Below are 144179 nucleotides of genomic sequence, written 5' to 3'. Positions count from 1 at the left end.
GAGGATATAGACAAGAAAGGGGGTGTTATGCCCAGCAGATCTCCCTGGTGCTGCACAAGGATGAAGGTTCAGAGAAAGATTGGTTATTTGAGTGACCATAGGAAGGTGCAGTCCCAGACTGGAGTGCAGAAGAGGTCTTCTGATCAGTCCACACATACAAGCAGTGATTCACACAACTGGGTGTCCTCTGGTGATCTGTCAGGGCAGAAACGTACTACAGAACACCTTGGGAAACTTTTCTCAGCTGCCAGTCCTTCAGTAGAGTACTCTCACCTGGAAATAAACAGTGGTAAATATGTACCTAAAGCAAGGTTGAGAATGGGGCTTAGATCTTCTGAGACCTGCAACAAGCTTCAGTGCAGAGCTGGCGTAGTGGTACAAGAAGGAAAGGGCTGGAGATCATGGCTCCTGACTTCTTATCCGGAGCCCAGGAGAGAAGACACACACTTTAAGATCTGCAGTTACACCACAGTTACTTCAAAGGCATTTGTTGTAAACAGGGTGGTAGAGGAGGAAACTAGAAATTCTGTTGGTCCTTAGAACAGATCCTGCTCTCTCAGTCTGTAATTCTGTGTTGGACTCCTCAAGGAGAATACTCTCAGGAAAGGAATCTGCCCAGGGTCTCATAAACAACCATAAACACACAGAATAATTCAATTCAGAAGGGAAATCTGGAAGTCTCCAGCCTAACCACAGCTCAAAGTAGAGTCAGTTCAGAGCAGGTTGTTCCAGGTCTTGGTCAGATGCCTTTTGAATATGTTCAAGGATGGGGATCCTACTCATCCCTTTACTCTTCTGCCCCAGTATTTCACTCCCACAGTGGTGAAATATTTCCCCTTGTATTTTCTCATGTTTCAGCTTGTGTCTTTGCATCTCCAAGAAGAGTCTGGTTTCATTCTATCTGTAACCTCTCTTTAGGCAGTGGTAGACAGCAATGAAGTCCCAATTTTTCCTCCCCTTCTCCAGGCTGAACAAGCTCACTTCCCTCAGCTACTGTGCTCCAGCCCCTGACCATCTGGGCACTTCTGCCCTATTCGCTCCAGTGCGTTCATGCCTGTCGTGTAATGGGGACCCCCAGATGTGGTCTCACCAGTGCCAAGCTGAAGGGCTGGCTGCACTCATGCTAATACAGTGCAGAATGTGGTTGGTTTGCTTTGCTGCCAGGGAATATAGCTGTGGCAGGTTCATCATGTTATACAACAGAACCTGCAGGGATTTTTCTGCAAAGCTGCTTTCTGACCTGTCAGTCCCAGCCTGTCCGGTTGTCTGCAGTTATTCCACCATGAGTGCAGAACTTTGCATTTGCCTCTGTTGAACTTGGTGAGGCTTCTGCCAGGCCACTTCTCCATCCTGTTGAATTCCCTGTAAGACAGTATTTATGGCAGTTTTGGGTTATAAGTCACAGCTTCGTTTCCTCTGTGAAAAACGGAATAGCAGAAAGAGAGCACTGAGGTCCTAACTCCTTGTCACCTATTCTCAAACCACCGTATCTCACACTCTGCTCCAAAAACAAAGACATCCAGAAAAAAAGTGGAGCAGCAAGTCCCTGATGTACAGAGGTAGGGCCCTAGGTTCCTTTTTGCAGATGAGGATGTGGAAAATCAGTAGTGTATGCCCTGCTGAAAGCAGATGGGAGATACCGAGCATTGTGGACAGTCCAAAAAGTGAGGACAGTCACAAACTGCAGTGGGTATGCCCACTTTTGTGGAGAAAGAGTTTTACCTAGGGACAAAGGACAAAGATGAGGGATCACTGATCAGCAAAGGTCTGTGATGTGTGGGATAAAGAGAAGGAAATACAGACAAACAAGCAAATGTGATGGGAAGCTTAGGAACTAGAGCAAATTCCCAGGCCAGTATCTGTGAGAGAACAGAGGACAATGGGAACAGCCTAATCCACAGGGACAAATGACCTGAAATCTCAGAGGAACTGGCTATAAGACGCTCAAGTAGTTACCAGTCTGCACTAAAAAATGCTCTTTGAGAAGCTTGTGATAGATCGCCCAACATCTCTGCATTAACAGTGCTGCAAAGCATCCCCTTCCCCAGGTTGCTTCTCATGAGTCATGGCACAGATCAAAACCAGGTCTTCTCACTTTTCTTTAATATATCCACACATCATACTCCACCTCTGAATGGAACACATTTCTTTATTCCTTCCAAAAACTTCACTCTGTATTTTTCCCAGGATGAGGGAGCACTGCATGTAGAGCCTTGGATTTAGGACTAAGACAGCGTCCTTGCGCAGAGCACCCTGGCAAGCACCCAGCTCCTCACACAGAGTTTACATTATGAAAATTGTGTGAAAACCCCTGCAATTTTTCACTCTTCAAATGAATATAAAGCAACAGCCTTTCCTGCTGCCTGGATTCCCACAGCATATCTTCTCTTTCAGTGGACTGGTTTGTTCTCTCTAGCAGCCCAGATGTGCAGGAATGAGAGAGTAGTGTGAGGATGGTGTTGACACCCCAAAGCCTTTCCATCCCCTTCAAGAGGAGTGCTTGAAACCTAATTTCTTGGCATATCACCTGGACAGTTGCCTAATCTGGCAGCCTGATAGAGGCGAGGCTGCTGCAGCTCTGAATCCCCAGGTCCAGCTGTTGGTGAGGCTGAGCAGCTATTTCCAGCAGGCACACACACATGTACAGCACACGTATACTATGAATTTGGCTGATCAAACAGACAGAGCTACTTAGCACTCATGCAAACACAAATAGCACCACCAGCCTGAACTCATCCCTCCCCAGCTCATCAGGATGGAGGTCTCTTAGTGGAAAATACATATATAGAGAAAGAAATAAAGAGACAGTTGTGTATGTGGAACCCCTAGTAGCTGGACTTAGACCCACAGCACACCTGCACACCCACACTCGATCTGATTGTTGCACCGTGGACACACAGATCCTCCAACCCATGCTCTGATGTTGCTGCACTCAGATTCCCATACACACACATGTACACAGAATAGGGAGCACCCCCGCCTCACTGTAAGTAGCTATAAATTGAATTTAATGCCATAGTGTATCTTGTAACCCAACTCGGTCCGCAGGATGCTTCAGAGAGCTGCTGCCATGGACTCCCCAGGATGGGGCTGAAGGTCTGCCAGGACAGCCCTGAGAGCAGCCCAGACACGGTGTTGTCTTCTCTGAGTCTGTAATTTGGACTTTCCCCTGTCTTTGGGCCTCTCTGCTCTGGTGTGCTTGTGCAGATAGGCTTTTGGTAGGCTTTTGATAGGCTGATGTCCCCTGAGATGGGGCTGAAGGGAACTGGGATGCGGTAATACTTGGGCTTCCCCTCCCATCATTGCTCTGTGCTTTCTTGTGTGTGTGAAGACACAAAACTCCTTATCATATAACCTAACCATGCCCAGTCAGAGACAAAAGTTTAGCCAACTATTTCTGTTGCTTTTTTAACAAGAAGCACTCCTGGTTCCTAGGTCATATAACCACAGGTGAATCAGGTGTGCTGTTTTTTCTTTTTGGGATCTTCTGATTCAGGATAAACCTCAATGGTACACACAAAGCTGTCGGGCTGAGAGGATATATTTTCTGGGTTCTGCCTGAAGCTACTACCCAGCACTGTGCTCAGGACTAAACTGACTCTGCTGAAATCTTTGCATGAGTTTGACCGGCCCTGGGATACTGTAAGTCCCCACTTGCAACGAACTGTAGGGAAGGGAATGCTTGCAACGAACTGTAGGGAGGGGAATGCTTGCTTGCTAAAGTCTCCTCACTCCTGTCATTTTGTCCTTTAGCTACTTGGTACACCTCTCCTACTTTAAGTCCTGTAGCTAAGCCTCTTTCTCTCTTATCAAAAAGACTTGAATAAAAAGGAAAGAGAACATTTACCTTGGACTGACTTCCAGTATGTGTGGCACTTCATGGACTGCAGATGGACTTATTATTTCAATTTTACCAGATACCTTCAAGTCATGACCTGCCAATTCTCAAAGCTATTAAGGATTTCTCTGTTATGCCCTTTAGGATGAATATGAGGACAGAGCTTTCCACTCCTCTGCAAAAAAAGATATTTTTTTCCTGATGAGAATTTGGCAGAAGGAGTATAAACATTTCCTGTTTTCATGATTCCTCCTAGGAATTTTCCTTTTGAGCTTCCCATCTGTCTGCATTCTCACATCAGTAACACACCAGTCCTATATTACCAGGCAGGGCCTGTTCCTGTTGAGTCCAACAAAATCCTCAACCAAGGACATGGCAACTTTCTGAGTGTCCAGTCTGTGCTCCCTCACTCATTCCTACAGGTTATCTGGCAACACCTCTCCATCCAAGAAAAGCAGACCCAAAGCCTAGGTCAAGGCCAGGGGACAAATTTTTTGAGGACCCATAGGTGTTTTGATCCATGCCATGAGTCCCAAAAAGCTGCTTTAGGGGAGAAGGAGATGAAATCATTCAGGCTGAGTGTTCCCCTAAGCTTAGTCCTTTGAATTAATTATTGCATCAACTTTGGAGAACATTTTTTGCCTAGGGAGGTTTGTCTGGCTTCTTGCAGATGTCCCATTTGGCTCCTATGTTCATGGAAATGCAGTAATTGGGAAGGCAACAGAGCAGCCAAGGACTTCTTCGCTACATACTATCCCATTGTTCCCAGTAGGGTCAAAGGTGGTCACAATGCAAAAGCAGGGGTCTGAAACACTGTGCTAGATAAAGCGTGTTCGTGTCATGTCCTTCCATTTTCCTTGGAGCCTCAGGGGACCCAGGGGTGTGTAAGGAAGGACAGTGAGACTCCAAAACATCATCGGATTACATTTGTTTACTGACACACAACCAGACTGATGGCATTGTTCACATTTATGGCATGTCTATTTCTCATTCTGGGAAGCACAGCAAACAAATTAATTGAATTTCACTGCATCACTGGCATGTAATAAACTCATCTGATTGTTAGTCTCTCTCATAAAGACCCAGTCCTTAGAGTCAAGACATGACAGAACTAATTCAACTTTTTTTAACCAAATAATGTGTTCCCAGCCTCTGGCTAGGCAATCAGGCATGAAAAGGAGGTTCCTTGGATGTCACAAATCCAGACAATGCATAAAAGACCTCGGCTTTTCTACATATTTATTTTGCAATTCATAACTGGCTAAGTTAACCACACTAGTTGGCAGTCTAACTTATTATTGTTGGGTTACGAGTACTCCAGGAAGCTTAGGAGAGCTCTGTGCTTATTTGGAGGGAGCCATAAACTGAAGCCATAAACAGAGCATACGCTGACACTAAAACCTGTACAAAGCCCTGAAATAACCTGAAGGACCTGGCCAAAACCGGAAGCCGCAATGACTCTTGAATGCAGACCTTCTCAGTCAAGATCTCTAGAAATAACCCAGAAAGTGCTAAGTACTTCAACTCTGTGCTGCTTATTATTCTCCATCCTAAAGGAGATGCTGTTATATGTACGTAGATTTGTGACATAGCAGGGAATTCCCCAAGAGGAAAAAAGGAAGTAGCATTAGGTCAAATTACAGTTTCCACTGGTCACTATACCACAGTCCTAGGCCAGAATAATCCTGATTTTCTTTCACCATTTTTTTTTCGTTACAGTTATTTTAAAAGGGAATAGATACTCTTTATGAAAATATACAAGAGAAAAGAATGGGACAGCAGAAGTGAATCACAGTTCCTGGGGGCCATTGCATTCATCGGTAGTCCTAGCAAAAAAATGTCATGTAGATTTATCCCCTTAGAAAAGAAAGATGTGTGCTACCTCAATAAAATTTTTTGAAAAGAAATTGTGCAACCAGTCTTAAAGGAATGGCCAAGAAAGCCAACAGTTTTTTGGGGTGCATTATGAGGAGCGTGCCTAGCAGGTGAAGGGAGGTTATCCTTTGTGGCAGTTGAACAGCCCTCTGAGATCTAGAGCCTTCAACGGGGTAGTTGATGGCTCTTTAGCACCTTTTGTGCTCCACTATGCCTGTCCCCAACTACACACCTAGGGTGGTACCAAGGTGCTGACAGTCACATCCTCCCGTACCCCAGGGCAGGAGGATTTCACCTCCACCCAGCTGCGGGGGCAGGAGGAGTGGGACTCTCAGTCGACTGACAGGGTCCTTGACAAAGAAGGTGCCCAGAGTAGCTGAGAAGCTTCTGGACTACGTTGTAATGCCCACAGCCAGATGTGACCAGGCTATAAAATGGAGTTCCCACTGAAGACCCCCTTTGAGTGCTGTTCTTGGAGCAGCAGATCTGTGAACTGGAGCCCTCTCCTTGGACTGGAACACAGTCTAAGCAGACTTCCTGGGACTGAGAGCACCTCACCTACTCATTTGGGTGAGTGGTTATTTACTGCATATACCCTTGAATGAGTACTCCCCTAACCCAGGTGAGTGATTATTTCCTTGTGAGTACCCTGGAGTGAGTGGCCTCTAGTTTTGTTTCTTGTGAGTGTATGCGTGCACATTGTGGATTCACATTATTCTTATGTTGTTGTACCCGAAGTATCTCCTCAAATGATATTCGAATGTGTATTTTATGTTGTCTGAGTGCTAAATAATTGTATAAACCCTGTTTCTAGATGGTTTATTTGCTACTCTTTTTTATCTAAAGTCTGGTGTGGAACTTGTTGATCACCTAAAATAAACTTTTGGGGTGCCTCTGTGACTTCCTCTCCCTCTACTCTGTCCTGGTGAGGCTGTATCCAGTTCTGGGCTACCCAGTTTAAGAAGGAGAAGGAATTACTGGAGAGAGTACAAAGATGATTAGGGGTCTGAAGGATCTTTCTTACAAGGAAATGTTGAGAGACCTGGGTCTGTTCAGCTGGGATCTTATTTGAGAGTGGATCTTATTTGTGCTTATAAGCATCTTAAAGGTGATTGTCAAGAAGATGGGACCAGACTCTTTTCAGTGGTGCCCAATGAAAGGATAAAGGGCAATAGGCACAGACTGAAACATGGGAATTTTCATTTGAACATGAGGAGAAATTTATTTAAGGGTGACAAGGCACTGTAAGAGGTTGTCCAGAGAGGTTGTGGAATCTCTTTATCTGTAGATATTCAAAACCTGCCTCTGCAACCTGCTCTGGGTGAACCTACTTTAGCAGGTGGGTTGGACTCTCCAGAGGTCACTTTCAACTCCAACTATTCTGTGATTCTGTGAATGTAAAAAAACCCCTAGGTTTTTGAGATTTCCTTGTCTGACAGAAAGGAGGAGCATTAAACGCCTCTCCCAACATCCCTAAATCCCCTCCTTACAACATTTCTCCAGCTAAACAGCAAACCAAAAGTAACAGGGCCCACCATGGGCAGCAAGATCTGGGAGTCAGGGTACATGGGTTCACCTCCCATCCCATGGAAAAGTAGGCTTGTGAAGACTGTGAGACCTCAGTTCCAGGCACTGGGGCTTAATAGCAGGAGAGGGGAAGGACTGGAAGCCAGGGTGCCTCAGTTCTCTGCCAGGCCCTGGCAAGGAAGCAGTGTGAAGTGAGCAGGAAGTATGCTCATGCTTGCAAACCACTTGCAGCAGACGCTAAAATCATTATGTAAGAAATACGCTGTGAGCACTGGAGCCTGTAGTCCAGAATGAGAAGACAGAGAGGGCTGAGGGAGATGGTCATCACATAAGATGGCCACACGGTTCTTAGATGGCTGTGACTTTGAGTCGCAGATCCTCAGCATAGGATGGCCTGTGTGGCACCTGAAAGCCTGAATCTGCTGGGACTCATCAATCCCAACCTGTGGCTGCACTGCTGTCCTGCAGGTTCTGCTCTGAAACAGAGTATTGAAGTCCCAGGAGAATTGTGTGCACCACATGCCATACCAGGAGTCCTGAGCCAAGGTCTTGGGGACAAGGAGGTAGATTTAGGTGAGCTGGGACTGTGGAGACAGGCTGGGGTAAGAGGCAGAGCCAGGGAGTGTCTCCACAGTGCCAAACCAAAGGGAAGGGGTGCTTCCATCCGTGTCTAGTTTTCCCACTCATAGTCTCTCTTCTAATTCATTCCAAATGTTTGTAGCACTGAGTCACAGTCAGGTAACACAGAGAACATATGTCTGTCTAGCCCTGAGGTTTCACTACCATTTTCAGCTGCAGTGCACCCTTTCTGAGGCTGCATGGGAAACCAGAAGCCAGGCAAGAGGCAGGAAGAACAGGTGAAAAAGAGAGATGAGGAGCATCTTGATAATCCAAATTTGGAAGGACATGAGGGTTCAAAGCAGGACCTGACTTGACCCTCTGTTTGCTTATCCACTGGCCTGCTAGAGGGACTGGGCCAGAATCTGAAAATATGTGTTTACCCAGAGGGATCAGCAGAGGAACTGAAATTATTTGTTTAGCTGGCTAGGTGATGAAAGTCTGCAGAGATCAGTACTGAACCTGAAATTGTCTATCAGCCCGTCTGTGCATCATCAGAACAAGGACCCAGAGGGATCAGTACAGAATTCAACATTATGTGTCTGTTCATGCTTTCAGCCTACTTTCCCAGGTCTGAGGCAGGAAGCCCATCTTCAGACTGGGGTCAGCTTGCTCTTGAGTGGTATAAAATGCTACAAATCATCAGAGCAGCACTGCAGTTGTTGGAAACTTCATGATGTACAAGGAAATTGCTAAAACACATTGTTTCAACAATGTCCAGGACCATTATGTATTAAAAACAGGTACCGCAGGGGCCCATTCTCTCAACTGTCTAAAGTGTTTGTCCATTTCTACCCAGCAACTCCCTCCATCCAAGCCTATAATTATTTCCTCATGTGTCTCACTGTCTGCATTGCACAGAGAGAGTGGGGAAGAAAGGGACTTGGGTCTAGTGGGAAGCTTTTTAGTGTAAATAACAGATCCTCTTTTCCCATGGGATATTAGTTGCTAAATCCACAAAGCCTTATTTTCTGGGCTGCTCAGTTACAAACACAGCATCTCACTTTTTTTCTGGAAGAGAGGACAGAAGTCTGGGGCCACAGCCCTGCAAGGGATGCAATGAACTGCTGTGAGCCTGCAGGTGTTTTTCTCCTCTTCCTGAGACAAGGTTTAAAGGTCCTTGGTGTCACAAAACGTCTTATTGACCAGGTGCCTTATAATAGTAATATGGCAGACAGGTGAAAAGGATGGATCAGGAGGATTTGTGAGTTGCTCACATGGGATGTGTTAATGGCTGCCTCCACCACTTCGTTGCCTTTGTTCCACCACATTTTCGAAGTGTCAGGACAGCTCTCTTCGAGGAGAGGTGAGGCTTATTTTAGTCACCCTCTAACAATCATGTCCAGAAAATAATGCTATATTTTTCTTACAAAGTACTCATCGATGCCTATTTTCAACACCCTCAAGGAAAACGACACATTCCTGCTCCTGTAAGTGTGTAAGCAGCAAATTGCTTGACAGTAAGTAGGGAATTTTCTCTCCTGACAACATCCCAGAGGCACTGAAGTGTGTAAGGAGCTGGTGATGCTCTTTCATGCCAGCCAAAAATGCTTCATCTAGTCAGTGCTGAAAACAAAAGCCAGGATAATGTGTTGCTCTCCATGATCACTCTCTGCGCACTCTCAGCTCTCCATGACAACGGGCTGCTCTTCTGGAGCCAGTCTCTAAAAACGTGGAATTATGCACACATAGGGATACAGCTGAAATTGGGGCCAGGAAGGAGTGCAGAGCTTTAAGATGCTTTTCTTTCTTATTGGAGAAAACTCAGATTGTGAGAAATGTTCGAGCTCTGGACAGCATCGAGCAGCTGTTTCAAGGCAAATTCAAACGCAATTTTAGGAGAATGGAAATGCCTTCAGAACGATTCAGCTTTTGTAACATTCATGGTGAATCAAATCTTTGACAGCAGACAGCTGCAACATCTATTGATCAATGTTTTGAGCAAAAAAATAGAAAGTCGTATCTGTATTGATTGGCCATTTATCATACGAAATGCATTTTAAAGAAAGCAGAGGAGAAAGAGGTAGCCTTAGCGCTTGTGTATGGGAAATGAATGCCTATTCCTCTGATCAACCCCAGTACCTGTACACAGAACAACTGGCAGTATGACCAGCTGTGCTGGACAGAGGGCATCCATCCATATTTCTAGAATTAAATATTTTGATTCCTGTCCCTTCTTCCCCCACCCCTGATCACTTTCTGCAGCAGTTGTTGTTTTCTCCCATTGTGGTTACATTAGTGCTTCTAAAGAGTCGTAATTTGGTTTCCTCAGAGACTCCCCCCGGCCCAAGCTCCCTCTGGTCCAGGCTCCACATCCTGTGTGTCCTGTGCTCCTTGGGGAGATTCCCTGATGCTCCCTGGGCAGAGAAGAAAAGAAGGTGCAGCAGAGGATCTGCAACCATGGCAGAGAGAACAGAACAGCACGTTTCCAAGTAGGAATACGTCAGTTGTTAATCAAAACATTGCAATCTTCAGCTGAAATTCTATCAGTATTCAAATTAGTGCCCTTCTTTTATTCCCTCTTCCCTTCTTCCAGACCCCCAGATAGTGCATCACCAATAAAACTTTTAGGAATGAGAGTAAGACGCATGGAAAACAATGGGGTGAATATGGAAAAGCAACACTGTCATTATTATTTAAACGTTGACAATCCCATGCAACAATAGGCATGGTACAGACTAAAAGTAAATGATTCTTATGTCATGAAGTGGCTCCTAGCAGCACACAGAAGCCCCACCCTAGTGGAAGGGAATACATGCATTTTCAAAGCCATTTACCAAAGTAATGAAGAAAAGAGAAGCAATACTTTCCTTTGACTTGGAATTCCCACTTCTGCTCAGCTGGGAATAGAGGCATAATTAATCAAAGCGCTTAAATAAGTTTTTCTCTGCCTTAATCAGAGCTCTGCAAATAAATCCTTTTTCAGTTCAGTAGCTCAAGCAAAATAATAATAACTGTATAAAGATTTTTAAGTTGTCTGAGATGAAATTTCAGGCTTACTCAAATATTTTCAGTGAGCTGAAATATTTGATTTAACTGAAATAAGATGGTGACTCTTCACTTTAATTTATCTTTATTTATTTTAAACACACAGATTTCAATTTGTCCTTAAAAGGTTGTTTTGAAGGGAAAACCAAAAACATATATCTTAAAATAAGCGGTCAATTAACAATTCTGCTGTCCTATTTATTTCTCCATTTTCTGGCTTAATCTTTTCACCAAATTCACACTTAACATCACCACTCCTGACTGTCATCACCTGGCAGTCGAACGAGCTTGTCCAAAACAACGACCGTGCAGCTGTGGCTGACATCTCCACGAAACGCTTTTGCAAAGGTATTCCAGAACTGGCTACAACCAGAAGGTGTGCAGAGCAAAGCGTGAGAGGAGTGGGAGGAGAAATGAATTAAGTTACAGGGACTACTTGAAACCGTGACATGTTATTCCTCCAGAAGTCTTTCCTTACAGAGCAATCGCCTCTACTGTTTTAACGTGATGCAGAAATCACGTCACAAAAATACTTTTGCAAACTTCCCCCTTTGTGGTGGTATAACCTCAGCCAGCAACTAAGCACCATGGAGCTGTTTGCCCACTCCCCACCAATGGGATGGGGGGAGACAATGAGTAGCGTAAAAGTGAGAAAACTAGTGGGTTGAGATAAAGACACTTTACTAGGTAAAGCAAAAGCTATACATGCAAGCAAAGCAGAACGAGAGATTCATTCATTACTTCCTGTTGGTAGGCAGGTGTTCAGCCATCTCCAGGAAAGCAGGGCTCCATCACAGAAAACAGTTACTTGGGAGACAAACATCATAACTCTGCATGTGCCTCAATTCCTTCTTCTTCCACCAACTTTATATGCTGAGCATGATGTCAGTCACTGAGTGGAGCTGCTGCGGAGCTGGTCCAACCTGTAGCTAAGCAGCAGCAAGAGCAGCAGATTTTCAGCACAGGCAGGGTTTTCCCAAGCCAGGGGACCATGAGGGCAGTGCTAGGTGCTGTCAGCTCTTGTGAGAGTCACTGAAGACACCCGGTCACTGCCAGAGCAACAGCGACCATGCCTATAAAAAGCAGCCTAGGGAGCACCAGCAACTTGAGGGGGCAAACAGAGTGGGATGAGGCAGTTTTGTGCAGCAGTTCATGTGGAAGGCTGCACAGGAAGGGCCAAGAAGCTCTGCCAGCTGGACAAGGGAGTATGGTGTCCACCCAGGAGAAAGCCATGGCATCCATAAGGTTGACACCCACCACAAGTGATATAGCTGCCCAGACCAAGACCCACTAGGAAGACGATGCCACCCAGGTTCAGGCTGCAGGTTGTGCCAGGCTCTTACACCAATACCAAATGGCAGCAGTGAGCACAGCTGTGGGAGGTGTGCCCAGGTAGAGGAACTCCTCCGCTTAGTGACAGATCTCTGGGAGGAGATGAGTAGGCTGAGGAATAACAGGGAGTTCAAGAGGGAGATAAACTTTTGGAGTTGCACCCTACTTTCCCTGGGAGAGGCCCAGCAAGCAGACAGGGCACACAGTAGAGAGAATTCCCTACCTTCTCTCTGCATGGTGGAAGGGATAGGGGGCAATGGCAGCATATTTCTGCCCAGTGCAGAAGGAGGAAGGTCTCTGCTGTGACGACCTCACCTTCCCAGGTGCAAAAAGGTATGAGTCTCTGCAAGTAGAACCAAACAACAATATTGAGGAAGGTGGTTCAACTAAGTTGGAGGTGCTGCAGAGGATGTCAGTCTGCACCCTTCGTCAAAACAAAGGCTACAAAGAAAAAAAGACTGGTCATGGTCATAGGAGACTCTCTTCTAAAAGGAAGAGAAGGTTCTATATGCAGACTGGACCCACTTCTTAGGGAAGTCTGCTGCCTCCCTGGGGCCAGGGTTAAACACATGAAAAGAAAATTTTGTACCCCGGTTAGGCCCTCAGATTATTATCCTCTACTAATTTTTCAGGTGGGCAGCAATGACGAGGAAAAAGGAAATCCAAAGGCTATCAATAGGGACATCAGGGCCTTGAGATGACTGGTTAAATGGATCAGGACCACAAGTAGTGTTTTCTTCTGTCCCCCCAGTTGCAGGGTATGATGAGGAAAGATAAAGGAAGACCCAGCAGAACAATACCTGGCTGCAGCACTGGTGTCTCTGGCAGAATTTTTTGATTTTCGATCATGGGTTGATTTGCGTGACTCCTGTTGTGCTAGCAACAAATGAGACATACCTGTCTCAAAGGGGAAAAAGGATCCTAGGGCAGGAGTTAGCAGGGCTCATTAAAAGAGCTTTAAACTAGATTTGAAATGGAGGGGGAGAAAACCGTGTGCAGCAGACACGAACCCAAGGGCAACATGGCAACATTTGAAGGATGGGGTACTAGCGAGTCCCTTGGTCTGCAACCACAGTGGAGGTAGCGGATGGAGAGCTGTGCAGTAGAAAAGACACAAGGGTTATAGATGCTATAAATCTGTTAGAAACCACAGAAGAACCTGAGAAAGGTCACAAAAGAATCAGGACTTCTCACTGCAAAAAGGTGGTAGGATTGATAGCCCAGCTGAAGTGCATCTATATGAATGCACACAGCATAGGCAACAAACAGGAGGAGCTGGAAGCCATTGTGCAGCAGAAAAACTACAATGCAGTTGCCATCACAGAAACATGGTGGGGTGACTTCCATAACCGGACTGCTGCATTGGGTGGCTATAAACTCTTCAGAAGGGATAGGTGAGAAAGAAGAGGAGGTGACGTAGCCATGTATATTAGGGAGTGTTTTGATTGTCTGGAGCTTGATGAGGGTGATGATAGGGTTGAATGTCTATGGCTGAGAATCACGAGGAAGGGCAAGAAGATGGACATCCTGGTGGGGGTCTGTTACAGACCACCCAACCAGGATGAGGGGCAGATGAAATACGCTGCAGGCAGCTGGGAGAAGTCTCTCAGTATCTAGACTTTGTTCTCATAGGGGACTTCAACTTACCAGATGTCTGCTGGAAATACAACGCAGCAGAGAGGAAGCAGTCGAGGAGGCTCTGGGAGTGTATGGAAGACAACTGCGTGACACAGTTGGTTAGGGAACCCACTAGGGAAGGCGCTCCACTGGACTTGTTTTTTGTGAACAGAGGAGGACTCATGGGCAATGTGCAGGCTGGAGGTCACCTTGGGCATGGTGATCATGAAATGGTCAAGTATTCTATTCTCGGAGAAGTTAGAAAGGTGGTCAGCAGAGCTGCTACCTTGGATTTCTGAAAGGCAGACTTTGATCTGTTTAGGAGATTGGTTGGCAGAGTTCTTTGGGAGGCAGCCCTGAAGGACAAAGGATTCCAGGAAGGCTGGTCGTTCTTCATGAAGGAGACCTTAGAGGTGCAGGAGCAGGCTGTCCCTGTGTGCTGGAAGGTGAGCCAGCAGGGAAGAAGACTGACCTGGCTGAAGAGAGCTACGGCTGATACTTAGGAATAAAAGGAGAATTTTATAACCTCTGAAAGAAGGGGCAGGCTACTCAAGAGAAATACAAAAACGCTGTGAAGTTATGCAGGTAGAAAATTAGAAGGGCCAAACCGAACTAGAGCTGAACCTGGCTACTGCTGTAAAAGAGAACAAAAGAGGTTTTTGTAAATACATTAACAACAAAAGGAGAGCTAAGGAGAATCTCCACCCTCTGGTGGTTGCAGGGGGAAACATAGTGACAGAGGATGAGGAAAGGCTGAGATACTAAATGCCGCCTTCACCTCATTTTTTACTAGTAAGACCAGTTGTGCTCCAGGTAACCAGACCCTGACCTGGAAGACAGGGATGGGGAGCAAACTGAAGCCCCAATAATTCAAGAGGAAATGGTTAGTGAACTGCTACACCACTTAGACACCCACAAGCTGGTGGAGGTGATCACCGATACACTTTCAATTATTTATCAGCAATCCTGGCTAACCAGTGTGATCCCAGATGACTGGAAATGGTCAAATGTGATGCCCATCTACAAGGAGGGCTGGAAGGAGGATCCAGGGATCCTGTTAGTCTGACCTCGGTGCTGGGGAAGGTCGTGGAACAGATCATCCTGAGTGCCATCACGCGGTACATACAAGACAACCAAGTGATCAGGCACAGTAAGAATGGGTTTATGAAAGGCAGCTCCTGCTTGACCAGCCTGATTTCCTTTATGACAAGGTGACTCACTTAGTGGATGAGTGAAAGGCTGTGGATGTTGTGTACTTAGACTTCAGTAAGGCCTTTGACATGATTTTCCACAGCATTCTCCTGGAGAAACTGGCAGCTTGGATGGGCATACTCTTTGCTGTGAAGAACTGGCTGGCTGGGCCCAAAGAGTCGTGGTGAATGGAGTAAAATCCAGTTGGAGGCCAGTCACAAGTGGTGCATCCCAGTGCTCCGTGTTTGGGCCAGTTCTGTTTAATCTCTTTATCAATGATCTGGATGAGGGGATTGAGTGCACTCTTAGTAAGTTTGCAGGCAACACCAAATTGAGTGGGAGCATTGATCTGCTTGAAGGTAGGAAGGGTCTACAGAGGGATGAGAACAGGCTGAGGCCAATTGTATGAAGTTCAACAAGGCCAAGTGTCAGGTCCTGCACTTGGGTCACAACAACCCCAGGCAGGGCTACAGGCTGGGGGAAGAGTGGCTGTTGATTGACAGCGGCTGAACATGAGCCAGCAGTGTGCCCAGGTGGCCAAAAAGGCCACCAGCATCCTGGCTTGTATCAGGAATAGTGTGGCCAGCAGGACTAGGGAAGTGATTGTGCCACTGTACTTGGCACTGGTGAGGCCCCACCTTGGATCCTGTGTTCAGTTTTGGGTCTGTCACTTCAGAAAAGACACTGAGGTGCTGGAGAGAGTTCAGAGAAGGGCAACGAAGCTGGTGAGGGGTCTGGAGCACAAGTCTGACGAGGAGCAGCTAAGGGAACTGGAGCTGGTTAGCCTTTAGGCTCAGGGGAAACCTTATCGCTCTCTACAACTACCTGAAATGACATTGTAGAATGGAGGGTGTTGGTCTCTTCTCCCAAGCAGGAAGTGACCTGGAGGTGTTTAAAAGACATATAGATGAGGTTCTTAGGGACATGGCTTAGTGCTGGAGTTAGGTTATTGTTGGACTTGATGACCTTGAAAGTCTCTTCCAATGAAAATGATTCTATGATTCTATATGGTATGGAATGTCCCTTTGGTCAGTTTGGGTCAGCTGTCTCAGCTGTGTCCCCTCCCACCTTCTTGTGTACTCCCAGCCCACTCATTGGTGGGGTGATGTGAGAAGCAGAAAAGGCTTGGACTCTGTGTTAGCCCTACTAAGCAGTAATTAAAACATCTCTGTATTATCAACACTGTTTTCAGCACAAATAGAAAACTTAACCCCATACAAGGTACTGTGAAGAAAATTAACTTTATTTCAGCCAAAACCAGCATATTCCATTTGTCCTCAGCTGATATTCACCGCATTCAGCAAAACAAGTGTTACCAGGGCAAAGAAAATCTCAGAGGCAAGACCCTCATTTAGATGAATCCAGCTCATGGCCATGGCCCTCATGGAAAGTACAGTCATGGATATATTGGGAAGCACACCGGGTGCTGCCCACGGGCTCGTATCAGTATAATGAGATGTAGCAATGGCTTTATGGCTCTCTAACCCCCCTTGGCCCCCAAAATGTTCATTTCATCATTTAAAATGATTTATTTCTATCTGCTCTTCTCACTCATCCTCTCTTCCCCCTGATGGAGTCCATGGAGTCAATGGCTGGGGGACTCAGAGGCCTGGCAAGATCCCTGCCTTGTCCAGCCACTACTGAGGTAACTAACTCTGACAGAGCCACCCAGGGAGACAGGCACCCACCGCAGAGACTGCTCAGCACCCAGAGCCTGTTAGGCTTCTACCAAAGCCGCAGAAGCACATTGCATTTGATCGCATTTGCAAATGCTAGGTCATATTTGTCTGCCATATCCTGTGAAAACTATATCCTCACAAGGGGCAGCAGGCATCCTAGGATGTCCAGGTGGGCTAAGGGTGCTGCTGGCTAGGGCTGGACGCTGGGAAATGTCACTGTTGCTCTTCCTTTGACGGAAAAGTCTCCAATTATCCCCTAGCATTCACTTGGCTGTGTAATCAGTCTTGGTTTTAGTAAATGTGAGGCCCAAATTCACACTATTTAAACTCTAGATGCCTAACAAAGAAAAAGAGATCCTTCCAGACAGGCTGGGGGGTGGCTGAGAACTGAGCCTCCCTCTGCCATTCCCAGGCTCATCAGTGGGAAGAGCAGAGAGACGCTCTGTTTTTAATTTCTCTGTGCCCAGTGACTGACCCCCTGAAGTGATAATGGAGTGGATCCAGCAGCGGATGTTACCTTTTGCAGTTCAAAGTGCTCAGGTATGGAAACAAGCCCCCATGCACATGCTGTTGGCAATGCAGGACTAACCGACAGCCAGCTGGGGGTTAGAGAAATCACCTTTACCAAAAGTCTTCAGTGCAAACATTGTACAGCAGCTCTGTATGCCAGAAAAACATCCCAATACGACAGTCAATTCGCTGTGCCCACAGGAATCATGCCTGTTTTATTTGGTGGCACCAAGTCAATTTAAGCAGAGTATCTTTTTTTAAAGCAATTGATGTATTCAGTGTGAAACAAGCTACTTTTCAGGCACGCACACCTGTGTTTGGGTTTGGAATAGATGTGAGAGCTGCAGTGCCAAGTACAAACTGAGAACAACTGCTCAGGGTTTAATTTGATTAATTAACTTTGTGACACCTTGGGTGAGAAACGGTAGTTGGTACCCAGTGAGTGGAGGAGGGACATTTTAGCATGAGGAGAGGTAAAAAAGTCATTCAGTCCCCTGGGAAAAAGAGAGGGAGAGAGAAAGCGAGAATGACAGGTAATTTATTGCTAGTGGAACAATAAGTTGATAGCTGAGAGGAGGGGATAAGAATTATGAAGTGCTGTAAAACCAATATCTCTATAGAGCCCATGATGTTTAGTGTCCAGAGTTATGGATTTCAGTTCTTCAGCTTGTCTCTTGCTGCTCCTATTTCGTACACGAAGAAGGACTTGGGAGCTCTAAGCTTGTCCCTTTTATCCACCTCTGTGAATTGCTCCCATAAAAAAATACTACCTCTCCTGACAAATCTTGCCTCCAGCATCTTCTTGGAGCCCAGATACTCCTGGCACAGCAGCACAGAGCTCAGGGTTTGATCCTGCCCTGACTCATGCAGCAACCCAGAGCACGATGAGCAAAAATGCTTCCAGCATAGAAGGAGGTGGACTGCCCTTCGTTATCCCTCCCCATGCCCTGCTGTGCATAAAGGAGGGCTATGGAGATGTACAGCCTGCTGCTGTCTCCTTGCAGGACTAAACCGAGACTCTCCTGCGAAATGTAGCATCTCCCTTTTGCTCCAGAGGTCAGGGAGTTTCTATTTGCTGGTCTACAAGACTGATGCAGTTAAATCAGCATAAACTGGCGGTCATATAAGCCCGAGCCTTCAGGTATCCACCTTCCCTTTTTGTACCAGGGACTTTTTAAACAAAACTTCTAAAGGGAGAGCTGTTTTTCTCCCATATAGAGCAACCCTGCAGTCAAGTCCAGGCCTTCTGGCTCATCTTGGAGGAGAGGAAAGTTGCAGCATGCATGGGAACCACGCCCTGAGTGCCCAAAACAGAAGAGGACTTCTCTTCAGCTTTTCCCACCTCCTTCCCACCATGCGGCTTAGTGTGAGAGCCAAGAGCAACACTTACCTGCCAGCAGCACAGCCTAAGGGATCTGTCACAGCAGGGAAAACAGCATTCACATGTCTTCCCTGGCCTGCCCCAGCTTTCTCAGAGTGATTCACTTTCTATAAGTTCCGAGCAAAAATGATACAAAGTCAAAGCAGAAAATGTTCTATATGAAGCAACTATAACAGATGGAGGGAGGTGTGTTTCTGTTCTTTGTTTTGTTTGGATTTTGTTTGTTTGTTATTTTCCTTTTCCAGAGAGAATGAGAGAGAAAGGCTGCAAGTAAAAAAGTCTGATGCTGATGGCAGACAAAACCATCACTCCCTTTTAAAACTTATTTCATCTATGCATATATGGGGAGATCTTGCTGTGACCTTTCAGTACATTAAACGGGCCTATAAGAAAGATGGGGACAGACTTTTTAGCAGGACATATTACAATAGGGCAAGGAATAATGGTTTTAAACTAAAAGAAGGGAGATTCAGGCTAGATATGAGGAAGAAGTTTTTTACAATGAGGGTGATGAAACACTGGCACAGGTTTCCCAGAGAGGTGGTAGATGCCCCATCCCCAGAGACACCCAAGGCCAGGCTGGACAGGGCTCTGAGCAATCTGATCTGTTGAAGATGCCCCTGCTCATTGCAGGGGGTTGGACTAGATTACCTTTGAAGGTCCCTTCTAACTCAAAATGTTTTAGGTTTCTATGAAACTGCTGACAATTACAAAGGTCTGCCACCTTCTGCAGGTCTGTAACTGAACACCAAGCCCATGCTGACCTTGCAGTGCTTTATATGGGTATCTAAGGCCTACTGCATGTAATCACCTTCTCCCAAGACCTTTCCTCAATGAGAAAGGTGCATTCCAGGATGCTTTGGGGCTTGGAATCAGGCTGCTCCTTAGCATTGGCTTTCATCACTTTGTCTTGGAGGGAGCTCTACTGAAGGACATTGGCTCACAAGCAAGCCACAGAGGCTTTCATGAAGTTACTACCCTCAAGAGCTGAAAACCCACAAGTAAACTCTCCAACATTCAATTAGCTGAAAAACAGGAGTTTGAAAGACAGAACAATTTTCAGTATTTTCTCATTTTCCTTAGGGCTTTTGTGTCAAACTGTTGCCTGCAGCCAAGCAAACTAGAAATGTAATGCTGAAAAGGAGTAAAATCCATGGCTGTCACTCAACTGTGTGACTCCCTGAGGTTAGACAAACAGGTAGGGATATCACTGCAGTCACTGGGGCCTGCCACATGTAGGATCAGGACCAGACACCTCAGGTAGGTAACAAAGCCCATGCTGTTTTTTCACCAGTGGGAAAAGGAGTCTCCCCAAGTCAGAAACGATACATAAGGACCGAGTCAGGAGTGAATAATGTAAGTTGGCCTTCAGACTACATTTAGGCAGGAGTGGAGACTTACTTACAACTGGTTGTTGCTGCTCTTTGCAACAAGATCCTCAGCTAGATGGCAAGTGTTGCAAAGGCTCTGCAGTGATTCAGACCATCAGCTCAGGGGGTGTCCTGGTGCATGCTGTTGTTAGCCCATTAACATGGCCCAGGTTTCCTATGCTGCTTTTGGTCACAACTGAGTTTTCAAGCATGCTGGCCTGTGGGATTTTCCACGTATTTAGAAACGAGCTGGCACATCACATGGCGATGTCACTGTACGTTTCAAAAAAGTTCATTTTCTCCTGGAAGCTGCAATTTCCCCACAGACCTTAGCTCCAGGATCCACTAAAAGGATCTGGGTGTGGGGCAGGGATCCTAACTGATGATAAGGTGTGTCCAATGGATTTGGAGCACTTCCAGATTAGGGTTTTGGGACCAAGGAAAAAAAAGCTTATTAAGATATTTCAGATCTCATAATTGAATATAAACTCAGGATCCCACTCTTGCATAGGAATATCATCACACATGACAACTTTATGGGACTGGACATCTTTGCCTATTTGCTAAGCTGAGACACACTGAGTCCCAGCCTACAGCAAGATTGTTTCCAGTTCAAGCATCTTCATCAGGCAGTCGTGAGCCTGTCCCTTGAGTGATGGTCCCTGTTCCCTGGAGGTGAGAGCCTCTCTTGTACGAAGTAAAGAGGAGATCAGACCTATGGCAACAGGAGTGAAGGTCCCAAAGCCCCTGTAAAGTGGCCAGAGGAGGAAACCTAGCCCTTGTGCAGCCTAGGTTGTGCCTGGAGATCACTGGGACCTGCAGAGAATGAAGAATACCAGATCAGATTTTGGGGAAGGAAGGTTTGTTGAGGATTAAGAAAGAAAGAGAATCTCCAAAAAATGGAAATGTCAGGTTCCAGGAGACCCCAGGAAATGGTCTACTCTTCTTCCTGCTCTGAGGGAAATCCAATCTATCTGGACCATCCCAGAAAAAGTTTGTCCTGCCAGATGCATCAAAGTGCCCTGGGACCTCCTCTTCCAATGCATTCTCATTCCCATACTTTATGTCTGCCTTAATTAACCCCGATACAAACAGGACCCCTTTCTTCCAGTCTACCCTCAGTAGCCATGGAGAAAAGCCATTACTTCCTATGCCCTGAAAGAGTCCTGGGACTCTAGAAACCTCAACCAACCTTACTGGTCTCTGATTTTGGGTTGAAGTGTTTTGAGGGTCTTCTTTCCAGCTTCAGATGTGATAAGAACAACACCACACACCCTTAAGAAAATGAAGATGTAAGTGAATTAAATTCTTCGTTCTGACAAGTATCCTCTGATATTCATGGGGACACACTGGGCCTGATTCTCGTTCACATGAGGAGCTTATTTATGCTGCTGCAGTAAAAGAACTGCTATCTAGGCTTTGTTGTAAGTGCAAATTAGGCTCCTAATGTTGCTGCTGGGGACAGGATTAAATTTATCACAAGCAGTAGGTATATAATATTTTGTGTTCCCCAAGCAGATACTTCTACAGCAGAATGAAAGAATAGGTATTGTGTCTGTGATCCAAATGGAAGGGCTTTTTTTCTTCTTGTTAGGCAAACTAGTGAAAAAAAAATGTGGATCCCTTTCCAAATTTCCTGTATTGATAGATGATTTACAATTTATTTTCCTGGGGAAAAGATACCAAAACAAAACAAACAAAAACTAATAAAAATAATTACCAAGGCTTCCCATGGGTCGAGTCTTACTTATTCATTACACTGGCTAATAATAATAATAATAATAATAATAATACTGAAGGAAGTCTACATGAAGTCAGTAAAATGTCCACCCGGTCTTGGTCCTCTATTCAGGCAGGGAGGAGACATGCCAGAGGTGCTCATGCTAGAGTAATGGAAGAAGGTAAAGGGTAAAGATTTTCAGCTTTATGTCTGAGGAGAGTCCTCACTGGCATGGTGATGGACTCTTCAGTTGTTTACCCACCCAGGCTTGAGCAGTGGCTAAGCTACTGCACTTTTCTGCTGGTTAAGTGGATGCTCATCTAGAAGCACTGGAAAGGCTGCAGGGCACCTTTACAACAGGAGCCATCAGCAATACATGGCTGTGCCACATCAGATATTATTAGGTGTGAGAGGCTCGTTGGGCACCAAACACCTCTGTGAGGGAGGCAATCTCTGCCTTGAGGGTTGGTTTCAGAAGCACCCCTGGTATGGACACAGAGAAATATATTCGCAAGGAAATGGTGAACTGAGGAGAGCTAAGTTGGTATGATTTTGGTAATTCACAATAGGCAAAGGTCTCTTTTCCCATTTGTTGCCCTCTTATTCACTTTAATGCACTACTTGTATTGACCAAGAACAAATTAATATGGTGTGAGGCCACCACGTCTGGACACACTTGAGGTCAGTTCAGCTCTGCGTGCCCATCAGGCCAAGCCCCTGAGTGTATCAGTGCTCTCTGAAGGATGGAGACTATATGCAGGATTTCCAAGGATATCTATTCATCCAGCTGCTCGGTGACCTGCTGACAGGTCTTGTGACAAGGTCCAGTGTGCTCTTCACTGAGTCCTCATCTTCTCTGTTCTCATGCAGAGCTCACAGCCCAGCTTGGCTCCCTCTCCCCTTCTCTCGCACGTAAGCAAGCCAAAATAAGTTGTTAGCAGTCTAACTGCATTGCACTGCTTATCATTTATTTCTTCTGATTTCTGAACCAGATGTAACAAATATACCCACCATTAGCCTTGAATACCCCCTCCCAGGATGCAGAGAACACTGTAATCAATAAAAATACAGAACCTGTTGCTTCCACTGCCAGAGGCTGGTAAACCCCACATTCACTTCCATTCACTCAGTTTTGCTTCAATTCACTGCTCTGTTAAAACACCCAGGCTACTGAGAGGGAGGTGTGCTAGAAGACTCTATTATGCAAAAGATAGTCTAAACATTTTTTTTCCATCATCTTTCTTCTGTGTTTGATCCTTCATATATCAAAATCAAATCAAACACTGCCACAGAGGTTAAGACCAGCTCTGAGGGTCAAGGGTAAAAACCACACTCTAGGAACTAGTCCATGCTCCCATTTTTGGAAAGCTAGGCTTTATTTTGAGGGCAGTAACTCAAAGAGTATCTGGCTATTGCTCTCAGAAACCACCTGTATTGCAAGCCTAGAGTAAAATAATGTACTCTTCAGTACACGCAGTTATTGCTGTAATGCGAAGTGCCCCATGCTTGCACCTATTTAACCATGAAGTCAGACATCTTGCAAGCTTTGCAGGAGCTATGCCAACCATTTCTCTGTCAAACCTGGGAAACAGCAGTTATGCACAAATAACACAAACCAACAACCCCAGAAATCCAGCCGTCAGCATTTATAACACACAAAGCTGCAACATACTACCCAAAGGAAATCCTTAGCTATAGTGATAGAAAACAATTAGAAAACAAAGTAGAACCTAGATAAACAACAAATAAAACGCACAAGCAGAAAAAGCCAAACCCACCAGAATAATTGCTGCTTCTCAAAAACTGACACTGCCTTTGCAATAGTGTTCTCCACCCTGTTACTCATTTTATGCTCTGGAAAAGCTGAGCAGTTTATCTGGTTTCACCCCTGGATTGAGTTAAAAACAGAATCAAGTCAAATTCTGAGAGCCTGGAGGACTGACTTGGGCTGGAACAAGTGTTCTCCTGCTCAGTTTGAGTACTGGATGTTACAGAGCTAAAGGAATTGAGCAAACCATTGTTTGGCATTGCAGAGTTAAGGTCTGAGAAACACACCGTCTGATTCATGTGGACCACACTCAGCTCCAGTTTGAGCTTGAGTGATTATTAGAGTCAGAAGAGTGCTAACAACTAATTTATATCATCACTATAAAATACACCTGGGCTTGGAGAACCAGTTTATCTTCTGTTGTTCTCGCAGAAGCCAATTTTCGGTTAAGGCAAAAGCATTTTTATCTGATTCAAAGAGCTTTTAGGCTCCAAGCTCAGGTCACTGGAAACATCTCTAGATCTGTGAGGTTTTCTCTGCTTGTATCATAGTTGTGCTTGCCTCTAAAAGCCAAGGAACAGAACAAGCTCTGGACAAAGGACCTTTGAGAAACATCAAAGCAGGTTTCATTTTCAGAAAGAATTCAGTATCCTTACCAATGTCTAGCAGAGAAGAAAGTGAGAAAAATGAGAACCCTGTTTCAAATCACAAGCAAACGTGTGAATTACAGATTACCTGATCGTTTTTGTCTGCCCATTCATCCATCTCCTCCCTGAAGAGGTCTGTACTGCAGTATGAGTCCACAGATGTGTCAGGAATACCACCTGACAGTCGAGCACTGCATTAATATTCTCCCCTATTGCCAAACGAGTTGCAAGACTTTGGAGGGGAGGGAGCAAAGTTTTTAGCCTTTCAGTATGCAGATAGTGTGCACTACCACATGCAGAATAAAGCTCAGCCACAGAGATTCACACTGTGATTTATGCATTTGCAGACAACCCTGCATCACATATCTCCTTTGGCAGAGAGTATGCAAGGTGGGAGGCTCCCATATCAGTAAGCCCACATACAATTATTAATGATATTGTTAAAACTTTGGTGTTGGAGTCTGTCTGAGGAAGACAGGTCATTCATGCAAGTGCTAACAACTTTCATGACCAAGTGTGTCATTTTGCAACACTGAAAAGAAAACACCCCCAAACCTCCTTCAAATCAAGGTCTTGCCCAAAGCTCTGTTTGACACTTTAAAGTGAGGTACTTGCTGTAATAAATTTCGGAGAGGTTGTTTCAAATTCTGCAATAAAGACTGTCTTTCGAGTCTGACCATTTTTATGCTCCTGGGGGCCCCTAGGGCTACGTCTTCATTGTAAATAAACAGGGGACATGCCCAAAGCATAAGTGACACTTCATAATCCCTGTCCACACTGCTAAATTTTCTCTTCCTCCAACACGGGGTGGTAACCTTCATGCTGCTGGTTGTAAAAACATCAAAGCCATGACAGGTGAAGTGCTAATGCTGATGACTGGTGTACAGTGCTTAAGACTCTGTTCTAGCTTTACTAATTTAGATTTAACTGTTATCTCCACCCCATCATCACAGAATCACAGAATGTTAGGGGTTGGAAGGGACCTTGAAAGATCATCTAGTCCAATCCCCCTGGTGGAGCAAGAACACCACCCCCCTTCTAATACACCCCAGGATGCCATTGGCTTTCTTGGGCACAGTGCTGGCTCATGGTCATCCTGCTGTCCACCAGGACCCCCAGGTCCCTTTTCCCTGACTCATGGTGACTTGTCCCCTCAGCTCGAGGAGCAGAGCCAGACCATGTGTTAAGCCCCCTAACTTCCTAGCCAAATACCTTAAGTTCAAGCTTGGTAGGGACACAGAGAGGGTTAGCAAGGTGCTAGGTGTGCCCCATACTTGCAGCCTGTCTGGGAAGAAGGGACAAGGAAATCAAGCTGGCAGGGTGAGGTATTCTTCCTCCTTCACCTCCTCTCCCACAGTAACCTTTTATACACAAATCTTCAGAAACATTTTGTATAAAATTAATGTAATGGGCAAGTATAGCTCTATATTTGCCCCATCTATACCCTGCCATGAATACCAAATGTCAGCACTGTTGGAGGCAGGGTACAGAGCTTGATGTTTTGTCTTGACCCCATACAACTGGTTATTCTTGTGTTTCGTGGAGGAGCAATCAGAGATCAAATTTGTTCTGTCTGCTTCTTCCCTGCCCCCACACAGCTATTCTGTTGGCCACACAAACGTGGGAACCCCTGGGGTTGGGAACTCAGAGGTTTGGGGCAGAGAGATCAGCACACTTTTTCAACCCCAGGGTTCCTTGAATAGAAAGCCAAAACAGTTTAAGAACTTTGGTCTGAAATACATAGTATAAAAAAATCTGGGAATACTATCTCAGAAAGCCTGTGCCTTACATTATGGGGAGCAATCCTAGAGCTCTGCCTTGCCATAGGCACAAAAGTCTGTTTGGCTGGGATCTTTCAGCTGTTTCCATGCCAGGTCCCAGTGAGAGTGTATCTCCACGTACATTTTTGTCTCTTCACCAGATAGGCATATGTATTATAATAGGGAATAGGAAACTGGACTCCCATCGACCTGTATTCAGCCTGACTACAGACAGGTCAGTTCCCCTCCACTGCCTCCATCCAGGGTATCGAAGGCAGGGTCTATTTCTTCTGTATCTCTAGTGCCCCCTGCACAGAGAAACGTTCATCTCATTTGGGGACTGAATCATTAGTGGCTGCCTACAGAGTATGAAAACCTGAGCTGGTAATGAAATGAAAACGAAAATGTTAATTAGGATTTCCTAACAAGGAAGAAGATAGACTCAAAGGAACTGAACATAAAAAGAAAATAACAAAAGCTCTGTCAAGATGTACTACACTATTTTTAGCCTTCCCTTATTTTCCAGAGATGATAGCAATGCATTAATATAGTGTCTTCCATATATTAATCAATCAAACCTTCCTCTACTAGCTAAGAATATTATCACAGATATGAAAAGTGGCATCTTGGCCAGATAATACTTCCATAGCCAGGGACAGAGTCCAGGTTTTGGAGACTCCACATCCAAGGTTTGCCCATCCTGGCATCCTCCCTTTCTTCCAGACCAAGTCGAAAAAATGTTATAATGTAGGACAATAAACTCAAACAGCATTACCACAGTGACCTCCCAGAAAAGTTACCATGAGGCAGAACAGGCTGGGGACCTTCCTGAATGTGCACTATAATCACTAATCTCACAAGTGTGCCTTGTTGTATCCTGTCCATAGAACTCTCCAGCCCTCCTGTTAGGATGGGATGATGTTATGCTTCTCTCCTAGGCTGTCTGTATCTGAATGCCTTTTCTTGTCCTGCTCCTGCAATGTAAAGACTTCCTTGGCCTGTGCTGTAGGTGGGAGATGCTGACTTAACCACTTCCCTGGGCAGCCTGTTCCAACGCCTGACAACCCCTCCAAACTTTTCCTAATATCCAATCTAAACAGAGGGACCAATAGACCCTGGTCCAGTGAAAATAAGCCAGGGAGGCTTCACCTGCATTTCTGCCTCTAACCACCAAGCTTAGAAATCATGCTCCATCCATATTTAATGCTTTATTGCTTACACGGTAAGCCTGTTCATGCTGCTTTCACATCTGTCCTGCATGCCAGCCTGATGTTATATTACCATCTAAGGCTCAAAACCATGTTTGTCGATGGCATAGTAGCCCATCCATGCTTCTATAGGATGGCTCAATATGGACAATCTCCCAAATGAATTAAGCAGAAAGAAAACAATGTGATCAATCAATACTAATGAGCACAGCCTGATTGTTTGCAAGCTGTTAGCGTGTTTCAGCCAGTGTCTTTGATCTCCTGTGCAGATGAGCACTCGCACTATGTCAAAATACAAACTACATCCTGTTCATTGAGGTTGGGTGCTATGTCCCTCTGCTGACAGTGGATTGAACAAAACGAGTGCATGACTTCAACTTGCTGATTTATTGTGCAACACTGTCCAGTGGTGCCTGGCTGGCAGTGAATGTATTTCCAAGGTGAAGATATGATTTGAAGACCAAAATGTTGATAAAACAAAAGCCAATCCAGCAGGGCTCTTTTTCTTGGGTGGGGGGGGGTGGGCAAGGGGGATGGATGACTGTACAACTACAAAATGAAGGCTAAGTTTTTCAAAAGGCCTTGAACCCATATGTTGTCACTGCAGTACTTAATACATGGCTGGATTCCCCAAAGCACATTGGAAACCTCTGGCAAGTGAAGTCTTGTGGAGATTCACCTGCTGTAGCTGATACATGGTCACTAAAACTAGCTAGAAAGTCAGGTGGTGAGAAAGAACTAGTGCAAATAGTCAAATCTGTGAAAAAACTGGAGGGCTGAACACATCCAATTTGGTAGTGGTTTTCCAATGGGTAAAAATGAGTATTTTAAAGGGAGAGTAGGATATTCACAGGAATGTTTTCAGAACTATTCTGAAATTATTCTGAGCAACATTAGAGCTTTTTCTTCGTGTCTGAGGTTGTCTGTGTTTGTACAATGCCTAAAGCTGTTTCTTTCTTCTGGCCTCAGCCATTATGAAAACAACAACAGCAGCAGCCATGCTGTGTATGCTAATGACCACGTACTCAAGCAGGTTACCTATTGCTGGGGAAGACAAAAACAAAAAATACAGCAAGGATGATATGACAGGAATATTTAATGATAATTATATAAACAGTAGAGAACAAACAGGCCAAAAGTTTGGTGAAGAAGCATAGTCCTGCTGAAAAGATACATTAGAAACACAACAAATGAGGTACGTAGTGAAGAACTGCTGGACATAGAGATTGTCATATGGAGAATGTGGCATTTTTTCCCCTTATTTCTTTAGTTCTTAAGAAGAAGGTGGAAAACCATGAATGACTTCTCAAAGGAAGGCTGCAGAGGTTGTTTCGTTGGGGTTGTTTTGTTTATTGCTTTAGTTTTGTTTTGGGTTTTGGTTTTTGTTGTTGTTTTTGTTTACTTGTTTGATTGGGTGGTGGGGTTTTGCATTTTGGTTATGTTTTTTTGTTTGTTTAATTGGTACTACAAGAAACAAGCTGTGAACATGAGATTCTTTAGGGCAAAGACGTCTGACTGATTGTGAGATACATGAACAGGTGTGACAACCTTGAAGCACTCCCCCCATCCTTAGCAGAACAAAGACCTTGTTATGCTTTAAACGTCTGGTGTTTGTTACTTTGGGAGGAAGAGATAGATGACACCTCATCTTATCTTTTCCGAAGTTTTATGGCCATGAAGGCGGACACCTTGGAAGATAAGGACAATTAACAGTGTTGCTGTGAAAGGCCTCATGGCCTAATTGGGATGATAGAGATGAACCATCTGTCGGACAACCAGCTACCAGAAGAAACCATGAACCAACAGCTATCCCTGACAGGCAAGACAACTCACTTCTGGTCAATACTGTGAACTTTCCCCTAGTTTGAAGACCCCAGACCCATTTCCAGAAAAGTCTTCCTAATTAGCACGAAGAGTGAGCAGAGGGAGGAGACGAACCGCCTTCTCATATCTCACATGTAAATGAACTGGGTTATAAAACAACCTCACGTACAATACAGGTTGGCGGCGTGTAAATCTTCAGCGCGTCCCCCCCTATGGAGGTCATCGCGGGACCAATGTACCTGTGGAGTGGTGATATCTTACTCTCCCTCTCTGTCTGTCTGTCTCTCTCTCTCTCTCTCTCCCTTTCTCTTTCTGATATCTTAGTTTTCCTCTTCTCTCTCTTCCTTTTTCTTAAACATATAAAGTAATACCATTTTAAGTTCTGCTGCTAAAGTCTTGTTAAGTTTTGCATTACAGTTTACTAATTGTTGCCAATCCACCATTTTTAGAAAGGTTTTTGCTGTCAATGTATTGATAAGTTTTGTGGTACTATAACATACTTTTGCCAAGTCACTGATTGCTGTAATTTGTATATTACCATGTGCTTTTAGTAAATTCACAACTGGACCCCCGGAGTGACTGTCTGCTATTCACTTCGCATTTCCGTGCAGAATTACCCGGAGTTAACTCACACCTGATCTCATCTGTTGAGTCAGGGCGTGTGTCACATTCGGAGTTAGCTCATCCCCCATCCCATCTGTTGGGATGGGACAGCAGGCTGCACTGGCAAAACTTTTGTACAAAGGATGCTCTACAAGAAATAAGGACCAGAAATAAGAGAGAAACTGTAGGATCACAGGAAATTAAGTGAAAATAAAAGCCAAACTGTAGAATGGGATGTTCCTTTTGTCACTGTTGATGAGGTGTATACAAGGCCCCCACATAAAATAAAGGTTTTTGACAAAAGGCTGGATGCTCCTTGACCCTGGGCCTTTCTTTGCCTTTTGAAGAGCCTGTTCCATAGGACACATGGGATTGTAAGAAACATTGGGCAAACCTGAATAATTTTAGCAGGTACAAAGGTATCCATAAAGGCAAGACTGTGGTGTCCCAGGATTTTGTGCTGGGGAATGAAAACACTGTGAAAATTGGAATTTGGCTTTATTGTAGAACCTCAGGTCTTTCAAAATACAAGACTGATGGACAGGGAAGACATCTGAAGTTGAGGAAGGCAGTAGCTCTTCCAGGTCATTGTTGTCTTGATGTAAGTTGGCTGTGTCTTCGCAATTGTGTTTCTTATGAGGCTCTGGATGCTGAAGAGAAGGGAGTTAGAAGTCACAAGAAGACATGAGACCAGCAGGAGGAAACAAAGAAATATCTTAATTAATTTTTGGTTCTTTCTAATGCCCAAACTTTATTTCTTCTTGGTTCAGCTTCTCAAAACCAAGTGTCATTCAGTGTGCAGTGCTATGGACAAAACATTCTTATGCTGGGTACCTCCCTGTTTTGGAAGGTTTTTTCTTTCATAACATATTAAAAATCAAGACAAGAACTTGTAGAACTAAAACACATGGGCTGACAGCTCAGGCTGAAGAGGTCCAGTACTGAAAGGATGAGAGAGCTTATATTCTCTGTAGATTGGTGCAGAAAGGGAATGTAGTGGGTCCTGAACAGTGAACAGCACAGAAGCACGGCAACTGATAAAATTCCTACTGAATGTGGAGACGCAGAGAGAAGCAAGTGAGCAATGCAGAGATGTGCAGTCTGATCCACTGTTCTCAATATCTTCTCCCACAACAGACTGAGTTAGTTCATCATGTTTGGTGGAAAAAAAGCACCAAACACCTGAGCAGTATCTTGTACATGACTCTCCCCAGCTACAGCAGAGTGCACAAAATAGAGCTCACTGCTGAGCTCCCAGACCCTGGTACTGAGCCCACCACCCATACTTGGGGCTGAAGCAGACTGAAGTACACTAATCCAGGTCATGGAGAAAGCAATGCAGATGTATCCATTTATCTCTCCAGTATTTTCAGAGAACCATATTCTTCAGAGCAACTCCAAGTCTACATTGTGAATGTTAATAGATAGTGCACCATTAGTGCCAGCAATCATATATCGTAAGGATTACTTTCCCATGTTATAATTTCTATCCAGTTGACACTGAATTTCCTTTGTCATTTTGCAAACCATTAACTCAACAGATACTTCTACCACTCTTCACTTAATTGCAATTACCATCCTAGGTAATTCTGTGTCATCTGAAGTTTTGGCAATTCTCCTTTGGTAGGGGTATCAATCAGATGCCGCAGCCACTGTGTGAGTTGCCTCTATCAGGGACCTCAGGGTTTTGTTCCAGTTGGGCACAACTGCTTTCTCCTTCCATTAGTCATGCTGAGCACTTAGCCCAGTCACTCGTGTGTACCAGTGGCCTGCTGATGCATGGGGTGGACTGGGCATGTACCATGAGTGTTGCACACAGGCAACTTTTCCTTTCAGATCTTCTGTCTGAAATATGGAAAGAAAATAAAAACCAACAGTAAATGACCCCTTCATACTTAATGAATACAGTTAATCTAGAAACATATGCAGGAACTGTTTCAGATGACACTGCTTACCCCATGGCACTGGCTTGCTTCAGTTATCGGCTTTGTTCTCACAGGTTCCTTGCTTGGCTGAAGCCTTCAGCAGGCAGCTGCGCTTCAGGTTGGGCACTCAGTCACTCATGTCACGGTCACCTGCCACCTCTGTGCCTCACCTGTCAGCCATGCTGGTGGCTCCCACCACCTTGGCCAGTGGCTTGGCTCAGCTCAGCATGCCAGCTGGGTGCCATGGCCAGCATTAGCAGTTGCAGCACCCTCTCCAGCTCTCCTGGTGGCTCCTGTCAGTCAGGTAGCTCATGCTTCAGGCATCTACCTGGGGCAGTCACTGCTGGAGGCAATGCCGGTCAGCTCCTGCAGCTGAATACAAACTCCGCTGTCTTTGTGGAAAGCACGCAAAAGGCACTCTTTGCAGACTTTTTATTCCAGATGCTTCCTTTTGTCTGAATAGCTTTTCAAAATACTCTTATTTCTTAATGCTAAAATAACTGACATTGTCTGTCTAAAAAAAACCCTGGATGTGAAGGAAAGAGTTCATAGGTTTAAGCGAATTGTTTTTCCTTCCTTCTCATCTCTCCAAAGATTGGGAGGACCCAGGAGTCAAAAAACAGCTGGAAGAGCCTTCCTAGGCTGGTACTGAGGGAGCCAAGCCAAATCCACCTTGGTGCCTGGAGGATAATTCGCAGCAGGTTTTGGGCTGCACAGAAATTGCTATCCCGATGCCTGCAGGGCCCAAAGAGACATCCTGGCTTCTACTGAGTGGACTACTACACAGAAATGGACATGGCTGAGCCAGATCTCTCCTGGGGAGCAGAAGGCGCCACCAGATCTCCCAGTTAGTACAACTCAGTTATTTTAAATCTTAAGTCTTTTTATGGTGGGCTCCAGGTCACTTCTAAGCAACATTTTTTTTTACATGGGGGTAATCGCCTCCCAGAGAAGTGCTAAAGACTCTACTGCCCCTTGATCCTCAGCTACAAGCTGGAGACAAAGAGAGCTGAAAGAATGAGCCCCATAAAGAGTAAATCTTACAAGAAACTGATTTGGAAATAACTTAACTGAAAATATTGATTGCTGAATACAGAATATGGTGTAAAAATAAAACAAAATTTAAAAAGAGTAACACAAATATGGGAGGGGCAAGTTTAATCTTGCCCAAAAATGACTTTTCTGCCTAGTAAAAAGTTTCAACAGATAGGTTTTGCCCAGCCCTGCTTCCCATGCTGAGACAACTCAGAAAAGACTGCCTGACATGAATAAGGCTCCCTCCCAATGCCTCTTATCTAGACTGTTGCTTCTTAACCAGATGCATAACTGCAGTCCCCTGAAGCTAACGCTTAATCTAATGATGCGCTGGAGAAAGAAACACTTCAGTGGTTGAAGAATAGAGTGGGGGTGAAAGAAAGCAGAAATAACAGTTCCAACCTTGATCTCACTCCTTTTTAGACCCTGAAGGGACCCATGTGGATAAGGCATGTTTTTAAAATAATTGTGTTTTTTGCTCTTGTGGCTGCTTCCACTGCTCTGTCAGGTTTCCTGATAACAACTCTTCAAAAGAAACTCCCTCCTTTCTTTTGCGGTCCTGGAGACAGTAAGGCAGAATAGACTCATAATCCACCTTAAATCCTAATAGAGCAAGGCTGAAAAGGGCCCCAGAAGCACTCTTTGGCTACATGCACTATACACAAGAGGGCTGGGGAGTTCACATCAACTTACCTAGATCATGTACAGTCATCAAGTCCCATTGTACTCACAAATCACATTTCAGTATATGCAAAAAGCAGAAGCTCCCATTTTTGTTTCTAGCAAGTTTTACTATCTCCAGCCTAGCTCATCTTCTTCCCTTTTGTAAGAGATTTGGTGGCATAAGGAGCTGAGCTTGCTGGTCTGCTTAAACATGGAGCCAGCATTAGCCTCAATCACTGAAATGAACTAATGAGAAAAGTTTACAAAGCCAAGCCTCATTCACCAAGAGAAAATTAGTTGGTCCATAGGAGGTTCCATCTGAATGTGATGAGAAGAATCTTTACTTTGAGGGTGACAGAGCAATGCGACAGGCTGCCCAGAGAGGTTGTGGAGTCTCCTTCTCTGGAGACATTCAAGACCCACTTGGACATATTCCTGTGCAATCTGCTCTAGGTGAACCTGCTTTAGCAGGTGGGTTGGACTAGATGATCTCCAGAGGTCCCTTCCAACCCCAACCATTCTGGAATTCTTTGATTCTCCCTCTAGATAGTGTCATCAGATTGCAACTTCCCAGTGAGGTTCCCCTTAGAGATAACAGCCAATTACAAATTGAAAGTGTGCCAGGGAACTCCAAACTCCAGCCCTAATACATTGCACAAATTAAAGGCAATGTCACATCACCAGCAGGAAACATTCTTTGATGTGACCCTCAGGTCACAGGCAGATCAATAGTGGCGAAGGGTGGATGGGCAGGTCAGCAGCAAAACTTCCTTTGCTTCAAGTTTCTATCTACCACAAACTTGACTTCCCAGAGAGAGAAACGTGAAAGAATTTCATAGACAGTGCTATAGGCTACGAGGGCTGAGGAAGACAGGGTTGCTTCCTCCTTGCACTCCACTGCCAACACCTCTGCCTGGCCAGGGCACTCCTCCTGGCATGATGCTGAGAACAGCAAAGGTCTGTTCTCTGAGACCTGACAGAGAGACTCTGCTGTCTATCAGAGCTGAGGTGCTGGCAGATGCAGCTGAGGATAACGGATGGTCCTTTACATTTTGAATGGACTGTGAAGAAGTACAATAAAAAGCACATTATTTTCTAGAAGAAATGAGCTCTTCCCATCTCACACAACACAGCTGCTGTTTGCCACTCAGTCATGTTTGCTATGACATTCTTTCTCTTTCTGACTATCCTCAAAGGTTGCTTCTAAAAATCTGGCAAGACAACAACCAATCTCATGATGGTTACATAGCTTTATTCCTCTCCTTCCATGCTTAATTAAAAAGTATCTGTAACTATTGTAGATAACTTAGAAAAATTTACTAGCAGTTATGTGATGTTGACAAGGGATGGTTGTTTTTATTTCTTCACCTGGATTTTTTTCACAGTTGAACATCATTTTGATTACACACTGAAACACTGAAACACTCCTCAGCACATGTAAGGGCGATTTTGAAGACTGGTAATAGCAAGTCTCTTCCATCTCAAGAATCATCCTGCAGTCCCACCCAGTAACGGTCCTAGTGGACTAGAGCACCTGCCACTTTAAAAGCAAGTGAGCACCAGCTCCTCAAAGCGAGGCAACTACTAAGAAGACATTGAGAGGCCCCTAACATAAACACACAGAATCATAGAATCATTCTATCTTGAAAAGACCCTCAGGATCATTGAGTCCAACCAAAACCCAATTGTAGCACCAAACCATGTCCCTAAGAACCTCATCTATGCATCTTTTAAACACCTCCGGGGATGGTGACTCAAACACTTCCCTGGGCAACCTGTTCCAATGCCGCACAAACCTTTCTGTGAATAATTTTTTCCTAATATCCAATATGAAGCTTCCCTGGTGCAACTTGAGGCCATTTCCTCTTGTCCTATCACTTGCTACTTGGGGGAAGAGACCAACCCCTTCCATGCTACAACCTCCTTTCAGGTTGTTGTAGACAGCAACGAGGTCTCCCCTCAGCCTCCTTTTCTCCAGGCTAAAGAGCCCCAGTTGCCTCAACTGTTCTTCATAAGACACGTGTTCTAGACCCCTCACCTGCCTCATCACCCTCCTCTGAACTCTCTCTAGTATTTCAGTCTCTTTCCTATAGTGACTGGCCCAAAACCAAACAGCATTCAACGTGTGGCCTCACCAGCACCAAGTAGAGTGGAAAGATCACTTCCTTAGTTCTGCAAGCTACACTATTCTTGATGCATGCTAGGATGCTGTTTGCCTTTCTGGCCACATTGCTGGTTCATGTTCAGCCGCTGTCAATCAACACCACCAGATCCTTCTCCTCCAGGCAGCTTTCTAGCCACTTTTTCCCGAGCCTGTAGCGTTGTATACAGTTGTTATGACCCAAGTGCAGGACATGGCATTTGGTGTTGTTGAACCTCATACAGGTGGCCTCAGCCCAACAATCCAGATGGTCCAGATGTGTCTGTAGAGCCTTCCTACCATCAAGCAGATCAACACTCCCACGCAATTTGGTGTTGTCTACAAACTTACTAGTAACAGCAAGTCTCTTCCATCTCAAGAGGCATCCTGCAGTCCCACCCAGTAACGGTCCTAGTGGACTAGAGCACCTGCCACTTTAAAAGCAAGTGAGCACCAGCTCCTCAAAGTGAGGAGCTTACTGAGGGTGCACTCAATTCCATTGTCCAGATCATTGATAAAGAGATTAAACAGAACTGGCCCCACACAAAGCACTGGGAACATCACTCATGACCGATCATCAAATGGATTTGGGTCCATTCACCGCAACTCATTGAGCCCGGCCACCCAGCCAGTTCTTCACAGGGAAGAGTGCACCCATATGAGCTGCCAGTTTCTCCAGGAGAATGCTGTGGGATACAGTGTCAAAGGTCTTACTGAAGTCGAAGTATGCAACATCCACAGCCTTTCCCTCATCCACTAAGTGGGTCATCAAGGAGATCAAGTTGGTCAAACAGGACCTGCCATTCATAAACCCATTCTGACTGGGCCTGATCACTTGGTTATCTTCTATGTGTTGTGTTATGTCACTCAAGATGATCTGTTCCATGACTTTCACTGGCACCAAGGTCAGACTGACAGGCCTGTAATTCCTTGGATCCTACTCCTGGTCAGTCTTGTAGATGGGCATCACATTTGCCCATTTCCAGTCATCTGGGACCTCTCTAGTTTGTCAGGATTGTGGATAAACAATTTAAAGTGTATCGGTGATCACCTCAGTCAACTCCCCCAGTACACTTGGATGGACCCCATCTGCCCCCATAGAATGGTGGGTGTCTAAGTGGTCTGGCAGGTCACTAACCATTTCCCCTTGGATTATTGGGGCTTCCTTCTGCTCCCAATTCCTATCTTGTGGCTCAGGGGGATGGGTTCCTGGAGCACAGTTGGTCTTACTATTAAAGAATGTGGTGAAGAAGGCATCTAGATGCTGAGCCTTTCCTCATCCTCTGTCACTATGTTTCCCCCTGCTGCCACCAGAGAGTGGAGATTCTCCTTAGCCCTCTTCTTGCTGCTGATGTATTTACAAAAGTCTTTTTTTTTCTCTTTCACAGCAGTAGCCATGTTCAGCTCTAGTTGGGCTTTGGACATTCTAATTTTCTAGCTGCATAACTTCACAGCATTTTTGTATTTCTCTTGAGTAGCCTGTCCCATTTTCCAAAGGTTATAAATTCTCTTCTTATTCCTAACTTCCAGGCGCAGCTCTCTATTCAGCTGGGCCAGTCTTCTTCCTCTCCAGTTTGCCTTCCAACACATGAGGAGAGCTTGCTTATGTACCTCTAAGATCTCCTTCTTGAAAGAGTGACCAGTCTCCTGGACTACTTTGCCCTTCAGGGCTGCCTCCCAAGGGACTTTGCCAAACTGCCTCCTAAATAGGTCAAAGTCTGCTGTTCAGAAAGCCAAAGTAGTGGTTCTGCTGACCACCTTTCTAACTTCTCCAAGATAGAAAACTTGATCATTTCATGATCACCATGCCCAAGGCGACCTCCAGCTGACACATTACCCACAAGTCCTTATCTGTTCACGAAAAACAAGTCCAGTGGAGCGCCTTCCCTAGTGGGTTCCCTAACCACCTGTGTCAGACAGTTGTTTTCCATACACTCCCACAGCCTCCTCGACTGCTTTCTCTCTGCTGCGTTGTATTTCCAGCAGACATCTGGTAAGCTGAAGTCCCCTATGAGAACAAGGGCTAGAGACTGAAAGACTTCTCCCAGTTGCCTGCAGCATATTTCATCTGCTTCTTCATCCTTGTTGGATGGTCTGTAACAGACCCCCACCAGAACGTCCAGCTTATTGCCCTTCCTCTTGATTCTTACCCATAAACACTCAACCCTATCCTCACCCCCATCAAGCTCCAGATAATCAAAACATTCCCTAACATATATGGCTACTTCACTCTCCTTCCTCGCTGATCCCTTCTGAAGAGTTTATAGCCATCCAGTGCAGCACTCCAGTTCTATATTATAGTTTTTCTGCTGCAGAAAAGCTTCCAGCTCCTCCTGTTTGTTACCCATGCTGCATGCATTTGTATAGATGCACTTCAGCTGGGCCATCGATCCCACCACCTTTTTGCAGTGAGAATTCCTGATTTCTTTGTGACCATTCTCGGAGTATTCCGTGGTTTCTAATAGATTTATAACATCTTGTGTCTTTTCTACTGCACCACTCTCCATCCCCTGCCTCCACTGAGAAGTGGGTCTGGCCTGCAGACAGAGCCTTCTGTTCCCTTTAGAAGGGAGTCTCCTGTGACCATGACCAGCCTTTTTTCATTTGTGGGAGCTGTTTTGATGGAGGGTGCTCATGTGCAGAAAGAACTTTACAACCTGTGAGGTTATAAAGAAGGTGTGTTTATTCAGCACTGGGCACACACTGGAATAATTCCTCCAAAGCGTGTGTGAATGCCCAGTGGCCACAAACTTCATTAAATGCTATAAAATGTTACATATTAGTAAAAAATTCTACGAACACCTATACATATTCATAACCTTTCCCTGAAAAGGCAGTTCATATTACAATGACTTCTGGGAAATAATTTCCATAGTCTCCACCTTCGGGTCCTCCTGGTTATGCCTGCTCAGTGCCTCCTGGTGGTCATGGGCGGGGGTCTTTGGATGAAGGCTACTCATCTATCTTGCTGCGCACTTTTAACTTTGACTTGGTATGCTGAGTTGGCCAAAGCTCAAACTGATGAGCTGGTTACAGCCAGATTATCTTCTTCTTTGGTGCCCAAGACTCCCATTATCTTGTCCACCCAAGGATGCAGCTGTGTTTTTATCTCTGCAAGGCCTGTGAAGTCGTCAGCACGTTCCTGTTTCTCACACAATAAGTTACACAAAGCTCTAAGCTAGGCAACTGCTATATGGTTCACTCTACCAGTGCAGGGTGACTTATCCTCTGCGGCACCTCCAACTTAGATGAAGCACCTTCCTCAATGTTGTTGTTTGGTTCCACTTGCAAAGCCTCATACCTGTTTTGCAAGGGAACCTGGGAAGGTGGGGTAGTTGCATCAGGGACCCTCCTCCTTCTATGCCAGGCAGCAACATGCTGCCACTGGCCCTTGTCCCTTGAGTCACTACATTCCACATCCAGAGCCTCATGCCTGTTGAACAGAGGCACCTGGGAGGGTGGGATGGGCAAGGGGGTGTTTCTCCTGCCACCGTGAGTGTGGACTTGCTTCCTTTCATCCCTTTCGCTTGACCTACTGTCTTTAGTCAGGAAAGCGGAGGATACAGGACTCCCTTGATTTTGGCTTCTTGCTGGTGGTTTTTCCTGTCTCTGAGGGGCCAGAGCTTGATCTCACCAGTCTATTTCCTTCCTTCCTTCCTTCCTTCCTTCCTTCCTTCCTTCCTTCCTTCCTTCCTTCCTTCCTTCCTTCCTTCCTTCTGCTCTTCCTCCCTTTCTTTTTCTTTTTCTTTTTCTTTTTCTTTTTCTTTTTTTCTCTTTCTTTTTCTTTTTCTTTCTTTCTCTTTCTTTCTCTTTCTTTTCTTTTTCTTTATTTTTCTTTCTTTCTCTTTCTTTTTCTTTCTTTTTTCTTTATTTCTCTTTCTTTTTCTTTCTTTTATTTTTCTTTATTTCTCTTTCTTTTTCTTTCTTTTATTTTTCTTTATTTCTCTTTCTTTTTCTTTCTTTTATTTTTCTTTATTTCTTTCTTTTATTTTTCTTTATTTCTCTTTCTTTTTCTTTCTTTTATTTTTCTTTATTTCTCTTTCTTTTTCTTTCTTTTATTTTTCTTTATTTCTCTTTCTTTTTCTTTCTTTTATTTTTCTTTATTTCTCTTTCTTTTTCTTTCTTTTATTTTTCTTTATTTCTCTTTCTTTTTCTTTCTTTTTCTTTCTTTCCTATACTTCTACCTTTTTTGTTTTCCCTTTTATAAGTAATATAGAAACATAAGATTTACAACCCTGCATATGCCGCAAACTTTTTATGTTTACCAAACATCAAACCTACAATAATGTAAACCCTTCTGCCACTGAATCATATACCATTTGGACCAAGCTGCAAAATAAAAGCCTTTTGTTTGTGGACATCAAGTACTGTGTGTACTGTTTTCCAACTAAAGGGGATCCATGAACCTGAGTCACTTCTCCCGCCCACTCATACCTGGGGGTGGGAGTACTTCTCAACCTTTTAACCTCCTCTTTCAGCTCTATCACCAGGCTGAGCAGGTCATCCACCTGCTCACACCTCACACAACTGTTTTCTCTCCTGCTATTCCATACCAGTGAAAGGCTCGGGCATCCTCTGCAGCCTGAGGTCTGGGTGGCTGCATGTTCCTGTGGCAGCTCTGTCTGGGTTGCTGCCTCTTCCCTGTTGAGTGCAGAGTAGATAACCATAGTCGGCTCCTTCCGGGGGTGAGGGGGTGGGGGAGGGGTGATAACAACCAATTGAGCTAATCACTTGAGCTGGCAGAGCTTCCCTGCCCTTCCTGCTCATCCTGCCTGCGCAGACTGCTGTGCTAACTGCCTCAACCCTGTTTTCTGATTCTGGTTGCTGTGCTCCATAGGAGGCCTTTTGAAACTCCCTTGTTCTTTTCCTAGCAATGCCCCCTCCACATCAGTCCCTCTTGCAAGATCAGCTAGTTCATGATGATTCTTTCTTCAGGACTGCAGGTTTCCCTGGCTCTGGGATTCCCTCCTTGTCTTCTCAATCCATGTGCAACCTCAGCTTGTACCGTAGCTGCTGCTGTGCTTGTCGCTTCACCACGTTTAAATCTCCCACGGTTTCTCCCTATCTGCTGCTGTGCTTGTAACTTATCATTGACTGAGTAACATGGATGTCCCTTCTCTGTATTTGCTCAAGCCAGGGAGAAGATGGCAGCTGAGCAGTTGAGGCTTGGCCAGTGCACACTGTGACGATTTACTGCTATGGACAGCATTGTCCCATCACAGGCCATGAGGATGGAGATGCAGAGCTGGTGGTGTGGGAAGCAAATACTACTGCTTCTCTGCTTTTAAATACAGGCTTTTAAGCTGTTATCAACACACAATGGGTTTACAAGCCAGAGTGCTGCATTAGGAGGAAACATCTCTAATCTTATGTAACAAGTCCTGAGAGGCATCTTGCTAAGTAAGCATGATTTAAAATCAATCAGTTAGGCAATACCTTTAAACATTTAGTGCTTGGCTGCATGTTTCTATTTGTCTGTCCTGGGACAGACATGGGATCTGTGGAAAGGATGAAGAAGAGCAGGGTAATGCTTTCACACAGCCTCACCATCCTTAACCAGCACTGTCCCAGTTCCAGGGATGAACTGGACTCTCACCCTCAGCATTCAGCTTGACTTCCTGCAGCAGTGAGGACAAGTCCATACCCATGCCGAACTGCTGTGACCGTAGTTACAATGTTGTAAGCACTGCTCTTCTGTGCCTCCGCATGATTCCCGGGCCCAAATGTAGGGTCCCCGTGGAACTTCTGCTCTCAGTGGAAATGATCTCTTAGCCTGGAACAGACTGGTGCCAGCCTTGCATACTGCAGTCTGCTCAAGGGACAAATGAATTGCTACAGTAGTACCTTCCCTCCAGCTGTCTGTTGGCAAGATGCAGCAGCATCTCAGCTGGACCTGAGGCTCCTCAAAAACTGACCCGTGCACATCAGGTCTGTGTTAGCAATGAGGTGATTTTTAGACTTGCTTCCTGGGGAAACATAAAGCTCTGAAGAAATCTACCCTGAAAGAAGGTAGATTCAGACTAGATATAAGGAGGAAAGTTTTTATGATGAGGGTGCTGAAACACTGTCCCAGGTTGCCCAGAGAGGCGGTAGATGCCACATCCCTGGAAACATTCAGGGCCAGGCTGGATGGGGCTCTGAGCAACCTGATCTGGTTGAAGATGTCCCTGCTCATTGCAGGGGTTGGACTAGATGACCTTTGAAGGTCCCTTTCAACCCAAACTATGCTATGATTCTGTGAGAATCTGACTTCAGCCAAGATCTGGAAAGATTAAATTTACAGTTGTAAATTATCTTACCTCCCTTGATGAATTTTGCATTAGCTCTGCCGTTTAACCAGTATGATTCACTTTTACCTCCCATTATTGTACATTCCAGTAACACCAGTAGCAAATTGCAGGCTGAGGAGGCAGCTCAGGTTTATAATTACTTCCATTCAGCCCCATAACTGAGGTCTGGGAGGAATCACAGAGGGGTTGTGGAAAAGGCAAAGAACCTGGCAAACAGGCAGAGGTGGTGGGATCAGATATTGCCTCTTACTTACTTACATACACACTGCTACACTCTTTGCCTAATGCATATTTTCATCACAGAGCTGGTGGAGGCAATAACCTGAGGCCGTGGCTTGTCCTGAACATCCTGCTCAGAGTTGCTACCCAGGAGGTATAATCCTTGTTTACCTAGCTGTACAAGTACTTGGCAAAAAACATGAAGCAGGAGCACCAGCTGCAAAGAACATTTGCTCTGCTTCTGCATTTCTTGCACAGGTTTCTTTCCACATGTTCCTAGCTCAGAAAGGTAGACTTGCCCTGGTGGAGACAGCTGCTGAATTACAGCCTGATAGAGAAGGATCATGTGATCATCAGTGGAACATCAACAATACTTGTACCTGTCATGGCCCTGGCATTTTAAATAGGTCTTCTTGAAGCAAACATCAAAATAAATTCCTGCTCACCTTGGGGACCCAGAAGACATAAGAGCTATCCAATTCAGGAGTGTGTACTGGCCCTAGTACTTCAACCTGTGATGCTGAAGAATGCGATGCTGTGTCCTAAAGTTAACTTCTGCAGATGAACTTGCAAGGCTCAGAAAGCTCATGAAGTAGCTGTGGTTGACCAGTGCATTAGAACAAAGAGACACAATGACAAGGATAGAACTGAAATCAAGTTTTCACAAAGGCTATAAAGCAAAAGCTAAGTGAAGCACATAAGTTTTCTACAAAAGACTGCTTGATAGCATTCATATTCATCATGTCTTTCAGCTGACTTGTAGATGATAGCCACCTCTGTCATTTGCTGGCAGTGGCTTCATATCAGTACACAGGTCATATGGTTATATGTCCACTCGTGTGTTGAAGTGGCACCTGAAGATGGACCAAGTAGATTTCGCACATAACAAATCTCCTTCACTGCAGAAGCTACATAAATGTATTTACTGGTCTGAAAGGTTATGTTGCAGAAATTCCAGTTTTGTTGAACAACAGAATATGACTTCGTTTTAGCAGAGCTACAAGCCCAAGCTGTTGAAACAGCCACAGTCACACTTTGTGAACTGCTTTGGAGAGGCAAGGTATCTGGCAAGACCCCAGCAGAGTGGGCAAAAGTCTGCTCTCAGACTGCAGCAGCTGGCCTCCGATTGCAGCTGTGTCTGCTCCTGGGAAAGCAATGCCCAGTTTCTCCTGGCCACAATTCAGCTGCTGCTGCTGACTCACAAACACCACCCAGAACAATCCAGTTTCACTTCTGGTTGATCAGCCATGGGTGCTGTATGTCCTACAGCTATTGGCAGAGAGACACCAGTGACTCAGCTGTGCTTCACATGCTGCCTTCACAGATAGGAAACTTGCTTTTTGTTCCACTGGCAGAGAGGTGGTGCACAAGACAGCAGCAGTCTAAATAACCTCCTCCATGTGATGTATGACCTTCACATGGATACAACAGCAAGAAAGGAAGATTTCCCGTTGGGCTCATCATCACAACAGGAACACAGGCAGAGTGTATCTTTGACTTGAGGATAGTCTTTGCAACCATGGCCTGGGTTTAGAACAGGTATCAAGTAACCCAAGAATTGTCAGTGTCAGTATGATCTCATAAAATATGCAAATGATGTAGATTTCTCTGGCAATTTGGCACAGTATCTGGAATCCACATACTAATGGCCCTGTTATCACGGACGTGCCTCATTTGGTCTCTTTCTTGAACTCAGACCAAGGTTAAAAAGTTGGTGTACAAGAAAAATTCATGCAGAACTTGTTCAAGTTCCATTTGGGAAAATACCTATATTAACCTCAAACAATGTTTCCTGGGCAAATATCTGCCAGAAAGGCTCTAAATGATTGCTGTGTCCAGATTCCCAGCAAAAGGTACATAGAACATACATTGCAGCTGGGCATCACACATGGAGATCTATTAGATGTTATCCTCCCAGTGTGATTACGTGGATTCAAGACACTGAAATGTCAGAGGAGCAACAGGATTAGGCTGGAAGACTCCCCATGGAAGTTACATGGAAGTATTTGACAGTTATAAAGCAGCACAACTGTACTTAACCAAAATTGCAAACCCGACAGCAAGACCTGAAGAGTTGGAAGTGTTGATCAGAGAGCAGCTCACGTTTCTGGATGATACACACTTATCCAGTCCTGCTTTCAGATCTATGAAGCTCATCAACAGAACCAGTCCAAAGAGATGTTCTAACCAGTAGCAGAGGCCTCATGGTTACCTCTCTATATCTTGGTTATATCAAGCAGACAACAATTTGTCTCCCTCAATAATTACATTTGGAACAAAACTATACTCAAGGGTCATTGCAGAGAAAACTGCAGAACCCCAGATCCATGGGAATTAAAGAAATTCATTATCCTGCTTTTCCACTGCACTCAGTGAGAGAAGGACTGTGTCCTCACCAATGAGTAGTGCTAGAGAGTGATTTTTGGAGAATACTCTAGCTGGTACTTGAGACACTTGGGAAATTTGTGTTTGAAGAAGTCAAGGCGTGACATTCTCTAGCAGCAAAGGAGTAGTGGGAGGAGAAAGGCCCTCTCACAGACACTAAAGGTGCACACTTCACCATAGTGTGAACACCTCAGTGTTTTTTAAATTTGCCTTTTCAGTGAACATTTTCCTTGAAGCTTCAGATGTTCACAGGTATGAAAGATTAGGATTTTCTCAGTATTTCTGCAAGATATATGAGTACCTCCTCATAGCACCTTTCTGACCAGGGCTAACAATGAGCTAGTTTGGTTTTCAGTGCATCCCAGAGAATTATCCCACTGGCATTCCTCAAGTGCCTCCAGGAAGACATGAAGTCATGACAGTGATGGGAGAGAAGGTGTTCAGACAGAAGAGAAAGATGGACAAAAGATAAACCCTTGCTAAGCCACCTGAATTCACAGTCTTTGCAGTCTGCATCCAAGTCTTTAGGCATATGAAACAAGGAGAATATAAACATATATCTGCTTTCTGTATAAATATGAAAGCAATTTTTTTTACTCTTTTCAAAAAGTAGCGCGAGGATAGAGTCATAGGCTGTAGGATCCTCAGGTTATTTCCTGATGAAAACCAGCCTAATTTCATCAGCCATGCCAATTCACCTCACCTGAAGGTGTTTTACATGAAGTGCAAATGTCTTCTTCCTTGAGTTACCTGTAGGTGAGTTACAGTTAGAAGCTACAATAACTTGAAATTATAGCACCATCACACCTCAGGAAGCTTTGACTGACCAGTTCTGAAGCTAGAGCTGCAGTTGTACCACTTTGGTTACAGTAAACTCTACTTTGTCAACTGTCTTGAGCAGACTGTGATTTCTGCATTTTGTATGCTCAGCATAGTCTGCTGTAAGCTTTCCTCTTGCTGATCAGTAAGAAAATTTCCCTATGGGACCCTGCTCTACATTTCCCTTGAGTAAAGGAGATTTTTGGCCTGGGGAAAAAAAAAAAAAACAGCACCAGCACCTAGTAACTGTTCATATATTATTATGATTTGTTATGTATGAAGCAATGACTGCTATAAACCCCAAAGTTTGAACTTTCTCTGCCTCCTTCCTGGTAAGTGTTACACAGAAATGTAAGACCAAGGAGTGTTACTGTCTCAGTGATTCCAGTAATTTATAGAACAGGTAGATTACAAGAGGTAGATAAAGCTGGCAGACTAACTGCTTGGAAGCAAGAGGCATTTAATGGAGACAAGTTATTCTGTAATAAATAATCTCTACTAATCAAAGAAAAATTCACAAGACACCCATAAAACCCGGCGTAATGTATTGGTATTTTGTCAGTAGAAGCAGAAAGAAAAAGATTTCCAGTGATCACTAGATCAGCTGGCAGATGAAATTCAGATGAAGTCAGACATCTGAAGTTCAAAAACATTGTGTTATCAATCCAAAGCACCTTTAAGTGGATAGCCCCATGAGTGTGGGAAGAAGTTGCTATTTTGAAGTAGATGCATACGAGGCAAATCCAGGGCAAATTTTTCCTAGTACATTAAGGAGCAACAAGATTAAGAGACTTGTGAAGTTTTGTTTAGGCCAAAATGCCTGGGAATGAATTTCAAAGCTCTCTAAGAGATTTGGACACCAGCACCACTCAGATCAACAGGAAACCTTCTATAAACATCCAAGGCAGCTTCTTTTTTTTTATAATAAAAAACCCACATACCTGTAACATATTTTCAAATTGAACCAAGTTTTTTTCATTTGCATCACTATCTTACTGTACACAATACAGAAGAGCCCTGAAATATGGAAGGGTTCTTCATCAGAAGTTGTGACATTTCTTCCAAAAATGTACCCCAAATCTTGAACACTGCTGTTTTCCATTAATGAAGATGTGAAAAGTTGAAACACCTAAGCACTGTGGAGAGAAGCTCAATTTTCCTTTTAAAAGCAAAAGTTCTCAAGGAAAACAAATACCCACTGAAGAGAAACCAAAACCAAACCAAAACAAACAAAACCCCCCGAACCCCTCAAACAATTTCCACTGAAAAGTGATTTTAATGGAAAATTTTACCATTTTTAATTGATGGCCAGATGGTGCCGGTAAAACTGTATATAACTGTATATAATTCTCACAAAATTCTACCTTAGAAATGCAAAAAAGCACAAAAAAGTCACCTGAAGAGCTGTCTGTTGAAAATGTATGCACATTTTTTGCACCCATACAAGACGATGCCTGTCTAGTAAGTCTGTCAGGTTGGAATGCCACAGAAACTTAATAACTGTCATCCTGTATCAGACCAAAGGTCTTTCTCCAACAGTCGGCAAAAGCAGGTACAAGAACATCTTAGCACCCAGCCCTTTGCAACCCCAGCCTTTTCCAAACGAGACATAATCTTTATCTATTCAATATCTCTCACTGAACTTCTTATAGAATTATAGAATTATTTAGATTGGAAAAAGACATTTAAGATTCCGAAGTCCAACTATAAACTTAACATTACCAAGTCCACCACTAACCCATGTCCCTAAGTACCACATCTACATGTTTTAAATGCCTCCTGGGATGGTGACTCCACCACTTCCCTGGTCAGCTCTTCCATAAACCTGTCCTATGCCCTTCTGCACCCATGTAAGCTGTTCTATCTGCAGTGTCTTTCAGCAAGATGTTCCACAGATCTGCAACTTGTACAGGGAACCCATTCCCTCTGTTTCTTTGGAACATTGGCACTTCTTATCTTCATTTGATGTTAGCTATGGTAATCAGAAATCAGCCTAATTATATGCCAAAACCCACCTTCTCCTGCTCCTCTCTTGCCTGGGGAGCTTAATCAGTGTATCTTCCCTTTTCTTCCATGTGTCCACATAAAGGCATATTTTATTCCTTTCATACACAAGAAGGGCAGACACTAGCAATGCGGTCCTTTTTTGCAGTAATCTCCTTCCTTCAGCTTCAGGGGATTTTTCAAATAAGCCTTAGATTGCCTAGGTGAGATTCTGGCTTTCTCCAAATCTCCTGGACTCTGCAAGGTGCCATCCACTGAATGTGTCTGGCATCAGAAGACACACAATTTGAAAGGGCCATGCTGTCACTGCAGTCATCCTCTTGACTGCTTCTCCTGTCTGCAGGCTAGACCTGCCGTTTGGGGTCATGTTGTGAAAGGTGCTGTGGATGCAGGTGGAGTTATCCTGCTGCTGCAGAGATATAAGCATGTTGGGAGCCAGGCTGGAAGGTGGCAAAAGGCAGCTATGGCTGGAAGGCTTGAAAGGGAAGAGGAGGGTGATGAACTCCACATCAGCTCTTTTCCTGCACATATAATGTAGCATCTCTGTCAAAACAGGTTTGTAAGTATTTCTGATGAATTTGGTTATAAAAGGAATAGAATATAGCAGAGACTAAGTGTGCCCATTTGGAAGAAATCACTAGCATGTTATTAAATATTTAACCTTCCAAATTTAATTTGTTAAATCTGCTGGGAGGGGTTTCCAGATTGTTTGCAGTGTGCTCTGGGAGCAGTTCCAGTTCAGCAGGGGTTTTAGCTCCATACTCTGGAACAGAAGGAACAACATATAGTGACGATGAGTCTGACTTCATTTTCAGCTCTCCCTTTTTAGAAACAATGGCTCAGCTTTCCAACCAGTTGTAAATCCAAGTCTCTGCAGTGGAGCTATTCTGATTTACACCAGCTGAAGGCCTGGCCTCTAGTCCAGAAGAAATGGGCTGCCAGTTTAATTACTTCATCCCAGGTATGGCATTAATATTATGTGAATAAATTTAATGCTGCCAAGTAACAGCAATACAGAGGATTTTGTCGCATGCATGACAATTAATGTGTGGTGCATGGTATTTCTGTTTCTCCTGAGTTGCCTCTTAAATGATGCTCCTTGTGATTTGAATTTCAAAGAGTACTTCTCCTAGTATTTCTCATTATTGATGGTGACTGTTCACAGGAGTAGCTCAGTGCTGCTTTGTTGGCTCATCACTTTTGATTCCATGCCCAGATACTAAGGACAGAAGCATGCAATTAATTCGGAAGCACAACTATTTGTTAATTTCGGTTAGGAGATTTTTCTTGAACACCAAAGGCCTGATCTGTCCCTGACTACCTTTAATATTGTCTTTACATGGAAAATGTCTTCCTTTTTCACTATACATGTGTTTTGTGAGAAGGAATCTCAAACCTCTGCTTGCCTATAAGAACATGCAAAGAGATCAGCAGAGAACCATAAGCTATAGGTGATCACCTCACTGTTACGGGGGAAAAAAGATCCGATTTTGGGGACACTGATGAACAAAGTGAAAAGGACATGCAGTTTGGGGTCCAGACCTCTTCCCATGGGCAGGAAGGACAGGAGATAAAAAGTTGCCTTTTTTTTCAAGATGATGCTTTTTTTTCCCCTTGAGAGGGATCTTTCAGGGTCCAGACTTCCTGAGCAACTTCCCTGTACACATCCCAACCCATCTCCGAGTGCCCTGAGCATGAAAGCATTGGCTAGCTTAGGACAATCATAGAACCATTTTTTTTAGAAAGGACCTTTAAGATCATAGAGTCCAACTGTTAACCTAACATTGCTAAGGCTACCACTAAACCATTTCCCATTTTGGCCTGTCTCCTCAAGTTTGCCCTTCCACAAGTTTTCATGTCAACGTTGTTCTCCTCCCCATCTGTGAAACCTGACCATTTCTCATGGAGCTGTCTGTAACTTTCACCAGCTTCTCACTCAGTTATTTCTCAAGTCCAGTATCTTCTCTCATCATGTCCAGCAGTTTCCCTTTGTCTGTCCAGGTAGACAAACCTGAGGCCAGGTCCTGTCACCTGCCTGCATGCCTAACATGTATCATCCTCAGCAAGCTCTTGGCAGGCATCCTGCAGAGCAGTGGGACTGCATCCTTGCCACACGACCTGCAGCAGGAGACCAGAGATGGGAATCTGAACTCCTCTTTATTTTCATGGCCTGTTAGTGCAGAAAGGAAAAGGCTTTTTCATTTGTTTCTTGCCAACCCCAAAGGACTTTCCTAATGTTACAGTCCAGACCCTAAATAGTTTAAATCTGCAGGATCATGGAGAATTTGTAAATTATCCTGTCCTTTAGACACATCTGCTGTTGAGAATACTAAGCTATGAGGTTTAATCTGCACTATGTAGGCTGCAGGCAGCAAGAAAGGGGTCTGGCACTCTCCTTAAATGACAATTGCCAAGGTAGAAAGCATGCCTACAGCGTTCAGCTGAGCTCCCTAAGACTTGGGGCATTCTCCTGCCTCCAGCCACTGCTCCAGAGAGGTACAGCTCTCCCTGATGTCCCACACTGAGTCCACTGATCCTACCTGGATGACACAAGGCTTTTCCATAGGCCCGAACATATTTCTTCAAGGCGCTGATCCAACTCAATGTGACCTTCTGCAATTCATCTTGAAGTCTGCCCAGTTAGGCATCAACATGCCCACATAAATCTACATCTAAGAGTTCTGGTGGGTATCCTGCCTTCTCCTCCCAGCAATTTTCCTGTTCTGGCTACTTGAAGTACCAGATCTTTGGGGAAAGAGTCTTACCTTGTTTCTATACATGTCCTTACATACCAGGAGCCTGAGCAATATCATAAGACAAACAATAAGTCAATTTTCATGTCACTCAGCTCCAAAGAAGTGTCTGATTTAAATAAAGCAGTTATGTTGCAGTTTCATGGTGGATTAAATTACATTTAATGTGAGATGCTGAACAACTCAGGAGATGCCTAATCATATCCAAGGGGAGCCTTTATGTTCTTAGATATCTTAGATATCTGTCTGATTCTGTTCAAGGTCTGTAGCACCTAAATATTGTCACCAATGACTGGTTCCTTCCCTTATAAAAAAACTAAAGGTGGCTTTGGCATGTTTCCTGTCTGACAGATGGCCACATCTCCATCAGCACTAACCTATGCCTTTCCTGTCTGTCTTGGAAGGACAGCAGCGTAAGAAAGCACAGAAATGGTACAGTCCCCTCTCCCCTGGAGCCATCCACAGTGGTCGTGGAGCTGCCTTATGAACAAGGAAGTGTTGGTGCCAGTGCTTGCTCTATGGCTTCCTGGAAGAACCCCAAAAATTTCAAACACGAGAACTGCATGCAGTGAGACGAGGTACAGATGGCAAAATAAAAGCAACATGATTTTTTTTTTTTTTTTTCCTTTTTCTGAGCTTCTGACTCTCTCATCTCCTGGACATATGAGCAACTCTGCCACTTCAGCTGAATTCATGTAACTTGTCTAGAGCAAAGAAGATACAGACAATCTCTTTCAGAGTCTGGGCTGAAGACCTGTGTGTGTAAAAAGATGGTCCTGCCCCACTGTTGCTAACAGCTCCTTCAAAAATAATTTAGTACCAGATGTAAAGTTCTACACCCTGTTACTTCATCCTCCTAGCAGATGATATCCAGCAGCCACAGTTTCTTGATGCAGGTTAGGCAAAGAGTGGCAGGGACTGTGTTTATATTCTTCCTCTGTTGCAATTAAGTCTGCATATCCAGTTTATAAAAGAGTAAAGAAGAGTTCAAAGCAATGAAACATATGATTTTGATCTAAGCTACATGGTTCACTCAGCCAAAAAATTATATATTTTACTTTTCCATTTGCCATAAATATAGAATAAGAAAAAATGCTCAGCTTGGGTTAACCCAAGCTTTCATTTTTATTCTGGTTTCAGAACTACCAGCAAACAGACCAACACAGACTTCAGCACCCATACAGCTCAGTCATCTCAGCTAAAGCTTTTTTCTTTCTCATAAAATGAAAAGCACTCCTGGCTATACCTTTGGGGTCCAATCCAATTAAATGGAAAGATTCTTCTTGCCTTTGGCAGAAAGAGATGACAGATTTTGGGATACTTCCCGATTGCTCTGTACCATCACTCTGAATTATAATCAAATGAAACGTGGATGGAGTCAGGCTCTTCTCAGTGGCAAACAATGATAGAACAAGGGGCAATGGGATCAAGCTGGAACACAAGAGTTTCCACTTAAATTTGAGAAAGAACTTCTTCTCAGTGAGGGTAACAGAGCACTGGAACAGGCTGCCCAGGGAGGTTGTGGAGTCTCCTTCCCTGGAGACATTCAAAGCCCGCCTGGACACATTCCTGTGCGACCTCACCTAGGCGTTCCTGCTCCAGCAGAGGGATTGGACTAGATGATCTTTTGAGGTCCCTTCCAATCCCAAACATACTGTGATACTGTGATACTGTGGTTCAGGCCACACCAGTCCCTATCGTGCCAGAATTTTCAATAGACTGAGCTGACCTGCAAGCCAAAAGTACTACATGCTTTGGAGCACAGCACCCTAGAGCCTAGTTGTGTCCTCGAAACAATGAACAATTCTTGCAGTCTTGTAGGCTTCTTGTCTATCTATCACTGTACATACCAGCCCTCAGGTCTTCTCTCCCAAACCTTCTCCTCTCCATCCCCTCCATCTCCCTCTGCTAGCTCTGCACCACAGTGATATCACTCCACAACCACACCTCTAAGTGTTAATACTGAGCTTATTGACTGGGCTACCTCACTTAAGCACACGTGCATTGCTGTTAACTGGGTTCTGTTCCTGTTGAGTTGAAGTGACCTCAGGGGACAGTCTACCATCCAGTGGTTGCTTTAGAGGCATTAACTGGCATTTTGTTTCCTTTACAGTGAAGATCACAGATAAGTAAGGAGCTATCCACAGAGCCAGTAGGAGCGTTCAGCAGAAAGTCTGCAGGAAAAGATTTAAGCCAGGTTCTTCTGCTGGAAGAAGGAAGTTTCTCTTCGGTCATCTAGAAGGTCTGGGGTCCAGTCTTGTACTAGGAACAGTGAGAAGAAGCAGCACTTTTCTTGTCTTCCATCCTTCCTCCTTCTTTGGTGATAGGTGGTGCTGCTGCTCTTCCTAGAGCCCAGGGATGTACTTGCAGTCTTTCTGCATTCCTACTTGGGGTGTCCTGGGCCTGTGAGAGCATACACCACACTGGATACCCTCATACGTGCTTGAACAGTTGAGAACCACAGCCTAACATTTCTCCCTCCAGCTCCCATGAGCTTTTTAGCACACCAAAAGAGGTACCAGCTAATGACCTTCCCCAAATACTCATGGCTACCACAAAGTTTGCTCTCACTTCCTTCAGCATTTGACATGTGGTTTCCAGACAAAGGCCCTTTCCTGCTCCCACGTTATAATGCCTCTCAGGTGGTTTTGTGCCAGGAAGCTTTCAGGGCAATGATGTCTCCCAGGGCACCCACAGACTGACTGCTAACAGCAGTGGAGAGCATCCAGAGGAGCAAAGAGAAGGCAGTTGATCAGGAATGTATGTCTCTCCAGCCAGGTGGTGTTACTCAGGGTGCTTCAGCTAAAGCCAGTGGTCAAATGCTTGGTCAGTGTAAGTCCTTGTAACAGCCCTGATCAGAACAAGAAGTGGTGAAATTACTTCCTTGGAGCTATAACCATATATGCCTGTAAAGTCTCATCCCTTCCTTACCTTCTACAAAACACTGTGTTTCAAGAAAAGCTGTTTGTATATCTCTGGTAATTTCTTCTTCCAGGTGGCATTTTCTCTTTACATCCTGCCTTGATGGCTCCCAAATCCCTAGCTCCTCATAGACAGCAGGAGACCAAAGGACCCATGGAGGCTCCCAGGACAACTCGCATCTCTACCTCTGCTCTAAGTGGCCTTGCCTCCCACTCTTCCTCTTTGCAAGGATTATTCTTGCTCAGGTATTTGACTGGTAGCTTCTCAGGAGTTCAGACCACAGATGAGGCCTCACCAGAAGCCCTGGGGAGCATTTATTCAGATCACTGTTCTCAAAACATGATGAAGTCCCTAGGTGCTATGTGGTTTGTCCTAGGAGGTTGCTGGCATGAACTCATAATAGCAAGCAGCTGCAGTAAACCTGCAACAGTCATCAGACCTAAGGGAGGTGGACTTTTCTTCCTCTCTTGCTTTGCTCCTTTCAAATATCTCTTTATGGTCCTCTGTGTCAATGCTGTGCTTTGTATTTCTGTCTACACAGAATCTTTCCTACAGACATACATCTGCATCAGCCCTGGAGGGATGAAAAATGCCTCCAGAAACAGAAACAAAGGGTTAGTAACTATTGCTAGACACATAGCACGAATTTTCCCAATTTCTTCCCACCCACAGCTCTTGCCAAGAAGCTGTGAAATGTGTTGGCACAATGCATGAAGGATGCTCTGTGCATGTTTACCTGGGGTTAAAGGGGATTCTCAGAAATGCTGCTAGACCTGAAGAGAAACCTCCAAATCACAAACAAGTCTGCTGCATTTCACCTCACACATTGGTCTTTGAAAACCCTTCTCCAAAGGTGACAAGGGTAATGCAAGATGCACTGTCAAAATGCAGGGTACCATGTGCACAGTGAGAGCTGCAAAGATCAAAATCAGATCAAGCATAATTGTTTGCTTACCAGCATAAGGAATAGGCCAATTTATGGCAGGCTTCATGCAAAGAGGGAATTGTCATGATTAGCCCTAGTCAGAGCACTGGCAAACTCCTTACTGGGTGTTTCTTGGCAAGATAAGAGGCTGACAAGACAACAGAGAGTGAATATGTCCTGGTCTGTACCACAAGTTACAACCACTGTGGTTCTTGGATTGTGATTGCTCCACTTAGATTTTCTTGGTTCTGCTGCAAATTCGAGTAAACCAAATTGGGCCTGATTTCTTCGTCTACACAAAGGCTCATGTGTTTCCCAAACTGAATGAAGAATGTGCTCAGTTTGGTGCAGGGAAAATGGGACAGGTGGAGGAACAGTGTTAGAAAGATTACTTCCCTGATGTCACTGAACATCACCTTGATAACAACATGGAAAACACTGCATTTTGGAAGTGTCAGAAGGAAACAAATAGGACCACACGATATGGTTGCCTAGATGCCAGAAAATTTGACTTGATGACCCAGAAATCCCTTGCCTTCTCTTTCTGTATAAATGCCATTTTTTCCGTCCAAGAAAAAATCTAACAAATCATTTTGGAAATCTTGCCACATTTCCTTCTATTTCACAAATATTTGTGGTCACTAAGAAATTGTATTTCGCCAGTGTCGGAGTTTAAAGCAAGGCAGCAATAAACCATGGCAGATGTTCTCTGTTTATCCCTCACATACCCTCTCCTGATAGCAAAGATGATAAGTAAGGAATAAGGAAGAGAGTCTTTTAAGTTGGAAGGGTTTAAAAGGCTTTACTAATGCTACTAATAAATAGAGAAAATGATACAAAATATACAAAACCCAATCTTGAATGTCTGATATGGAGTTGGTGTCACTCCAGCGGTGGCGGAGCTAGGAGCTGGCATGGCTCCAGCAGCTGCAGGACAAGCACCCAGAAGTCATGGGTGGGACTTCACAGCAAAACTGGATACTGGGTTCAGGGATGCAGGGTCTGGATCAAGGCCTAAGATCGCAGGCAGACAGGCAGGGTCCTCTCTAAATGCCAGCCTTGGTCAAAGAGAGCGAGACCCTCATGATTTCCCTCTTATAGGGTGTATGACGATTATGGGATGGAGTACTCAGCTGGTCAGTTTGAGTCACCTGTCCTGTCCGCCCCTCCTGTAAACACGCCCCTCTCAATTATGGGATGTGTGGAATCTTATCAGTCTTCTTGCCATCATAGCAATAAATCTAAATATGAACTTCTTCAGCATTTCATTGGTCATCTTATGAGTCTTTAGAGCACAGTGTCCAAAAAATATGCAGGCAAAAATTCAGAAAAGTGCAGTTACTTAGAAGAACCTAGCTGAAAGGAAAATTCACTAAAAGAGGAACTGGTATTGTTTTTAACAAAACCAGGACAACCAGGAATTCAACAGTCAACAGAGACAGCTGGTATCTCCAGTCAGTAGTAGTAACAGCTGATGACAAGGATTTGCACTGTAGCAGCTAGAATGCATTTTGTTGCAAGCCAGATCCCCTACAGTTTTGTTCCTGTACAGGCAGAACAGAAAGACAATCTTTGTCTTAGAAGTCTTACTCGGTAAAGGCATAAAGAATTTGGTTTATAGGCTTTCATTCCCAAGAAAGGAAAGGTGAAAAGCACTTTGGAGAATCAGGGTGATCATAATTTGGGGCTATTTTTCCTGCTGATTACATATTTGTTCTCTCCTAGTACCTATTACATGAAGGAAGCGACGGTTTTCTGTAAGACATAAACCCTCCGTGAAGTCTGGAGCAAGTTGGGAATGAACAAAGGACCAAAAATTTAGATGGAGAGAAAAATCTTCTGTGAGTAATGCTAGGACATACTGAAAACAAGGTTAGAATTTGGAAGAGAATTAAAATGTTGTGAGAGAGGAGAAAATGTGACTGGAGGGATTTTCTGCTGAAAATCTCCAGCCAGGACGACTATAGGGTTGCCATGAGGTTATGCATGAAGAAAATTAGAAAGGCCAAAGACCAACTAGAGCTGAACATGGCTACTGCTGTAAAAGAAAACAAAAAAAAAAAGGCTTTTGCAAATACATCAGCAACAGAAGGAGGGCAAGGAGAATCTCCATCCTTTATTGAATGCAGGGATAAATGTAGTGACAAAGGAAACAGTTGAGGTATTTAATGCCTTCTTCACTTCACTGTTAAATAGTAAGACCGGTAGTTCTCCATGTACGCAGCACCCTGAGCTGGAAGACAGGGATCGGGAGCAGAATGAAGCCCACATAATCCAAGGGGAAATTGTTAGCAACCTGCTACACCACTTAGACACACACAAGTCTATGGGCCGAATGGGATCCACCCAAGGCTACTGAGAGAGCCAGAGGAGATCATCACCAAGCCACTTTCAATTATTCATCAGCAGTCTTGGCTAACTGGGGAGGTTTCAGTTGACTGGAAGTTAGGAAATATGATGCCCATCTACAAGAAACGCCACAGGAAGGATCTGGGAAATTACAGGGCTGTCACTCTGACCTCGGTGCCAGGGAAGGCTGTAAAGCAGATCATCCTGAGTGTCATCATGTGCCACATACAAGACAACCAAACAATCAGGCCCAGTCATCATGAGTTTATGAAAGACAGATCCTACTTGACTAACTTGATCTCCTTCTATGAAAAAGTGAACCCACTTAGTGGATGAGGGAAAGACTGTGGATGTTGTGTACTTAGACTTCAGTAAAGCCTTTGACACCATTTTCCACAGCATTCTCCTGGAGAAGCTGGCAGCTCATGATCTGGATGTGTGTACTCTCCATTGGGTAAAGAACTGGCTGCCTGGCCGGGCTCAAAGAGTTGTGGTGAAAGGAGCCAAATCCAGTTGGAAATTGGTCACCAGTGGTGTTCCCCGAGGCTCAGTGTTGGGGACAATTGTCTTTGTTATTGCTATCAATCATCTGGATGTGGGGATCAAGTGTACCCTCAGTGAGTTAGGAAGGTTCTACAGAGAGATCTGGGCCAGCTGGACCATTGGGCTGAGGCCCAAAGAAGTTCAACAAGGCCAAGTGTCAGGTCCTGCACTTGAGTCACAACAACTGCATGTGAAACTACAGACTTGGGGAAGAGTGACTGGCAAGCTGCCTGGAAGAAGAGGACTGGGGGGTGTTGGTTGACAGACAGCTGAACATGAGCCAGCAGTGTGCCCAGGTGGCCAAAAAGGCCAACAGCATCCTGGCTTGTATCATAAATAAAGTGCCCAGCAGGACTAGTAAAGTGATCATTGTCCTGTACTTGGCAGTGATGAAGCCTCACCTTGAATACTGTGTGCAGTTTTGGGCTCCTCATGTTGAGAAAGATGTCATAATGGAGTAAATTCAGAGAAGGGCAATGAAGCTGGTGAAGGGTCTGAGTCACAAGTCTTATGAGGAGCAGCTGAGGGAACTGGAGCTGTTTAGCCTTGAGAAAAGGAGGCTGAGGGGAGACCTTATCACTCTCTACAATTACCTGAAAGGAGGTTGTAGTGAGAGGGATGCTGGTCTCTTTTCCCAAGGAATGAGTGATAGGACAAGAGAAAATGGCTTCAGGTTGTACCAGTGGAGATTTAGATTGGATATTAGGAAAGATTTATTCACTGAAAGGGTTGTCAGGCATTGGAACAGGCTGCCCAGGGAAGTGGTTGAGTCACCATCCCTGGAGGTGTTTAAAAGACATGTGTAGATGTGGCATTTAGGGATACAGTTTAGTGGTGGACTTTGCAGTGCTAGGTTAACAGTTGGATTTGAGGATCTTAAACATGTTTTCCAACCTAAATGATTCTATGATCCCCAAGACAGGCTCAAGTTAGCTAATGTGTGTTTTGAATCTTGAACATTCTCTTTCAGCAAAGACTTGGCACGGGCTATTTTGGGAGCATGAATAACAACAAGCAGTAAGCAAGCAGGGAGAGAAAACAGCCTGAACCCAAGCAGAGAGGTGGAGGCAACAAAAATGCACAAGGGCTATAAGGCTTCGTGTCTCCCTCCCTGCAGTGGCAAAGGAAAGAAGTGATCTAAACTGGGTACGTGATCTTCCAGAAGCATTTTGACCCATAGATGCTGAAGCATCTAGAAAGAAGTGGTGACAGAGAAGCTGTTAGGCAAATGACTGGGCTAGCAGGCATGCTAGGGATGGGAAGAGAAATGAATGAACCCTGCTTACCCATTTTATGTAGATTTATTAGGGAAGCAGGAAACACCTCCTCAATGCTGCAGCATGCAGGGGGTGTGCTCTCCACTATGGTGGAAAATAGAACACAAAGAAATAAAGTTCTTCAGACCTGCTGGAGCTTCCCCAGTGCCTTGGAGAGTTGGTGTGTCAAGCTGTGTGCTTGCAGGTGCCTGTGCGGCTGGGGGAGCTGTACAGGGTGCCTTTGCGGCAGGGCAAGGTGCGGGAAGCAGCCTGGCACCGGGGAGAGGGAGGCGAGAGGACCTGGTGCCCCGGGGAGGAGCGCTGAGCTCCGGGTTAGTGGGGAGCAGCGGAGACCCCTGGCTAGGAGGAAGGTCCAGGGAGGAGGAGGAAGAGGTGGGGGGCAGAGAGGGGAGGCCCTCCCCCGGGGGATTACGCACCGGGGATGTGATGCTGTTCCTGCTGCAGGAGGAAAGTTGGCCGCGCTACCACGCAGGGCTGGTTCTTCTGCCCCCCTCCGCCTGCCTCCCTCTCTCCCTCCTCCCTCTTCCTCCTCTTCCCGCGAGTTGAGCGCACAGTGCACCCAGGCGGTGCAGACGGCGCAGTCCCGCCGGCCGCTCGCCCTGCCCGGCTGCCGGCCCCGGTCCCACGCCGCCCCCCGTGGTCGCCACGGCCGCCGGGATGCTGCCAGGCGCTGCGCCCGGTCGCTAAGCCGCAGCACCACCACCCCTCCTGCAGCTCTCGGCGGGAGCATCGCGCTGCGGTTCACCTTGCAAGGAGGTGAGTGACCCCCCCCCTCCCCATCCCATCCCCTCCGGGGAGCGATGCACCAAATTCCAGCCCACATCCTCCGGAGCGGGGCCGCCGGGCACGGAGCGGGTGTGGGGGCTACCGCGGTTCCCGCAGCCGCCGCGGCGGAATGTCTCTGGGGGAAGCACCGGGGAGCGCAGGGACTCGGGACTGCCCCCAGGCCGGCGCGGTTGGGATCCTGCCCCCGCCAGGAAACGGGGGGACGCCCGCAGCAGTGCTTCCCTGGCGCCCTGATGAGAGCCGAAATTAGCATGCCCGGTCTTGCACGGCGCGCCTGGCGGGGGTCAGGGAAGGGATCAGGCTTTTCCAGTGCTGTAGCAAGGTTTGGATTTGGAGCACTGTGCCTGAGGTCCTCCTTTTGCCTTCCCTTCCCCAGGAGAAATCCCTCCAGCTCACTGTGGCAGAGCATCTTTCCCTCACAGCACCCGGCCATCCTGCCAGTCCAGGGCAGCCTCTGCGCCGGGTAGCGGAGAGGGGCTGTGCGGGGATGCACGGCTCCGTGCAGGACACCGGGGCAGACCGTGACCCGGGGGGCGGGCGTGAAGGAGGCTGGGCTCCTTGCAGCCACAGCTGCCCTCTCACGACCCTGCTCAAGAGGCGCCGGATTGAATTTCTTTTCCCTCCCCTCCTTTAGTTTTCAGGCAGTGACAGCTAAGTTGGAGACAGGGATGATTAAGGTGAGAAGACAGTGGTGATCTCTGTAAATCAGTGGCAGAAAGGGGTGACCTTGGGCAAGTCCCCCATACCTGTCTCTTCCTTCTGTGTCCGGTATCACTAAAGCATCCATCAAGGGATCAAGGAGAACCCTTCGGTTGGAAGAGGCTCACAAATGCATTGAGACCTTTCTGGAATTGGCACTACAGAAGTGCTGGAGCAGGACTGGTAGTGCTCACTGGTCCAGAGTACACTGCAGGAGGAGAGGTGCAAGGGTCTATGCAGGGACTGGCAGTGGTGGTGGGTTTTCTCCCACCGTAAAAACATGGAGCTACCTAGTGGCAGGAGTTGCTCTGGAGAGCAATCTGTTGAACTGTGTATTCGAAATAACTGGAGGGAGACTGCAGCGTGTAATGAGAAAGGAAGAAAGAGAGAAAGAAAGAAGCCCCCAAAAAAGATCTAAACTTTCAAGGCAGATTAAATGTTCAAATCACTAATAATTAGACATTAATCCCTCATAAATAGGGCATTAACAACAATTAAAAGATGCTTTGATATTCTTAAAACAGAGAAGATGAGTTAACTGGTACTTTCAGGGTGATTATTGTGTATTATGAAATGCAGTCAGAGCAGAGAATGCACTTTTCTACATTCATGTATTTAAATGACTTGCTCTTAATTATAGTTAATGAGCTATCATCTTAAAAGTAGCTGCATTTAGATGCTTTTCATATTAGTTTCAAATTACCTTGCTCCAAGAATAAGCCACTTCTGATTTTACTGACTAAGGTGACATTTTATTGACAGTTTGGTAACTACAGGTCATGCCAAGGTGTAGGTAGGATGAATGCATTTGTAGGAATTAAATGAAGCTTCCTTTTATTAAGTGGGCAAGCAGACATCTCACATGACTGGTGCTGTATGCTGTAGAATAAATCTCACACGCATAGGAAGGTTTTTCATTATACAAATGCAGATGTAATGCAGCACTAGTGTATATAGGCCCCACCACAACACATTTAACTTGATGAAGGCTGCTTTCTGGATTTAAAATGCTTTCACTTATAAGGATAGTATTAGAGAAAAAGTGCAACATAGTTGGATAAGGTTTTTTGTCTTTCTCTCAAGTGTAAATTAATATCTGCAGACAGCTATAAATCTTTTTGTACAGGAAAGTTTTTAGTCATTCTTATGTGGTTATTAAGATTGCAAATTACATACTGTGACTTCCAAATTTTTTTTTCTTCATTTTGAAGACTGGACATTTTACAAGTTATTGTTTGTACAGTGCCATTGGGGAAAAAATGAAAAAGTATTGCAGAGATTTAAACAGGAGGAAAATACTTTTTATGTTCAGTTCATTTGACAAATGTGAATGAACTGTGTGTGTGTTTAAGTGTGCGAGTGTGTATTTGGTCACGTCTGAATACCCATCCTCTGGCCATCAAATAAAATGTTCCTGAATATTCTTTCTCTAGTAAAAGTTGGAAACTACTTCGAGCAATGGTGCTCCTCAGCAAATGTCAGTGTCTGTGACACTGAGGATTCGGATGGAACTGGTCCTAGTTATAGTACCTAAGAATCTAAATATTTAGTGCTTTGAATTTGGTGATGTACTATCGGAAGAGTGATGAACTCTGGTTATTTTCATTGCACCAGCAAAGACTGCATTTTAAAATAGTGGTGCACTACATGAGAGGTGTGAGTCCCTGCATGCCTTTAGCACTCCCTATTTTATACATGGCATCCTTATAGATGTGTATCTGTGTATATGTATCTATATAAGACCTGAATGTGCAAAGTTCCCTCATTAACCACCCACCCAAATCTGTGTTGTACAGTATTTCTATCCTTAAGCTCTGAGACTTTAGTTCACTGAGGCACAAGAACAATGAACTGACTATTCACATCAATTTGGCCTAATTCAAACAGTGGTTTAATGGGGTTTATGTGTTTTGATTGAGTGCTCAGACCCCTTAAAAGCTTCAGGGAGAATGAAAATCTCTGAAATGGTGCTTGCAACTGGATAATTTTCTGGGCAGACAATTATGGCATAATCAAACAGTTCAGCTCCTGGAGGTGAGACCTGCCCATCCTAGGTCCCAGGAAACTTCCAGCCTGCGCTCAGGTCCTGCAGGACAGCTGTGTTCAGTATGCTGTCTGCTGCATGCAATGGCTGATCCAGTTCTCTCCCCGTGCCTGGTGTCCCCACACCACACACCCATCTTCCAGTTCCTATTGTGCTCTCTGCAACAAGATGATGTCCCTTCTCCCCACTGTATGTGGCTTGCAAGATCACGGAGGCATGTTGAGTTGATATTCTGCCAGTCAAATGCCCGTGCCTCCCATACAGAAATCTAGCTCTTATCTTCCTTTTCCTCCCAGAGGGAAGAGGGTATAGGATTCTTCTTCAGGCTCTGGCTATGCCCTGAGTTTAATGGGTCCCACTTTTTGTTTCAAGTCTGATTTCTACAGGGAGGGATAAGCACGGGATTAAGAAAGGTCTGTAGAGGTCAATCTACAGCCACTGATGCTACTTTTTGGTGTTTCCCTGACTGCCCTATCTGCCTCCAGTTACCAGTCTCACTATGTCTGAATCACTTATTCTGTAAAGCTTTTGTCCCACAGCGTTTTCCTGGCTCTGCAATTCTTCTAGAGCCTGATGAAGCAACACTGATTTTATTGCCCCAGCAGTGGCTGTTTAATCTAATCATCCTCGCCCTGATGAACTGGCACTAGCAATTTTACAGTATCACAGAAACGTTTTTCTAGCAAAGTGACTTACAGCCCTGGGGTGCTTTGCTTGGGGAAGGAGATATGGAAGCCTTCATTTTTGCACCAGGTCTGTACCACTAGGCTGTTTTACTGTTCCGTCCTCTCTTTATTTATCGTTCCTTCAGGAATATCTCAATTACCAGCATAGAGCATAGTATTGGTGTGTTACATGCAGAACAAGTGTGAGACAGGTGTCTTGTTCTGCTTTGCTTCATACATACAATGTAGGAAATAAATGTGAGTAGATCCAGATGAGCAGGATGTACACAAGGACCAGGCTCTATGGGTGCTTGGCTGCCCAACAAGAGTGAGAATTGAGTTAGAATTATAAAATCATAGAATAGTTTGGGTTGGAAGGGACCTTCAAAGATCATCTAGTCCAGCTCCCTGCAATGAGCAGGGGCATCTTCAACTAGATCAGGTTGCTCAGAGCCCCATCCAGCCTGGCCTCGAATGTTTCCAGGGATGTGGCATCTACCACCTCTCTGGGCAACCTGTGCCAGTGTTTCACCACCCTCATTGCAAAAAAATTTCTTCCTCATGTCCAGCCTAAATCTTCCCTCCTTTAGTTTAAAACCATTACCCCTTTACCTGTCATAACAGGCCCTGCTAAAACGTCTGCCTCCAGTCCTGGAGCCACCTCTGGGTGTTTCTGTCTGTGGTCCAGCCTGGTTATAAACACGGTTTACCAGGGATTTTAAGTCAAAGAGGGACAGATGATGCTGCGATGTTGATACTCCTGGATGAACCTCATGGAGTTCATTTAGATGCCCTGTTGTGTGCAGCACGGACTTTGCTTTGCTGTAGGTTTCTACAGGGCAGAGCATCAGATAGCTTCTTCTAGGCTGGAGAGTTTTAATTCTGTTGCAACACCAGGCATCACTAAAATTAGAGAGGGTTTTTTTGGTGGTAGCTAAGTTCTTTCCCGACCTTTAAATCTTTTATTGACACTCCAAAACTATACAGGCTCTGTGGTGTAGGGACCAAGAGAACTGGAGCATCACATCTTTTCACCTGAGCATGCAGCTTGTCTATCAAATAAACACGCAGTCAAAAAAGCAGTTCAGCTGTGTGTTAAAAAAGCATAGGTCATGGTTAAACATACAAGAGCAATAGTTCTGGAACCAAACTTAGCATGAAAAGTGTGCATCTGAGTCAAGTTTTCTCCAGAAGCTGGAGCAGCTCTTGGGCAGAGCTTTACAGGAGAGTCGTGGGACTCTCTTTGGATGAAGCTTTTCTTGGTGAGGGCACTCTGAACAATTAAGGACGCAATTATACACGCCAGAGAACAGCTGCATTAAGTTGCTTCAAAAGTGAAAAGCAGCACAATTTTCTGCTCTTCAAGCTGGCAAACAGATCCTTCAGCCTGACCACACTGCTGAAGGCAGTGACCTGAACTACTTCATTATGTGTCTGTCTATTTATTATGTCATGAAGTTTAGTTTTATTGTGCTGGACATAATCAGAAAGTTTTACAGAACAGCTCTTTGGGATGGACGGAGGGAGAAGAAATGTCAGTTTGGCCTTCTGTTGGAAGAGATACAGCTTTTAAAAATAGAATCACTCCTGGTGACGTCATCTTCCCAGTTTGAAATGAGAGTGAGGGACTCAGAGAAGTATGATGAGGCTGGGTACATTTTGAGTTGCCAGATGGTCCTGTCCTGTGGTATTGGGGAACCTCTGAACAGCAGCTCTGCAAAGGACAGGGGGATACAGGCTGGTACAAAGGCATCCTTTGCTGTGCATGCTACCATATAGTCAGGCCCAGAGTGCAGGGTGTATATTTGCAGACAGGAGAGAAGGAGAAGGCATGAGAGAAGTATGTGTCGGGCATGTGCACAAAAGGCTTTGCTCATGCGGAGCTGCAGAGTTAGGACAGGATTCAGCTGTTCTACAGGTTTGCACTGAGATGACCAGCCGCTTGGCCAAGGCTGATCCACAGCATCCATGTGTCCAGATGCAGTTAGGTGACTGATAATAGCTTTGTGACACTGAACTTTCCCCAATGGCATTGGTGAAATGAATTTCTCATGTAAAAAGGTGCAGAGCCTGATTTTTGATTGCTTTCACTTTGCAAAGTAATTGCCATGAGTTGCGAAGATGGCAAGGTGTTTTTATACTGGTGCCTTCCACAACAGCCAGAGTTATTTACATTACAGCCAGGTGTCGTTATTCAGGTCAGTTATTTATTAACTAGAAAGTGCAGTTTTGTCATTAAATGAAAAAAAGTTGTGAATCTGGAGTGAACTCAACAAAGAATTGAGGCTGTCAGAATTATTTGGAAAGGAAGACTGCTAGAAAAGCCTGAAAGTGTCATTTTTTTAATTGGAGGCAACTTAAGGCAAATTGAACTAAAAGCTACTTCATTCAATTAAAAATAAATAAATGAAACATTACATTTCATTTTGGCTCAGGCAAGAGGCTTCCATCTGCTCAAAAGAAAATATTTTGTTGTAGGGATAACATTTTATATTTTAGGTCACCACAAGGTAGTTTTGCCTTTCTCCTCCCCATTCTTTGGTTCAGCTACTGAATCAAGCAATCAATTATTCAGGCAGACCTAATATGCATATGGTAATTGTTTCCACATTTAAATATACCTCTGGACAGGCAATCAAGAGACCTGGATTTTATTTCCAGCTCTGCAACTGTGTGACGCGACCTTGGGAATTTCACTGTACCGTGAGTCCCTCTTTTTCATGGCAGGACAGGACAGGCCCATGTCTCACACTGGGTTTTCTACATATTGGTAATACTAAAATAGCATAGAGGTCTTTTTACTTCTACTGTTAGCAATTAAACATTTAGATATCACTAATGCGTGCTTTCCTAATTCTCCCTGTGTGAGTTAGTTGTATTGCCTTATGAAACTCCCTGTAGTTTACTTAATAGGTCAAAACAAATTTCGGCTGCTGAAATAGCAGCATTCCCTTAAAACAAAACCTGTTTTAATGAGCCCAGATAAATCAAAGAACAAAAATACAAGTGGGGAAGGTTTTTCCCTTCCTTTCCTTAAATATTTCACTCTGTAATCAGCTCTCTAGATCCGTACATTGCCTGTGATTTTTCTCATGCTAAAGGTCCATATGTGTTGTTACAATTTCTAGATGTTTCAAATACCTTAAACCATGTTGACACCTATTGTATTATGTATTAAAAACTCCCTCATACCTGAAAGCTTGCACCAGGAAAATTGTAGCCTCCAAATGTCTTACCAATGTGCTTTTTATCATGCTGCAGCTCTCACCATTTGACTTGCCTTCTCTTCAAGAAAGATTTCTCCTCTCTGCTTTCTGTGTGCTGACAGTGGGGGAACCGGCATCAAACCCAGCAGCACTTTGTTGAGTCCGGTAGTTGTGAGGCTGCATCATGTTCTGCTGGTGGCACGGCCTTACAAAGGGTGGTAGCTGTCCTTTCTTGCCATGCTGCGGTTAGGTTTAGAGTCGCTAAGGGGTTGGCAGAAGGATGTGGGAGCAGTGAATGTCTTGTTGGGAGCATGGGTGACAGGTGAGAATCTGTTAGGAGCAGAGATTTGGACCACAGGGTAACTCAAGGTGAAGAAACCTCAGGAAGTCTCTAGTCCAACCTCATACTCAAAGCAGGGTAAGCAATAGTGTTACACCAAGTTGTTCAGAGCTTCATCCAGATGAGTCTTAAAAACCTCCAAGGCTGGAAACTGCACAGCCTCCCTGGACAACCTTTTCCAATGCTTGACTGTCTCCATGTGGCAAAGATTTCCTCTTATATCCAAGACCCCCATGTAGAGGCACATGAGCTCTTTGAGCACTTTCTCCTGGCTGATGCTCTGCAAGATCTGCAGGGAATGGCAGTGGCTATGGCATCATAGCAGATGCGAACTCTGCCTTGAGCCTCAACGTGGCTGGCCTTCATCTCCAAGTTTTCCTGCCAATAAAACAAGCCTTAGGGCTGGTGGTGTCTGGTCTGTTTGGATGAAGGTCTTTCTGATCTGTTGTGATGAAAGGGCTGGGGCTTTGCAACCATAGCCTGGTGTTTCAGAGGTAACTGAATTGTCTGTTCACACAGGACTTGTGGTACCTGGCAGGGGTCTCCAGAAGGCTGAAACACCCCTAGGCTGTGCTAGAGATATGAAAAGTGAAGAAACCCATGGAGGCAGGAGGACAACAGCATCCTACCTGCTCACAGAAGAGCCAAGGAGTTTCAGGATGGTGGGCAGGGGCAGAGCTGCCTTCTACTCCTTGCCTGCCAGAGCCCAGAGCACAGTGTTTAACTGTTCTCTCCTTGTCCTCTCTCCAGCTTGCAATTCTGTCTCACACCCTTTGCTTAATTAGGTTGTCAGCCACTGTCATCATAGCAGGAGCCTGCAGAACACCCAGCAGAGCATAGCTCTCATTGCAGCTAATGTCGCTGGGCTCTCCTGCAGCACAAGTGATAGCTGAACAAACCACAGCATTGCAGACTAAATGTCTTGGCACTGGTTGAAGCTTCTTAGTAAAATAAGAAAGAGGGAGAGAGAAAAAATAAATGAAAGAAATTTGAAAGAATTAAGGTTATAATAATTAATGGCTTCATGTTTAATACCAGATACCTGGGTAAAAATGTCTAATCTGCAAGGTAAAAATTAGACTGAAGTTTGATCTACTATTTCCCAATAAATTGAAGTGGTTTTCCCTTCTGGTTCCAGTCCCAAGTCTGAAAGTGCAGAATTATTTCTAGTTAGCCTGAGTACCAGTGAGTGATTTGTGGGGAGAAATTCAAACTGTGCAAAGACAAATGAAACCTGAATCAACCAGTTAAATTAACTCTGCATCTTGGAGCAGACTGAACAGTTTAGTTATTAAAGGGCTCTGATGAGTTTCATTTTCCGGTCAGCATAATTCTGAAACCTCACTGCTGTCCTAGGTAATACAAGTGGCTCTTTTTGGCTTTGCCTGTTCATTCCCTGCAGAGAAGGCATCCTCCATTTGCCTCAGCTAGTCTATCAGATGTTATCTGCTCAGTCCTGCTGCCATCTGAGATCCTCTAGGCTGCAAACTGGGGCAATCTAAATTTTAGGACCTGCCTGTGAGTTGCAGATATGTTATCCTGGCCCAGGTCAGGTTAGTGAAAGCCCTTAATGAAAGGATGGGGACTGAATCCACCTCCAAGACATCCCTGCAAGCAATGGCTCTGAGTTATTACATAACCACTTGCTGCCTTTTCAAAGAACCATATAATAGTTTGAGTTGGAAGGGACCTTCAGAGGTTGCAGGGTGTTATCTCTGCAAGTGGCAGGTTGGGACTGCACCTGCCTTCTCATCACTAATGCTTGGTGAAGCCACGTCAGATAGCATCACAAAGTCAGCCTCTTTTTCTTTCCTACTGCGTACACAGCACTGGCTAACAGATGTCCTCCTTACGAGCATCAGGGGAATCTCTATTCACTATGTCACGGCCTCCATCACTATCGCATGAACTTGAAAGCAAGAAATGAGAAATCATAGAATAGTTTGTGTTGGAAGGGACCTTCCAAGATCATCTAGTTCAACCCCCCTGCAATAAACAAGGACATCTTCAACATGATCAGGTTGCTCAGAGTCTTGTCAAGCCTGGCCTTGAACTGGGATGGGGCATCTACCACCTCTCTGGGCAACCTTTTTTCAGTTGCCAGTATTTTACCACCCTAATTGTAAAAAAGTTCTTCCTCATGTCTAGCCTGAACCTCCCCTCTTTTAGTTTAAAACCGTTACCCCTTGCCCTATACCAGCGGGCCCTGCTAAAAAGTCTGTCCCTGTCTTTCTTAGAGGCCCCTTTAATGTACTGAAAGGCAACCATAAGGTGTCCCTGAAGCTTTCTCTTCTCCAGACTGAACAACCCCAACTCAACCTGTTCTCATAGGAGAGGTATTCCATCCCTCTGATCATTTTTGTGGCCTCCTCTGGACCCTCTTCAACAAGCCAATGTCTTTCTTGTACTGAGGGCTCCAGAATTAAGGCTAAAGATGGGCATTTGTCCCTAAGCATCACTCATGGCCACGTGCCACTGTCCATTGCTCCTCCATCTGGACCTGGGAGAATCATTTAATCTGCTTCACTCCTCTGCAGGTTAGCATTTTAAGCTAAGATGGTCTCCCCTCTGTATTTTACAGGGGTGTTGTTACTTCAAAGGGAAACTGAGTCCACTGGTCCTGTCCATGTTGCATAACTGAGATTGATTCATTTCAAGAAACATCCTTGGGCATCTGCAGTAAGTGAAATTAAGTCCAGCCTTTGAGTCCAATTCTCCCACCACCACTGAGGTAGCAGCAGGTTATAAAGGCCTTGGAAATCTGATTTAACTCCCTTCAGCCAGTGGATGGGAAGAAGAAAGGTTCTCTTTTATCCATAAGAACATGAAATTTCATTTGTGGTTGACAACACTCTGATTCCCACCATTTTATTGATGAAGAATCTCTGGGTACCTTAACTGTTTCTTAGTTTCCCTAGATAGCAATTGACCTTGCTTCAGCTATTAATCAAAATGCACTGGCAATTAAGGCACTATTGATTTAACCCTAATGGCCAGCCACTCAGGAATTTCACCTAGAAAAGAAAAATCAATGCTACCTTATTATTATTACTAGAATTATTGTTATTATTATTATTGTTTGTTAAAGTATTGTAATGAAAAGGCCTAAGGGTCTTGCCAGTTCCTTACCATTAAGCAATACACTTGGAGGGTCAAGAACATTGGGTCTAGCTCTGGTAAGGTAGCCAGCTAGCTACAGATTGAGATGACTCTAGGGTTAAACAATTTTCCTTGATTGCACGCTGCCATCCGCATCTCTGCTGACCTTCCCTGAAGCATGTGAACAGCACTGCTATGTGGGACTCCAAAGAGGATGTCTTGAGCAATGCATTAGTCCCATTACTGGAGGAGCTCTGTGTGTGGGAAGGATGCTTCCTGTGCTGTCCTTGTCTCATTTGGGATGTTTTCCTTCCCACCTCCCCCATCCCAAGGGGAAAAGTGTCGCTTGGAGTCTGCAAGATTGGTGCACAAGACTGCTTTAAATATACAGCAGGTAAGCACCAGCCAGATAGATGCTTAGATCTGTGGTAGGACTGAGCAACACCACAGGTTCCTTCCTATCTAGTAAGTGAAGCATGTAAGGATCCATTGTGTCACCATTATGTATGTTTAATTCTTGTTTTCCTCTATGCAGCACGCTGCGTACAGGTAATTCTACCTTAGGAGTTTGGCTTTAGCATCTAATATGAAGCTCTTTGAAGCCAGGAACATTTCTGTGATTTCTATGGTATGGCCCTTAAACAAAACCCTGAGCTCGTTGATGCTACGGTGGATTCACCTGCATTTCAAAAAGCATTTTCCTTTGTCTGCAACTGACCAAAACTTAGTGTTCTGGTGAGAAACTGTTTGGGCTAGAAAAAGGTACTGTTGGCCTTCTGAACTGTCCCTTTGATTTCTCACACCTTGGTGCCATCCACACAAAATGGAACCAGGCTGGTGATCTGATGAGACAAAGCATGGCTGTTGTTCCTGTGCAAAAGGAGACAACCAGCTCCTGGAGCTCAAGCGACTGTGCCTCTGTGCCTTCCAGGTGAATCTGGATGGGGATGGACACACTGAGAAGCCTCATCACCGCCCTTCAGTCTGTTTCCCTGGGGCAGCCTTGGAGGCATTGGACGAAATAAGGCATCCAGAGCAACACAGGGAAGTTGGGACCCCATCCAGAGAAGATTTAATTCTTCTGGTCAGATCTGATCTTGTCTTCAGGTGATGTTTTTTTCAGTTGTCTTAAAGAGTGCTGCCTGCTTCTTTTCCTTCATCTGGTTTTCAAAGTGTAGTAAAGCACTTGCCAAGGGGGAAGGGTAGCTGTAGAGACTGACAGCTGAACACACCAGCTGCGTGCCTTTTGTAACTGCAGATTTCTGAGAACTGAAAATGGTTCTTTCATATTTTTCCCCCTACCTCTCTTATCAGAACATTTAGAGGAAAGGGACATTGTCCCCAGAATGACAGTGGCATAACTCTGGCAGGATAGAAGCATCATCATAGCTCTTCTCTGACAGGGTACACCATTACCAAGACATCTCAGGAAGTCCTCTGTCACCACACATTGTTCTGTTCTCACCACACATTGTTCTTAACTGTTGTTCTCTCCATGGATTTGGGGTCAGGTTTTTTGCCTCTCCAAGCGGGGACATATTTTGAGAGTTAGGGCAGGGTGTGCACATATGTGGGGCTATATTTTCTCATGAGGTGATACCAAAGACAAGCTGATGTGTATTTTGATGTGTTATTCATTTCCTATGTCTTCATCTTGGTATCTTATTTCCTTTATTCATCAGGAAAATGAGAGCTGCTGCCCCAGTGTGACCCGCTCTAAGGTACAACAAAAAAAGACCACTCATCCTACTCCCTCAGACACCTCCAAGTATGGATGGCTTGGTTGAGAAAAACAGTGTGCTAATGCACAATAAGATTGCTGAAGCTGGGAAAAGGAATGGTTTAATTAATACAAGGAACTTAGTGGCAGAGAGCCGAGATGGTCTGGTTTCTGTGTACCCTACTCCCCAGTACCAGAGCCACCGAGCAAGCAGCCTTTCCTCTCCAAACTGCCTGGAGAATGGCAGAAATAACCCTGTGCAGCAGCTTCTGGATCCCAACATGCTGCAGCAGACAGTGGAGTCTCACTATCGGCCCAACATCATCCTCTACTCAGAGAATGTGCTGCACTCCTGGGGCGACAGCATTGGCTCAGAGTGCTGTGAAACCACCTTCATCGAGGACCGTTCCCCCACCAAAGACAGCCTGGAGTACCCGGACAGCAAGTTCATTGATCTCACAGTGGATGACATCAAGATTCACACGCTCTCCTATGATGTGGAGGAAGAGGAGGATTTCCAGGAGCTAGAGGTCAGATGTCATTTGGGGTATGTGGGGAGGGCTGGGGGGAAGACGGCATATTTACGTTAAGTATACAGCTTCCAAGAGCTGGTCTGCATGGGATCAGCTGCTTTGGAAGCTGGTCTGCATGTGATCAGCTTTATCACTCACTCCTCTGGCCAGGACAGTGAGTGATCGATCATCTTTATGTGTTGGGTCAAGTCCCAACCCTGTGGATACTAATGGTGAAATTCTCACTGGCCCTGACAGGAATCAGCATTTCCCTCCTGCTGTATGCAGTTAGTCCCTCCCTCCCATTTCCAGTCAGAAACTGAAGATGACACATGTGCTTAGATGCTGTGTAATGTTGGAACCAGGAGCATCTGTCCCTGTACATGAAGCTTGTCTTGCTCAGCAGGCCAACACCATATCTGTTTTCCCCTGACTCAAGCTGGGCATAAAGCAGATTGTTTTGCATACTGGCACAAACACAAAACATTTCTGTCTGTGAATGAACACAAACCCAAAAGCCTATGAGTTTCAAGCTGTGATGAATCCCATGTCACTGATTTTACTTTTTTTCTGATAGAGTGAAACACTTCATTAGATCCCAAGTGAAATGTTTTCTTTTAGGTTCCTACGCTGCATTGATTGTTCACAGTAAAGTAAGATATATTTTGTTCTCCAAATGGGGCAGACTGTGGGAATCAACTTCTTTCTTCTTTAAATAATGCAATTTTTGCTTTTAAAAAATCTTTTGTTTTTGGCTGAAACCAGCTGCCCTAGTGTGGCACAGATTTGTGTTTGCCAGTGTGTGTGGGAATGGAGAGTGCACATAGTGCTACTGATCCCAAAACTTTCTCCAGTGTTGATCACAGACTCCTACCCTAGCAAAGACTGGCTGTATGGAGCAAAGGCACAATTTTTACTTGAATGTCTGCGATCAATATATGATATGATTTTTTTGTGTCTGTTGCAGGAGTTTTCTCCACTGAGACCTAACAAGTCCTAAACCCCCTATTTTTACCTCCTGTAATACCAGTGTCTCACCTTGTGATCAGCACAAGGGCAAACCAACAAGAGCCCAACCTCTCTTTTATTCTCTCTTGTCTCTGTATTGATAAGGTAGGGAGAGAAAGGTGTTTTTCCCAATATGTGCCACTAATGCAGTATTCAATGCATCTGCAGGGAGACAAAAATTTTCTCTCTGAGGCATGTAAGGGTGTTAGCTCAAATTACACCCTTATATAGCATTTCAAAATTGGCTGTGGGAAGTCTTATTTTCCTAATAAAAACAAAATCCCTAGTTGCTGCCTTTTTGCCCTAGTTTCTCTTATGCAGTAGGGATGCAAGTGACTGCAGCAGGCATGTGTTTGCCTAATGGTGCTATTGACACATCTGACCTGACATTTAAGCAGAAAAAAAAAAATCTTCCTCTTGTCAATCCACATCCAGGAAGACTTTCTTTAGCCAGCTGTTGGAGAATAGGCAAAAAAAAAAAAGGCCTGGAAAATACGCAGGACAAGGAAAAAAATGTTTTATACCAAAAATATTTTCCCTTTTCTTGTGGGATTTTAAAGGTTCCTTTGCCATGGAGGGCCCTCGATTAGGGTGTCTCTTCAAAGTTGTACCACAGGAGCTTGATCTGCTCTTTGTAGGGAATGTATTTCTAGAAAACCACCTGTAAAACTGAAGCTCTGGGGAAAGGAATTTAATCCTTCCCCTCCCTGGATCTCAAAGGGAGAGGGAGTCTCTTTACTTGTGTTGTTGAAAATTTTTATAGCATGCCGTGACAGTGTGTGCATAATTTTTGCTGTGTCCTCCTTATTTCTGACCTGTTTCTCTGGACTATAGCCTTGTGAGGTCATACACATTCCTTCTTAAGTGAATATACTACATCTGGCACCATGGGATTCCCAGTCGCACTGAACCCTGCACGGTGCTACTGTACTAACGAACAGGGAGGTGTATGGACAGCTGCCCTGACCTACACATACAAAGTGCCGAGAGGAGGATGACATTCACAAAGTACTCTGCTCTGTTGAGACCCCACCTGGAGTCCTGCATCCAGCTCTGGAACTCCCAGTACAGGAAAGACATGGACCTGTTGGAGAGGGGCCAGAGGAGGCCACAAAAATCATCACAGGGTTGGAACACTTCTGGTATGAGGACAGGCATACAGAGTTTGAGATGCTTGGCCTGGAGAAGGGAAGGCTCCAGGAGACCATATGGTGGCCTTTCAGTACATTGAAGGGACCTGTAAGAAAAATGGGGACAGACATTTCAGCAGGACCTGTTGGCATAGGACAAGGGGTAATGGTTTTAAACTAAAGGAGGGGAAATTCAGGCCAGACATGAGGAAGAAATTTTTTACAATGAGGGTGATGAAACACTGGCACAGGTTGCCCAGAGAGGTGGTAGATGCCCCATCCCCAGAGACATCCAGGGCCAGGCTGGACAGGGCTCTGAGCAACTTGATCTGTTGAAGATGTCCCTGCTCATTGCAGGGGGATCGGACTGGATGACCTTTGAATGTCCCTTCCAACCCAAACTATTCTATGATTCTAAGTACACACCTGTGTATAATCCTGTGTTCTGTATTGGGGCTTCTTCTCCATGAGTAGACTGGAGAAGGGAAGAAGAACATGAGGCAAGGTCTGGGGAAGGATCTACCTTACTGGAAACACATGCATTGCTAGAAGCCTCTGCTTCTAGCAGTGTTAGTCTCCATCACTGTGCTACTTGGCCAGCCCAGTGGACTGCTGCAACTTTCATACTCCTCCGACCAACCTGTTGAGCAGCTGTACTCAGCATGAGGGGCCTCAGCATGGAGACTTCCATCCCAGAAAGATCCAGACTCTGCAGATGCAGCTGGTCATGCAAAAAGATGGGGAGGAGAGGAGAGATGCATTTAATAGCAGAAGACCAGCAAAAAGGTGACTGCTGTGTTGTGGTGCTCTGGTTCCCACATGAACAGATGCTCTGTCTGTGTGGCCGAAAACATGAGGGCCTCCTGGGCTTGGCTAGTACAAAGGTGCATTAGGAACATAGCTTAATGTGTTGAGACTCCAGGAATGAAAGAAAAGTATTTGAGGACAGCAGTCACTGAATAGGGAGTGATCCATGATGAGTTGTAAACTATATAAAAGCTTGTCTGCCTGTCCAAATGAGAAAAATAGCACCGGAATCATGCAGTGCAAGTCTGGGCCACTAAAATGCATTTTTTCACCAGTTACTGACAAGAAGCAAATGTTTTTTTAAATTACTAATAGACCCAAAGTGGGATGGAAAGGGTTCGTACCAGGACTGGGAGCAGAATAGTGAGAGGGGCTGATACAGCAGAGGTGCAAGGTTTTGCTTCCACACTGTGACAGAATCTTGAAGGATTTGATTCTGCCATCGAGGGTGCACAACACATTGCTGTGTATCTTGCCACATTGACCGTCATGCTACAGTTCATCCAACAGGACCTGCATAGTATAAGAGCACATCAGGGCTTAGTTCTTGGAAGGGTTTTTTTGTTGTAACATATCTGCTTTGGCACTTCTTTCTGGGAGAAAACTCTGAACATATCCCCTTTATGCAAACATGAGCAGAGAGGGAAGATTTGTGCAGAAGAGCTGTTGTCTCTTGAGAGCTGGGATATACTACCTGTTTTCTATGTGTCAGGGCAAGGCGAGCGGACTCCCAACTCAGGCATCTCAGTAAAATGCCTTCTGGGGGACAGAACAACCCTGGGATTGTGAGTCATTTCTCTTCACCCACATTTCTCTGGTACTGCCTGTGTTATTGCAAAGTGCCTGCCTAGTGGTTTTCAGGACTGGTTATTTAGTTTATTAGAAATGCAGAAAAATCTAACTCACCCCTTCATAGTGACTGCCTCCATTCAACACTCGCAGGAGTCCATGGACACGTGTAGAAAATAGCTTTTATGGACCCTGCTGCTCAGTGTACTTCTGCCAGGGTTTCATTTTTGAAGAGAGTTTGGCTCTTGCTAACCAGAAAGGGTGTTGTTTTCCTGTAGAAAACTTTGCTGCAGAGAAATTTTTTGAAAAATACTAACTATTTGGGCTGACAGTGATTTGGTTTTAGTTTAAAGAGCTGACCCAGCCAGGCTGTAGGGGTTGCTGCTCTGTTGCCTGTCATGCTCTTCAGAATGGGTCTGTCCAGCTCACCAATGTCTCTGAAAAGTTGCCTTGAAGCAGGCATCTTCTTCCCTCCCCAAGCCTGGGGACTCTAAAGAACCTGGGAGATCTGGCAGAGGAGCAGGAGACATCCTAACCAGATGTCCTGCACATCACTGCAACAACATGTACGTGTTTAACTTTTTTTTTCTTTTTTAAAACTAGCAGTGTTTCTCAGGTCCTGTTGTAATGTTATTCAGACTGCCTATGAAAATCATAGTTATCTGGAGGGAAAAACATTTCTGAAACAGCTCTAATTAGCATATACAACCCCACTTTGCTCCAGCAGTTGCCAACCATGAAAGCAGAAATCTGTGCATTCTGTCAAACCTTTATACTTCTCTTTTCAGTGTCCAACCCTGGAATCAAATGATTCCCTATTTAGGTATCTCTGGAATGCTTATAAATATCTTATGAGTTCTTTATGCCATGACTAATGGACAGACAACTTGTCAAATGTGGCGACAGTGAAATATTACAGGTTGCTAGCTGAGATACCCTCCTGTTAGAGTTCATGTGTAAATGCAGTGCCATCTTTTATCCAGAAACATCATTTGTCATATTACACTCCTGCTAGTTTTCCTCCTAACCCCTAGACAGATGGCTTATTTAGAGAAACGCAAGCTATTGATGGCAGCAAATTGAATTATTCATATGTCACATAAAAGAATATGTCTGAGCTCTCTCTTAAAACCCCTTTTTTCTTTTTCCCAGCAATGTCTGAAGCAGTGTCTGAAAATGAAATAAATAGAATGTTCTGGGGAGTGAAAGAAGAAAGGAAATGTGGTGCTTTCAAGCTAAACCTCCCTTCTTCTTTTTTTTTTTCCCCTACAAATTGCTGGATGCTGCTGTGAAACTCATCCCTTCAATGTAATCATAGAAGTCTAGAGACAGAATGTGGATCCTAAGCCACATCCTGTTCCATCTAACCCCTCTTCTCAACATTCCCAAGCACCTCCTGGCCATGTCTCTTCTGCAATGTGAAGAGAAGGACCTGAAGGGGGTTTATGCACTTCGAGCCACACAACATGCTTGCTTTCTCTCCATATGGCCAGCTTGCACAGACTTGGACAGTCCTGTATTTTGGTCAGAAGAGCTGAGCTGCTGTGTCCTGAGCCACCCCTGGGAGTGGGGGTCCAGAAAGCATGTTTGGACACTGCCTTGGAGAGCTGAGCACAGTGGAGTTCCCCTTCCAGAGAGCTCTGCAGCATGGGCGGAGGGGCAGTTTAGTGCAGATGTGGGAGGCTGCAGTATGGATGACATCTGAGACAGGTCTTGCATGCTTTAGGTACTTGATTATCTGGCCATTTTACTTCAGGGTCTTGCACCTTCTTTTCACTGAGGAATTGGTTGGTCATTCTAGCACTCTTGCATGGTGCGAAGACAGTATTTTCTCCATTCTGCACCTGCAGAACTGAAGAAAATGGTGCAAAAAATGCCTCACTCAAGCTCGCCTAGGGATGTGTTGTGGATCTGGGAATATAATTTTCATTTCTTTTGTCCTGTGGCACATGCTCAGAAGAATACACTGATGTGAGATAAGGTCACAGGGAAAGATGAAGGCATTTGGGCTCTTATTTCTGGAAATACTTAGACCCATCCATATTTGTGGATTGTGTTAATTTCTTCTGAATACTCAGGTGATATGGCAGTGGAGAACTCTGGAAGGACTTCACAGAACTGATTGGCAAAATGGTGGCAAATGCGTTTCAATGTAAATAAATATAAACTGGTACATTCGTGGAAAAATAATCTAATCCATGTGAACTCAATGCTAAGTTTTCGACTGTGAGCTACAACTGTGGAGAAATCATTGTCAGGGCTGTGAAGTCCCACAGAAGAGTGCGCAGGGCAAGCCAATATGTCAACATAATGCTGGATATCTTAAAGAATGTTTTTGAGAACAAGACAAGGTGCCAGCAACATTTTGTTGCTGTATTGAAGCTTGGTGCTATACACTTTCTTAAATGAGGTGGGCAATTGTGGTCCCCACTTTTTATGGACATAGTGAAGAGAGAAAAGGACAAAGAAAATGATCAAGAGGAAGTAGCAGCCTCCTTACAAGGAACAGTGAAAAAGGTTAAGACTCTCCACTTTGCTGAGAAGAAAACCGAGGGGTGTATGAGCCAGTTGCACGAGATATGAAGATGAAGGATGAGCTGAATGCAGAGCTGCTGTTTGCCAAACCTACAATAGCAGAGGACACTTGGGGGAGCTAGTAAGAGGTTGGCTTAACACAGGTGACAGAAAATCATTCTTCACACTTGGGGTAGTGAACGCTTGCTGACTTGCTGCCACAAGAGGTTATGGTAGATTGACAAGTTCAAAAGGGACTAGACATGGAGGAGGAATCCATGAACATATTAAGAGGAATTGGCAAAGCTCTGCTTTCTAACACAACAGTTGTGGGTGCTGGGGGAGCACAAGGGATGGGCTGCAAAGTGTACAGGTTTATGTCACGTCCTGCTGCTGCTGTCAGAGACAGAGCACAGCGCTCAATGAAGCACTGGTCTGACCCCATAGGACACAACTTTATGTCCCTGGACACATTATTAACAGGTTACAAGAGTGATTACACTTCATTCGCATTCAATTTATTTTGCTCCATTAACGGAGAAGCCACTGGAGTCTGGAGATACTGAGCCCTGCAAAGGGATATTAACCTTTATTAGTCAGCCCTAGGTGAAGGGAGCATGGCTGGGATGTCACCTTCAGCAGTCTCCAGGTGTCTTTCTATGAATCTTGTTTAATAGCAGCCAGGGCCCAGAGCAATTCCCTTTCTCATTATTACTTCCCTGAGTTTTTAGACTGACGCTATGCAGTGAGGACCCTGCCTTCCAACCTGCAAGCAGCAGGAGCTCTGGAGGAGCTGCATGCTGTCATTTGCAGAAGGCAGGGATGGGGCACGCTTCTTTGAGGACTGGACCACATAGGAAGCTCCGTCAGCTCTAAAGCACAAGGAGAACAATCATGAAGGGCCACTCCCCTAGCTTAAGTGTGTACTGCTAGTCTTCCTGTGAAGTGGCTTGGTGGAGAGGTATCTCCCTTATCTTCCTCAACAGGTGGTATTAAGATGGTCTGCTCTGCATGGACCACCTGCTCTGCTCCTCCTGGCAGAACCTTTGTGTCTGCAGACTGTGGAGGTCTTCCTGAATGGGGGCTCTAAAGTGATGCCCCGTGCCGTGAACGCAACCCGTGCCATGAACACTGATGAAGTGCATTGCGTTCACTGCAGCTTTACCCTTGTCAACAACTGTAAGCTGCTGAGAGCCACTTCTCTGCAGTGGCTGCTGGCCCATCTGCAAAGGCATGAGAATGCTGTGATACACATGGGCCCTCCCCATGAATGCAAAGGGTTGTTGAGAGCTCCTCTCACTCACACAGAAATTAGGGATATTTATTATGCTTTATGGCCATGTGATTTAGGAGACTCTGACAGCTGGCCTGTTTTAGCATGTATCTTTTTATTGCTGCCTGCAGTAATCCCCTTCCAGCGGCAATGTGCAGACTGCAAGTTACTGATGAGCTATAGGCAAACTGGCTGTGGGTGTCCAGAAAACATCACAAGGGAGATGATCAAAATCCAGGGAAGAATGGTCTTGGACAGCTACATCCAGGAGTTTTGGCCTTGATCCATTTTGGTTTTGCAAGTTATATATGAAAAGCTTTCTAAGAAAGGAGGAATCTCTGTGAGCCTGTTCTGCAAGGCTGGCTGCTCGACTGACAAGGCAATTTAGACTGAGAGTTGGGGAAACAAGAGGAGATGGACAGGTCAGGGTTAATGGGTTATGGATACCTTAAAATCAAAGGGGAGAAACTACAAAACTCAAAATCATTTAAAAAAAAGGCAAAAATAAATATATGAAACATCACCAGAACAAAGAATCCATGATGGCAACAGGTTTGAGAGACATCGCCTCTTAAACAAGCATCAACCAGATGCTGTTCAGTGGCAAGTGGCAGTACAGTGATAAGTTACAGCCCTTAGTGAGACAGCTACCATCCAGCATGCTGCCTTCGCTGTCTGCTGCATTTAGGTGAACTCAGACTGCTTACAGAAGAGCAAAGACTGCTGGTCAGAGTAGGGCATTGTGTCTAACTGCATTACTGAAACAAGCATTGTGTGGAGGGAAACAGAACATATATTATCTTACAGTTGCATCATGTGTTGGTCATTGTCAAAAGCAGACCACTGGACCATCTGGATTTGAAACAGATTGCACAGGGCCATACCAGAAATCAGTTTTGTATGCAGTGTATGTGTGTTGCTGGTCTCTTTGATGGAAAAAAGGAGTAATATCAAAAGGGTTGTTTCCTGAATATCCATCAGAGGTTGCTGTCAGCTGTGGTTCACAGCAGACCTTGTTGTCTGACTTCTCTTATGTGTCTAGCATTTTAATACTGGAAGGGACTATGTGGCCATCAAGTCCAGCCTCCAGTATGTCACAGGCAGCCCACAGCAGGCTGCCTGCAGAGCTTCTGTTCACTCATAATGTCTCCATTGAAGTAAAGCACATAGCTTTTAGGAATAGCTAGCCTCAATTTAGGAAAGGGCTTTGTGTAATAGAAAATCCATTACAGCTGCAGGAAAGTGTTCATCACCATCTCTGTTAAAAACCTTCACCTTGTGTCTGCTCTTCATCTGTTCTGCTTTCAGTCACTGGGGTTTCTTCTGCTTTTCTGCCAAATGAAAGAGCTGTCTCTGATCAGAAATTATCTACTCATGCAGGCACTTACAGCTGCAAGGTAGTCAGGTCCCCTGTGGACCAGTCCTAGCAATCGCCATAAAAGAAACTTCTGCTAGATCAGGGTTGCTGAAACTTTACCATGGGATATCTAAGAAACATGCCCGGGCAGGTGCTTCTGCCTGCACACTTAATCTGTCAGTATCCCATTGCTGCTGGAGCAAGTCGTGTTTTTTTTCTCTTTCAGCTTTTGTCACTTAGGTTCCTTATGCTTAGGTTTGCACCACATATGTCACCTTGTCCCCATTGGGTATGGTCTGGCTGACATTCTCCTGGCACTTGTACAGTGACCTTGCAGAAGACTACCATTTGAATTGGGAGATGCAGAGCATCTGATGCCTACAACTACTTATGCGCTAGATAGGTGACATTATGTTCCTGAAGTGCCAGGCCACTCAGATTCAGCCTGGTTCATCTGGCTATAGACTCACTTTCTTTCATTCATGAAAGAAGAGCACATAAAATGGGCACTTTTCAGCTCCCTGTAGAGTTTCCCATAAGAAAGACAGGGACAAAGTTTTTAGCAGGGCCTGTAGGCATAGGACAAGGGATAATGGTTTTAAACTAAAAGAGGAGATATTCAAGCTAGATGTGAGGAAGAGATTTTTTACAATGAGGGTGATGAAACACTGGCACAGGTTGCCCAGAGAGGTGGTAGGTGCCCCATCCCTGGAAACATTCAAGGCCAGGCTGGACGGGGCTCTGAGCAATATGATTGGGCTGAAGATGTCCCTGCTTATTGTAGTGGGTTGGACTAGATGACCTTTGAATGTCCCTTCCAACACAAACTATTCTATGATTATGATTTCTCATTTCTTGCTTTCAAGTTCATGCGACAGCAATGAAGGCTGTGACATAGTTGGTGAATAGAGATTCCCCTGCTGTTTGTAAGGAGGACATCTGACAGCCAGTGCTGTGCACACAATAGGGAAGAAAAAGATGCTGACTTTGAGATGCCTTCTGAGGTGGCTTCGCCAAGCATTGGTGACAACAAGGCAGCTGCAGTCCCAACCTACCACTTGCAGAGATAACACCCTGCCACTAAGCTCTGCTCCCACTTCTCTCCTGTTTGATTTTGGTGTAGACATAGGGGTTTGGGTTTCTCAGCCTTGCCTTGGGGTGCTACTAAATAGGGGGTTAGTGTCCTGGTGATACTTTCAGCAGGGAAGGGAGGGAGATATGCCATGACCATAGTCCCAATCCTGAAGTCCTCCTGAAGGATGCCGCTGGCTTGTGTGAACGCTGCAGGAGGGCAGGGTAAATCACTGGTGCCCCAGTAGAGCAGGAAGGGTGCATGGGCCCAGATGAATAGGGTACAAGTGCCCCCAGACTAGCCCTGACTAGAGACTTCTGTATGCTAGAGACCCCAGGGTAGGTTATCAGAAGCCTTCTGCCATGAGTGCTGGAGGCCTATGTTGATGTTGCGAAATTGCCCTCGCATAACTGGGAGCAATTTTATGGGCAGATGATCACAACCTTGGCCCATGGCAGGGGAGAAATAGTGATATCATTAATGAGCACTTCTACATTTCTCTCTCCCTTGCTATTCCAGAGCGATTACTCAAGTGACACTGAAAGTGAAGACAATTTCCTGATGATGCCACCAAGAGATCATCTCGGCCTCACTGTGTTCTCCATGCTCTGCTGCTTCTGGCCATTGGGAATTGCTGCCTTTTACCTGTCTCATGAGGTAATTGTAAAACATCTCCTGCTAATTCAGAGCTTTGCATCCATGGAGTAGCCATCACCCCACACCATAAAGGAAAGTCCACCAAGACACAATTGTGGGCAAGACACTCTCCAACGTAGTGGGAGGTGGTTAAACAGGGTAGTGTGTTCCCCACCTTGAAATGTTTTTGTGATAGTTGTCATTGTCTTGTGACATACTTTGCTGAGGGAGGAATCTACAAAATATTTTAGGATTTAGCTGGCAATGGTCAAGTTCCACGTCAGGTTATACAATGTTCAGCTAGCAATTTTCTGTAGCCATGACTTCTGAATGGAAAACACGCTTTCTACCTCAAACATTTGGATTTCCTGTTGGGATAACTGATCTATTGGTTCCTAAGCTGATCATCTGTGAAAGCAGATCGGTTAATATCCTTCCAGGAGCAGAAAAATAATTTCTGTTCTGCAAGAGTGAATTTGTTTTCCATGAACCATTTCCTTTTTCCCTGAAAAAATTGCTTAGTCTGTTCTTCTTGTCCAATTTTAGTACAAAGATATTTTTTACCAGATAAGCAACAGTGTTTTGGATTGCTGGTTTCCAGCCTGTGCCAAACAATCACCTCATGCTTCATCATTTGTTTCAACAAGTAGGTCTTTGTAAGTGCCTGCAGAGTAATTATTGAGTTTCCCAGCATGGCAGATGTAACATGACAGACAAAGAGTCACACTGAAAGTCTCATCTGTGACTGCAAGGAAACATTCACTTATATTTCTTTCTACTGGCGGAAGCAGTATGAATTGCAAGCTACTGTCTGTACTCCACAGCACCAAAATCATTCACCCTCTCCCCTGCCTCCTCTAAACATCTACCAGTGCTAGGTATTTGTCAAGCCAGAGCAGGCACTTCAGATCTGAAGAATCCTTGTCTTCAATGTCAAAGAAGGAGACATAGCACTACTTTTTTTTGCTTTAAATGAAGTGTCTGTCATTGAACTTGAAGGCATCTGGGACAATTAAAGTTTGTCCAGTGGAAAACAACAAGTTTCCTTGTTTGAGTGTTATTGATTTAGCAAGTTTGGGTCAAGAGATTTGCCTGATGACAATGACAGCAGAAAGTAAAACACTGGGTAGGATCCACACGTGCTTTAGCATCCTGCCATTCCCTCCTTCAGGTGGAGCTATTCATTAGCAGTTTTAATGGTCATACCTCTTCACATACATGAACTAAGCAGGATTTTTCACCAATGCTGCAGCCAAGGAAGGGTTGAGAGTTTGTTACCAGTGGCAATGTGTTAGCTCTGTGCTGGAGAAAATAGTGCATTTATTAATTTCCTGCAGTAACATTCCTTCAGGAGTCCAATAAATACAAAACGAACAGCATAATTAAGTACTAAAAACCAGTAAGGCTGAGAAGTTAAATGTGCTGAGAGCCAGTATATGAAGGACAAGGCATCCACATGAGCTGTGAAATGATCCCATAAGACCCTACCACCTCAATTGGAGCTTTAGGAAAGTGGAAAGGGTCACATGAAGGCAGTGAAAGATGATGATATTGTACTGAAGGATTTAGGCCCTGGAGAATGGAGACCTGAGTGTTGGTTTTGTTTAACATAACGATGGGGAACTGCTGGATGTGACTGTCTGAAACCAGGAGCTGCCAGCAAGAAAGGTCAGGCAGGTGTTTTTGTTTTATTATGTTGAGTGGCAGTAAATTAATCTTTGTTAATTGACCCCTTGGATTCACTAAGGCAAGTTGTGGCTAAACTCAGCCAGAAGAAAGACTGTGTTTCTGAGGAATTTTGACTTCTGCTTTTTGTATTTGCATCGGAAGTAGAATTTTTTTCTTCTTTCCTCACTGAAAGAAATGTAATAATAATGCCACCCCTGCATGATACTTTCCTCCCATTTCTCCTCATAGCTCTCTCCGACAGCTGAATCAGCTGAGAACTCCTTTCCCCAAATTTCTCACAGAAAGATGTTCAAGTCTCTGGTCGTCCCAGTCCAACACAGGCATGTCAGTCTCTCTGTTCCCTGAGTTCCCAGGCAGGTACCGTTGCTACCTGCCTTCCTCTCCAGAAGGTTCGTCACCAGCATTCAGTGAAAGTGGCACTTCTTCAAAACCCCATGTCCAACAAATTGGCACATTCTGGTGGAAAAATTGAGCTCAAATTAAGGCCAAAACCTTCTGTGACTGAGAACTGACTAAAATAGGTGGTATAAACCCCTGGAAACCTGCACCTAAGCTAATATCAGCAGTGGTATCAACTCATACTTTGGAGCATAAACCATTCAGAATGATGTTTTATATGTGAGATAGTAAAACATTATATCCTATTAGCATGTGATATCTATTTTTATACGCCTTTTAGTTTAAACTCCTGAAAAACATTTGAGATGTCTTGTTAATATTCTATGTCCTTTGTCAAAAGTCAGAACTATAACTAAAGATCAAAACTTGACACTTGCATTCAAACCTTCTTTTTCAGTTGCCTGAGTTCTTGAAAATTTCATGTTTTCAAAAATCTCCTGGGTAGTTATACTAAAAAGGCCCAGTCCGGTAAAAATTGTAACACATAGGAACTGAAACGCAGGAGATGGATTCGCTGTGCTGGAATTTAGCACTTGTGGTGAACATTTTTTAAAAAACTGGTTTGTGTAAGCATGCAATGCATTTACAGATGAAGGCCTGATTTGCAAAAGATATACTTACAACACAGCTCACTCGAAAGGGACGGGTCCTCTCAGTTTATTCCTGTAGCACCTGGCAGTACATTTACGCTGTATATGTCCATGTGATGGCGCAAAAGAATTATACAAAGATCAATGTTGCAAGTTTTCAGAGATGCTGTTTACAAATAGATTAGTTTTCCCAGTGGTCCATAAAAGCAATGTGCTTCCTTGCAGGGGCTGTTTCTGCTGTGTGTGGGACTTAGCTTTTCCACCAGGGCTCTTGCCAATGTGCTGCTGATTTAGGGCTTCTTGTAGGCCATCTGTATCAAGCAATGCAGCTGAGCAGGATCTGCCTGAATGGTGGAAATGATAATGTACATCACATTTAGTTGAACTAGGAGGAGCAGTGGATTTAGAAATGCGCTTTATGAATGCAAAAGAAGTTATTTTCCATTGAGATATCTGATTTTCATGAATAAGGCATCACCTGGTGATCTTCTTGTCCCAAGCAACACTCAGAGTTGGTGGTTTTCATCTTCCCGCAGTAAAACAGCTCGAGGCTATCACTGTGTATCACTTGCTCATTTACTTGCTTCTATTTTAATCTGTGTTTTTCTTCACACAAGACACATGCACTACTTGTGGCTGCCCAGTCCTGCTCTCTCTGTCAGGTACCAGTAAATTACTGTCAGGACTGGGACATTTTCTTTCCCATGTATCCCATCTTCCATCACAGAATCACAGAATAGTTTGAGTTGGAAGGGTCCTTCAAAGATCATCTAGACCAACCCCCTGCAATGAGCAGGGACATCTTCAAACAGATCAGGTTGCTCAGAGCCCCGTCCAGCCTGGCCTTCAATGTCTCCAGGGATGGGGCAGCTACCACCTCTCTGGGCAACCTGGGCCAGTGTTTCACCACCCTCATTGTAAAAATTTCTTTCTTCTATCTAATCTCAGTCTACCCTTTTTCAGTTTAAAACCATTACCCCTTGTTCTATTGCAACAGGGCATGCTAAAAAGTCTGTCCCCATCTTTTTTATAGTCCCCTTTTTAAGTAGTGAAAGGCCACAATAAGGTCTCCCTGGAGCCTTCTCTTCTGCAGGCTGAACGACCCCAGCCCTCTCAACCTTTCATCAGAGGTGTTCCATTCCTCTGATCATTTTTGTGGCCCTCTTCTGGACCGTCTCCAACATGTCGATGTCTTTCCTGTACTGAGGGATTCAGGGATGGACACAGTACTACAGGTGGGGCCTCTCCAGAGCAGAATGCTTGCTTCTTCAGACTGTGAGATCAGGATGTGGCTCCCATTGCCACAGGGCATGCGGTGTCCTCCTGGTCACACTGGCCTCGTGCTAAATGGTATCCAGATCGCCCTCTCGTCTGAGCTGTCATAGCTGAGCTACAGCATGTACATGCACACATGAGCCATTCAGGTGACCTGTCCACAGGCCACTGCTTTAGGGTCACCTCTCAGGAGGTGTAACGTCTCAAGAGCACCTGATTTTTAACAGTAGACAGTGCTAATGGGCTGATTTTCCACTTGTCTACAAACAGGTTATGTGAGTTTTTATGCTTGCAATGTTTTGGTTTATCTGCTTCCTTAGCTGAGTCTGAATAGCTCAGAGAGATTTTTGTGCATTTTGCAGGGAAACCTTTGCAGAGGAATATGTAGATTTCCTATGCCTTTCACCATAAAACTCTCCTCCACAAACAGTGTCTGATCAAAAAAAACCCTTATTATGTTTATTTTTTCATCAAACTCCACGCTCTGGAGTCGTGCAGGTACCTCAGCTTAATTTTTATAGAAGTTTTTAGCTTTCTAGATTGCAGGGAAATCTGAAGCTTTGTAAGCCAGAGAAAGAAATTTTAAAAAGTCTTTTTGTCTTCTCAAATTTATCATTAAACCTATAAGATGATTTGTTGTGGCCTGTCAGGATTTCTGCTTGGTGGGGGTTGACAATCCTGCAAGATCTTTTTGTCTGAATCTTCTTTTTCTCTCTGCATTTATTTTTATGAAAGAGAGCAATACAATGGCACACATTTCTTTCCCTCTGTAAAAAGAAATTCATTATCAGAAACCTAAATCTGTGCTGGTGTGAATGAGCTTCACTTTGTACCTGCTGTCTTGTGGCATGTGTTGCCAGCAGGACTAGGGAAGTGATCGTCCTCCTGTTCTTGGCACTGGTGAGGCCGCACCTCAAATAATGTGTTTAGTATTGGGCCCCTCACTACAAGAAAGACATTGAGGTGTTGGAGTGAGTTCAGAGAAGGGCAATGAAGCTGGTGAAGGGTCTGGAGCACAAGTCTGATGAGGAGCCACTAAGGGAACTGGGGCTGTTTAACCTGGAGAAAAGCCTGACAGGAGACCTTATCACTGTCTGCAACTACCTGAAAGGAGGTTGTAGCATGAAGGGTGTTGGTCTCTTCTCCCAAGTAGCAAGGGATAGAACAAGAGGAAATGGCATCAAGTTGCACCAGGAGAGTTTTAGATTGGATATTAGGAAAGTTTTTTTGCAGGAAAGTTTGTCAAGCATTGGAACAGGCTGCCCGCGAAAGTGGTTGAGTCACCGTCCCTGGAGGTGTTAAAAAGACACGTAGATGAGGGTCTTAGGGACATGGTTTAGAGGTGGACTTGATAGTGTTTTTTTGTTAACAGTTGGACTCCCTGATCTTAATGATCTTTTCCAACCAAAATGATTCTATGATTCTATGTGGAGCCCTTCACCCCTGGTAAATCCCCACCATAGCATCCAGCCGTGCCAGAGAGAAATAAGAGTACGTACAACACCTCTCTATCCAGCTTCCATGCAACCTCCATCAGGCTGGCATAGACAAACACCTGAAAAATCGCACTGGATACTTCTCGGCATGCTTAGGTTCTCAAATAGCCTCCAAACTCACTTTCCTCCCCAGCAGCATGTGGGACCTGCCAGGCGGCAGACTGCAATCCAGGCATACAAGAGCAATCACTTCCCATCTGCTGCGCTTACCCCGCACCATAATTACCTCCCTCACATGGTGATCGAGGGATGCACAGCTCTGTAATTATTTTCCCAGCCCACGGATTGCTTGAGCAGGCACAGCTCCACATGCCATCACCTGGATTATCTTTAAAGAAAGGTAGAGACTGCACACTGGGTAAAAGGATTTTTTACAGTTTTCATACAAACATGAGGCATACATCATCAGGCAAAGGAGCAGCTTGTCTTTCTTCATAATAACTTCTGAACCATTTTTTTACTTTCTATCCAGTTTTTGGAGATAGAGGCTTTGAAAAAACTGTTTTTTGACACCTTTCAGTGGTCACTGATGTAAAGAGTGATAATGTTTGTGTCTCTACTGGGAGGGAGAAGACAGTATGAACTTAAACCTTTACCGGAGACCAGAGATTAGATGCTCAACACATGTGAATGTATTCCACTGTCTTGATGAGGTGGCCATGGGCTGATGGTATGGCTGCTGTTTTTGCACAAGAGCCCCGGCCCTGGGAGGTCCACCACTCACCGAGCTGTGTCCCAGTTGCAAGGTGAATGGCAGACACTGTAACTTATGGGTTCCTCTGAGCCTGTTTCAGTCTTAATAGCTGATAAATACAGATTCTGTTTAGCTAATATTTATTATTTCTTGACATGCCAACTCTTCAGCTGGTAGAAGTCACCCCCTCTCCACTCACTTTGTGTGGAAGATCTGTCTTTGCCAACTCTGTCTTACTGAGGAGGGGACTTAGCCAGGTACTCACCCAGGGGGCCAGGTTGCCTGACCAATGCTAGGACAGCCCATGCTTACATGGCTTTACTTCTAGGTTCCTATGGACTATAGACTCATTGATGGCTTTCACCCCTTGTCTACCTTGTACACTCAGGGGTCTGTATATGTCACGGGCATCTTGCCCTTGACACGTCTGTGTACATGACTGATACTAACCTGGAGGTGGGTCTGTCCCTGGGGCAAGGAGCAGTGCTGTGCACTCTGGTCTCCCTGGGCTGAGCAGCACCAGTTGGTGCATGAACAACAGACACAAGCCCAGTAAACTGCTGACCATGCATGTTCATTAGACACAAAGGTAGAAGCTGCTAGAGCAAAATATGTCATGCCAGATCCAGGGGTGAAGCTGCTGCCACTCCATGCCTGCAGGTCCAACCAGCAGCAAGGTTGGAGATGCACTCCGGACAGGGTGTTGTGATTTAACCCAAGCTGGCAATACAACCATGATAGGCGCTCACTTACCTTGCCCCCAATAGGGGAGAGAAACAAAAGGGAAGGGAGAAACTCGGGTTGAGATAAGCGCAGTTTAATAAAATAACAAAATATTAATATACTACTAGTAAATATACATATAAAATAGAAACAGAATATAAAATAGACGATACTCAATGCAATACCTCATGAACTCTGTTCACACTGAGCAGCCAGTCCCAGGAAACACCACTTGGTCCCAAACAGCTGATCCCAGAGAGAGAAAAAAGGAAAAAGGCGGAAAGGCCCAAAGGCCTCTGCAAAATGGCAAAAGGCCAAACTAAACATCCTGAACCGAACTCCCCCAGCTCTGACAAAAAGAGTGAAGAATAACAGGAGAAAGAGCAAGAGCGCCCGAGAGAGAGACCGGAAGATTCCGACTCTCCTTAAATACGAAGGATGATGCTAATGGGATGGAATATTCTTATTGATCAGTCCGGATGTCAGTAAAGCTCTGCCCCATCCATGTCCCACTTCCTCGATGCCTCACACCTGTGGGCAGAGTGCTCAGAGTGTCCTCGGCACTCAGACCAGAGCAATTAAAAACATTAACTCTGTGCTGGGGTGTTATCTCTTGTTCTCAAACTAAGTCCAAATAATGAGTGTGCTAGCTATGAAAAAGAAAGCTTTCTAACTGCATGAAGAAAATTAACTCATTTTCAATCGAACCAGCACACAGGCATGCACACACAGAGCACAGGTATACACCATGTACACCATGTATTTACATATATACATGGCTGGCCACACTGCTCATAGAAAGACACTCAAAGCCCTCAAACACAGACATCACCACCAACCTCATCCTGCTTCTCTGTCTGTCTGAGCAGGATGGAGGTCCACTAGTGAGAATATATATCTATAGATAGATACACACACACACACATATATACACACATCTGTGCAATGTGGATCCATCCAGTACCTGGGCTCAGGCACTCAGTCTGCCCACTAGTGAGACTGAGGATCCCTCAGCCTTTCTGCAGAGAAATACAGGGCATCAAGGAGCAGGAAATATGCTGTGTTGTATGGGGAAACTGAGAGTGGGAGGGAGACTGTGATGAGCAGAGTTAATTTGGGAGCATAGCATGAGATGTGATAGCTTGGGCAGTGCCAACTTACTTTTCCAGGTAGGCCTTGCTTGAATAAAGGAAGGTTTAAGAGAATTCCCCTGCTAAGAAGGATTAAATGTAGGACTGCATGAATACCGCAAGTGGCTTTCTCTGCCTACTGTGACTTACAAGTGGGCATGTTCACGAGGCAAGTAGCTGCAGCTGCAAGCACTAAACAGTTTGGTGTGATAATCTCTGTCCTAACTAGACAGTTTTGTGGGGGACTGGAGCTCTCCCTTGACACCAAGTATCTCTGCAGTCTTAGAGTGAAATGCAAAGCTTCAGGGATAATGGTCCCATCAAACAGCACAGGTGTGTAGTCATTATCACTTAAAAGAATGAATCCTACCAGCAATTGCTAACCTAAAGGTATGTAAATCCTCTCAGTTTTGGTCAGTCTGTTCCTCTAACAAATGTAAGAGTAACTTGCAAAATGCTTTATCACAAACTACAAAGAATACTGTCCTTGCAGTGCAGACTCTCTGGAGCCAGCACAATTAGTTGAGTCTTGTTTTAGCATGTATCTCAAAACTGTTAGATACAGGGTCCTTTAGCTGAACTTTGCTCATTATATGCTCATTATAATACTAAAATACACACTCCTAGGATGGGAGACCCAGGCCCAGTCCAGGACCCTTCCTCACCAAGCATGCATAGCATGCAAATGTGCAACCAATTGGGTCTTAGGACTTGCCATGAGGGTTTGAATGTAGCAATAAGGTTTTGTATATAATGGCTGTTACTTTTCTTTCTGGTGTGCTGGCTTTATTCCGGCATCCAGACTTGCACAACCCTGTAATAAACAATATCTCATCTCTGTGTGCTACAATTTGGCTTTTTTTGCACACTGGGTGACAGAACCCTGTGTTTGGCACAACAAGGGCATGGCCTGGGCACATACAAGGCTGTAATCACAAGACCTGGTCTGCAGAAGGTTGCTGTTACCTGCCTGTCCACACTCATCCTGTTGCTTCCATCAGGAGGATGACAGAGGATAGAAGTGAATACTGAACAGCATGGCCTATGCCAACATAAAATTACATGGCTGCTGTTCTCAGCTGTGATACAGAGAGAAACTGCTTGCTGAGATAGCCAGAAACATGTGTCACTGTGTGAGAGTGCTGGGTCTCTTGTTCTTGGAAGAACATTTAGGAAGAATATAAGGCTGTTGTCAGAGGATGCAGGGAGGCAACTAGGAAAGTTAAGACCTCCTTAGAATTAAACCTTGCGAGAGGGGTCAAGAACAACAGAAAGAGCTTCTTCAAATATATGGCAGATAAAACTAACACCAGAGGCAATGTAGGCCCACTGATGAATGGGGTGGGCACCCTGGTGACAGAAGATACAGAGAAGACAGAGTTACTGAATGCCTTCTTTGTCTCTGTCTACTCTGCTGGAGGCTGTCCTGAGGAGCCCTGTACCCCTGAGGCCCCAGAGGAAGTCAGGACAATGGAGGAGTCTGCCTTGGTTGATGAGAACTGGGTTAGGGACCAACTGAGCAATCTGGACATCCATAAATCCATGGGTCCAGATGGGATGCACTCGTGGATGCTGAGGGAGCTGGCTGAGGTAATTGCTGGACCACTCTCCACCATCTTTGCCAAGTCTTGGGAAATGGGAGAGGTGCCTGAGGACTGGAGGAAAGCAAATGTCACTCCAGTCTTCAAAAAGAGCAAGAAGGAGGACCCGGGTAACTATAGACCGGTCAGCCTCACCTCCATCCCTGGGAAAGTGATGGAAAAACTTATCCTTCGTGCCATCTCAAGGCATATCAAGGATAAGAGGGTCATTAGGGGCAGTCAACATGAGGAAGTCACCAAGGGGAAGTCATGCTTGACCAACCTCATAGCCTTTTATGAAGACATAAAGAGGTGGATAGATGGTGGCAGAGCGGTGAATGTGGTCTACCTTGACTTCAGTAAAACATTTGACACAGTCTCCCACAGCACCCTTGCTGCTAAACTGAGAAAGTGTGGTCTGGACAATCAGGTAGTGAGGTGGACTGTGAACTGGCTGAAGGCAAGAAATCAGAGAGTCGTGATCAATGGGACAGTCCAATTGGAGGCCTGTATCTAGTGGAGTCCATCAAGGGTCAGTACTGGGACCAGTATTATTCAATATATTCATCAGTTACTTGGATGAGAGAATAGAGCATACTATCAGCAAGTTTGTTGATGACACCAAGCTGGGAGGAGTGGCTGACACGCCAGAAGGCTGTGCTGCCATCCAGCAAGACCTGGACAGGCTGGAGAGTTGGGCGGGGAAAAATTTAATGAAATATAACAAGGGCAAGTGTAGAGTCTTGCATCTGAGCAGGAACAACCCCAGGTTCCAGTATAAGTTGGAGAAAAACCTGTTAGAGAGCAGTGCAGGGGAAAGGGACCTGGGGGTCCTGGTGGACAACCGGATGACCATGAGCCAGCACTGTGCCCTTGTGGCCAGGAAGGCCAATGACATCCTGGGGTGTATTAGAAGGGGAGTAGTTAGTAGGTCGAGAGAGGTTCTCCTTCCCCTCTACTCTGCCCTGGTGAGACCACATTTGAATGTTGTGTCCAGTTCTTGGCCCCTCAGTTCAAGAAGGACAGGGAACTGCTGGAGAGAGTCCAGTGCAGATCCACAAAGATGACTGAGGGAGTGGAGCATCTCCCTTCTGAGGAAAGGCTGAGGGAGCTGCATCTCTTTAGCTTGGAGGAGACTGAGGGGTGACCTCATTAATGTTTATAAATATATAAAGGGTGAGTGTCAGGAGGATGGAGCCAGGCTCTTCTCAGTGACAACCAATGATAAGACAAGGGGCAATGGGTGCAAACTGGAACACAGGAGGTTCCACTTCAATATGAGCAGAAACTTCTTCTCAGTGAGGGTGACAGAGCACTGGAACAGGCTGCCCAGGGAGGTTATGGAGTCTTCTCCTCTGGAGACATTTAAAACCCACCTGGACAGATTCCCGTGTATCCTCATCTAGGTGTTCCTGCTCCGACAGGGGGATTGGACTTGATGATCTTTTGAGGTCCCTTCCAATCCCTGACATTCTGTGATTCTGTGAGCAGCTCTGAAATGGATGTCCCTGGGCCCTGGTTAGGGATTTGGGTGACATCCCTTGGCTTTGCAAAAAGCTGATCACATGATTCTGTATATTCTGCTCCTTTCAGAGCAGAGGGAAAGCCTAGTCCTGGGCAGAGTGGCAGAGAATGTCCCATGGCCCTTTGAGTCCTCAGGGTCTGCCTCAGACCATGACAGCTGCTCTGAAGTGGGGTTTATTAACCACCAGGATCTCTAATTCTCTGCTTCCCCAGAAGAAGCTGGCTCCCAGCCAGTGGTTTGAGTGTGGGCAGACTGCTCATACCAACTTTTTCCTTCAGGGTACACATACCCTGAGAAGAGATATGTTTGTGCACACAAGATAATGGCCATTTAGAGTGTGTTGTGTGTTGGCAGCTGCTGATTTCAGTGAGCTGTGGGTCAGGGAACCTTGTAAGTGTCTTGTATAATTTCTTCTTCATTCATTTTTGTCCTTTTGATCTTGTGGTCACATTTCCAAGTCACGAACTACAGCTACAAAACAGGATTAGATTAATGAATGGCCTGATTGCTTTTGCCCTTAGGCTAATGTTAAATAATTGTAAAGGTAGCTCGCAAATAACATTCTCTGGAGACTTTAATTCATTAGGCACGTGTTTAATTACAAGGAAGCTTGGGGACAAAAGAGAGACCAACTCAAAATGTTTGAGGAGATGAGGGTCCTCTTTTATTAGCAAGAACATCCTGTACAATGGCAAACTTTGTACGTTAATTGTTCTGTGCCAGACATTTATGCCTCATACATTACACTGAGCCAGCCAGAGCCTGGAGACGTATCAATATAGTCATGGTCCAAGGGTATAAAGCATTATTCCCTCCTGGCATCCTCTTTTTGTCCTGTTGTCACTTTTTGTTGCTCCTCTATTGGCTCATTATTTCACAGGCCTACGAGACAGTAAGGGTTGTCTCAGTGCACGATATTGCACCTTCAGCAGCTGATTTGCATGCCTGCCACTAAGTTTGGTGTGCCTGTAGTATTCACAAAATCACTCAGAGGCCTGTCTGGCGAATGCATCTGAAGAGCAAGGTAATAAACCTTCCACAGCAATTGATCAGGGGGTTCAGGCCCCCTGACATTTAGGTGACTCTCACTAAGTTTAAACAACTTTTGAGTCTTAGAAAGTGGGTAATTTTGTGTTTTTGAGCTTAGATGATGAGGATGCATTTTGTTAGCAGGGACATAGAGGGAGTTTTGTTAGCAATCACCACATGTGCCAGCTAAATACTTGATTTTTCACTTCTGCGAAGTTGGAGTGTCCAAGGTGGATTACGTTCCAGGAGAGGAAACAGAAGGAGCATTCACCCAGTCCAAGGGTGAAAACAGGGCACATGATTTTGCACCTCCCTGCTAGGTTGCCCTGCTGAAGGAAGCATGAGACGAGACTCTTTGCAGATGTGGGAATGGAGCATGGTCCCCTTGTTCTGGCCATCCCAATATCTACTTCAGTTGTCGGAAAACTCAAAAAGCTTTGGATGCTTCTTCAATGGCTGCTGCAGAATCCTGGTGGTGTGATGAAGCTCTTCACATCCAAGGTAGTAAATGATCTCCCTTGAATTCTCCTGTGGCAAGGAGGACAGAGTGTGTGTCTAGAGCAGTTCTTTGGGTGCTGTTTATATAATAGACCTTTTCTTTTGTCTCACGTTGTGACAGCACCCTTTTCCAAAACAAAAACAAATGAAAGGAGGAACTCACATCTGATAATTAATGTATGCAGCAGTAAATGAATGGATGTTTTCAACAGCAAACACTGGAGGTTAACCATTTATCAGTCTGCAGAATACCCAGGTTTTTTTTTTTCTTCTCAGAGATCAATATCATGTACCAGAGACCCAGGGCCATATTCTAAGATTGAATATGCAGTTTGCTATCTCTCAGCAGTTGTTCTGGTTAGGGCTACTGAATTACTACTTTGTTTGGATGCACAGTAAAGTGAATTGATCACTTCTGATTACAGTCTAAATATCTCTGTTAAATGGGCTGCAGAAAAAGACTTTGAAGACTTGAGCTTACTGAGCTTGGCACCCAAAGATCCTTGCCAGACAATTGTAACTCCTCATTGAATTGACTGACTTCCCAGCAGTGAAAATAAATACAGTTTTTATATATTTATTTTGGCATGAACTACAAGAACCAGCTAAAAAAGAGGGGACTCCGACATACCTGCAGTTGTGCACTGCATTTTCACTAGTACCAACTATGCTCTGCAGCCTAAAATAAATACTGGATTATCCATTGCATCAAAATAGATGAGTCTTAGGACTCACTGCATGGTAGAACCTGGGAAAGGAAGCCAATTGTTGTATAAACTGATACAATATCTGAGGCAAGAAGGGAGAAGACTCTCCATTTTCAGCTGTTGTTCCTGGGCAGCCCAGTGGCTATGTGCCGAGGTTTTCCTGCAGGCCAAATGGTCACTACAGCTGTCCCAGTAATGAGCTTACAGACCTCCCTGCTGAGTGCAAGGCTTTCTTCAAGTGAAAACTAAAACATATAAGGAAGTCATGTCATGGGGCCCTGGAAAGCAACATAGTAGAAGACAGTTTTCTGTTGTTAGCAACAGTGTCCAGGGAGACCTCGGTAAAGTTAAGTTCTGTACCAGCCAAAGCGCTAGAGAGCCAACAAGACCAGCAAGAAATAAACCTGTCCCATGAAAGCAGATTGCACTCTGTTCCCATGACTCTGGACAAAATTCTGAGTCCAGGAGGAAAAACTTCCCTGAGGCAGGCACTAGAAATTCAGGCTGCTGGGGACATACAGGCACTCTCCCCCTTCAATAACTCTGGTGTCCACCTGTAATGATCTTCACCCTAACTCTTACCAATCTCTGTGGTACCCTGTTTCCAGCCATTGTTTCAACCTAAAATGTTTGAAATATTTCTTTAAGAAGTAAAAGATTAGTTGATCATCTAATATCATTGCATTGTTCCCAAACACCATTTACTACTCTAAACAATAGCATTTGCTGGATGCTTTGCCTCCAGTTGTATCCATAGAAGTAGACAGGACATTAAAATGCATCTATCAAGACACATGATCTTAATGTACTGTTGGAAATAAAACTAATGCAGTATTTCATGTGCTGGGGGGGAAAACATCAACTTTTTCATATAATGAAAATCTTTCTTCTCCCTTGCCTCGTGCCACTTTAGTATTAAAATGCACTCTTTATGGCACATGATGCGCAGTGAGTTATGAATGACATTCCCACATCTTGGCATTGCTTGTATTATTTCCAAGAAATGTGAAAGAGTCATGGTTGCTTGGGTGAATACAAGTTCACACATGTTCACAGAGGGACACAGCTTCCTCCAAGACAGTGAGGGAGGCCAGGGATAAAAGAGGAGAGGTCACAGCATTGAGCAGGAGAGATGGAGTTGGCAATCCCTCCTCAGCCACATTCCTCATCTTGCCTGCCTTGGAGTGAGTAGTTTGCCATCATGAACTCCAGGAGAAACGATGCAATTCAAGCCAGTTGTTAGCCAGAATTCCCAGGTGGCCAATGGATGTTAACATTCATCCCAGCACCATGAGGTGTATTGCCATGAGAGACCTCTTCTCACAACTACTGTCTCTGGCAAGAGGTGTAGAAATGTGATGGTGGGAGCAGGAAAGACTAAAACTTTTCTTCTCAGGTCTGTTCAGGCAGCCACCTCTGGCTGTGATTTGGACTTCTTGTTGCTCAGTCATCTGATGGGGGATCTCTGGAAGGCATTATGTCCTCTCTTCACAATGTGGACCAAAAGCTGTTGGAGAATTCCCTGTCCATGGTCCAGAACCCAGTAGTTGCTCACAGCACTTCCCTTTGCTATGGCAAGGACATGCCACAAAAACTGAAGGTGGTCCTTGGGCTGATAATGGCAGCGTAACTTCTAAATCCTCCCAGATATGATAACTGAGGAAGTGGAACGTGGTGTCCAGAGACATGCAGGCCTCTGAACTAATTTAAATAGTAATTGTCCCAGCCTGGGATTTCTGGATTTCATTCAAGACACCACACTTAGTAATTGTGCTGAATGTGTCCTCATTGCTTGACCTTGTTGCACAGATGGCGTTGTTCTAGGCAGGTTTCTACAGACTACAACTAATTAAGGAATTAATTAGGAGCTTGCACTTACACCAAAGCTATTCTAAAGCAATAACTTCAGTGACCTTATGGGACCTTGCCACAGAGCTGGTCCAAAGACTGTCCAGGTTGTCTTTGCTTAAGTTTCAGTGCATCCACCTAGTCTCAGTTTGAACCACATCTGAGACAGGTCAGCTCAGCTTAAGCTGGACTCACCCTACACATCATCTGGGCCTTTCCTGATGTGTTTTCACAATGTCTCACTTACATTTAAAAGATTTTCTTCTTTCCTGGTGAAGACCATCTTGTTCTGTAACATTCAGTTACTTCTGTAAGTAGTGGTGAACACAAATTTCTTGTTTCCCAGGGCTTTCAGTATTTCCACGATGGTACTGAATATTTAAATCACATGGGCATTGGCTTTTATTCTTCTGTATCTCACTTTGTTCTGTCAACACTTTAGCATTTTCCCCCGTCAACCTTTTTTCAAGCTTTCTGATATTCTAAATGTGTCATAGAAGTGATGCCTTATGCCTACCCCCATTTCTAATAACTTTTCTGTTGTATATATAACAACAAAACCATAATACACACTTTATATATCTGCTGACTGGGAAACAGATCATCATAGATATTTCCAGCTCATGTATGCACTCCAACTGGAAAATGAATGAGCAGCCTCAGTTCCCCTTCATTTCTTTGTTAACAGCAAGGAACTTCAATTTATTTCAGGGTGTTGAATTCAGCCTGAGGAAGTGGTAACATTATTTGCCTGGTTTTTGCTCATGAGCTGCAAGTGGACATTCATGTTCTCCATACATTTCTCAAAGTTGTGTAGCAGAAATGTAGAAAACAGAGAAGAATGAAGTGGCATTCAAGCAAAATTCAAGGTAAGGTCCAGGAGCAACTCTTCATTGTGGCATGGGGTGAGTGTCTTAGTTTAGGGTTCCTATATTCCTGTGTGAACATGAGACCAAATTCAGTCCTTGCTCCATGTGTTCTATGTCTAAATGGGGCTTAACAGTGACTCCTCTTCACTGAGGGAACTGGGGTCTCAGGAGCAGAAAGGCCTTCATCTTGGGAAGGTTATAAAAGCATTCCTGCATCTCCTAATATTGCAGCCCTCTGCGAATGATGCTTTTATCTAGGATCCCTTGCATCCATAACCACTGGGTACCCTGGACACCCCATGCTTGGGCAGATAATCACTTCTGGTATTCAAGAAGAAGCAGCTGAGTAAAACCAGTGAATTTCTGCAATGTTCATTATTACTGGAGATTCCTTATCTCATCAAGCAGTTTTTCCAACATGCTGAGAGGGGACATTGCTCCTCCTGGTAGCAGAAACAAGCTGTGGTAGGAATACTGCAATAACAGCACTCTCTTGCTACTGGAAGTATCTGTACTCTCCTGAATTTATATGGTGATTTGACCTGTAATACATTTAATAATGGCACAGGTTTCAGTTGTGTTTCTTTTGTATATCAGTACATAAAGCAACAGTAAGTACATTTGAAGGCTGCCCATGACTCTTCTAGATTTGATATGGTAGTAGCTTGTGGCATAGCTTTGCCTCAAAAAGGGCTGAGCCTGAGTCTTGCTTCCTATCCATTTGCAGAGGATAAGAGGAAGGGCATGTACAGGTTGACTTTGGAAGGGGACCATGACTAAGACACTGTGGACATGGTAGAGCCTCACTTTCCTTCTGTTACTGTTCTTGCAGTCAGGCTCTGAACACTTTGATGTTGCCCTGTCTCCCCCTTGGGTCCTATGATCCTTGAATTGGAGATTTCCCATTTTCTGTGGCCCAGGATAAATGAATGATTCAATCTTCAAAACCCATTAGGGATTAATTACAAATAGAAGTTATACTGTTTTAATTAAAGCGGTACACTTCAGGCAGCCCATCCCTGTAATGCAGGTTTAGGATCAATCTCCTTTATCTCAGAAAATATCTTCCCAGATATAAGAGAATGTGTAGAAGGGAGTAATCTGTCCTGCAGGAAGCACAAATCTACTGGCACACTCTGCTACAATTAGCTCAGAAGAGAAAGCAGTGTTCTGCTGGGTGCAGTTATACCACTACCAAGCTGTAGGTTGAACTTTTCCCTTGTGACATCCTGGATGCTGATGGGGTGATGGGTGAGAACCATATAAATGGCAATGATGGAAGAGCTGGAATGGGGACACTGGAGTGTAGACATGTCAGAGAGGAAATATACCTGCCTTTAATGATGTGTTCCACACAGGAAGATGTTTTTTTCAGGGAAAATGAGCTGAAGCACTGTGTGAGGAGCAGGCATGACAGGGAACATCAATGGAAGTATGCTGCTTGCAGTGCTGAGACCAGTGCATGTGTAGATCGGATATTCAGAAAAATTTCTTCGCGGAAAGGGTTGTCAGCCATTGGAACAGGTTGCACAGGAACATGGTTAAGTCACCACCCCTGGAGGTGTTTAGAAAGACACCTAGATGAGATTCTTAAGGATACAGGTTAGTGCCAGTGTTAGGTTAATGGTTGGACTCAATGATCTTGAGGGTCTCTTGCAACCAAAATGATTCTATGATTTTATGCCATTTGGTGCTAGGGACCTTCCTGTTTATCTTTAAACCCCAGAGAAGCAGAGGAATATGGATCAGATTGAAAGCCAGTGGGATTCTAGATGCTGAGTTATCCATCAGCATTGGAAAAACAACCCTGTATTCATTGGCCACTTCATAGGCAAAAGGTGTCCAAAACAAACCCACTGAAGGTCAGAGATATTTGTTCTCTCTGAGGATCTGGCCCATCAGAGAGGGACCCCTAGAAAAGAAAGAGGAACGGATCAGTCAGTGGTGTGGTGTTTCGCAGGGATTCAGGAAGGTTTCTGCATAGCAAAGTCAATCAAGGCATTCAAACGCATCATTCATGAGAATGCAACAACCAAAAGTCCAAGCTAGTTCTTAAAAAAGCCAAGGGATGAACATGGGGAAGGAAGAGAAACAGCCATCTCCTCTGTACAGGGCAAGGCTGGCTTGCCAATGCAGGTGTCAGTCATATCTTACATTTGTAGCTTTAGAAGTTAAAAACGTCACAGTTTGGCAACAAAAATGTCTTTGGGGAGATCCAAGATGTCTTTGGGAAAAAAAAGCGTTAAGTGATCGGAATCTGAACTGCTCTCAACATTGCAGATCAGGCTTGCAGCTCCACTTGGAGCTGAGGAGGCTCTGTTTTGCTTTTGAAATAGGACATGTGTGAATATTAAGTTGACTTGTTGCTTTCCATAACGTGATTTGGGGAAAACAGCTGCTTCCATTCATTTTGGGAAATCAGCCAGACCTAAACAATCTCTCAGTCAGCAATGTCATAGTGAAACCTGTTTCCTCCTATTCACTGGTTGTTTCAGAGCCCTATTATCACAAAAACTTTTTTCCTCCCCCTATGTAGCAGGTCCCTTGGGGATTTGAGGCTGTAATGTTCTTGTGACCACTAAGGAAACAGCATGTTTGAAAACGATTTGACAAGGCCGAAATAATTTACCTCCTACCAAGTGTGACGTATTTTGGCAATGGCTAATTAAGTTGCGAGATTGCTGTCATAGCTCTGTGCAAAGGAAAATCACAACCTCTGTGAAATCTCTTTGGCAGAATGTGCATCATCTGCCATCTCCAGTATGAGCACAGGGTGGTGACAGTATTGTCGGCATTAAATCACCCTTCCAGTATGTTTAGCTTCTCTTTTAATCTACCAGCCCATAACTCACCAACCTGGAGTCTTCACCATATGTGCTTGCATCTGTTAGCAAAGCAAGAAAGATCATTCTTCCTACCAATTGCTATGTTGAGGATCAAGGGTGAAATGTAGAAAGGCCACCATTTGTAAACCCTGACAAATCTGTGATCTGCTTATCCTATTAGGTGTGCTGTCTGAGGACGTCTGATATAACAGTTGGGAGGATGTGTACTTTCACTGCTCCTGCAGGGATGTGGCTCTGTACCACCGCCTGGGTGTGATTGCGTGATTAATCAGGAGAGAACTGAGACACTGAAGGCAGCGGTGCTACTACAAGTGGTGACAACCAGATACCATGCCCGGTATTTCTTTTACTAAATAGAGATGGAAATGTTGTCTACTTCAGGTCTTTCTGGGGCACCCAGGTTAGGGATCCCAGAGCTTCTATTTTAGGGTGACCAGACAGAGCAAGGAATAATATCAACTAATATCAACACTGAGAATAATCCCAAATTGATACCACAAACATAGATAAATCTGAGGTAAAACTTTGGTAGGCTATATAATACCTTTTTTCCACACAAATTTCCATTCATCCCATGAAAACAGTTTCTAGGTTATCTTGCTTCCTCAGAGGCAGCAGGGAGCAACAAGATCAGGGCCACCCCATAAGAGAAGGGGAACAGGGAGCCTGGGATTGATAGAGTGGCAGGGCAGTGTCCTCATCATCACAGGGAGCAGTCCCACAGGACCTCAGCACAGCTCTATGGTAGAGCCTGTTGCTCCACTGAAAGCCCTGACAACAGATACCTACCCTTCTACCTTTGCAGAGACTAAACATATTTTATTTGGAGCATGAGGTCCCCTGGAGACATGTTTCACTGATTTGGGAAGGCATTCCTGTGTGTAGGGGGGTACAGATAAGGTGAGTTGTAAAGTCTGGACTTTTACAAGATGACATATATCATAAGACCTGAAACCTACATGGTCTACATAGTTCAGAAAAGTTATTCAGCAGCAGGAGCAAATAACCATCTATTCCTTTAAACAGGAGACTTGCTTGTTATATTGCCACTTTGGTATATCCTCATACTTGGTCACAGAGGTAGATTAATACGATGCCTTGCAGAGTTTGGTGTCTGCTTTTTACTTTCAACCTGTGCTTGTGAATACCTGAAAACAAATTGCTTTTTTAGCTTGAGCAGTGGTAGAAAACCTGGGAAAGATGGGGTCAGGCTGTGCAACAACTGAACGACGAGGGACAGTGCTGGAAGGGTGTGAAGGGCACTGGTGTGAGTGGTGCAAAGCAGCAAGGACAAAGAGAGAATTCTCTAAGGAGAAAAGGAAAATCTGATCATGTGTGGGGAGGGGATTTCTGTCCATTTTGATTAGGAAGCTCTGGCATTGTAGGGAATACAGGAAAACTGGATAAGATGTAATGTTCAGGTATGACATCTCTGGGTTGGTTTTACAGTCCTGCAGCTACAGAAGCAAATACTCTGTTATGTATGGTTTATATTTTTATTTATTGTCTGCATGGTGCACACTGCGGAACCATGGAGTCTGTATTGAGAGGCAAGCAAAGAAGAAAAATCAAACAGCAATGTTGACACGAGCTGGAAGTTCTTTCCTTATTACCAGCATTTTACTCACTATAAAAGAGGCAAGACAGCTAACACAACCTGTGCTTGCATTGCGAGGCTCCATCTCCTCTTCCCTCAGGTAAATTCCCAAGGTCACTGGGCTATCAGAAGTGAAGGGATAGTCTCTCAAGAGAAGGTGAATTTTATTCCAATATACCTGTACTGCCACAGCAAGCATTTACAGATGAAACTGCATCTCATTAGCTGATTGCCATCATCTGCTGTTGTGTCTTTGTCTCAAAGTCCTTCTTGTAACCAGGCAGTGATTCAACCAGTGTAGGGGCATGGGAGAAGCAAAAGATGGGCAATGCTCTTCCTTCCATCACCCTTGGCAGGTTGTGATCCTCGTTTTCTGCAGCAAAGACCTGGGGCAGGGCTGGGGTTAGGAGGTATCAGGACAGAGGAGGCTGTGCTGGGAGGAAGGGCTCCTGTGCTTCAATAAGGTGGAGAGAGGCTCATGCTGGGAGGGAGGTGAGCCCATGTTCATCTAATGTTTATGAATCATACGGAGTCCTTGAACCAGCTCAGGCCCCTTTGCAGATGAACATCACTTAGAATCACAGAATCATAAAATACTTCATGCAAAATTATTATAGAATAATAGAATCCTGAGTTGGAAGGGCCCCACAGGGATCATAGAGTCCAACTCGTGTCCCAAAAACCCCAAAATTTACACCATGTGTCTGAGCGTGTTGTCCAATTGCTTCTTGAATACTGTCAGGTTTGGGGCTGTGACACCTCCCTGGGGAGCCTGTTCTGGTGCTCCACCACCCTCTGGCTGAAGAACCTTTTCCTAATATCTGACCCAAACCTGGCACATCCTCCTGCCATTCCCTAAGATCCTATCATTGGTCACCAGTCACTGAGATTTTCACTGTGCCGTAAAGTCCACTGAGGAAAATCCTGACTTCTCACTTTAAAATGAAATAAGCTAAAGAGAGCAGTACTCTGAAAGGCATGAAGAGCCATGCCAAGAGGATCTCACTAGGGCATTTTAGCCAGCCCAGCAGGACAGGATGTTCAACTAAGCAGCCAGAACAAAAAGTGCTGCTAAGGCCCGCAGTTAGGTATTTCAGTTGCTGTTTGGATGTACATATGGCCGAGACACTGCTGATTTGCTTGTGATGCATGAAATTCTATTGCTTGCTCAAGGACCAAATTGTTCTACTTTGCATATGCAAGAGAAAGACTCTTGCTTTTCTCTGGTGAATTGATTTAGGAGAGAGGGGAAATATATTTTGCATAAAGCAGGTTAAAGATTTTTTGTTAATGATAAGTGGCTGATCATAATTCAGTTTATTACTAATTCCAAATAAAGGAAAAATAACCATGATGTCATGTCAATCAAACATTTAATCTCCTCTTTTTCTGACTGAAATGACTCACAAAATCCTAGATATTGGGCACAGCAAAGACTTTTAAGTTCATCTTGCCCATCTGTCTGCCAACACTGGGTTATTATTTAGAATGGTAAACAAGAAAATCACATTGGAGACAGACACAATGTTCTCTTAAAGAATGGGAGTACTAAGATATTCTTTGGTCATTTGGGTATACCACCCTGGGTCTGAGACCAGAGACCGTGAAGTCAATGCAAATGAAGTCAACACCACATGGCGTCAGATGAGACTGAAGCAAATCTCACTTTTCTGGGCTGGAAGAGTCTTTCCACAGGGGAAGAGATTGTTTCCATCCCTACCCATTCCTCCATCTGTGTCTTCTTGCTTACATCACTTCCCACCATTGCTTTGTCACATGCCTCTTTTGGTGACTTCCTTTTAGATTTAGTGTTTAATTTTCAGAGCTACTGGTTTGCTTTAACCACTGGTTGAGCTAATTGGGAACAATAAAGCCCCAGAGCATCCCATATGGGGGCAAGGGGCATCTGTGACTAGAGATATCCCAGGTTCAGTAGTCAAAAATACAGCTTCTAGAAAGAAAGGCAATCTGCTGGAAATCCAGAGTTACGAGAGACAAGCCTGGAAACAAAAGCTGGTGCAGGAGAAAGGGTCTGTTACCATACTTTTGTACAGAACCTGGCATACCTGGACCCTGGTGCCCCTGAGACAAGGCTGAAGGACACATGTCAAATCCCTGCACACCATTGCCTTTGGGTGGGGCAGGGACCATCCTTCAGGGCTATGGCCTTGTGGCATACCAACTCGCATCTGGGGCTCCTATGTGCAGTATAGACAAGTGTGATATTTATTCAGCAGGTGCATTGCAGCAGTACCTCTCAGTTAGGAGCTGAAATTATAGAAACATAGAATAGTTTGGGTTGGAAGGGACCTTCAAAGGTCATCTAATCCAATCCCCCTGCAATGAGCAGGGACATCTTCAACCAGATCAGGTTGCTCAGAGCCCCATCCAGCCTGGCCTTGAATGTCTCCAGGGGTGGGGCATCTACCACCTCTCTGGGCAACCTGTGCCAGTGTTTCATCACCCTAATTGTAAAATTTTCTTCCTTGTGTCTAACATAATCACACACAAGCCAGTCATACTCTCTGCATCTCCTCCTTACTCATTCACTATTCTGACATCGCTGCTGTTCCTGTTTGACTGTGAGCCTAGTTCTTCTGGCTGCTATCCTGAGAGCATTTTTGCAGGAGCTGGCAATATGGCTTTGCATCAGCAAAGGCCAGTATGTACACTTAGACAGTTACATTTTTACCTCACTTGTTTTCTGACCACATGTGTTCTCTAACATCAAGAGAACCCACTGGACATTGTCATCCACAGGACAACATATGAAGCCCTAATACATATCTGATGATGTGCATCAATTCTGCTCTCAGGATGCTTGATGAGTTCACTCCTCAGCTCCCAGGATCACTTTTACTGCGGCCTCAGCAGCATGTCGACATGTTCCAAGCCTATCTTCTGTAGCAGGAGTGACTGGGACAGCCGCCATCCCACTGAGCCTCCCTCACGAGGATGCCACAACTCCCTGATGATCTGTCTGTGGCAGGGATTTCTGTGAGAGCTTGCTGCTTCTGAGCCCCTGCAAGGAAGGACCATTAACATACAGCCTCCCTGCCTGTGAAAAGTGATATCTGTATACCTATCAGCAAAGGATAACCAAATCAACACCCAGTCAGACTCCGTTAACATGGCCCTCAGGAGGCAAATGCCTCTTAACATGAAATTACGTGCCACTGTTCATTTCAGCAGCCAAGTCTCTTGATTGTTTCACAGGCCAGATTTTCTCTAGTGAAACATCTTCAAACACCAAGTGAATCTACTTCCTCAGAGGTGAGCATGAAGCAAAGAGTTGTCTGTGGACATTTTCCCTGCAGGTGCTGCAAGAGGCACAAATATCCCCAGCATGCCACCTGTATCCTGTATTGCAAGCATTCCCATGTAATGGTATATACACCTCTGTTTTGCCTCCTCCACACCTCCTTTCAAATTCCAGGTGGGAAAACGGACAAGAAATGAGCTGAAGGCCAGTTTAGGGTCTCCCCAAAACTCAAGACTGTTTTACAATGACCTGCCACCTCAGAGGGGAAGCCAATGACACAGTGACAAACTCCACCAGCTGCTCCTCCCTGGTGGTGTTGACACAGCAGCACTGGGCAGTTTTTGTACGGGTTAGAAGTAGGGAACTCATTTCTGGTGCAAAACCCCAGCTAGGAATAAAGGTGAGTCCTCTGGGATCATTAAACACATTGTGTTATGCCTTCACTCTCACTCTCAAGAGGGAACCCTTGTCTTGCACTTCCTTTGTTCATCTTATAAAATTTCTTGGTTAAGTCTCCTTGTATTAGGAATGGCTGTGCTAGGAGATACCACTGATTCCTTCCATTAGTTATTCGCCATCCTCAGAAAATCCCTTTCACTGAATTGCCTTTTAGTTTCTCCTGACAGCAAGGAAATTTCCAAGCAGTAACCACTGGCTAGCCATTCTACAAGCATATGGGGCTCCCACACAAGCACTTGGGATTCCCACTCTCCAAGGTTTAGCTTAGCCTCCAGCTCCCAGGTACCTCCACCAAGTGAGGACAGAGGAACTTCTTGGGATGACTTTGCAGGGCCTTGTTTGCACAGTCCTGTGGGTCAGCTTTCATGCCAGTGTCTCTGCAACATAATGAGCTGCTGGTCACTTAGTCAGCAGTGGCTGTTTAGGCCACTTGGGTTGAGGGTTGCAACCCAAGCAAGGGAGAAATCCTTTCTGTTATCTCTGCTAGCGAAGACAAGCCAGCAAGGGAAATAATGCATCTCCCTTGGCTTTGACAGTGCTGATGATGCTGATGTTGAATCACCATGAGGGAACCATTACATGGCTCTATATTTGTGATTTACATAGATTTTGTTGTAGAGGTTTACAATATATGCATTTGCTGCTCTGTTGGGAGCTGTAAAGAAGAAAATTATGTAATAAAGAGCCTTCTGGTCATGACATAAAATTCAGCATAATACATATTATTATCTCTGCCTGTGCCAGCCTTTCCTTCTTGCTGTTGCACATATTTGCAGTGTATAGCAGTGTTATCAGCTCCTGAATGCTAGCTAAGGCTCCTTGCTGCTGTGGATCAGAGCAGAGGAAAAGCCTGGAGAAAAAGTAAACAGAAGAAACGCAGAAACATGTGTGAGGTGTGTGATAGGCAGATGCAAACGGGGAAAGATAAACTTTTTCACATCCACTCCAGGATAGCTAAAAAACCTCAGCCCTAGTGTTGTCCCAAAACCAGGCTTCTGTCACCCAGTGTGCAAAAAAGCCAAATTGTAGCACAAAGAGACAAGAAATTGTTTATTACAAAGTTCCACAGGCCTGGGTGCTAGAATAAAGCCCACATACCAGAAAGAAAAATAAACAGTCATTATATAAAAAATCTTATCACTACATTCACACCCTAAAGAGCCCATTGGTTACAAATTTGCATATTGCATTACATCATCCTTTTAATGTATAATGAGCAATGTTCAGCTAAAGGATACTTTATCCCATCGTTTTGAGACGTGTAAAGCAAGACTCAACTAATTGTGTGGGCTTCAGAATGTCTAAAGCTGCAAGGTCAGTCTCTCTGATTAGGTGTTTTGCAAGTCTTTGTTAGATGAGTGGACTGACCTAAAACTGAAAGGATTTACGTATCTTTAGGTTAGCAATTGCAGACAAGATTCATTCTGTTAGGTGGTAATGACAACACCAGATTGCAGTGAAGTGGGTCTGGATTCAGCTTTAGAAAAAGCTTTCTAGAGATAAAGAAGGGGAAATACAATAACAGTTCACGTGGGCAGAGGAGGGAGAACAGTTTAGATGAACAATAAGGAATGGCTTTGTAGTTTTTATAGGCAGAGCTTAAGATTTCTACAAGTTTATTATTACTTTTAATAAAATCCTCTCTGATGCTGGTTTGATCACAGTGGAACTGATTTATTAATGTGCCTCTGCTCTATCTAACTTCAGTGAAAAAAAAATCATAACAATGTTTAATTTCAAACTGTAGCAATCTCTCTCAGTCTTGGATTGTTTTATTGGCTACTTGCAGAGTCTGGTTGGAGGTCTGTAATTAGTGGTGTTCCCTGGGTCCAGTATTAGGTCCAGTCTTGTTCAACCTGTTCATCAATGTTCATCAATGACCTGGACGAAGAGACTGAGTGCACACTCAGCAAGTCTGCTGATGATCCCAAACTGGGAGGAAGGGCTGACACACCAGAAGGCTGTGCTGCCATTCAGCGAGACCTGGACAGGTTGGAGGACTGGGCAGAGAAGAACCTGATGGAGTTCAACAAGGGCCAAGTGTAGGGTCCTGCACCTGGGGAGGAATAACCCGAGGCACCAGTACAGGTTAGGGGCAGACCTGCTGGAAATCAGCACTGCAGAGAAGGACCTGGGAGTTCTAGTCACCAACAGGTTGACCATGAGTCAACAATGTGCCCTTGTGGCCAAGAAGGCCAATGGTATCCTGGGGTGCATTAAGAAGAGTGTGACCAGCAGGCCAAGGAAGGTTATCCTCCCCATTTACTTTGCCCTGGTGAGGCTGCATCTGGAGTACTGTGTCCAGTTCTGGGCTGCCCAGTTTAGGGTGGACAAGTAATTGCTAGAGGGAGTCCAGCAGAGAGCTACAAAGATGACTAGAGGCCTAGTGCATTTTTCTTATGAGGAGGGGCTGAGATAGATGAATCTCTTCAGCCTGGAGAAGAGAAGGCTGAGAGGGGATCGTATGAATGTTTATAAATATCTCAAGGATGGATGCCAAGAGGATGGGACCAGACCCTTTTCAGTGGTGTCCAATGATAGGATGAGGTGCAATGAGCATAGACTGAAGTATAGGAGATTCCATCCAAATATGAGGAGAAACTTCTTTACTTTGAGGGTGCCAGAGCCCTGGAACAGGCTGCCCAGAGAGGTTGTGGAGTCTCCTTCTCTGGAGGCATTCAAAACCCACCTGGACACATTCCTGTTCAATCTACTCCAGATGAACCTGCTTTAGCAGGTGGGTTGGACTAGATGATCTTCAGAGGTCCCTTCCAACCCCAGCCATTCTGTGATTCTGTGATAGTGTGATTCTGTAACTGGTGCATTCGCAGCCTTTTTGGAACTAGCCTATTTACAAACCTTGGTGTGGGCTACTAATCCTGTCAAGATTGCCTCTCAGCTTTGTTAGAAAGCATAATGTCATCACTCTTTCAAGCCACAGAAGCAGGTGAATGAGACTGAAAAGTAACTTGTTTCTTCAAGGATCAAGGTAGAGTTTGCAGTAAAGACGTGGTGCCTGCCTTGTCCAACCAGTAACTTTGCCATCAACTAGAGGTAAAAAAAAAAAAATAATTCTGAGACGTCTTTCAAGACTACAAAAATATGCCTTAGCATGAAATTCCAGTTGTGAACTTTCAATGCTTTTCAATAAGAGATTGGAAAGAGGTGGGTCTGATGTTTAAAAATCAGTTTGCAGACCTGGAGACCCTGTCTTACCAGGTTCTCCATTTGCCTTAAAAAAGTGCATTTACGATTCCAGGGTTTCGTTTCCGACTTATGTTCTATACTCAGTTTCTGAGCAATGGGACAGATCAGGACTCTGGGCTGGTTGCTTCTGAATTATTCTGGTTATCTGTGAGGTGCTTTTTGTGCCATTTATACAGTCAGACTTCATTTAATTCCCTGTTTCACCTTTGCATGGTACTCTTATGCCTCACTTCTTCCTGCAGCTTTTATGTCCTTTGATTGGTGAAGGTAACCTCACTGAACTGACAAGAGAGCTCTGTCACATCTGTAACTTGCTCGGATCTTGGTCAGATGTCATAAAGAAACTACGTATGATGTACTGTCTTGGCAACTTTCCTAGATGATGAGCTAACTGCTTTTGCAGGATTGCTGAGTTCAAAACTGTCTTTTTTGAGTAACATTTACTTGTTTGGTGTTTTATGACATTAACCCCCTACACTCTGAAAAGAAAAGATAGTTTTCTCCAGCAGGAAGAAAACTGTTTGTCATGTGGCTTTCTTAATATTCAGTAAACGCATACTGGATGACTAAAAATAGTTATCAATTCATGCCAGCAGGCTGTGTTGATATATTTACGGCCATCAAAAAAGGTTTGGTGGCTCGCCCAACAAGAAAAATGTTTTTATGAGAATGCACTAGGCAAAGCAAAACAAAAGAAAACCCAAGTTTGCAGCTAAAAGACTACATGTCTCCATACAGAATTACTATCCTGCTTTGAATTCATGTTCTTGAGTGTTAACAGGACTCCCTGTAGGAGCTTCCTGGTGCTTCCTGGCCACAGTGTGTCATGGTGGTCCCAGTGGGGACACTGGTCCTCAGATGAGAGTGAGATATTTGGCAGGCAAACTGCAGCTGCCTTGGAGTAGCACTGCATCAGAGTATTGCAGCTGAAGTATTTGCCTTTTCTCAGCACTTTTTTATGAATACAGAAAATCTTCACAGAGAACAATCATGTTCTGTCAAATTCCATATATAGGCAAACAAACGTAAAATAAATTGAGAGAAAATTCCCAGCCAGACCCTGCTGTTTGCTTCTGTAAATCTAGGCTTTGCAATTTTATTGGTGAAGAAAGGGCTATGACAAATTCCCCCTCAGGGGTCTGCTCTTCTGGGCTGTTTGGGCTACATATCTGTGCCAGCTGGCAGCTATCTCCTCCACCGCAACTTACCCATTTACAACAGGAGCACTGCTACTGTGTGCTCCACTAGCAGTCACAGCTTTTTTCATAACCCTCTTTTGCAAATTCTGCATTCTGCATCTGTCCCTTTTGACGTGCACGTCCTCTTCAACTAGATCATGCAAGCAAACAGCTGCTTTTGCAGCACCTCTACCTGGGACATTGCTTCAAATTACAGAAAGCAAGTATGTTTATTAATGTTCAAGATCTGTCAGTCACTGTATTAGCCAGGGTGATGCTTCTGCTGAGATCTTCACTGCAACAAGAAGTGAATAAAGGAACAAAATGAACAAAGGGATCTAAGATCTCTAAATCACTGCTGTTCCCTGCCAAACTTCCTTGAATGCTGGAGGTCTGTTTAGGGGAAATAGCATGATGCCTTTGCCCTGCCCTTTTACACTTCCCAGGGGATCCCACTGCTGGAGACCAGGATTAAGGGAGCCTTGCCTTACTTGTTGTGTCTGCTATTTCATGTTATGCAAGCTCTTAGTTTTCCCTGGTTCAGACTTGCTGAGGGACAGCAGTACTGCTGATGGAGTAAGCAGTGATCTCCAGCTTTTTTTGTATGTCGAACAGCAGTCTCTCCTCCAAACCTGGCAGCATTATAGATGAGATTTCCAAGGATTCAGATGCATTCAGATCAACGCATATGAAATGAGATCACTATATTCAAGGCTCACTTGGGTTCTTGGGTACCAAAAAAACCAGCCAGAGTACTCTTTGGGGTTTGTTTTGTAAGATGGGAACACAAAATCAAACTTGCCTGAATGTGTCCTGTCCTTGGGCCACCTCAAGCGTGCCTCACAGATGGGACATCTTTGTTGTACCACTGGAGAAACTGAGGGGGCACTGGCAGAGTTCTCTGGGAGATTGCTGCTTTAAAGAGGCACTCACTGCACCAGCTGTGCAGACTGGGTGAGGGATGCCAGAGGAGAGCCTGGGGAAAGAGGAAGGTTTGTCATGGTTGGTTCACCTGCAAAGTCTGTCTGCCTCTCCTCCCTCTGTCTTCCCCAAACCTCTTGTAGGTTTTCTATTATCCCATAAGAACTCATCTATTGCTATCCCTTAGCAGGGACCATGAAAGGGCCATCCTCTGTATGTGGCTGCCAATGTTGCTTAAGCTCGTAGGGGGTCTTAGTTTGTTTTCAGTCACACCTTGTCAGACCTCTTCAAAGACTTGGCTGCGCATTGGCCCTCCACTTGCCTTCTCCTTCTGCAGAAGACTGTCCTGACCTCTGTGTGCATAGAAGGAGCTTGATAAACCCTCCATGTGCATCTCTGCATTGTGCACTGAAGACATGGTCAAACTCCAGTGCAGTTTAGGCTGGTGCTTTACCATATTTGCACTGCATCGCAGCTGCAGATGTGCCTCATCACCAAGTATGCTTGTTCCAAGGAGCTGCCATTTCCACTAATTTATGCTTAAACACCAACCAGAGAAAGAGCAAGCCACCCAGCTCAAGGTTGGGACTGAGGGAGCCAAGGCTGTTCTTGGTTCTGCTGTGTGATCTGAGATTTTGCTTTCCTCTCCTTCCATGCAGTGCACTCTAAGATGACTGATGTCAAAGATAGATCCTGTTCTTTGAGGCAAGACGCCTGATCAGGCACATTAATATCCTTACAGTTGTCTAAGGGAAGGTGGGGGGAAGAGCTGGTGCAGACACCGAGAGGTGTTTCAGATCCGGCTGCTGCTGCTGGTGTGGCTTCCCAGCAGAAGTGTGTTGCTAAGTTCCCCGAACAGCCTTGGGAGTGTGTCATTCTCTGTGTGGGCGAGTGTAAAAAAACTGTTTCAGAAGGTTTCAAAGGAAGCTTGACAACATTAAGAAAAGTTGCAGCTCCTTGCAAATAGCCCAGACCCATTTGCAAAATGCGAATGCCACCCAGACTTGGCAGACATTAGCTGACAGTGGCAGGAAAGATGTACTTTCTTCCCTAAAAACATGAATGATCCTCACTCAAAACTTGATCCAAAGTGTTTAGAACTCTTATCCACACTTAAAAATTTGATGTGATTGTGAACTTTGCATGCAGGCCATGTCCTGGGTCTCCCAGATCACTCTGCTCATGAGACCACTGATGGCCAGACTGTTGAGTCTGCATGTGAATGGTAAATATCACTGACCTGAATGACTGGTATAAATGCAAGCTTAGTCTTCAGGGAACATCTTTGACTTCTCTTGCTTGGTGTCTCTTCTCCCGGATGCTCAACAACTGCAGTCCCTGTTTGTTCCAGAATAGTGGAGTAAACAGCACAAGCCAACCAACAAGTTAGTGGGGTGTCTGTCAGCAAGATTTCCAACTTCTCCTTTCAACTTTGCTTGCAAGGGGCGATATCCAGGTTTGGCATGTTGAGACAGATAAACCCATATCCACTCAGGGACTAGCAATGAAGAGATCTGATTATTCACATTGTTGTGAATAGGCTACTTTTCAGTCACCCACCTTTCTACTTTAGAGCTACACAGGTATTCCTATGCAGCAGAAAAAGCTTCACAATGCCTGTAAGGCAACAGGTTTTAAACATCTTTGGGTTCAAGCCCATGATCCAATGCAGTAACTGTCACCCATCCACCACATTAACTCATCCATCTGATTTCAAAAGTAGAACCTCTGTTAATAGAAAAATACTCTGCTTTCTCACACCAGGATATCAGCCTTGATTTCTAGCCTAGACATCCCTGAATTTCCTTGGGGGACCTTCATATGATTTTGGTTTGCAGCCATATGTCCTGGATGCTCAGGGTGGCTCCACATAGTCAGGCTGTGCTGCTGAAGCATGACATCATAGCTCTCATACAGCCCTGCTCTCGGAAGCTGATGAAAAGCCTGACTTGCTGAGAGAGGAGGAGGGCATGCATTTTCCAAAAATGCCGCTTACTTTATATTCCTCAGCAATCTTGTGGCACCTGGCATGCCAAAAGAAATTATATTACTGAGGTAATTTTGAAGTATTTTTAATAGCATAAATGTTGAAATCTAGCAGATTGTGAATCTTTAGACTCTGGAGAACCCTTCCAAGAGCTTGCTTTCTTGCTCACCTGTCCTCCTGTAGCGTGTAAAGAAAAGTAGATCTTGTGCTCTGGCCCTTTACAAGCTAGACAAGAGCTTGCTTGGAATTACTAAGTCAATTAAAATAATTGAAAATTTTAGCAAAAGTTGCAGCTTAAATATATCCTTCTCAATAAGGAAACCAATATGTGTTATTAACCAACTGTATTATTAAAGCTATGGCCCAATATTTACAATGACACCAGTTTTACACTGCTGATATATCTGTCACTCATCCATTCACTTGAAGACAGGCATTGCCTTTAAAGGGGTCTAAACTATTTCCTTCTTTCCACAGATACATTATTCATTTTGATGTAATGCAAGTGAGTATAAAAACTGAGACTGTTAAGTAAGATACTGACCTAGGAATGTTCCAGACATTACTCTTATGTATAGCTGACCTGAATTCAATACTCTATGAAATGCAGTTTTTCTACCATTTGAAGCCCAACACTGGTTAAAAACGCCTTCTACCCTGGAAAGCCGCAACTATACAAATGCACGTATTTTGTAAAAACTGGAGAAAAGGATAAAATAAATTATTGAAATTCCAGCCACTCACCGTAATTTGAATCATGAGCTCTCTCGTCTTCTTAAAAAACGCTGCTTTTGAAACTCGTGTTTCTACACCAGTGATCAGTCTGTATGTCAAAACTGCAGAAATGGTCTTAACTTTCAGCCAGCCACAGAATGCTGGTAACTATCAGTTAAAAGAACACATAAACAAGTCCTGATTTTGCAAATATTTGGCTTAGCTGCTGGCTGAGGTTAAACCACAACATATATTTAAATATTGCCAGGTATTAGTGGCCATATTTTGGCTGCTCAGTATGTTTCAGTAAATTATTGTGCAGATGCTTTTTCCAAGTCCATCCCCATCCTGCAACATGTGGAAAATGATGTTTTGCCACTCAGCTTTAGGATGGCAGCACTGAAAGGATAGTTTCTTTTCTTATAGGATAAGTTTTCCCTGCTTAATTTGAATCATATTATAAGCACACAAACTTGCACTGATACAGAATGTGAATATGGATGCTTTATTCAAGGTCAAGAGTGGCACACTTTGGTGCACATTGTTGGAAAATTAGCTTCTATAATTGTCTTATGAAATCTAGTTTACTTTTCACCTGCCCTTAGTCTATGTTGGGTGTGCTAGTGGCCTCCTGCATTTGCATCCCCATAAAAACCAAACTTGCATCAGATCTGGATAACACCGGGACTTTCTTCCAAATATGAAATTACTCTGGCCCTTAGAAGTTCAGGCATGAACACATTCCTGGCTTTCTTGCAGCAAGATTAAACTGATGGTTGTTGACAAGAAGTGCTCCAAGGAGAGACTATCTCTCTGCTCTGCAGAGTACCTAGTGCAGAGTACCTAATATGCTAGTAGGTGGGACCCTGACCCATAAAGGTCACTACTGTCACCTACCACTTTTGGGTTTACACGTCTTTATAACCTTGTTTGCTTGGATTTCAATAATTTCAGCAATGCCCACATCCAATATTCTGTGCTTATTACATTCTCTTTTAAATATATATTAATTTTCTAAGTGCTAACAGGACCTTATGGCACATAGTCTCATGAAATGCATTTCAGCTTTTATACTTCACTGTAGGCATCACTCTTCTTTGCTTCCCATCCTGGGCAATATCCCATGCATGTCCCACCTCATCTGCCTGTATATCACAGAAAAAGTGCTCACTGGGACTTAGTATATGGCGGTGTTCATCTAAGTGTTAGGTCTCCCCTTCCCAGCCCACCATATTCCTCAAACATCTCTGTTCTTTAGACAAGACATTGAAAACGTCAGAATTTCATTGGAAACTGCAAGCACAAGTAGAAAGGGGAAAATTGAGCACTACTCTTGTCTGTAATTGACTTAGTCGGTCTGCCTTTGCAGTTGCTGAAGTAGGAAATGCAGTGTTAGAAAGAAGCAGCTGAAGTGAATAAGGGAGAAATTAGCATTAGAGCTAAAGACCAAAGGCATTCTCATCAACGTATAATCCTAGACTGTAAGAAGTCACACATGGACGGCTTCAAGAGGATTATCATTTCCTGTGTACATTCAGCCAGCTCCTCTCTGCCACACAGAAAGATCTGGCCCCAAAATGGCACAAACCTACAAAGGAATTCAGATTTAAAGGGCTTCTTTAAGGAATCAGATCTAAAGGGCTTCTCTAAGGAACCTGTTCAAAGTTTCTTAAGCCACTGGGAAGTGTCCCATCCATTTCACTCAGCTTCAGATCAGATCCCAGCAAAGCCAGAACTGATCAGGACATCCAGGAGAAAAGGCATGAGATTGGGACCCCGCTTGGAGCCAGTCAGTAGACCTCACAAGCCCTGTTGCTGACAAGTATCAAAGAGCAACCATCCCTCAAAGGCTGTGGGACTGGTGATTCACATCTCTCCATCCCACTTGTGTGCAGGAGTGTCACAGGAGTGTCAAGTGCTGCTGCATGAAAAGAAGGGAGACAACACAACAATGGATGTATATCAGCCTTGTTCCACTCAGATAAGCACAGCTCCCTTGCTTTACACTCCTAATGGCATTTCTGAAAAATCAAAACCTTTAGGGACCAAAGAGAGAGGGAGAAACAAAGCAAAGAACTTTCTGAGAAGGTATATCCTTGCACTAGCACTCCAATGTTTCAGAAAGGCAGTGTTTTCCTGTGGAAATAATTTAAATCTCTCCAAAAGCACTGGGAATCTGAATGCAGAGAGTAAGGTAGCCTCAAATTGCTGCAGGCATCCCTTTCATTACTTTCCTTACTGCGAGCAAGGGCCAGAATCTTGGTTCTCTCTCACATGATGTTAAAGAGGAAACAAGATGATTTTTAAAGAGCACTGAATTCCTTCAGCCTAATTCCTCCAGCAGCAGTGATGGTACTGAAACATGCTCAATATTGCTGTTGCGGCCTGGTGCTTTGCTCTAAGCCACATACTTGCAAATAATAAAACCACTCTTTCTCCCTAGTGAAGGGCTCATTTGAAAGGGGACTCATTCCAGCTTGGTGACACAGCTGCTTCTATTTCCAGCATGGATGTTTTTCCTTCTGAGGAGCCATGCATCTCAGCTGGTTCACAGTTCAAACACTGTCCAGCCCGGAAGTGGTGATGGCCATAGAAAAGCCCACCTAGATGTGTCAGAAAGCAGCTCCCCTTGTTTGTACATACATCGGGTTAAAGTTGTCCTGTTTGACACTCATCACCCAGTAAACAACTTAGCAGTGTACCTTTTCTGCCTGACTGGTCCACAAAACCACTCATTCATTCTCATTCCCCATGAAGATCCCACACGCCCAATATCTTATCCAGGTTTTCATTCAGAAGAAGATATTATTGTATGGACCTTGATCACTCATGTCCATCACTACATCGCTGGCCTTGTCTGGGGTTGAGTCTGTTGTCAGCATTCCCAGGAGCCTAGAGAGCATTCCTTTGTGCTCCACTAAGGTCAACCTCCAGGTGTGTCTTTCCCACCAGGGGAACGTATTACCCATGCTGGGCCTTCTCAGGAGAAGAAACAATAGAAATGTTGTTAGCACTCTCCCATGGACAGTTTGGCAGCTCCAGCAGCTAGCCCAAGTTAAAAGCACCACAGAACTTGAGCAAGGAGTTTTGGTGGGTCAGGACAGAGCACTGGGAAAAAGACCAAGTTTCCTTTCTTGCAAAGTTGTGCTCCAAAGCTCTTTGCTGTTCTCCTTTACCCAGCTCCTCCCGCACTGTGCAGTAAAATCACATTTGCAGACATATATCGTCTTGCTCAGCAGGGCAGCCCCTGCTTGACTGTGATTATTCATTTCCTATCAAATGAATTGGTGAGCCCTCGTCATCCTTGTGTACCTAGGCCAGCTATGGGCATGTGAAAGTCATCTGGTCACAGTCGAGACCTGATCTCATTGATATTTCGCTGCTGGGCTTAGGACCCTCTGTGCTAGGCACCAAGAAATTGCTATACAGAATATTTTTTCTGCAGGTTGCTGTCATCAGTCTCCACAACATCCCCTTTCCCCTGCCCAGCGCTCTTCACTGTGTTACCTGACCCTGAAGTGCAGAAGGGAAATTTCTGTCTTTGGTCCTGCCCAAGAGGGCAGACAGCACATTGGAGAGGTAGGAGCCACATCCACTCTGGAGTCCAACACAAACCAAGGCATCTCTAGTGGTGTGCACACAACTAGTAATCTGTCCTGCTGCCCAAGGCTGTCAAAATCACAGTTGTGACTGTTCCACACCACTTTCCAGAGATGTCAGGAGGCCCTCTGGCTTCCAAATCTCCCATTCTCCGGCACTCCAGTACTTCCCCATCATGCCTGATGTCTCTGGACACTTGAAGTCCCTCTTTCTGCCCAGTACCAATCTGTGGGACATATCTGCTCACATCCCCTGAAATGGTTCCTTCAAGTTGATACTTCTCTCAACTTCTGATCACCCTCCAGCATGCCGGCACCACACAGCACATCCTAAATCTGTCTCAGCTGGAGGTTTGAAATGTCGCAGAGGCATTTGCTGAGGGAGTCAGGGACAAAGTCATGCAGGACACAGTCCCATCAGGAGTGATGCCTGTGAGAGAGATTTTCCATCTCTGAAAGTTTTGCATATGGTGCTGCTGTTTGCCCAAGGAGCCACAAGGTAACTCCACTTAGCAGGAATAGCTCTATTTGTAATTATACTAGAAAGAAATCATTCCTTTTCTCTAGTGGAAGGTAGAAGTGTAAGCAAAAATACAACATATCTTATCTGATATTCAGAGTGTTTTTGCAGTTAGCACCCTTGCTGCTGTGGGAACCTTGTCTCTAAATTGAAAGGGAACAAAGGCTTGGAGGGCACCCTGTAATAACATTTGTATCCTGTTCCAAAAAGGGTTAGAGCATGGCCTTGTGCTGTTTTCTAGTGGAGGACAAAGGTGTGCACAATTAACTTCGTGTTGCTAGGATGCTCTTGATCATTTCAATATCTCTTTTACTGCTGCCAGTAACTGTCCAGGTTGAGAATCCCTATTGTGCTGGGTGCTCTACAAATCAGATCTAACACCTTGGAAATGACAAGAAAAATGCATGAGCCTGTCCCCAAGGGCTTACAGCCTAGAAAAAATGAGACAGAGAGGGAGCAGGAGACAGTGGGGAAGCACTGGTCATGACCACAGATAGTTGATTTGGACCTCTGGCTGCATAGCTATCATGAAGCACTCAGCAAATAATAAAAACAGTTGTTCATTAATATTTTAGTGGAATATTTTCAAAAAGGATGTATTTCAATTGTGAAGCATGTATTATTTCAGTGGGGCAGAGAGATGAAAGGGAGGGAAAGAAGCAGGAGGAGTAGAGTAAGCAAGCTCTGAAATGGTAAATTATCAAGGCCATCCCCATGTGATAGACTTCCTGCTGAAATCTTCTGATGGACAAATGCAGTAGAGATTTCAGACCAGGACAGGCTTTGTGCCTCACTAGTGCAGCCCTCTGTTTGTAGCTTCACTGTTACAGTTTGGAGTATGTTTAAGCATCCACCTGGTTTATATCTGTATCCAGATTTTCACCCCGTTCACTTGCTGTCACCTCTGGAATTGGCCCATCCTCTCCCATATCCTTTTGTATAAAACTTCTGCTGCATAAATGAGATGGGTCTGTTGCCCCTTTTTTACCCTCACCACACAGTTTAAATCGGTCTGAGTGAGTTCTGAAGACTTGACCCCCAGGGGCAGACCAGATCCTTTTCACTACTCTCCTCTTACTTTGGGACTCACCCAGGAGGCAGGTTTTAACAACAGTCTGCCATTGCCTGCACCCTCCCTCTGTCCTCAGCTGGCTAAGCTCCTGGGAAAACCCTGGCAAGAGTAAACTTAAGATAGGTGGCCCGTATTCTGTCAGATCCCTAGGCACACTGTTTCTTAGCCTGCTTGGGGCTGAGGTGAAGCCCATTAGCTCAGCTGCTGTGGAGGCTGTTGTCCCTGCGCACTTGTTATTCCAAACTGGGGTAGGCAGAGGGCGCTGTCTTGTGCACTGCCAGCAGCTCAGGCGATGGATGGCAACTCATGCTGTAGTGGTATGACGTGCTGATCCCTACCACGGAAAGTGGTCTCCTGTATTTAACAGGCATGAAGGCTTTTCATCTGAGTTTTGCAAGAAAAGCAAAGGCAGGCTTACAGCATTTCTCTGCCTGCCTGTATGTGATGGAGTAGTCCTGGACAGACACGAGATGACCAAACTAAAGGGACTTATATGTGAAAGAAATTTTCTGCATAGCAGCTGTCATACTGCCAGATGTCCAGGGTAGCACACTCTGCTCCCAGTACCTTAAAGGGAAGTGACTGGAGAGCAAGAAGTAAAGTTCTTTCAAATCAAAAGGAGCCTGCTCTGACTCCTGAGGTTTGCATTTCACAGAAAGAGTCCTGTGTTCAACCAGGGCATCTTGCCAAGGCTTTTATCCCCGTTCACAGAAAGAGTGTGGCATATTGGTCGCATCCTTCCCTAGTAAATGTGTTTGTGCATTCCATGTCTCTCTGCAGTGGTCCCACTCAGTGGAGAACATGCAGACAGGGACACGCACAAAAAGACACCAGCCTCCTGCTGATGGGGACCTGGCATCCTCAGCAACCGCTGTTCAGGCTGGGCCCGCCTGTTGCTAAGCAAGCCAACTAGCTGGAGAGGGGAGCTTTTTGATTTTCATTACTTTTGGCAGACACAGCAGCACCAAATGCAGAGTGAGATACTTTCTCTACCTATGCAACAGAATGAAGGAGGTGCAAAGAGAAAAGAATAACATTTTGTGGTTTTTTGTACACTCTAGTATAATTTGATATTAAAAAACTTGGCCAGGTTGTTGATGACCCCTCAGAGCCACTAAGAAGGATCCTTAGCAACCTGTACTTTCCCTCTTGGACAATCAGGACTTATGCTTGTCTGCTGACAAGTTTCCACTGAGGAAGAGTCCTACCTCTGTGGAGCAGTTTGTTAAAGGGAGGAAAGAACTTTGGAATGGCCTCTTCCTTCCACCAGTTGTCATCAAAGCAGCAAATATTCTGACTGAGGGCCCCAAGAATAAAACATAAAATGGTCCCAGCACACCAATGGAAGAATTGCTGCAGTTCTGCTCCATCCTGTTCCTTTCTCTTAGTATGGCAATAGGAGATGAAGGGAGCAAGCCCACGGCAAGAAAGCAATATTATAAGGTGGTTATTGCAGGTGTTAGTAAGATGCTGGATGAAGAGAGAGTAACAAAGCTAGAGAATCCTTGGGGATGCGTGTCTCAAGCCAGTGTGCTTTCTTCCCAAGGGCAGGAATAAGAGCTGGCTCAGGCACAATGAAAGCAGATTTTAGCAGGATGCTCTTTGCATCATGGAGGTGAAAACAGCAGTTCTGGGTTGCAAGACCTACAGGGGTCTCTCACTCTTTTGCTAAAGGCACAGCATGTGTGGGAGCTCACTGGTCTTTCTGTGATGTCAGCAGACAAACTGGGTTGGGAAAGGCTGTTATTCGTGCTCAGGCAGGCGACTCACTCCTCAGCAGCAGCTTTTCTGGAGAGTTCCCCTGATCTCTCTTTCTGCCTTGCTCACTGTGCAGCAGAAGGATGAGCAAAGCCTTTCCAGCTCACTCATGCTGTTGCTGGGCTCCCTACAGCTGCCCGCCTCTGGAAAGGTGGTGCTGCTTCCTGGATGTCTTCTCTGCTCCTATGTCCCAGCTCTGCAGAGAGCTCTTTTCCGGCTGGAACACTCAGCGTAAGAATGCAGTATACCACACCTTCCACCCTTCAGACATCCTGCACCCTTTCAAACGGTTGAGATAGTGTCCACAAAACACAAAGGCAGGGTTTCTGTTTGGATAAAAGAAAGAGAGGGTGAACTAGGAGCACAAGGGCAACAAGAGGAACAGAAATTACTTATAGGAGGAGATCAAAGGGGAGGAAGCCTACAGGGGAAGAGCAAGGGCTGAGATAAAGCCCTTTGATAGAATCCCCACACATACAGGCCCTGCACAGGGCCACCTGCCTGGAAATACTGTAGTTGTAGGAGAGAGGACTTATGTACACAAGAAATTAGGGGCTGATATCTGCTGACATGACAACACTGTGATGTGGTATTGCTGAAGAACATGGCGTTCTTGTCTTGCAGATGCTGAGTCACAGGAAAGAGCAGTTATTTCAGGGTGTTGACACCTTAATACAAGGTTAGACCTTCTATTTCCATACCAACAGCAATGGTGGCAAATACAAATTAATTGTTCCAGGTCAGTGGATGAACTTTCCCCGCAGTAAAAAATGAGATCTTCTTGAGTTCTTCTCTACTGAGTATGGAATTGAGTCAAGAGATGAACATGCCCTCCAGTTTCTTCAGTCTGTGCAGAGGTGTTACTGGCATTAGTAGGTGCTGATGAGTGTCTAGGTAGGATGCCCAACAGTGAGGTCTAAGAACCACAACTACCCAGGTTGGGACCACACATTGCATCTTGATACAAATGAAGCTGGAGGATCATGGGGCAGTAGAGTTGGATATGGAATTCGCTCTCTACACCAACCTTATGTAACAAGATAGAGGTAGAAAGATAGGAATGCAGCTTTTTCCAAAACCTGTAATCTCCAGCAGATCCTTCAGCAAAGCCCTAACAAAGACATCACAGGGCTTTAAAAGCCCTGCTATTGCCTGTGAAACAGAGAGAGGAATTTCTACAGGCATTTTTGTGTATAAACAAATTGACAGTTGAATAACACCTTTCACAACTTTGTACAGCTGTCAAGTCTCCACAAAATCACAGAATCGCAGAATGGTTGAGGTTGGAAGAGACCTCCGGAGGTCATTTAGACCATACTCCCAGCTCAGGCAGGATCAGATAGAGCAGGTTGCTCAGGACCTTGTCCAGTGGGGTTTTGAGTATCTTCAAGAGCTGAGGCTCCACAGCCTCTTGGTGACACAGACAAATAGTCAGCTCTGTGTGCATGTGGGCACATCTGTGTGTGTGTAAACTAGGCTTCACCACACGTCACCTTTCCCAAGTTTTCTCTTTCATCACTAAATGGCAACATCTGCTTGAGTGCTAGAAATGATGCGGAGGGGCAAAATCATCTTCATCACAAACATACAAGTTCCTGTATATGCCAGGAAAACAGAATTGCCCTCATGTTGCAGGCTGAGGTCTCATTCTTTCAAGTGCAATTAAAGGAACTGCTGCTGCTGTGGAGCTTGTCTAAAAATATCTTTCTGCATTCTGCGCATTCAGGCCTTTTACACTTGCTGTTCTCATTATTATGCTCTTGTTTTTAAGTGTCAAAAGCTCACTTGGACATTCATAGTTTTATCATTTTATCTGCACTTGAATGCACAATCAAATGCCACAGGCAGCACCAGCCTGGGGCTGAATCACATACTCATCTACATGTTTTCAAATTCCAGCAGAAAACATTGATAGCAAAATGATGCAATGGCTCAAACCCAGATGTTATGAAAGTTGATCAAGTAGAAGCGGCAGACTCATGCTGGTGTCCATTCACACTCTCTTCTCCTGAACCTTTTATGGGCTTTCAGGAGTAAATATTGTTCCCAGTACATCTCTGTCCAACAACATAGAATCATTTAATTTGTTGACAGTAGAAATCCCTTTACTTAGGCCAGTTGTTTTCATCTGCCTCATCACTGTTCAGGATCTTGTCGTAAATTTGTCCAGGCTAGAGGTTCTTATGCTGTTGCAAAACAAAGAAGGTGATGATCACAAAGAAGGAAATACCACTTGAAGGGCTTGCTGGAGTAATATTTGGATAGAATCATAGAATTATAGTATCACAGAATCATAGAATGGTTTGGGTTGGAAGGGACCTTCAAAGGTCATCTAGTCCAATCCCCTGCAATGAGCAGGGACATCTTCAACCAGATCAGGTTGCTCAGAGCCCTGTCCAGCCTGGCTTTGAATGTTTCCAGGGATGGAGCATCTACCACATCTCTGGGCAACCTGGGCCAGTGTTTCACCACCCTCATTGGAAAAAATTTCTTCCTCGTGTCTAGCCTGAATCTCCCCTCTTTCAGTTTAAAAACATTACCCCTTGACCTATGCCAACAGGCCCTGCTAAAAAGTCTGCCCCCATCTTTCTTATAGGCTCCTTTTAGGTGCTGAAAGGAAACCATAATGTCTCCCCGGAGCCTTCACTTCTCCAGGCCGAACAACTCAAACTCTCCCAGCCTGTCCTCACAGTAGAGCTGTTCCATCCCACTGATCATTTTTGTGGCCTCCTCTGGCCCCTTTCCAACAGGTCCATGTCTTTTCTGCACTGAGGGCTCCAGAGCTGGACACAGGACTCCAGGTGGGGTCTCAACAGAGCAGAGCAGAGCAGAGGGGCAGAATCACCTGCCTCATCCTGCGGCCACAAACCTTTTGATGCAGCCCAAGATACAATTTGTTTTCTGGGCTGCAGGCGCACGTTGCTGGCTCATGTCCAATCTTTCATCCACCAGTACTCCTAAGTCCTTTCTCTGCAGGTCTGCTCTCAGCAACTACACTTGTCCTTGAAGTGCAATACAAGAGATTACTCACCATCCTGTCCTTTTCACTGCCTGCACACAGGTGGCTGTTCCTACCTCCACTGTGATGAGCCCAATTCTTTCATTGCCTTCCTGAACAGTCATGGTAAGGAAGGGGGTGAGGCAGGACAGTGAGGCTGTAGATGGGAAGCAGCAAGTGTCTACTATAATGCACTCACATTAGACAGAGCTATACCCGGGCCACTGATGGCACAAGCCTGTTTACTAGAATGAGAATTCGTTGTTGAAGTAAATCCTTCAGGGCTAAGTTTTCACACTGGATTTTATTTTGTCACTCTGAGGTACAGCAGAACAGTTAGGACATCTGGCAAAGCCTTGAGCCAAGCAGCAGCAGCTGCAAATGCCAGTTTATCCCTTCTCTGTGTGTTAATGAAATTCTGGTGATATCCTTGTATCATCCTTTTGTCACTGCTACGCAAATACCAATACTATCTCAGCATTTCTGCAGGGGAATTTCCATGTGAGCTCAGCATTTAGTGTCTCAAGGTCCTTAACCGCCATCCCAACTGGATCCCAGTGCTATCAGACAGTAAGAGAGCAGGTTATGGTCAAGATCTTATGTTTTTTATCTCCTGAATGCTCAGGATGGGGTTGATCCCTCACTGAAGGAAAGATATCAATCGCAAGCAAGTGATCTAGTCTCTACCTATCAACACTGGAGTGTGGATGGGGATTTCCTGAAGATGATTCAGCAATTGGTTTTGGACACTGCAGTCTGAAGACTAAAATAGACTAGGTTGGATGCCTTCCTTTGAAGAGTAAAAGAAATTGAAGCATCAGTAGAGATTAAGTCCAGCATTGAGAGTCTAAGAGTTTTGTGTATCTCTTTAGAAGTGCCTGCATTTCAGGTGACACCTGCTCTCAACTGTTTCCACAGCAAGCTCCGGACAGGGAATAGCTGCTTGAAACTCATGTCCATTTTCTGGGCCAACTTCCCAGCAGAAATGCTGGAAACCTCCAGAAGAGCTCTTTGGTACCTGAAAGGCAAGTTGTCATTGTTGGAGTCTGGTCTGGGAAGCCCTGAGCTGGAGATATTATTTAATATTGCCTGAAGTGAGATTAAGACACAAACAAGGTCAGATGTCACTTAACTAGGGAGCTTTATTGAACACTTATGAAGAAGATAGTGATAGGACAGGGAGAAAAAGGCAGGAAAGTAGGAAACTTAGCAAGCAGTAGGAACAGGTTTGCAAGAGAAATTTTACCACCATCCAGGATCCAATGGGCTTCAGCAGGTGGGGTGATGCATCTCAGGAAGGCAACTTATTACCTGACTGAGAGGTCCACACATGGCGCTGGTCGATGGCTTGGGGATCTCCAGGTCATGTGTGCTATGTGGTTGTATGGTGTTTTAAAAGGCATTGGGGTATATTCTGGGATGTGGTTTCCCCTGGCAACAGCACATACTGCCTGATTTGCACCTTTGCTCAGGCTCTTGGTCCTGGCATGCCAGTCCCACGTAGTACTGTGCGTACTCTGGTGAGACAGGTGATTTGCTTGTGGCCAGGCAAGTCTCCCATTGCTTGTAATCAGGCAAGTTCTCTGTCGGACAGGTTCCCTGCAGGACAGGTCCCCTATTGCCTGTAGCTAGGCAGGTTTTCCGTGGCTCATAGCTGAGCAGACTTCTGGGGAGTGACATCATCATTCACAGCAGAGACAGGAGCAAACAAACTTTGGGACACTTAACTCAAAATACAGTTCCTGACAGCCATGGGCTAAAGTTTCTACTATACTATGGGCACAATGGAATTTGCAAATGCCTAATGGAGCAAAAAATCATTTGTCATTTATTTGGATCACCGTTTCTGCCTGTGGAGCCGTTTGATGGGACTTCATAGTCCCTTTCACGCTCTTCTCAGGACTGAAAACTCTCCTGTCATAGCCCAACCCTGGCACTGGGTGTCTGCCAGCCCCATGCTTTCCCTGGCTGACTGGCACCTCTCTGCTATCATTCATGGTTCAGAGGCAAATTCTGACTTCACCCTTTTCCCATCTGTATCCTTGATAGAGGCTCTGAAACCTTTTTCTCACCACCAGTGAAAAAAGTGGTATAAGCCTGAGGGTGGAAGATACCCAGAAATTTGAGATCAGCAGAAGCACAAATTGGGCAAGTTAAAAGCAGTAGCCAGAGTTTTTGACTAGAAGAGATAGGAGAAGATACAGGAGCATTTTCTGCATGAGTTACTCCTCATTCTGTAGCATTTTTTTGCATGCCACTTAAAAAAGTAATACTCAGGGTCTGGCCAGTGGCTGCACGGAGGCTGTGCACCCCTGCTCCCTGCTGGCCATTTCTTCCCATGAAGTGAAAATAATCCTCCCATCATCTCACCAAAGGGATCAGGATACTCTCTTCTCCTCCTGCAGGGAGCCATTTCTGCTGTCCAGCTTCAGGGAGATGAGGTATGATTAATAATTGTGATCAGTGAGTTTCTTGTTTCCAGATACAGCATACCAGGAGGTATTTTGTGAGTATGATATATGGGCCACTGTGAGATGCAGCTGAATTTTTTGGCCTTGCAGCTGTGGAGGTACAGTATTCATCTTCTGTCAGCCTATAAAACATGCAGCCCAGAGACAAGATGAATATGTTTTGCAGAAGCTGAAGTGGAAACTCCAGGGAAGTTCCTTGAAAGTGTTTCTAAACAACAAGACATTCATTTTGTTAGTTAAACGAAGTGAGATAAACCATCCAGATCTCCTTAACCCTTCTCGCCTCTCCTCTCCTTACTTTCCTGGCTTACTTTCAAACCTTCTAAAGAGAGATTTGAGTCTGGTATTTTTTCAAGTGCCTGTTTCTAGCTTTGGAGTATCCAGCCAGAAGCTGGCAAGTCGGTAGTCATCTGTGAGCATCCAGAGGACACAGACCAAAGGAAAACGAAGAGACATGGGTAGTCCAGCAGTACAAACCCTTTGCAAGAAACATATCTCATCTACTGGCTGTGCAGTGAGGGAATTTGCCTGATGCTATGTGATAAATTATCCCCCACTCATAATTCATCTCATCTTGCACTCATCCTCTGTTCTGTTTATCAAACCTGTTGGTCTGGCTGTTTCCCAAAGATTGTATTAAATTGGTTCATCAATCATCTGGCTGCCAGCCACAGTCTTCCCAGGGAAGGGAAGAAATGAATGGATAGAAGTGCGTAAAATTCCACAGATAATATAATTCTGATTAGGAAAAGTGCTTACTTCTGCAGCAACTTTGAAGCCTGTTAGAATAACTGTTTGTATTCCTTACTACTTAAATTAAGCTTGAAGAGGCTGTAGTGAATCAGGCCCTTTGTTAGAAGGGCATTCGAATCTTCATTCTTGCACCAGTCCTGTCTGCATTACTCTCGGAGTCCAGCATGATGGACCAATTAATACTAGCTAAGTATTCAGCGGAGTAATATTCATAGCTGGGTCTTTGCTTTTCAGGGGAAAGAAGTAGCAAAAGCAAAGATTGCTTTAGTGAGGCTGGACCTGCATCTGTCAAGAGGGGCCCACAGAAATCCGCTTCCAAGATGGACATGAATGGCTGGACAAACGGCGCCTCTGTACCGTTTGACACACCAGCTCCAGGGGCTAAGCAGCCACCCTGGTGGTGCACGTTACCCCATCCCCACCTTTAATTGAGCAGAAATGCCTGGATGGATGGATGGATGGATGGATGGATGGATGGATGGATGGATGGCTTTGTCATTTCAGGCCAGGCTTTTCAGTAGACTGGGATGCCTGTGGCACGCAGGGATGCACAAAACATATCCATCCCATCCAGGATGGGGCTGTTTAATGAAAGTGGAGACACCATCAGTCTAAAATGTCCTGCTTTCCACTAGATTGTAGACTAGCATGCCATAAATGTGATCCTATTTCTAAGCAGAATTTTGTGGGGTATTTTCCTTCCTCAATATTTTTATCTCTCTTTTTTTTTTTTTTATTAGCTAAAATTGATTTATTTTTCTGAGCAATTTTAACCACAGTGGCATTGTAAAAGGGGTGACCTTATTAATGTTTATAAATATATAAAGGGTGAGTGCCACGAGGATGGAGCCAGGCTCTTCTCAGTGGCAACAATGATAGGAAAAGGAGTAATGGGATCAAGCTGGAACACAAGAGGTTCCACTTAAATTTGAGGAAAAACTTCTCAGTGAGGGTAACAGACACTGGAACAGGCTGCCCAGGGAGGTTGTGGAGTCTCCTACTCTGGAGACATTCAAAGCCTGCCTGGACACATTCCTGTGCGACCTCACCTAGGCGTTCCTGCTCCAGCAGGGGGATTGGACTAGATGATCTTTCAAGGTCCCTTCCAATCCCAAACGTACTGTGATACTGTGTGAAAGCATTTATTGTTTGACTCCAACACATGTATTGTAAAGGAAGACTTAGTTTGTTTTGATGTCTGAGATCCCGGCATTATGGTTGACAGAATTACTAAGAAGGGTTCACAACAGATATTGCTCTAAGTACTTGCACCTATTTTGGTTCTTGAGACTTGAACCACTGCATCTACTTCTTCTGTGATGTTTGATCATGGGGTATAGGTGGCCAGACCTAAGTAGAGACTGGACTTGTCTAAGTAGAAAAGTTTTATCTTTAAGCTACCAGTATGCAAGATACAGACACTGTAAAGACAAGTGAACATCCTGGCCATTGTCTGCATTTAGATGTCTTGGTTTCTTTTTAGGTTTAATGACCATTGTTTTCACCTTTTCTGCCACAACAAGGAAACACCTGTGAGACTGGGTCTCACTGGGGTCTGTGATCTATATGAGTCATTTTTTGTCCTAATTTGCCACATGGAGTTTGCCAGAGTACAGGCACTCCTGATGTGGAAGCCCCCAGAGTGTCACTGTGTCAGGGATCAAAGGCTCTGGGTCGTAAGCTGCTGGCTCAGTACCAAAACCAAAGGAGTTCCTCAAAATGCACAGAGTTACCAAAGATCTGATACACTTTTAAAAGAAAGGTCAAGAAAAAATGCTTATTAGTTGCCAGATGCTAACCTATTAAAATTGACCTAAATTGGATTTTCTGAAGTAAGTGTTTCCGAGACCTGTTTAGCTTAACCATGCAGAAATGCTGTAATTTGCATACAGTGACACTAGGGAGTCATGGAACTGTTTTGCTAATTAGGAAATACCAACGAAGAATTTTCTTAGTAATAAGCAAAGCCTTTCAAACTAGTCTTGCACTTATGGGGGATGGTTTCTGTGTTGGTGATGATTGCTTCATATCAATGGAAACCTTTCTGAATGGATTAAAAGAGGAATATAAAATTGTCCTTCCCATGTGCCTGTACCTATGTACTCTACATTCAGAATTTTATATAAGAGGGATTTGATTTTGCAAAGTCACAAAGCATGCACTAGGTTAAAAGAACAAAACCCACTTGGATTAGGTAATCTGTTGGAAATTAGGACTTCTGTGAAAATACATACCTATTCTCCAAGCAAAATCAAGCTCTGTTGGAATGATGGGAGCTGCAGAATTCAGCAGCTCTATGGCAGCACGTGACTGATACAAGACATCTGGTTTTGTCTGGGCTGAAAATTGTAAAGGGAAGTTGGGTTTTCACCACAGGTGCAATCCTTTCACAACAGTCAGAGATGTCCTCAAAGAGCTCAGCAAGAAAATAAGCTGTTCTTTGTGAGCAGGCTTGTCACTGGGTTGAAGATCCTGTCAGAAAAAAGGCTATTGGTGCTCAACGAATCAGCCTTCTGAATCCCTTTGGGTCGCTTAACACATCATTTGTCTAGTTATGACCTCTTTTATTGAATCCAGTCAAGAAATATTGTCAGGTTTGCAGATTATTTGATGTTTTGGTTAATAGTTTCTTTTCCCTTTGAGCTTCCATCTATTTTTAAGTGAAAAAAAATAGTTTTGAATCTGTACAAAGTTTCATTTAAAAGAGATCAGCCCAAAATATTGCATAATTTTCCATAATATACTGTGACATTTGAGCAACATCAAATTGAAGCGTGCCAGCATTTTCAAACTCTACCTCCATTTTAGGGGTTGAAGCTCTTTGCCTCAGTTCATCCAAAGGCTCAAATTACTTCAGTTGCTGTGCATTTACCTTTGCCTGACAAATTCAACCTAAATTCAGTGAACAGAAGCCCCTCTGTTCAAGTCTTTATTAATGCTGTGATGGGCAGCAGATGCTTGAATGAAACATTTGAGAACTGAATGACCAACTCTTTCTGAAGCTTTCTTTGCTTTCCCTGCTGAGACTTTTAAGTGACCCTAAGAAATATTTCCATGATCCCCAAAGCCCCTGGAATTTTTCTGGGAAAGGCCGTTCTTTTGACTGTTTGGAGGGCCCAGACAAGAAGATCATGAAATCCCTGGTCATCCTGCAGAGAGGCCTGGCAGGACATCCTTTGCAAAGTGAGTAGGATGGTTTCTCCATCTAAACTAAAAGACATTACACTAGGTGCAAACCTGGGAGTTGTTTATATGTTGCTGTTCTGAAACAATCATTTTCCTCCTGCCTGCAGCGTAGTCTCTCTCTCTTTTCATGTGCATTGTTTGACATTGCTTCTGCCTGAATTATTTATAAGGCATTATGCTTAAAAAATTAGGTTGATGAATGAGAAGAGATGGTTTCCCTAATAAAGTCATTGACAGAAAAGGCCAGAAGACTCTTTTTTTTCAGCATGGAAGCTTGTCATTTGGCTGCTGTTAATTGCTCTAAGTAGCAAGATACTAAAAACAAACAAACAAACAAAACCCACACTAAAAATAGAGCAATAGATGACACTGAAGCAGAAAAGGTCCCAGCAAATTGAGCATTAGTGCAGAAATACAACTAAGACATTATGAATTCTGCATTCATTGCAACGAGGAAACAAAGTCTGTCTCAGAACTTATGGAGATCATATGCTTCTACAGGATCTTTTCTTGTTGGTGACAGTTTTGTTACTGGCTGCTGGTTCACCCTGCTGATATCATACCATGGTCTATAAAAACAGCATCGTCCTTTCATCATGCTGGAAGACTGATACCTCCTGAAATGGTATTAGGTGGTCTTATCAATGGCTAGATCAGTCTTGTCCAATTTTAGCTTTCTTTTACCTCTTTTGAACAAGGATTTTGTGTTGTCTTGTCTCCTGGGCTTGAAGGTGCCTGGAAGGTGTATTAGAAGAACCAATATTTGAATACTTCTCAAACTCCAGATGTAGTTTCAGGAGAGACTATCCCACTGATGTCAAGTGCAACTGTGGGATCATCACAGGAGACCCCCATCCAACTGTGATTCTGCTTTCTGTGTTCATTATTAACAGCTGTACTAACAAGCTGAAACTTTGTGAGGCTCATTGTGCTCAAGCCTAAATATCTTGCATATAACTTTGGGAACTCCAGCTGATGAGGTTAAATTCAAGGTACCTGCTTGGGTACTCAAAGATACATGAAGATGTGATACCATTACCAGAACTTTGGATTAGTCTTCTGAGCTACTGGGAACAATAGCAAGAGGCACAAAAGCCACTTTAACACCATCAAAACGAAACTCTTCCTCCAAGTGGCACATTCAGCTGAATGCACTACCTCCAACAGAGAAGACCATGGCTCCAACACCATTGGCCCCACTAAGCATCTTTCTGATGATCAAGGGAACTGCCCTACTCATATGCATAAGTGCTCACCTGAATCAAGGCCAAAAGGGTGCCTACTAGCTCTGTTTTCCTAGGTGTTTGTCCCGAACTAAAGCTGAGACCTAAAGTGGCTGCAAGGTAACTGGTGGTGTCTGACCTCTCCACAGTGGTGAACTTGGGCCAGTCATTCCACCTAGTCAGTATGCTCAAAAGCACTGCACTAGAAGGAAAAATTCAGCCCCTCTTGTCTTTGTCCAGGTAAGAATAGTTCAACCATTTGAGCTGACTTGGAAGCACATGTTTTTTGCAAGTCTCATGTTTAAAGGTCTTTTCCTTTATTATCTTTCCCAGCCAGACTGGAATCCAACCACCCCATGGAAGCAGGGTTGTAGTTGTGTCTGAAAGGGTGATGGAAGACCCTTGGCTCACAGCCCATCTGTCCATGTTCTCAGGGAAAGCTGGGCCACTTCAGGAGTCATTGTGATGCATTATATTAAATCCTAGGATATGTTTAAGCTTATAGGCACTTAAAAGTACTACTTGAGATGCCATCGGTTCATCATCATCCTAATTATTCAAATAACCTAATTTAATGAAAAAGTATTTGATTTCCAACTGTCATATTCCAGGACCATGTTTCAGTCAAGAAACGAACATCACATCTTCATTTCCAAATGAAAAAAATAAATATATTGCATTGTTGTTGTTGTATATCTTGCAGACTAACAAAGCAATAGCCAAGGGGGACTTCCACCATGCAAGCTCCAGCTCCCGGCGAGCACTCTTCCTGGCTGTCCTGTCCATCACAATTGGAACTGGCATCTACGTTGGGGTGGCTGTGGCTCTTATCGCCTATCTGTCCAAAAACAATCACTTATGAGCTTCAGGAAATGGAGAGAACCAGCCACCTGGCACCCACACTGCAGAACTCCCCAGCAGATCAGACTGCGTTATTTTCCAAAAAGATCAAGAGACAAACAAACACCTTTTGGGGGCAAGTACAGGATAAGATAGGCCTGTGTGTTATTGTAGAGTAAGAAATTGGCTGGGGTGGGGATAGTTCCATCATTTGTGATGCACAAGTCTTGCTTCTCTTCATGAACCCCTGTACAAGAAAGAAAGAAGGATAGAGAGAAAAAGAGGAAAAAAAAGAAAAAAGAAAAGAAAAGAAAAGAAAAGAAAAGAAAAGAAAAGAAAAGAAAAGAAAAGAAAAGAAAAGAAAAGAAAAGAAAAGAAAAGAAAAGAAAAGAAAAGAAAAGACAAAAAGAAAAAAGGAAAAAAAAGGAAAAAAAAGGAAGGAAGGCAGTTGTGGGAGGTGTGGAGAGGGATGTTTAGCCTTTGCCTTCTTTGTGGTGTGGTGTTAAAAGCTGGCAAACTGAGCTGTTTTCTTAATACCTTCTTGGTCACCTGAATTTTGCAGCCAGCATGAGCTTGTGCTTAGTTTGCTTGTTAAGCACAGCACTGAGATCTGGGAAAGCATGGACAGTAGCTGGTTCTCTCAAAGAGCAATATAACAACAGGAGGAAGAATATGTGGTTTTTTGAATGCAGGACTCATTTGCCTAAGAGTGAAGCAGAGACCTCAGTGTAGAATGGTATTGCCTACTTTTCTTATGTGGATAGGTTTTGATGGAAGGAGAAAAAGAAATAAATTTTTTTTTTCTTTCCTATCCTTGTTTTTGGATTAAGATGTGACCCACAGGCCCACTCAATGCAGAACAGCTGAGGTCACTGCATGACTTGGCTCTGCAGACTGTGAGGTCAAAGTAGCATGGAATCTGCTGTAAAATTAATTCCTCTGTCCTATCACATCATGATAAGGGCACATTCCAATGGCATATTGCTCATCTGGGTTGCTCTGCCTTACTGTGGAAACCTGCAGAGTAGTCAATGCACGAAACCTGCAAACTGAAATACTAACCAGTTTTAAGTTAAAAAATGTGGTAAAGCATGGGAATTAACCAGGGAAAGAAATGTTTCATAGGTAGGTACTGCTCATACACAGAGCAGTCAAGGAGACCACTTACATTACAAGTTCACAGCTCGTCTGTGGACAAGGGACACAGCATAGCCATGGAGAGACAAGCATGTCCCTCAACGAGCAGTGCAATGGTACATTTGTAAGGGAATTGAGCATTGTCCTTACTTCACTAACTGAAATGATAGACTTGTTTTCTTCTTTACTCCCTCTCCACATTCACCCTTTTATTTTTGGTGTATTATGGATGTACCATTCCATCCCAACAAGGGTATATCAACATAGATATATATGTACCTACATATATATATACAGAGAGAGAGAAACTGATCAAAACAATAAGCATTTTATTATTCACTACCCTGTGTTTTACAAACATAATTTCTTTACCAAAAACTGTCATCATAGGCCTTTTTTTCCAACTCTGTATTGTGTGTCAGCTTTGTTCTGGGACAGTTTTTTCCTTCTGTTTTCAGATTGGCGCTATTTTGGTTTTAATTTGAGGTTTTTTTAATTTTAGGGGGGAGGAGGACAAACATATCCAAAACTATTTTCCTGCTAGTTATAAAGTTTATTAAAACACATGGTATGCAGCTGCTGATACTCCGTGTGACACTTTCTTTGGACAGATGTGAAGGGTTACACTGAGTGAAAATTGCCCCAGTACCCTGAGTTAAGGTAACTGGAGAAGCATCCATATGGACCATCCCATACTGACCCAAAAGCCTATTGCAGTCACCGACAATTCATCTTCTGCCTTGATTTGTTGGGCTTCAGACTAAGCCTGGAGATTAGCAATGTACTTGTAGTCATCTTCATCATTTCTCAGCCACTGCAAAAACTGAGGGCCTAGTGAATGCAGCTCTTTGGCCAGGTTGCTCTATTACAGTAAAGTCAATTCTGTGGTTCTTCCCCTTCAACTTTTTTTTTTCTAGTAACTGTCATGGAAGTCCCTTCCCTTTAAAGCACGGCAGTAGTGAGTGGGCAAATTAGAGTCCCCACTCTGTATTTGCCCCAGTAGGTGGTATCTGGGTTTGGGTAGGTGAGGCACAAGGTCACGATTTACTACCTCTTTATCTTTCCAGGAGGATGCACAGGGTTTCCAGCTACGATGCTTACAGCAGGCTTTCTAACACAGTGTGTTAGAAAAACCAACCTGGGATGTGTGTTGCAGTCCTTGTCTCACTTCACCCCTGGAAATTAGGTGGCTGAAACCATTTTGTTTCACATTTGCCCCATTTCAAACTATTCTTCCCATTCAGGAAGAATGAGAAGCTTCTTTCTTGGTTGTTTTTAAGGGTGAAGTACTGCTAGACTTGGATGATAACAAGGTCATGTATGCAAAGCCTGGATGTAGTCAAATTTATATCTCAGTCCAGGTCTTATTTTGCCTCACTTCATAGTGTAGGAATGCCTTGCCTGAGAGAAAACTTTGTCTGAGGCTAGGAAGCCCTTATCTAAGTTTAGGAAAGCCCTTGTGTGACAAGAAAATACAAGGACTGAAAATACTGATTATTTATTTAACTTAAATGGAAACATTTCCATCTTGGCCTTTTCCCATTTGTTTAAAATACTCATGAAGACTTGGGGGAAAGGAAGTACAGCACTATGGGGCACGTCGCCCTCAGCTGCACTCCTAGCAGTACTGCCATGGTTGTCTCATCTGGGGTACAGCACAGAACCCATTCCGGGTCCAACATGTTTCAGCAGACCTGGCCGGTTGTGTGCATTCAAGTGTGGGTATCTCCCTCTGCCTCATGTTCCTCAGCAGCCAGGCCAAGGTCCTGTACTGTTACGGGGCAGAGACGCAGCCATTCCACATGGCAACTCCTGTGCTAGTCAGATGGGTAAGTGATATGCATGGCTGGAGGTCCTTGGGGCTACATATCAGTGAGAGGCACCATCTCACAGCAAAAGCCCCATGCTTTGCCAGAAGAGCTCTCGTCTCACTCAGCCCACGAGTGACAACCCACCTGTTCATCCTTCACCACCTTGGGAATCTTTGAGGACCGTATAAGCCCAACCCAAGACCCCAAAGCTGAGCACCATAAACAACTAGTAAACAACTGGTCTGTTCGCTAAATAACTCAGATTTAAGTGTGTTGGGATGTGGATCGCAAGAAAATAAAGTGATGATTTGGGTTCAAGCTAGCTCTCCCAGGACACCACTCTACCTCTTTGTAAAGGCCCTAAATGCTGAAGCATGTGAGATAAACAATGAAACCTGTGAGCACACATGTTCACTTTTGCAACATTCGAGTGCCTGGTGAGCTTGAATTTGGGCAAGCAGACACATTTCGGTTAGGACTTGGCTTTCACCACAGGCTCCTGTGCTTTACCTCTGATACTCACATCAGCCTGAAGAACCATGCAGCCAAGGAAGTGAATTGCCATGTGTAATGTGCTCTTCTCTTATGTCATCATAATTTGTGGGGAATTAGCTTTTTCTCTCAAAATCTGAATTTTGGGGCACATGGTATTGAAGAAGAGACTCAGATTTTTCATTTAAAAATAAAGGAACTAATATTTCCTGGCGCTGACCTGAATTTAACCTGGAGTTCAAAAAACTAGAAAGCAAATACAGAGACTCCAAGGTCATTATACATACCTAATAATAATAATAATAATAATAATAATAATAATAATGCCATTTTTAAAACAATCTTGTGGTTGAGTGATCTTCCTTATGATTTTTGATGCTAGTTGGCAAACTGAATGTTGACCTGAGAAGCAAAAACCAGCTCTGCAGCTAGAAGAAACCTTCCCAGATGGGAAGTCTGAAAAATGCCTCAAAAGCTTTCACATCTAGCCCTAAAAACAACATCCCAAACTGGGGATTGCAGTCTTGCACCTCTCCAGGATCCCCCAGGGGACATAAAACAGGAGCAGTACAGTGGGAAAGACTTGCCTAGCAAGAGTACTCCAGACAGCATCGCCTGGCTGAAAGCTGAGGTTGTGCCTCTGTGCTGCACATGCTGGAGCAACCCACCATGCGACGTGGGGCATGCACATGGCAGCGCAGTTCATGGAAGCAAGCAGGGAGCATAAAAGGGGCTTGCATCCTGGGGAGGTAGACCTGGGCCTCACTGCAGCCCAAAGTGGGGATAAAGCTCCTGTTGATAGTTTTCATGCCTTAGTATGGTTCCAGTTTGCTGAATAACCAGCATCGTTATTTAGCCAGGACTGTGGGTCAACCAGGAGCTGAACAGGCTCTCAAAGTAAGTGAGGTTGGCGTGGCCTGATGCAGTATCTCTGGCCAGCAGAACAGATACAATCCTCTAAAGAAAAATCTGTGGTATTAAGATTACAGAGTGCCACTGACATCACGTTACAGTCTGAGCTTCTGCTGAGGAAGGACTTCTGAAGCTGGATGAGACAAGTTTGCTGCTCAACATCGGGAAAGTTCTAATGAAGGAAGGAAAAATTTGAAGGAAATGCTATAGAGGTAGCATTTGACTCAGGGTTTCCTCAGCTCAGGCTTTGGGCTTGCCACGTGCTGTGATGTGGCTGAAACAGAGGAGCTGGCTCTGAGTAAGGGCAACTGGTGGAAGAGCAAGGACCATGTGAGGAGGACCACATGGGAGGCACTGGTAGTCTCACAGCTTGCAGGAGGATGCATTCACCCAGGAAGATTACCTTCCTGCAAGAGCATCTGCTCAGTGCACAGTGGGCTGGGAGGAGCTGATACAGCATTTCAGCTGCTGCCTGTCCACATCACCTCATTGCACCAGGATGAGGAGGCAGCTATAAACTACCACCTGTCTGAGACACTGAAGTAGCCTGTTGCAGAGGCAGACTCTAGGAGATATCTTTGCTTTATCTGTGCACCTGAAACAAATCTTCTTGTAGGTTTATGGTATGTGCTGGGCCAGGAGCCTCCAGTCAGAACATCAGTGGGCCATCCTAGAAGAGAGGGGCTTTGACCCTCACAGGGCTGGAGGAACAGAGCAGGTGACTGGGGTGACCTTGCAAAGACATGGTTTCACAAGAAGTCGCTGCACATTCGCACACACACAGGGAACATCAAATGTTTTCAGGTTTGCATGTATACATGGCCTTTCTGAAGAAAAGGCTCACCCTGATTTTCAATGTGTATATATCTCACTATCTGCAGTGATACTCCTGAAAGAAATAAATTTGTCTACTGCATACCAGTACTTCTTTCTGCATCAACTTGGGACATGCATAAAGTTCTGCCATCCTGATGTGCCCAGCTAGAAAGAGCTGTGAGAACCGTGGTTTGTACTCTCATAAGATATCTGAGAGCAAGATGAACAGCAAGAACCAAAGGTAAGAGTGATGCCTTGGGCTGCCTGTGACATTGTTTGATGTTGACGAAAACCTTAAACTACCGAAGTCAGGAAACAGCTTTTCAAACACCTGGGGGGATTTCTAACCTTTTTCAGCAGTGGAAGGGAGGAGGGTCTATGTGCAAATGAAATCACAGGTCCCTGTTGCTTAAGCTCGAAAACACAGCTCTGAAACTGACAGCCACGTGAGATTCATGTCCTTTTTATTCACCGAGAACAGCCTGTGTCACTTGCTGCAACAAAAACCACACATCCAGCTTTTGTCTCCTGAGGATCAGCTCCAAACTGCTACAGGCCATGGCCTGACAAATGCTTTCCTTTTTCAAGGGTGCTTTCTGACATTGAGTTAACTATCTGTCGTTCAGTTTAGCTTGAACCTCCCCTTTTACTTACAGAATCACAGAATTGTTTAGGTCGAAAGGGACCTCTGGAGAACATCTAGTCCAACCCACCTGATAAAGGAGGTATATCTAGAGTAGATTTCACAGGAATGCGTCCACGTGAGTTTTGAATGTCTCCAGAGAAGGAGACTCCACAACCTTTCTGGGCAGCCTGTCCCAGTGCTCTGGCACCCTCAAAGTAAAGATGATTTTCCTCATATTCAGATGGAACCTCCTATGCTTCAGCCCCTGTCCGTTTCCCTTCATCCTATCGTTGGGCACCACTGAAAGGAGTCTGGTCCCATCCTCTTGACATCCACCCTGGAGAGATTTATAAAGATGGATAAGATCCCGTCTCAGCCTTCTCCAGGCTGAAGAGACTCAGCTCGCTCAGTCTCTCCTCATAAGAAAGATGCTCCAGATCCCTAATCATCTTTGTAGCTCTCCGCTGGGCTCTCTCCAGTAATTCCTTGTCTTTCTTAAACTGGGGAGCCCAGAGCTGGACACAGTACTCCAGATGGACCTCACTAGGGCAGAGTAGAGGAGGAGGATAACCTCCCTCAACCTGCTGGTCACACTCTTCCTAATGCGCACCTTCTTGGCCACAAGGGCACATTGTTGTCTCATGGTCAATCTATTGGTGACTAGAACTCCCAGGTCCTTCTCTGCAGTGCTGATTTCCAGCAGGTCCGCCCCTAACCTGTACTGGTGCCTCGAGTTATTCCTCCCCAGGTGCAGGACCCTGCACTTGCCCTTGTTGAATTTCAGCAGGTTCTTCCGTGCCCAGTCCTCCAGCCTGTCCAGGTCTCGCTGAATGGCAGCACAGCCTTCTGGTGTGTTAGCCACTCCTCCCAGTTTGGGATCATCAGCAAACTTGCTGAGTGTGCACTCAGTCTCTTCATCCAGGTCATTGATGAACAGGTTGAAGAGGACTCAATCTAATATTGACCTCTGCAGAGCCCCACTAACTACAGGCCTCCAAACAGACTCTGCAGTGTTGATCACAACCCTCTGAGCTCTGCCATCCAGCCGGTTCGTGACCCACTTCACCGTGCATTCGTCCAGCCACAACTTCCTGAGCTTGCCTGAGCTTTACCTGTTGTTCAGAAGCCATTGCTCCTTTTATGCTCTCTCCAGGCTTAAAGGCAACTTTATTTTTCACAAACATCCCTTTTGGCATAGCAGAGTGCTCTGCTCTCCTGTGTATGGATGCAGGGAGATCCTATTTTGTTTATGAAAGATTTGTGCCATTCCAGAGAGAGAGGAGATAAGCCAGTTTCTGAAAGACTCCAGCTGTCTCACTCTTCCCTCTCTTTCTGAATTGAGACGTTCATCCCATATTGGCTCTATCAGGAGGTGTCAAAGAGGTAGTGCTGATATCTTCACCAGACGACAAGCTCTAGAGACAACTAAGTTTTACTACAAGGAAAAATACCAAGCTGTAAAGTCCTGGGTCAGAAGGCTCCAACTTAATGGTATAATGTAGGATGTCATTGTGGATTAACATCAAAAGATGCATAGGGAGTGCTGGGGATTCGCTGAGAGGGAAGAAAAAAAATCGTCTTTGTGAAAGTTTCAAAGCTCAAGGGAACAAGGAGACTCTCAGCTGGGTCAGAGACTAATTATACATTACATCTGCCATCTGATTGCATTCTACATTGATTCTCAGTGCCTTCATTTGGGAACCTTGCTAGCCTGAGCATTTTTTATTGCTCTGTCAGTCTGAAATTATTTTTTCTCATCTTCCATGCAACACCCATCGTATGACTACTTTGCAAGAGCTCCCTGCTGAGGCAAGAAGAGGGCATAGCAGGGCTGTCTGGAAGCATCAGACATCATGGGCAGTACTCAGTGTTGCAGACATGAGGATCACAGCCATGTCAAGAGAATGAAAGCAGGAGCTGCCAATGCTGCTGTATTTTTTGTTGGTATGGTGAAGACAACATATGTCTCACATTTATAGATCATGAGCCAGCTCTGGTGCCCTTGCTGCATTCAGTGGTCAGCTGGTAGGTGCTAGTCCATGGCATCACATTGGCTTCTTTGGACATGTCCAAGTGTACTTATGACAGGCTGCTCTAGATATTTCAGGGTAGAGCTGTCTGTGGATGGAAGCAGAGGGATGGGAAGGGGCTCTGGGAGACACATTTTTATAAGGTGGTAAATAGGAGAGAGCCTGTAATTTACTACATGTAATCTATGATTGCACATGACAGTGCCATGTGCTTGGGGTGAAAGCCACCTTCTCTTGGCTGCTAAATCTACAGTGGGCTGTTTTCCTGTGGTTAGAACCCTCCCTCTACAGACTTTCCTGACCAGTAACAGTATTTGTGTGAAGGTAAAGCATCTGAAGTGATGCACAAGGTTGATCACAGTAGCCTTCCCAGCATAAGGTCAAGTATTTGCCTACCTCTCAGATTCAATTTGTCTTTCCAGGAAACTCAGAGGTGTTGCCCCTTTTTCAGACTCATGCAACTTTTTAGTGCCATATATGTGCACATACATGTATATACATACATATAAATATATATATACATGTATCCATATGCATATATGTACATATACTTATCTGGCATAGATGTATCTGTGTGATACTGAACACAGAGACAGACAGAAATCAATTGACTTCTCCATAAAGGAGAATGCTGCAATGAATTTCAACAGAAAGAAACCCCAACAATACTGATCAAGAATCATCTACAGCATGGATCATGAGAGCAAGGTTTCGCTACTTCCCTGCTATATGCTTTTGAGTCAGCTGTTTGCTGCTTTTCCTCCCTGCCACCTTTGCCCAATGCATCTGTTGCTAGCATTGAGTGGGAGCAAGATGATGATCATGCATGGAGGTGGTACTGGCACATCCTTAGCAGCATGCTGCCCACTAATCTGCAGCAGAAAGGACCCAGCCCCTAGGAAGGGGTGTCTTGATCTAGCTTGGGCATGGATTTCCTCTATGTGTTTAGCTAAGCCTTAATACAGTCTGCACTGCCCTCCAGGAACCAGCAGCTCACCAGAGCTGCCTACCAACTCTCTAGTCATCCTGTCATCTGAAATCTCTAGAAATTAGAGATGGTGGTCTGCATGTAAGACCATAGAACAACTCAGGTTGCAGAGAACTTATGACTCCAGACTCCTGTTCAAGACAAGGCCAAACAGATCAGGTTGTCCAACGGAATTTTGAATATTTCCGGGGACAGAGATCCCACACTGTTTGACCACTCCCATGATGAAAAATGCTTTCCTTACATCTAATCAGAGTTTCTCTTAAGTATGAACTACTGCACCACTCTCTTTCCTCAGGATCTTCTGTCGTGTGTTTAAGGAAATAGTCTACCAGCATTCCTGTGGGAAGGATGATGCCAGGAACTTTTTGTCATTACTGTTGGTTTCTACTCCTCTGTGAAGTACTGGAAAACCAGAAGGGGCTGAACTGTTGGATTTCAGTCAGAAGGCTGGGAATCCCAAGTCCCGGTTCCCTGTGCTCCTGAGGAGTGATCCCAGTTCCACTAGCCCCAAGACACTTCTGTGTCACAGGTATGCAAAGGCAACCTACAAAACTGAATCATTAAATAAGTGATCCAAAACATGCCATGAGGGCTGAACACCTTTTTTACATGCAAGAGGAAAATAACTTTTAAGATGACACATAACAGTGGCACTTCTGAAAACAGTCAGTTAAGTAGAAGATGCAGAAAAAGTCATATCTGAAAGTAATTAGGTGACCTGAGCCTTGAGAACAATGATTGACATTGAATCTGGTGCAGACTGGGGTACTGCAAATTCTTGTTATGCCAACTTCCCTCATCAAAGCTGTGGAGAACCTCTAATCAAGAAAGGAGACAGGCATGAAAATACAGGCAGCCCTTGTTTCAGCAAATTGCTCAATAAACTTTTACATGTTCAGGTAGAGTAATGCACATATACATATAGTTACAAGGCTCTTTTCCATTTCAGAGTCTTGGCAAATGCCTTGATAAACCACTGTCACTGGGCCTGTAGAGCATTGCTCATACCCTATATGCTACACACCAACATATCTCTTTTTTCCCATTTCTTCATATTTTTATAGGATTCTGGAAAAGAACTGAAATTAGTCTACTCATTACAAACTGTCCTTACCTTCCTTTATTATTTCATTTTATTAATTAGTTCTCTTGAACATTTCTGGAGTCTTGCCTGTGAATTCTTACCAGTAACTTTCATGCAGCCAGTGACATGCTAAATCATCTAACAAAAAGAGCCCAGGCAACCTCTCTTTTCCTGCTGCCCTCCAAGAAAGGACAGGTTGGCGTACTCTAGATACAGCAGCAATTAGAACTGGTCACATTTTCTAATCATTTTGTGTTTGCTTAAATCATTTTCCATCAGAAAATGCCATTTAATCAAAATAAAAGCTTTGCTTCGTGAAGATGTCTGTTTCAAGGGCATTTTATAATTTAGAAAATAAAAAGCTAAACCCTTTCACAATGTCAGAATATTTCAAACTGACCTTTTTGAGACGGAACATAGACTATTTTCATTTGAAATTCTTTGTCTCTATTTGATATTGATCAAACTGCAACTCAGCTGGCAAGAGCACATCTTGAATTTTATTTTAATTAAAACTTTGTTTGACAGATGCAATCTGAAATTGTTAAAAATATTTTGTTTGTTTATTTCTGTTAAGGGCACTGCAAAAATGCAGTATTTTGCTCTGTTTCAAGGCAGAAAGAGTTGTTCAGATTGTAGTATTACTTGGCACATAGGAAGTCCCACTCTCAGATCTTTCATACTTCATTGGTCTGTAGAAAAATTCTCCCTGGCCCCATGAAGAATAGTTGTCCTAAGCCTTCTGCATTGAGGAAACGCATACTCTGCTTTTTTCTGCAGTGAAGATCATGATGCTGAAGATGAAGCATTGAACATTCTAGCAGACTGATGCACAGATGCCCTCCTGCTATAGTCAGGCAGAAAGAAGACAAGTAAAAGACGTTGAACCAACACAGCCAAACCTGCAGCAAGAAGAAAGCAGTGAATATCCCACATCATCTATGCCAGATCTTGGGTGTGCTGTGTGCCCCTGTTCAGCAGGGAGGTGGAGCTGGGTTTCTGCTATGGCCAGCTTCGAAGGCTCTGTCATGGCTTAACCCGAGCTAGCAATACAACCACAATAGCCACTCACTCACCCCCCTCCCCACGACCCCTAAATAGGGGAGAGAATTGAGAGGGAAGGGAGAAACTTGGATTGAGATAAACACAATTTAATAAAATAACAAAATACCAATACACTACTAAGAAATACATATAGAAAGAGAAATAGACCATAAAATAAAAAATACTCAAGGGAATTCCTCACAAATTGCATCCACACCGAGCAGCCAGTCCCAGAAAGCAGCACCTGGTCCTGAACAGCTGGTCCTGAAGAAATAAAAAAGGAAAAAGGCAGAAAGGCCCAGAGGCTTCTGCAAAACAGCAAAAGGCCCAACTAAATGTCCCAAACCAAACTTCCCTGGTTTCAATAAAAAGAATGAAGAAAGAACACAAGAGAGAGCAAGAACACCTGAGAGAGAGACCAGAAGATCCCAACTCTACTTAAACATGAAGTATGACGCTAGTGGGATGGAATATTCTTATTGATCAGTCTGGATGTCAGTCAAGCTCTGCCCCATCTCTGTCCCCCTTCCACGATGCCTCACACCTGTGGGCAGAGCACTCAGAACATCCTTGGCTCTTAGACCAGAGCAATTAAGAACATTAACTCTGTTCTGGGGTGTTATCCCTTGTTCTCAAACTGAGTCCAAATAATGAGTGTGCTAGCTATGAAAAAGAAAGCTTTCTAACTGCATGAAGAAGATTAACTCATTTTTAGTCAAACAAGCACAGGCTCCCGTCCAGTCCTGACATCAATCTTCTTCTGAAGGTTAGACATAATGCCATCAGGCTTTGGGATCTTGCCAGACCCTAAACTCCAAAGACTTGCAACTATTTGCTAAGCTGTCATGTTGATCAGGAACTAGTTCAGCATTTTTAGAGCTGAGATGAAGATCATGTCTGTTATCTCTTGAGCCTGTACTGCAGCAGAACATTGAACTCCTTTTGGACTCATTCAAGGAAAGGGATTCCTGAGACCCAGATTCATCCCAGGTGGGCTGGTTTCTGCTGACTCCTGCAGTCTTTAATAGAGAGAAATCAATGCCTCCTGAGGGAAATTCAGAACAAGGGGTTAATGCTCTGCATTATAATACATGTTGGAGAGCTAGGGAAGAAGCCTTGGGAAACATACCCTAGTGTGCTCAAGTTTGGCTCTGTGCATCTGCAACACCATCAAGATACTGATTCTCCTATGACCCATGCTGTAGTCCTTCCTAAGGACCCAGGAGTGTTTT

At 44.5% G+C, this 144179-nt stretch overlaps 1 protein-coding gene across 3 annotated transcripts; it reads left to right on the top strand.

Moving 5' to 3' along the window:
• The first annotated feature begins 58134 nt into the window (after nucleotides 1-58134).
• SYNDIG1 (synapse differentiation inducing 1) lies at nucleotides 58135-133717 on the top strand. 3 transcript variants are annotated; one of them, XR_011738141.1, is made up of 6 exons: nucleotides 58135-58461; nucleotides 69476-69651; nucleotides 70227-70794; nucleotides 81246-81383; nucleotides 97257-97414; nucleotides 131869-131950. XR_011738141.1 is itself a non-coding variant. In XM_065834957.2 (5 exons), the coding sequence occupies exons 3-5, from the start codon at nucleotides 70315-70317 to the stop codon at nucleotides 132025-132027; spliced, it is 777 nt and encodes a 258-aa protein (XP_065691029.1). In that variant the 5' UTR covers nucleotides 58143-58461; nucleotides 69476-69651; nucleotides 70227-70314; the 3' UTR covers nucleotides 132028-133717. The 3 variants fall into 3 exon arrangements, 2 of the variants coding, with proteins under 2 accessions (XP_071661946.1, XP_065691029.1); XM_065834957.2 differs by lacking the exon at nucleotides 97257-97414 and having other exon boundaries at nucleotides 58143-58461; nucleotides 131869-133717; XM_071805845.1 differs by lacking the exons at nucleotides 69476-69651; nucleotides 97257-97414 and having other exon boundaries at nucleotides 58141-58461; nucleotides 131869-133717.
• The last annotated feature ends 10462 nt before the right edge of the window (nucleotides 133718-144179 follow it).

This window comes from Patagioenas fasciata, chromosome 3 (assembly GCF_037038585.1).
Source record: "Patagioenas fasciata isolate bPatFas1 chromosome 3, bPatFas1.hap1, whole genome shotgun sequence".
NCBI classification, from domain to species: domain Eukaryota; kingdom Metazoa; phylum Chordata; class Aves; order Columbiformes; family Columbidae; genus Patagioenas; species Patagioenas fasciata.
Note: the sequence above shows the minus strand (reverse complement) of the source record. Positions and strands in the feature narration are given on the sequence as shown.

What these genes read in the sequence shown, in the direction of transcription:
- SYNDIG1 (XM_071805845.1), top strand. Translation starts at nt 70,315, where the DNA reads ATGGATGGCTTGGTTGAGAAAAACAGTGTGCTAATGCACAATAAGATT. An exon ending in AGGATTTCCAGGAGCTAGAG is followed by an intron (nt 70,795 to 81,245) that starts GTCAGATGTCAT and finishes TTGCTATTCCAG; the next exon opens with AGCGATTACTCAAGTGACAC. An exon ending in CCTTTTACCTGTCTCATGAG is followed by an intron (nt 81,384 to 131,868) that starts GTAATTGTAAAA and finishes TATATCTTGCAG; the next exon opens with ACTAACAAAGCAATAGCCAA.